This window comes from Cricetulus griseus (genome assembly GCF_003668045.3).
Source record: "Cricetulus griseus strain 17A/GY chromosome 1 unlocalized genomic scaffold, alternate assembly CriGri-PICRH-1.0 chr1_0, whole genome shotgun sequence".
NCBI classification, from domain to species: domain Eukaryota; kingdom Metazoa; phylum Chordata; class Mammalia; order Rodentia; family Cricetidae; genus Cricetulus; species Cricetulus griseus.
This window is the reverse complement of record NW_023276806.1, coordinates 203,196,240-203,340,418: the sequence shown is the minus strand read 5'-3', so window position 1 is coordinate 203,340,418 and position 144,179 is coordinate 203,196,240. Positions and strand designations below refer to the sequence as shown.

The 144,179-nt window shown below is 38.0% G+C and overlaps 1 protein-coding gene across 1 annotated transcript; it reads right to left on the bottom strand.

Annotated features, from left to right (window-relative positions):
* Positions 1 to 35,223: 35,223 nt before the first annotated feature.
* On the bottom strand, positions 35,224 to 119,676 carry Slc13a1 (solute carrier family 13 member 1). The gene is made up of 15 exons (XM_027390000.2): positions 119,578 to 119,676; positions 103,349 to 103,477; positions 89,387 to 89,523; positions 85,501 to 85,688; positions 84,814 to 84,871; positions 84,684 to 84,732; positions 69,697 to 69,848; positions 53,636 to 53,755; positions 49,149 to 49,247; positions 48,569 to 48,670; positions 45,755 to 45,861; positions 43,905 to 44,014; positions 38,430 to 38,591; positions 36,740 to 36,877; positions 35,224 to 35,361 (listed from the first exon to the last, which is right to left on the bottom strand). The coding sequence occupies exons 1-15, from the start codon at positions 119,674 to 119,676 to the stop codon at positions 35,224 to 35,226; spliced, it is 1,788 nt and encodes a 595-aa protein (XP_027245801.1).
* Between the last annotated feature and the right edge of the window lie 24,503 nt (positions 119,677 to 144,179).

Sequence of the window (144,179 nt, the reverse complement as noted above, 5' to 3'; positions counted from 1 at the left end):
AACTCAAAACAACTCTGAGATACCATCTTACACCGGCCAGAGTGGCTAAAATAGAAAAAAAACAAAAAACAAAAAACACAAAAACACCAATGACAGTCTATGTTGGAGAGAATGTGGAGAAAAAGGAACACTCCTCCATTGCTATTGGGAGTGCAAATTTGTAAGACCACTTTGGAAATCAGTGTAGTGGTTGCTCAGGAAAATGGGAATCAGTCTACCACAAGATCCAGCAATTCCTCTCATGGGCATATACCCAAATAATGCACATTCATACAACAAGGACATTCGTTCAACTATGTTCATAGCAGCCATTATTTTTAATAGCCAGAACCTGGAAGCAACCTAGATGCCCCTTAACTGAAGAATGGATAGAAAAAATGTGGTACATTTACACAATGGAGTACTACTCAGCAGGAAAAAATGGAATCTTGAAATTCGAAGGCAAATGGATGGAACTAGAAGAAACCATCCTGAGTGAGGTAACCCAGTCACAAAAAGACAAACATTGTATGTACTCACTCACATATGAATTTTAGACAAAGAGGAAAGAATTACCAGCCTACAATCCTCATCACCAAAGGAACTAGGAAACAAGGACTCTAAGAGAAAAATGTATGGACCCCAGAGAGTGGGAAGGGGCAGGGTCTCCTGACCTAATTGGGAGCATAAGGGTAGGGAAGAGGGAGCTGGCAGAATGAAAAGAGGAGGAGAGGAGGGGAGGGGGGAAATGGAGGAGCAGAAAGGTTGAGTTGGGGGAAGAATAGAGGAGAGCAGGATGAGAGATATCATAACAGAGGGAGCCATTATAGGTCCAAGGAGAGTTCTGGCACTAGGGAGATTTCCAGAGATCTACAAGGATGACACCAACTGACAATCTAGGCAATGGTGGAGAGGCTACCCTAAATGCCCTTACCCTATAATGAGACTGATGACTACTTTATATGCCATCCTAGAGCCCTCATCCATTGGCTGATGGAAGCAGAGGCAGACATCCACAGCTAAACACTGAAATGAACTCTGGAACTCAATTGCAGAGAGGGAGGAATGAAGATCAAAGGGGTTGGGACCAGGCTGGTGAAACCCACAGAAACAGCTGACCTGAACAAAGGGGACACATGGACCCCAGGCTGCATTGTGGGAGGCCAGAATGGGACTGATCCAGACCCCTGAATGTGGATGTCAATGAGGAGACCTTGGAACTCTATGGGGCTCCTGGTAGTGGATCAGTATTTTTCCCTGGTGTAAGATGGGACTTTGAGAGCCCATCCCATGTGAAGGGATGCACTCTTGCCCTGGACACATGGGGGAGGGCTCAGGCCATCCCAGGATGATGTGGTGGACTTTGGGGGGCCTATGGAGGGCCCTACTCTCCCTGGGGAGCAGAGGGGGGATGGGGTGGGGGCTAGTGGGGGGCGGGGAGGGAGGGAGCTTCACAAGCTTGACATGTGAAGCAAGCTTGTTCCTAGTTTGAACTAATATAAACATATATATAATAAAATATATGTAATATATTAAATATATATATAATATATATAATAAAAGAACCTAAAAAATGTTATTTTGAAGTAAAATATACAACCTCTGTAACTCAATACACACAAATCTCCCCAAACTAAATTTGTTATACATATTGCAAATAACAAAATGAAGGAAGTATAAGGAGTATTGGGGAGTGCTGTCCTCTGGGCATGGGGTTTGACCTTTTGAACTGTTAGCATCTCTGTTTACTCTAAGAAGACCTGCACGAGCCTGGGCTTGTTGACTTTCCATTAAGGGCTTGGGGAGCTGTCTTAGATGACCCTTTACCTCTCCAAAGGTTTGTATGCTGTGAATTTGCCCGTACTCTTGTAAATAACCCTTCACTCACTCTTCTGTTTGAAACTGGGTAAGCTCATTGTTTTCATGGAGCTAAACTTGAATGGAATCCTATTTTTCATCTGTTCTTGGTGCCCTATCTGGCATAAATAGATGTTTGTTTCTTCAGGAAAATCACATGGTGTGCAGTGTTCTCAGGGCACAAGTCTTCATGTCACTGGCTCTGAACAGCAGGGGAAACAATCCAGAGAAGAATTCTTCCAGTTAAAGAAGGAGAGTAGCCTTCTGCAGTACAGACATACGTTACAGAAACACAAACCCATCAACCTGAGTGGCCAGTTCCTGACTCTTCAGAGTCAGAAACAGAACAAGAGATCTGGACAGGAATAAATCCTAGTAATAAAAATCAGTAATACTCAGCACCACCCAGCAAGAATAGATGGGTGACAGTTTTTAGACTTGATAAAAACAAGTGAGGGAGACATGCTGGTCTAGTGATGTCATTGAACCATATGTAGAATTCCACAGTGGAAGAGGTTGGTAGAAAAGCATCGTTTACTTGAGGACAACATCAGCCCCACGCTGATGGAACCAGCATGGTACCCATAGAAATAATACTGTAGCATGTTATAAAAGGATATAAGATGAACCTGTTTAGTCCATTGTCAACATAATGGACAACATGGCAGCATGCAGCAGTCATAGTGCTGGAGAAGTAGCTGAAAGTTCTATATACAGATTCACAGGCATCATGAAGACAGAGGCATCGGGCCTGGAATGAGCTTTTGAAACCTCAAAGCCCACCCCCCAGTGGCACATTTTCTCCAACAAGGCCACACCTACCCTAACAAGATCACACTTATCTTAACAAGGCCACACCTACTCCACCAAGGACATGTCCTAATCCTTTCAAATAATGCCACCCCCTAAGCACTCAAATATGAGCCTGTAAGGATCATTCTTATTCAAAGCAGTCCTTTCCACTCCCTGGTCCCCATAGGCTTGTAGACATATCATAATGCAAAACTCCATTCAGCCCAACTTCAAAGGCTTTCATAGTCTATAACAGTCTCAACACTGTTTAAAAGTCCACAGGTCAAATCTCTTCTGAGACTCATGGCACTGTCTTTACTATAACCCCCTGTAAAATCAAAATGAAAAAACACATCACATACTTCCAAAATACAATGTCACAGAATTTACATTACTATTCCAAAAAGAAGAAAAGGAAGCATAATGAGGAAATACTGGACCAAAGCAAGACTGAAAACTAGCTGGGCAGACTCTAACCTCTGAGTCTGTATGTCTGATGTCAAAGCCCTCTTCATTTCTCCAAGTCCTTTCAGCTTTGTCGACTGAAACAAATTTCTCTCTCTTGGGCTGGTTCCATATCCAATCTCTAGCTTTCCTTGGCACGTGTCCCCATGACTCTTACATCTCAAAAATCTTGGGATCTCCAACATAATCTAGGCTTTTCTGTCACAGCTTCATGAAAAGACCTTTCTGGGCCTCTGTTCAGGGACACTTCTGACACATGCCTTGCCTTGGTGGCTTTTCTTAGTCTGAGAGGGAGATTCCACAAACCCCTTTCTTGTACCCTTGACTCTAAAGCCAGAACCGTGTGGCCAAAGCTGCCAAGTCAGTCTCCTCCTTCAATAATATTTGTACAAGCTTTCTGTTGTTGATGGTTTCTTTCACTTTTTAAGCTTTTCTTTAATTCCTTTTCATAATTTAGAAGATTTGCTGAGTGGAATCTTGCCCTGAGGTCACTCCCCCCATTGTTTCATTTCACATCAGACTTTTCATTAAACTTTTAATCTCTTTGAACACTAGACTTAGGTTCACTATGCTTTCTAGTGCGTTTTCTCCTCAAATTGTACATTTTATACTTTTCCTTATTCAGCTTGCTCCTTTTCATTATATATCTGTACAAGAGTGGCCACTAGTACCTACACTACAAAGTCAATACTAGGCTGTCTTAAAATCTCCTCTGCTAATGACATTAATATAAAACTCCTCAATTCAGCTTCAGGCAGGGTTTTTGTTTTTGTTTTTGACAAGGGCAGAAAACAGCCACATTCTTTGCCAAAAATATCAGAAGAACCATCTCTAGGCCACTTACTAATTTTCTTCTACTCTGGAAACTCTTGAGCCAGGCCCTCATAATCTACATTGCCATCAGCACCACAGTCTTTTATGTTCCTACTAGTATGGCCCATTAAGTCCTACTTTAAGTGTTAAGTGCTTTCCTAATCCAAAGTCCCAAAGTCTCTATTCTGCCAACAAGAAGCATGGCATAGTAATCCCCACTCCTTGTTACCAACTTCTTCTGTCTTAGTCAATGTTAGTTTTATTTCACTGAAGTTAGAAGATATGTCTAACATTGGTTTGCTAGTTGATGTGATTTGTTTTGTGAACTAGACTTTGGTCACTCCATTTGTGTAAAATTGAAGAAATGAGGCAAGAACTTGTTGACTCTCTAATATTGCAAAGATCTTCATCACAACTTTGTTGGAAAAAATTAAAAATGAAGGTGAAAATAACTCAAAATAAAAAATAATTGATTTATAACATTTATCCAACAGAATTTAGAATTAATAACAGCTTACTAAATACTAAACAATGGTCAGATGACCACAAATGTGGTGAAACACACAGAGTAAATGTTAATTGAAGAGTAGACTAGGTATGGATGTAGGATTGTTTCATAAAGTTACTTTAGTTTTGCTTATGTTTAAGAATGTCCATTAGAAAATGCTGAAGGGAAAAACCTCTATTTATTCAATCAGTTTATATAAAGCCTTAGATGAAAGGCAGTCCATCCAATATAAGTGATCTGAGAGAACAGAAAAGTAGAAACAGGGGTCTAATATCAATTTATGTGTTTGTTTTCCTACTTACAAATATGAGAAAACTCTTCACATATAATAATGCTACAGTCTTGACAATGAAACTGAGCAGGGACATGAAGGAGGAAAAGTATGGTCTAATTTCATATATGAATATTGCTAGGAAACATTAACATGAAAACAGCTTTATGACCATGGGGAAAGGAGATAGCTCTTAAATAAGAAGTACAGAGTTCATTAGCAGGGCCTGAAAAAGGGTAAAATGCTTTTTTTCATCTTTCTATTTAAGTCACATTTTAAAATTTATCTTTGCATACGGACCAGTTTCCTCTCCCTCCTCTCATCCCATCCCCCACCCTTTCTCACCTACCTCTTTCCCCATCCACTCCTCCTCCATTTCCATTCAGAAATGGACAGGCCTCCCATGGATTTGCACAAAACATGAAGTATCAAGTTGAGGAAGGACCGAGTTCTTCTCCATACATCAAGGTAGATCCAGGTAGTTCAGCATGTAGAACAGGTTACCATAAGCCAGCTAAGCTCCAGGGAGAGGTCCTGCTCTCACTGTTAGAAGCCTTACTAATAAACCAAGCTATAAGATTGTCACACTTATGCAAAGGACCTAGGTCAGTCCCGTTCAGGCTCCCAGACTGTTGGTCCAGTGTCTATAGCTCCGGTGAGTCCAGTTCAGCAGTCTCTGTGGGTTCCCTCATCATGACCTCTCTGACTAGTACAATCCCTCCTCCCTTTCTTCCACAAGACTCTCAGCTTAGTGCTTGTCTGTGGATCTCTGCCTCTGCTTACATCAGTTATGAATAGAGTATCTCTGATTGGTAATTAGGGAAGTTACCAATCTGCTTGCAATAGATGATCAGTTCAGCCACCTTCTTCACCATTGCTAGGAGTCTTAGTTGGGGTCATCCTTGTGGGTTCCTGTGGGTTTTCCTAACACCAGGTTTCTCCCTAAACCCAAAATGGTCCCCTGATCATGACATCTCTCTTGCTCCTTTCCCCCTTCATCCTGCCTCCAACATGCCTCCCACACACAGCCTGCCCAACTCTGACTAGTTCCCATCCTTCAATCCTGCCAACACTGCCCCCAGTTTACCTAGGAGCTCTTTTCCACCTCCCCTTCTCAGGGAAATCCATGCATCCTCTTAGGGTCCTCCTTGTTGTCTAGCCTCTCTGGAGCTGTGGATTGTAGGTTGGTTATCCTAACCTTTACACCTAATAACCACCTATGAGTAAGTAATATTATATTTGTCTTTCTGACTCTGGGTTCCCTCACTCAGAATTATTTTTTTCCAGTTCCATCTATTTGACTTCAACTTTCATGAGGTCATTGTTTTACAGAGCTGAATAGCATTCCATTATGTAAGTGTACCACATTTTCCTAATCCATTGTTTGCTTGAGGGGCATCTAGGTTGTTTCAAGGTTCTGGCTATTATTAATAAAGCTGCTATGAATATATTTGAGCATATGTCCTTGTGGTATGATTGCTCATCCTTTGAGTATATGCCTAAAATTGGTATAACTGGGATCTGGAGGTAGATTGCTTCCCAATTTTCTAAGAAACCACTATACCAATTTTCCAAAGTGACTGTACAAGTTTGCAGTCCTACCATCTGTGGAGGAATAATCCCCCCAAAGGTTAAAATTCTTAATAATTAGAATGAGTATGTAGATTATATATTAAAATATTGCTCAAATAAATCTACAATAAAAATGTGGAGAACCCCCATCTGACAGACAGAATAATATTCATCTAAAGAATCACCACAAAGAAATAAAACCAATAGCATCAAAGTAGGGAAATACACATATGTGTGTATATTCATAATTCAAAGGATATTAAATTCTGAAAGGCTAATAAATATGGGAAATGTTCAATCTTATGAAAAATCAAGAAAATGTTAAAGCAATATCAAGTATATTTTCTAGGAGAATGCAAAGATTTCAAATGGCTAATAATAAATGATGGCAAGGGTACAGGCAAATAGAAATGCCTGAACATTACTGCCCACAGTATATAGATAAAATTGTACTAGGGTCAACCAGGTTATAATTTGTGATACTGACAGTGCTTGTTCCCTAGATGGGATTGAACATTGGCTCATCATTCAGTGAGAAACATACACACATTAGTACAAGGAACCATGTGCAAGCATGTTACTAGGAAAAGAGACAATATTCTTTACTAGGCAAAACAGATAAAGGTGATCTTTTAGAATGAAACCTAACACTACCGAAAATTAAAATGCATCACCTATTTTCACACATATTAATATGGTTAATAAGAGAAACAAATACAGGCCAGAGAGATAGCTTAGTGGTTAAAAACACTGGCTGCTCTTCCAGAAGACCTGAGTTCAATTCCCAGTGCCTACATCATGACTTTACTACCTCTGTAACTCCAGTTTCAGGTGATCTGAACCATTCTTCCAGCCTCTGTGGGTGCCAGACATGTACATGGTATACAGGAATACACAGAGGAAAAAAACCTCATACACATAAACTAAGTTAACAAAATTTTAAAAGAGAGAAATAAACTGAACAATGGACCACCATTCAGTGAGAATGAGCTGTCTAAAATTATTTTGTTTTACTTGTGTGAGTATTTTGTTTGCATGCATCTGTATATTGTGTGCATGCCTGGTGCTCATGGAGAGAAGAAGGCACATGATCCCCTGAAACTGTATTTAGAAAGTTATGAGCAATGATGTGTGTGCTGGAAACTGAATCCAAGTCCTCTGGAAGAGCAATGAGTACTCTTAACCACCAAGCCATCTCTCTAGACCAAGATGCATAAAACTTTTAAAGCTATAAAAGCAACACCATAAATTATTTACAGATATTTACAAATGTAGGAAAAGTAGTAAAATATGGGTGGATGGAAATAGTATATTCAAAATTCAGAATAGTGACTACCTCTAGCAAAGGAGTTGATCATAATGAATTGGGGGATTTCAATTGCTACGTAGAATATTTACTTTGGGGGGAAAGATTTGAAACACATTTTAAGCCTGGTTGGCACATAGAATAGTACATAGCTTAACATTGCCATTTTCTGTGTTTTTTGAGGTGTTTTGTAACTTTTATTTTTAAATATCTAAGGAATTCATATTTATTGAATGGTTTTGAAATATTATGAAGTTATGTTTTTCTAGATACTATGTAAAATCAAGTCAGTGGGCTGCCAGACCCCTGGGCTAAATCATGATGACTACCCACTCTGTCCAGGCTTCTTTGCTTTCCTTATCACATTACATGGTTTCCTTTATTGACAGTTTTCATTATTCTATGGGTTTTAATTATAAGAAATTAAAAGGAGTAACTCAGGAACTTGGACATTGCAACAATGTAATTAAGGATGTGAAGACACCTGTGGCTGTTTGGAAGCATGCTTAATGTACTGTATTACACTTAATTTCAATTGTCTTTCCTGTACTTGTTTTTGAACACAAATATTATAAATCCAGAGATTGATATTAGGGTTCAAGTTGAAGATCAGAGCAAAGCAGCCGAGCCGCCGGAAAGCTCTTACTTCTACCAAGGCTGGAAGGGGGATCGTGTCATCACTGTGGCAGGAGACTAACTGCTAAGTGACTTGATACTAGTGTCCTGATCCTGTCTTATATATCTCTATAATGATTAAAGGCATAAACTCCGTTTCTCTTTTAGCCTGATTCACTTTCATGTAGTGCTGGGTGGCCTTGAACACACAGATCCATCTACCTCTGTCTTCTGAGTCCTGGGATTGAAGATGTGTACCACCACTGCCCAACTTCTATGACTGTGACTAGTTTGCATTCCGATCTTCAGTGGCTTTATTATATCATAAAAATATATTACCACATGTTTTCCCACATTTTTCCTTCCTTTAGTTTATGAATAATCATGATTTGTTAGAATATTGACATGGAATTAATATCTTTCTTGAGAAGGACCAGATTAAAAATTGTGAATGTATAAGTTGAGGGAATGACGGAGTTACATTCCCTTTGTGAAAGGAATGAGGAACGTTTTATCTTGCTCTTTAGGCTGTCTTTAGATTCTATTGATAGGTTGCTTTGTGGTGCAGAAGATTTTTTTTTTCTGCAAACTGTTCTCCTCCCCAAGGAAGAGGACAATGATTGCTCATTCAGTGCCAAATGATCAACACTGAAAACATACATTTGAATAATATTATATGAACTCAGCCCATTATAGTAATATAAATGCATATATAAATGCACATATGCATACAATAATAACTGATGAAAAAAGAAGTCATGAATTTGAAGCAGAGTGGGGAGGTATACATGAGAGGGTTTGGAGGAAGAGAAGGGAAGGGGGAAATGTAACTATAATCTCAAAAAGAAAAGAATTGCTTGGTATGAAAGATAGGACCTAGGTGCCTCACTCACGCTAGGCAAGTGTTATACCACCAAGTTACATGTTCATCCTCTCCCTTGCTTTAAAAATTTCAGTTTCTGGCTAAGTTACCCAACCTAATTTTGACTTTATTCCATATCCCAGGTTGACCTTGATGTAACAGTCTACCTGCCCAATCATATCCCTTGTTGATATGATTAGAGTCAGCACACTAGGCTAGGATTAGGTTTTACTTTTGTCATGTGTGCTTTTGACATCATAACCATTTTGAGTCAAGTTTTTATATGGTGTGACAGCTTCCTATTCCATTCTTCTGAATATGAATACCCAGTTTTTCCCAGCGTTATTTATTGAAAAAACTTTACTTCCCCTGTAATACATTTGTCCTAGCTTGCTTTCTAATATTGTGATAAAACACTGACCAAAAAACAACATGGGGAAGCTAGAGGTTTATTTGACTTACAGATTACAGTCCATCATTGAAGGAAGCCAAGGCAAGAGATCAAGGCAGGCATCTGGAGGCAGGAACTGAAGCAGGGGTGATGAAGGAGCTCTTTACTGGCTTGCTCTTCATGGCTTGCACAGCTTGCTTTGATGAGAGCTTGCTTGGAGGTTCTAGCAGGGGTGTGCAGCAACTTGTATGTCCTTGACCCGACCCATCCCCCCCATTGCAGTAAGGTCATTATAATCTACCAGGAAGGATTCACATGGAGTGGCAAATGAAGAGAAAGATACCTGCTTAGGGGGCCAGATCTGCTAAATCAATCCTGGCCATTAATGGTTACAGCCAGATCACTTTCATATGCCCAGGTTGCTTTCTTAAGCAACTCAGGACCACTTGCTCTGAGACACATGTTCACAGGACAGTATGATGGAGACAATAATTTAGTTGAAGTTGCCTCTTCTTGGGTGACTCTAATTTGTGTCAAGTTGACAAAAAGTATTCAACAAATATTTTGGAACTGAGTCAAAAGATTAGTTCAGTGCAGTTGTATGGATTTATTGGGGGGTCTTATTTATGCTGTTCCATTTTCTATCAGTCTCTATTAATGCTTGAATCATGCTACTTTGATTACTGTTACTTCATAATATGTTTAATGTTAAAAAAGAATGATGTCTTTAATCTTGCTCTTTCTCAAGATTGTTCCATACAAGTATTAAGATTATTTTTTTTCAGTGAAAAAAAATCATTGGAATTTTGATTGAACCTCCAGACTGCTTTGGGTCATATGGCCATTGTAGCAGTATTGACTCTTCTAGATATTGATAGGGTATCTTTCTGTTTATTTGTCTTTTACAATTTCTTTCACCAGTATCATATGTTTTTAAACTTGCATTTTATATTTTGCATATGTGAATCGGGATATGAATCTGTACATATGAATGGAGTAATTATAGAGGCCAGATGAGGAGGAAAAATACACTGAAGTTACAGGTGGTGCAAGCTGCCCAATGTGGGTGCTATGAACAAAACTCAGGTCCTGTGAAGAAGTATGTACTCTCAACTGTAGTTTTAATTGTAGAAGCCCTTTGCCTCCAATTGGTTCTTAAGCTCTTTAATCCTTATGCAATTATAAATGCAACCATCGTCTTAATTCCTTATTCTGATAGTGTTGTGGCTCTTAATCTTAAATCTCTCCCATAACCTCATGTGTTGCACATTTGCTCTTCAGCTGGTGAGGACTTGCTTTTATGGTATCAGAAGATGTTGTGCAAGCTGCTAAGGAAAGATGTTGGAACAGAGTCCAAGAATAGAATCATGTGAGGGAATTCTGAGTTGTGAGAAAACTCCAAGAAAATAAGTGTCTTGTGACCTCAGTTTCTTCAAAACCACAGAATTGTTCTTATAGAATGTGTTCCCTCGGTCCTCCTAGGCATAGAGGATAGGATATAGCTTACTTACTTCATCTGTTGTTTGTATGCCTCTTTGAAAAAGCATGTTTTTGCCCCAAGTGGCTTGTCCTTTTGATTGAACACATTACTCATGTGATTGTTCTTAACCCTCAGAGGATAAATTGCCTGATGCTCTGAATAAAGTTGACTATTGCATTAGACTTCAGTCTGCTTCATTTTTAGTCATGTTCTCCCAGGTTCATGCTACCAATGAGAACAGTGAACATGAGGAAAGCAGGAAATAGTCCCACCAAGCTGTGTTACCCATGAATCACAACTGAATGGCAAAGGTGCAGTAATGAATGACACATGTCAAATCATGTCTGATTTGACTCAAGGCCCACAAACGGGAGAGAAATCATGCCTGGTATTCTAAACCTAGTGAACACATGGGTAGTAAGGTCATGCATCTCCTATGAGAACTTACTACCACCACTTTCCCAAACCAGAATAATTTCTAACTGCATTCTCAATACTTAGCTTTATATCCATAGATTAATGTAGCTTTCATCCTACCTCAAAGAAGCTTCTTTGTGAAGCTGAAGGAGACTAGTACAGAAAACCACAACCAATCAAAATGTAGATAATAAATGACTGTGGGGCACTGAGCCCCTTGATAGGTCTACAATGCCACTACTGCACCCAGTGCTGAGGGAACACTGTGCAGGAGGGAGAGGAAAGATCAAAAGAGCCAGGAAGTTTACTGTGAGATCTCAACTACATAACTTCATAGAGAGAACCTAAATGATTCCCCTAACAATTGACATTTCAACCTCTATGGGAGAAATGTCATAGGGCTCCATCTCTAGATGAGCTACAGGCAATTAGCAACTGCTGAGAGAGGAACCCCTGACTGGTTATCCTACACCAAGTGGTCAGCTCTAGAAACACACAGTACTGAGTAGACTCAGCAGATTTTATTTATTTGCTTGTTAGTGTGTGTGTGTGTGTGTGTGTGTGTGTGTGTGTGTGTGTGTGTATGTAAAACAACAATGGTTAAGGAAGGGGAAGCCATGAAATTTGGAGGGGTGGTGGGCATGAAAAGGGAAGGAGAAAGAATATAGAGGTAGGAAGTAATGTGGTTACATTTTAAAAAGGAAATTAATAATAATAAAAAGAAAGAAATGTGTGGCTTAATTTTTTAAAAAGTAGACAAACAAACCTGAGTTAACACACTTCCAAGAAATCTATACAAATGACATACAGGTAAATGAAAAGATACTCAATATTATTGGTTATCTGAGACATTTAAGTTGGAACCTCATTGAGATCTCACTTCCTATCTGTTAGAGCAGCCACTATGAGAAAGATCAAAGAAGCAAGTGGTGAGTCTACATGGGAAATAGAACTCTTCTCTAGTGGGCATCTATGTTGATACAGTCATAGATGAGTGGAAATTCTTTTAAAAATAAATGTAGAATGCCCATCTGATATAGCAATTCCATTTCTGTGTCTGTATCTAAAGAACATGAAATTGGTATTGCAATAAGAAATATCTGCACCCTTACATTTTTGGCAAAATGATTTATGATCGCTATCATATACAAATGACCTAAATTTGTACTGATAAACAAACATACAGGAAACAGAAGGAAACTGAGCCATTTTGAAATAGTACTGATGAAACCAGAGAACATTGTGCTAGGATAAATCAGACACAGAAAGACATGTTCTGTAGGCTCTACATACTGTAGAATCTAAAACTTCAACATACTGTTGAATTCATAGGGACAGAGAGTAAAACAGTGGTTAAAACAGTGGCTAGTCCTGAATGAGCATGGGAGAGATAGAGAGATTCTGATCAGGCAGCACAAACTTTCAGCAATAAAAACAAGTAAGTTTTTGGAACCTAACTCCTGCCTGGATGTTGGTGAATATGTTTATTAATTTGAAAACCAGTGTATATTACACAATAAAACCCTGTGATGAAATAAAAATAAACACCTTTTTATAAATGATTGTTGACAAGCAAAGATGGCAAAATAAAAAAAAAAACGGAAAAAGCAAGTTAACAAGAGGATTAAACGAGATATTGAATCCTCAGTCCTCCTCTTGTACAAAAATGTGTTCCACACAGGCAAAAGCACTTCTTATAAACCATGATGGCATAATGAGCACTCTTTAACATTAAAATTTTAAATGAAAAAATTGGACACCCAAATTAGGATTAAATCAGGAGTCATAATGAGGTGTGCACTAGTCTTATGACATTTTACAAAGTAAGACAAGGGTTTTAAGAATTAAATAACCAAATCAAAGTTAATGCAGCAGAAACATTCAGACCTGGGCATTTTTTTAAATGCCAAACCCAGGCTCTTAGTACTTTAAAATCTTCCCCTACTATTAAATTAGATAACAGTACTCCAGCAAATTACCTAATGTAATATAATGTTAGATAATATAGCACCAAAGTCTTCATCCTACATAATTTTAAGACTTTTCTATCCATCATCACTTCCATTCTGAGGTCCTCTTAACTCCACTTAAACCTTCAAAACAATGTCTGATTCATAGTTTCTTTAGAATCAAATGAACATAAGTTTTCATAATCACAGGTATTTATGAACTCATATTAACAGAACCAGAGGATAATGTTCCCCCCAAATATCACTGTCAATTTTCATATACTCTTTCCTTAATGCAACATGAATATTTATTATGATAGTACATCTTCATAAACAAATGAAACAAGGATTGTCAGAGACAACTTACAGCTCAATATAGATTTTTGATTTTTAATAATGTTTTGCACAGTGGATTGAATCAGCCCCCGAGGGACTGGAGATTTCTGCATCTTGCAGTTCTATTGAGAAGCCTTGAGCATACACTCACAAGAGTGTAGAGCAATAACTGAAAGGATGACAGCACAATTAAGTCATCAGTTTTTCCCTGAGAGAATAAAGAGAGGGATTTGAAAATGTCAACAAATAATTTTTGAAAAATATCCTAATATGCAGATTGATATCTCTTCATAGAAAAGATATGGAAACATAGTGGGGGTGTCTACTTTGATATCTCATATGCTGCCACTTTATCTCTTAGAGAGTACTTCATCAGACTGGAATAAAATTGAACAGTATGAACCCTCTCTGAGAATGTGCAATTATGCTGCAATGCATCTATCAATTAACACAGTGATGTGCCGAGTGTGTTAAAGAGGTACTCCATCACCCGTTCTGACATTAGGAATAAGGACCAGATGGATTGAGAAGCATGGAAGTCGGAGGAGAAAAAAGGAGGACCATCTTCACTCCTACATGCTCCCAGTACCAAGTCTGTCCATTCAGCCAGCCCAGCTTTCAACAATAGCTGGGAAGTACCTCAACGAGCCTGTTTCCCGAAAGCACTCTCCACCTAAAATACCACATTTTCTTCCCCAGCCTCTATCTTCAGGCTTCAGGTCCTGCCATGAACATTATTCACATCAGTAACACAAATAGCAAAAACACTGAAGTGCTCCAGACAATCCCAGTTAATATGTGTGGTCAAAAACTGTTTGTGAATTCAGCTGCTCCTGACATAGTAAGAGAACTTGGTGAGAACACAGAGATGCAGCCTATAATTTACGATTAACTTGATATGTTTAGAGAATCCAGATTTCTGACTTTTTAAAACCTTACTAGTAAGCCTCTACAAATACTTAAATGTAGGTTTTTGGCTGAGCATAAATTTTCCTTTCTCCAGACTATAATTGCAGTTCAGGTAGTAGTTTTGCTTTCAGAGTGCTACTGTTTCCCACTCTGACTGTATTTATTACATTCTCAACAGAGCTGCCTGAGTGATGCTTCTCCTCATCTGCCTGTGATGTTTCCATTGTTCTTTCTGGCAGCTATTCCAGCAAGTGTGGAGTAATAGCTTGTAATTTTGATTTGTGTTTACATTATGGTTGTTAGCGTGATAGGTATTTTAAATTTTTTAAATTGCTTTGCTGGGCTGGGATCAAACCCAGGCTCTTATACATCTCAGGCAAGAGACCTGTCGCTAAGCACAAGTGTCCTGGCTCCTGTGTTGAGTGTCTTTTCCTGAGTTTACTTGACATTTGTATTTTCTCCTCTGTGAAATGTCCGTTCATGTTCATATCTTTTGCTTATGTTAATTTGCCTTGATTGCTTATTGAGTTTTTAAAACTTCGTTACATAGTTTAGATGATTTTTGTCAAACGTAGTTTGGCAATAGTTTCTTCACTTTTGTGCTTGTATTTTTATTACTTTAATGACGTCTTTTGATGGGGGCAAGTTTTTCATCTTGATGAAGTCTATTTAGATTTAGTCATTTAGAATGAAGCCTACTAAGTAGGTTCTCACCAATCACAGATCCAGATGACTTTTTTTCTGAGCTCCTCTAATAGTTGTATAATCTATTCTACGTGATACATTTTGAGTCATTTTTGCTTAAGATATGAAAATTGAAGTTTTCTTTTTCTTTATTTTTGTGGCACATAGATGCTTACATGTTCTTGCAATATATGATGAAAAAGATCATCATTCCTGCATTGGAGTGCATTCAAAATTCATGAAACAAATCAGTGAGGCCTATGCAGGACTCTGTGTGTATGATATGCCTGTTGGCTTGGTGTTTTTGTGGGACTCCTAACTGTGGAAGCAGGACTGTCTCTGACTCTTTTGCCTGATCTTGGGTCTCTTATCCACCAATTGGGTTTCCTTGTCCAGCCTTGATATGAGGACTTTTGCTTTATCTTATTGTATCTTGTTTTTGTCATTTTTGGTTGTTGTCCTGGTTGTTGTCTCTTGGAGGCCTGCTCCTTTCTGAAGGAAAATGGAGGAAGAGGGTATCTGGGGGAGAGGGAACGTAGTGAAGGATTGAAGGGATGGAGGGAGGGGAAGCTGTGGTCTGGATGTACTATAAGAGAGAAGAAACTATTTCAAAAAAAGATCAGTGAAGCACATTTTTATGGGACTGTTTCTGGGCATTCTATTATCTTCACACACATACATCAAAATAGATATATACATATATAGTACTTGTGTGTATATATTCTATACCTTTATAAAATACAGTCTTGATCAGTTTAAATATGTATTTATATACTCCAGAAGTGTGTAGACTACTGTCTGTTGACACTCAAAAATATAAATTTAAAATTTATTTCAAATTGTGTGTAAGAGTTATTACTTACTCATCGTTTCAACACATATAGTATTTGGAACATAAATTCAGAGCATGTTTCTGCTTCCATCAGCTACTGGATGAAGACTCTAGGATGGCATATAAGGTAGTCATCAATCTCATTATAGGGGAAGGGCATTTAAGGTAGCCTGTTGACTATTGCTTAGATTGTTAGTTGGGGCCATCCTTGTAGATCTTTGGACCTTTCCCTAGCGCTAGATTTCTCTTTAAACCTATAATGGCTCCCTCTATTATGGTATCTCTTTTCTTGCTCTCCTCTATTCTTCCCCGACTAGATCTTCCCGCTCCCTCATTTTCTTAAGAGATTTGTTGATTTCTTGTATTTTTGGCTTGTTTTTTTCTTCCATTTCTTTAAGGGATTTTCTCATATCCATTTTGAGGGCCTCTATCATTTTCATGAAGTTGTTTTTAAGGTCATACTCTTCTGCTTCATCTGAATTGGGATGTTCAGGTTTGCTGGTGTTGAGTCCCTAGACTCCAGTGGTATCATATTGGTTTTTCTGTTGTTGAGACACCCACAACTAAACACTGAGCTGAACACTGGAATCCAGTTGCAGAGAGGGAGGAGTGATGAGCAAAGGGGTCAAGACCAGACTGGAGAAACCCACAGAAACAGCTGACCTGAACAAGGGGTTGTTGTTCATGTACCCTAGACTGATAGCTGGGAAACCAGCATAAGACTGTTCCAGACTCCCTGAAGTAGGAGGTCCGTTTGGATGTCTGGACAATCTATAGGGCCACTGGTAGTGGGTCAGTATTTACTCCTAGTACACAAATGGACTTTGGGAGCCCTCTCCACATAGAGGATACTCTTTCAGCCTAGACACAATGGGGAGGGTCTAGGCCCTGCTCCAAATTATATGACAGACTTTGAAGATCACCCATGGAAGGCCTCCCCCTCCCTGCGGAGCAGAAAGGGGTTGGGACAGGGGTCAGTGGGGGGTCAGTGGAGAAGGTGAGGGAGAGGGAACTGAAATTGACATGTAAAAGAAGCTTGTTTCTAATTTAAATGAAAAAAAAGTAAATGGAAAAAATGTTGAGAGAAGTACAAATTAAAAACTTACATTGGGGACTTTATAGAACTTTCCTGGCCATGTTCTAAACATTTGTTTTATTTCATGTCTATGGAAATAAGATATTCCTTTTCTCATAAAAAATTCAGAGCATTTTTATGAGTTTTGTTGTAAAAAAGGTATTCCGTCTTGACCATTGGCTAATGTTTCACAAAGTACTTGGTTAATGCTATAGTGTGTGTGTGTGTTTTGGGTACATGCTTGTATGTATGTATGCAGGTACATATGCATATGTAAGGGTGTGTGGAAATCAGAGAGAGATTTTAGGCACATTCATTTCTTGTTTCCACATTATATTTTTATTTTATAACCCTAACTTATGTTTAATTTATACAAGTTTCAAAATTAGAACATAATTACATCATTTTAGCCTTCTATTTCTTCTTCCAATCTTCCCCACACAATTCCCTCCCTTGGTCTCCACCTTCTCTTTTTGGGACAGAGTGTCTCAGTGAACCAGGATCTCATCAAATTGGCTATTTTGGTTAGAAAATGAGCTTTAATGACACACTTAGCTCTGCCTGCCTGGTACTGATATAAGGATGTATGCTTCATTGCTTGGCTTCTATGTAGGCATTCTGCATGAGAAATCAGATTCTCTTTATTACTCAATATGTACTTCACTGATGACATCATGCATCATACATACATACATCATATGGAATCTGTGAGGTCACATGTCCTAGAGGAGAACCTTCAAATGCTAGTTTTCCAAACATGTATAATCCCAATATGCATTGTAAATACTTATCCTCATGCTCACAGATAGGTATATCTCTCACTCCTCATCAAAGAAGCTTCTTTTTGTAGCAGATGGGACACCATTATAGAAAAACACAACTGGTGATGACGGAGGTTTCTGTCCCACCTGGTCCCTCAGTCATATAGTCCCAAATAAACACACAGAGCCTTGTATTAATTATCAACTGTTTGGCCTATGGCTCGGGTTTCTTATTGGCTAGCTCTCTCTTATTTATTAACCCATTTCGTTTCATCTATGTATTTCCACATGGCCTTATCTTACCGGAGAATGTCCGGGTGTCCTACCTTCCCAGTAACTACATGGTGTCTCTCTCTCTGGTGGCTCCTCTCTGTTTTCCTCATCTCAGTATTCTCCTAGTCTGGTAGACCCACCTATGCTTCCTGCTTGGCTGAAACAGCTTTATTCATGCATACAGAAGGACATCATCCCTCCATCAAACTGGTCAAAATGCAAAGACGATCTGGCTGTCAGGTCTTCAATAGCAATTGATACATTAAAAAAAAGTTACAGCTCTTAAATTAAGGAAAAGAAGAAGTAAACATAAGTAACACTAGTCTTTGTAAATATTAACTTTTAATATGAATTTAACCCACATCACAAATCATCTAACATGAAACCTGACATGTAATTCTGAGTATAGTTGCAATATATTAGAATGTCAATGAATTCATATGACCCCATTGGCTCATATGCTTAGTCCATAGTAAGTAAAACTGGGAAGGGTTAAGAGGTGTGACCTTTGTAGAGGAGGTATGTCCTTGGGGTGGGCATTGAGGTTTGTTATAGCCCATGCCAGGCCAAATGTCTTTCCTGTCTTCCTGGTACTCAGTAATGAAAATGTAAGGCTCTCAACTACTGCTTCCATGCCATGGCTATCTGTTTCCTGCCATGATGATCAGAGACTAACTTCTAAAACTGTAGTCAAATACCCAATTAAACGCTTTCTTATGTAAGAGTTTCCTTGGTCTTCCTGTTTCTTCACTACAGTTGAATTATAACTAAGACAGTCAACTCCTAGATTTGCTGATAGATTCCAGCCCTATTCTAAGTGTGAAGATGACCCATGGGTCAGTTCAGACTGAAGGAGGATGAAAAAAATCCCGAGAAACCTAGAAGTTTCCCTGAGGTCAGAACCCACAGCTCTCAGTATCCAGAAACAATTCTTTTCCTAACTGAGATCAGAAAATCACAAGCAACACAAACACCAGCAACAACAGACAATTGGGACACTGGAAGACTCAGCGATGATGTTTGTGGTTATTATGTGGATTATGGTGATGGTGACACAATTGAATGCGTGTGTCCAAAACTACAACATTCCACATATGGTTTTTTGTACACGCTATACTTTAATAAATATGGATAATTACTAAATAAAATACGCAAACATAAAAATACTAAATAACTGTAATGAATAATGTTGCTGAGGAAATGCAAAGGGCATACTCATTTTACCCTATAGAAACACTGTATTTGAAATTTAAAATGTTTTTATGGTCACTGTTCTCACTCCACTTATAAATATTTATAGGTAGCCCTTCCTTATTTTTTTCTGATAGCTGTTAAGCACATCTCAGATTTAACAAGATTCACATGTGAACTCACAAAGTCATCTTTTCCACTTCCTGATGCCAACATAAAGGTTTTAAGCAGAGTTTATTCTCTTATTTAAGGGCTTTATTACACAGAAGCAATTATAAGATATTCCATAATTACTCCATTAACTCAATTTGTCCCAATTCCAAGCTTCCTAGGAAAAATAAAAAGAATCATAATTAAGTTGGACTGTTCTAGGAACTTCATTCTACATTTGCCAGGATAGAAATTCACTCTTCTATCTGAAACAACTAGGAATCAAAACAAATTATATGAAACAATATTTCCAGAGTTTGAACTCCAGGCAATACAGAACAGCAACTTTTGACACATAGGAATAAATGAGTGTTATAATGGTTCTAGATTTTTCTTTAAAGAGCATGCTCGTTAGCCTCTCTCAGTTTTATTTCCTGTGAAATTCTTGTGCTTTTTTTCTTTTTTGTTTTATTTGAGTTACAAACACGATTGAATTACATGACAATCCCAGTTCCCTTCTCCCTCCCCTCCTCCCCTACCACCCCCACAACAAAAACCCTACCTATCACATATCCGTTCTTCTATTCTTCACTTGACTCAACCTTTCTGCTCCCTCATGCCCTCTGCATCTTTCCTCTTCTTCCCTTCTCATTCTCGTAGCTCCCTCCCACCTCTTCCCATGTTCTCAATTTGCTCAGGGGATCTTGATCCTTTCCCCTTCTCCCCCTTTCAGCATCTTCACATTTGTTGAAGCTGTTCTCTTTGTTCCAGTGTATAAATTTGGATTGTTTGTCAAAAATCAGGTGTTCATAGATGTGTGGGTTAATATCAGGGTTTTCACCTCTATTCCATTGGTCTACCTGTCTATTTTTGTGCCAATACCAAGCTGTTTTCAGGACTATAGCTCTGTAATAGAGCTTGAAGTCAGGGATGGTGATGCCTCCAGAAGTTCCTCTATTGTATAGGGTTATTTTGGCTATCCTGGTGCTTTTGTTTCTCCATATAAAGTTGAGAATTGTTCTTTCAAGGTCAGTGAAGAATTGTGGTGGGATTTTGATGGGGATTGCATTGAATCTGTAGATTCCATTGAAAAGATTGCCATTTTTACTATGTTGATCCTGCCTATCCAAGAGCATGGGAGAACTTTCCATTTTCTGGTATCTTCTTTTATTTCTTTCTTTAGAGACTCAAAATTCTTATGGTACAGGTCTTTCACTTTTTTTTGGTTAGTGTTACTCCAAGGTATTTTATGTTGTTTGTGGCAATTGTAAAGGGTGATATTTCTTTGATTTCTTTCTACACCAATATGTCATCTGTATATAATAGGGCTACAGATTTTTTTGAGTTAATCTTGTATCCTCCACTTTGCTGAAGGTGTTTATCAGCTGTAGGAGTTCACTGGTAGAGTTTTTTTGGGTCACTTATGTAGACTATCATATCATCTGCAAATAGTGACAGTTTGACTTCTTCCTTTCCGATTTGTATTCCCTTGAACTCCTTTTGTTGTCTTATCGCTCTAGCTAGAACTTCAAGGACAATATTGAAGAGGTATGGAGAGATTGGACAGCCTTGTCTTGTTCCTGATTTTAGAGGAATTATATTGAGCTTCTCTCCATTTAATTTGAGGTTGGCTGTTGATTTGCTGTATATTGCTTTTATTATGTTGAGGTATGTTCCCGATTTTTCCAAGACCTTTATTATGAAGGGGTGTTGGATTTTGTCAAAGGCTTTTTTGGCATCTAGTGAGATGATCATGTGGGTTTTTTTTTTTTCCTCAGTCTGTTTATATGGTGGATTACATTGATGGATTTTCGTATGTTGAACATATGCATCCTTGCATCCCTGGGATGAAGCCTACTGATGATTTCTCTGATGTGTTCTTGGATTCGATTTGCCAGTATTTTATTGAGAATTTTTGCATCAATGTTCATGCAGGATATTGGTCTTTAGTTCTCTTTCTTATTTGTGTCTTTGTGAGGCTTAGGTATCAAGGTTATTGTGGCCTCATAAAAAGAGTTTGGTAATGACCCTTCTGCTTCTATTGTGTGGAATACTTTGAGGAGAATTGATATTAGCTGTATTTTGAATTTCTGGTAGAATTCTGCACTGAAGCCATCTGGCCCTGGGCTTTTTTTGGTTGGGAGACTTCTGATGACTGCTTCAATATCATTAGGGTTACAGGTCTATTTAACTTGCTTATTTGTTCTTGATTTAATTTTGGTAAATGAAATCTGTCCAGAAAACTGTCCATTTCCTTTAGATTTTCAAATTTTGAGGAATATAGGTTTTCAAAGTATGACCTGATGATTCTCTGGATTTCCTCTGTGTCTGTTGTTATGTCCCCCTTTTCATTCCTGATTTTATTAATTTGCATGTTCACCCTTTGTTGTTTGGTAAGTTAGATAAAGGTTTGTCTATCTTGTTGATTTTCTTGAAGAACTTACTTTTTGTTATATTCTTTGTATTGTTCCCCTAGTTTCCATTTTATTGATTTCAGCCCTCAATTTGATTATTTCCTGGCATCTGCTCCTCTGGGGTGTATTGGCTTCTTTGTTTTCTAAAGCTTTCAGTTGTGCTGTTAATTCTCTAGTGTGATTATTCTCCTGTTTCTTCATGTGTGCATGCAGCAATATGAAATTTCCTCTTAGCACTGCTTTCAAAGTATCCCATAGGTTTGGATGTGTTGTGTCCACATTCTCATTGAATATTAGGAAATCTTTAATTTCTTTTTTATTTCTTCCTGGACCCATGAATTGTGCAATAGGGTGTTACTTAATTTCCATGAGTTTGTAGGTTTTCTGTAGTTCGTGTTGTTGAATTCTAATTTTAAAGCATGGTGGTCTGATAAGACACAGAGGGTTATTTCAAGTTTTTTTTCTACCTGTTGAGGTTTGCTATGTTGCCAAGTATGTGGTCGATTTTAGAGAAGGTTCCATGTGGTGCTGAGAAGAAGGTAAATTGATTTTTATTTGGATGGAATGTTCTATAAATATCTGTTAAGTTCAATTGCGCCATAACTTCTATTAGTTCTTTTGTTTCTTTGTTAAATTTCTGTCTGGTGTTCCTGTCCAGTGGTGAGAGTGGGGTGTTGAAATCTCCCACTATAAGTCTGTGTGGTTTTATGTGTGATTTGAGTTTTAGTAATGTTTCTTCTACAAACGTGGATGCCTTTGTATTTGGGGCATAAATGTTCAGAATTGAGATTTCATACTGATAGATTTCTCCTGTGATGAATAGGAAGTGACCTTCTTCATCTCTTTTGATTGATTTTAGTTTAAAGTCCAATTTGTTGGATATTAGGATTGCTATCCCCGCTTGTTTCTTAGGTCCATTTGATTGGAAAATCTTTCCCCAACCTTTAATTCTTAGGTACCGTCTGTCTTTGAAGTTGAGGTGTGTTTCTTGTATGCAGCAGAAGGAAGGATTCTGTCTTCTTATCCATTCTGCTAATCTGTGTCTTTTTATAGGGGAATTAAGACCATTAATGTTGATGTATATTAATGATCATTGATTGGTCATTCTTGTTTGTTTTTGATTTGGTGATGGTGGCGAGATTATTTGTGGGATTCTATCCTTTTTTCTTTTGGGATGTTGGTAAAGTGGGGTTATCTATTGCCTATATTTTTCTGGTTGTAGTTAATTTCCTTGGGTTTTAGTTTTCCTTCCAGAACTTTCTGTAGGGCTGGATTGGTTGATATGTATTGTTTGAATCTGGTTTTGTCATGGAATATCTTGTTTTCTCCATCTATATTGATTCGTAGAATATCTATCCAGGACCTTCTGGCTTTCAGAGTTTCCATGAAAAAGTCAGGTGTGATTCTGATAGATTTGCCTTATTAGTTACTTGACCTTTTTCCTTTGCTGCTCTTAATATTTTCTCTTTTTTTCTGTATGTTTGATGTTTTGATTATTATGTGGCGAGGAGACCTTTTTTTTGGTTCAGTCTATTTGGTGTTCTGTAGGCTTCTTGTATTTTCATTGGCATGTCTTTCTTAAGGTTGGGAAAGTTATCTTCTATTATTTTGTTGAATATGTTTTCTGCGCCTTTGAGTTGTATTTCTTCACCTTCTTCTATGCCTATTATTCTTAGGTTTGGTCTTTTCATGGTATCCCATATTTCCTGGATATTTTGTGTTAGGGCTTTGTTGGACTTAAGATTTTAAGGTCATTCTCTTGTTCATCTGCATCGTGATGCTCAGGTCTTGCTGGTGTATGGTTCCTAGTCTCCGGTGGTGTGATACTGAGTTTTCTGTTGTTGAATGTGCTTTTACCTTGCCCTTTTCTCATCCTTTATTCTGGTGGGTGTAACAGGAGTTTCTTGCTCTCCTGGTGGGTATGGGATCAAGGTTCTCTTGTGCAAACACATCCAATACTCTGATGTCTGTTCTCTTCTCTTGAATGGAGGTGTCACTGTTACAGAGGCCTCGACAATGCTCGGGTGTCTCGGGTCCTGCTGGGCTGGTGGATGGAGACAGAACTGCCAGCAGCCTCAGTGTGTCGGATCCCACCACTGAACTCAGATCTGGCGCACAGATCGCTGTTGTCAGATGACTCTGAGCAGTGACAATGAACAGAATCAGAAACAGCCCTTGGCCTACCTGGACAGAAATGCCACCCAGCCTCAGTGTGTCGGATCCCACGGCGGAACTCACATCTGGCACATAGATCGCTGTTCAGGTTAGATTTTTCTATGGAGCTAGGTTTTAGGAACAAGTTCATCTAAAGGGAACTCAGCCTGATCCGCTGTTCACTGTGGAGATGTGAATTTGAGGTGATGAAACATTGCAGAGCAGAGAATTACAGAGAAGAAAAATGCATAGACCCAGACCATAAGTAAGATCACCAGAAATATGAAGCACCCCATTCCCTTATCCTATAAATCTACTAAAGAATGATTACCATAAAAAATTCCAGATGAGACCATTCTCAGGCTCATGAAGAACTGAAAATAGCTTGTCAGTCTAAACTCAGGCACTATACTCAGCTGTAATGCTGATGCATCACCTTAGGAGTGGAGCCATCTAACCTTAAATTATGCCTTCTTGTAATAAGTTGAACGCAAAGTGGATATGACGCTCCTAGCTTCCCTAAGTTCTCACTGATTCTGGTTGAGATGGTCATGAAGTGAGTAGCTATATTCCAACAAACACACTCACATCAGTCATGTTCTGTCCAAGCATATTGGGTCAAGAATCAAAATCTGAATCCTTTGAAACTGAGCCAAAATGCATCTTTTCTCCCTTAAGTTGTTTATGTCAGACATTTAGGGGTAGTGACTGAAATTTGCCTATGTGTCATGTCACTCTCCTCCCCCATCAAAGAAGCTTCTTTCTGTGGCAGATGTGTGACAACATGGATCCACAGCTAATTAAAATTTAGAGAATAAGTAACTACGGGGAACCCAACCCATCTGGTACATCTACAATACAAACTCTACACCTCAAACTCAGGGAATACCAAGGAAGATTTTAAGAGCCAAAGGACCAAGGTACTTGCCATGACATAATCCCTCCTAGACAATACAGGGATTCTGTGTCCATGAACTCACAACAAATACGGTTGCTTAATAAGACTTCACCCCTGGATGAAGAACTATAGGCAATCAATAACTGGTGAAAGAGAGATAATCAGTTTTCTCCAGAGAAGAGAACTCTGGTAAGTTATTCAATGCTCCTAAGTGATCAGCTCAAAGTATGTCCACATAGGAACAATACTAAATGAACTTAGTAAGGTGTGTGTATCTATATTAGTGTTTCTCAACCTATAGGTCACAACCTCTTTGAGGGTCAAACATCTCTTTCACAGGGGTCACCTAAGACCATCCAAAACTACAGATTACAATATGGTTTATAACAGTAGCATAAAATAACAAGGAAAACAATTTTATGGTTGGGGGTCACCACAACATGAGGAACTGTGAGGACCACCACTCCAGATGGCTATGTAATAACACTAAAAAGGTCAGGCATCTCAGTGAGTGGCAGGAGGAGTTAGAGAGGGAGAGGGAGGGGTGGAAGTTATATAAATATCATGTGCTCATGTATGAAATTCTCAAAAATAAAGGAAGTAACAAACCAAAAAATCTTAGAAACAAGTCTCAAGAAGATCAGGCTGTTCCCAAATAACTTTAAAGGGCCCAGAATAATATTCAAGAACATAAAAGGCATAAAAATGTTCAGTACCAAAGAAAACATAGAATTAACAAAGCCAAAGGCTCAATTACAAAACAATTATCAAGGTAGGAAACAAAAATAATATGAAAAATAAAAGCATTAGAAAGGAGAGTGACTGAAATGACACAGATCCTTGACAAAGACATGGAGCAATCATATATACTTATTTATAGATACCGAAGAAGGCAGAGTACAAAGTTGTTTGATGAATACCTGGGAAATGTGGGAGTAAAAGCCAAAGGCAATTTTTCTTTCCTTTTACCTTCCTTTTAGACATTGTCTCCTCTGTCTTAGACGGCCCTCAACATCATTATTTATCCAAGGATAACTCTGACTTCTGATCCTCCCACCTCTGTCTCCTGAGTGCTGAGATTATAAGTATGTGTTATCACATCTGTTTTATCCAGTGCTTGGGGTGGAACCCAGAGCTTTATGCACACCATGCAAGCACTCTGTACAGTGTGAGCTATAGCCCGAGGCCAAGTCAGCTTTCTATAGATTAGTGTGACTATATGTGAAAGTAAATAAAATTAGCAGTATATTAGACACAACAAAACAATCGCTAATTCTAAAGAACAACACTGGAAATGGTGTAAAATCAATATTTGGATAATTTTGATATAGAAAATAACTGAGGAAAACAAACAAACAAACCAACAGATTTAATAAACTCCTCACAGAGAAACAAAGAATATAACAATAGCATTCAAGTTTCATCTCAAGGAAATTGTTTTGTTTGTTTTTGTTTTTTCAAGACAGGGTTTCTCTGTGAAATAGTCCTGACCATCCTGTACATCTGTAGACCTGCTGGCCTCTAACTCTCAGAGATATGCCTGCCTTTGCCTCCCAAGTTCTGGGATTAAAGGCATGCACCACCACTGCCTATCTAGGAAATTTCTTAAAATAAACAATAAAGAAAAAATTTTAAGCATCTTAGCTAGCACAGAGGGGAAGACAAAATATCTATAATAGAAAAAGCAAGAGACAGAAACACTTCCTATAGGAAAAATGTAAGTTTCAATGCTGAGGAAGACTGTCTTTTCAGTGCTAAGACAGGAAAGTGAACCCTGGCTCTAGTCCCTTGCAAGAATATATTTTTCCATTGGTACCCACCTGCAAAGGAAAAATTAGACTTCTCTAATTCTTGTTGGGTATGTTAACCACACTTCAGGAAAAACCCCATGACCAGGAGTCATACAAAATAAACTAAAAAGGTATTTTGTAGACTTCTTTTGTCTCATATAGTTAGTCTTGGCATTCTCTCTCTCTCTCTCTCTCTCTCTCTCTCTCTCTCTCTCTCTCTCTCTGTGTGTGTGTGTGTGTGTGTGTGTGTGTGTGTATGTGTAAAATTCTTTCCATGGAACATCATCTATCTCCCTATGTCAAAATTCCATCTTCTAATAGTCATGGTTCTCTAAAGGAACAGAAATGACAGAATGAAATTATAAAAGACAGGATTTATTACAGTGGCTTCCAGGCTGTGGTCTGAATAGTCCAGTAATGGCTGTCTCCCAACAGACATGCCAAGAATCCAGTATTTGTTCAGTCCACAATGCTGGATGTCTCAGCACGTCCAGTCTGGTGCTGGAGTCCTAGGGGATTCTTCGAGAGCTGCTTGTCTTTACATTGTGTTGCCAAAGAAGTAGGTTCTAATGCCAATGAAGGAGAGCCTTAGAAACAGGGTTGATGAGCTCCCAGCCTTTCTTTTACTATTCCTTGGGCTATGAACCTATAGAACAAGTTCATCTCTTGGCCACAGCCTCTCCAAGCACAACTGACACAGGGGCTAAGTATTCAAACTCCTGAGTCTATGGGGGATGTTTTTTATTCAAGCCGCCAGTCAATGAGTGGTGTCCACAGGCTATCATAGCTTTCTTAAAAATGCTAGCTCCAAATGAACAGCTACAAATATAATAATTTCTACCCTTCTGAAGAAAGCAACAATTAGGGCGAGCATTGTCCTTTGAACTTATAATTTTCCAGTTTTCTTGATTTAATTTATTACATAGATGTTTGACAATTTTTTACTCACCCTTCCTCATTGGGTCATGTATATATCTTCTAATTTTTTTCCTTCTTGATACATCTACTAGAAGACTGTTAGTGAGAATTTGATGTTAAAGTCAGTTTTGTTGGTTTGAAATCTTTTGTCTTTCCTTCTTGAGACATGTAATTCTGGGTTAATGGTTCTTTTGGGGGGCTATCTTTGGCATGCGTAGCAAGCACTCTCCCATTTAATTATAGACCCAGCCCACCCCCTCTTTGTAAATTAGGACTCACTAAATGCTTCAAGCTGGCCTTTAACTCCTATCTCAGCCTCCCAAATGCTAAGATTATAAGCATATGCCACCAGGTCTCATGTCTCTCTTGTGTTATCTATTCTGATTCCAATTAAAGGTATATTTCTCATTGAACTTCATTTTTCCTAGGTCCCTGTGGTAACTATTCATCCTTATATATTTGATGGGATCTATAATTGTTTTCAAACATACCCCCTGGGTATTTCTGTGAAGATTTTGGGAAAGGTTTAACTGCAGAGAGAGGACTCACAGTGAATGTGAGTCCATGCACCAGAATTCCAAACTAAGTATAAAGGAGAAAGTGAGCTGAGCATCGAGATGCACTTCTCTTAGCTTTCTGACTGTGCATGCAGTGCAAGCAGCTGCACCGTGCTCCAAGTGTCATGCCTTCCCCACTGTGATGGACAACACCTTCAACCTGAGTCCTTTAGACAGATTTTTTTGTTCCAGCAACCCATCAGATAATAAATCCTCTTTCAGAGTTCCATTTTTTAATCACTGTGATACACATTTTGCATTTTTTTAGCACGTCTTCCACTTTACACTTCTGGTTTGTAAGATGTGTTACCTAACCTCTAATGTTTTAAACACTGTGATACTTCCTACTTCTAAAATGTCTACTTGATACATCATTTGCTCTCTCTACCATGGTTTATAGTCTCATGATGCTTATTGTATTTATTTTCTCTTGTTACCATAACATATTACTAAGAATTTAGTGGCTAGAAAGGACACCCATCATAATAGGATATTCTGTGGAACTGATGGCTAAAACAAAATCTTGAAGGGCAAATTCATGATCTTCTCAGGGCTGCATCAGCAACTCTCAAGGCTCTCCAAGGGTCACACTGCCTGTTGGCAGAGTTCAGTTCTACGTAGCTGCAGGGCAGAGGTCCCTATTTTTTCTAGATGGAGTTTTCAGTTGAGGATCAACCTCAGCCACTATCAGCTGCCTGTACTACCTGGCTAGAGATATGGTTCACCTACAGCTATCAAAGGTAGACTGAGTTCTCTCATTCAGATATCCACTCCTCTTCATGTTCTCTCCTCTCTACATTTCTCTTCTGCCTTTAAGGGCTGATGCAATTTTCCTGTGCACACTTGAATAATCTGTCACAATACCTCTATTTTAAAATCAGTTGCTCCCTTAAACTGATAATATCCATCTTCAAAGTTCCTTCACATCAATAACTACATTAATGTTTCCTTGGACACATAGGTACTAAAATCTCAAGGGAATGTTTTCATATTATGCTTACTATCTTTATACCATTTCTAGACCTCTCTTTTATGTTTTCAGATGTTAGTCCTCATGGTTTTATGGCCTATATTTAATAATTATAATCCTTAATCTCTTTGTCATTCGATTTCACTTACTCTGCTAGTGTTAGGTCACACACATTAGTCCACATCAGTACAATTTGTCAGTTTTTATTAAAACACCACACATAGCAGGGCTGGAGAGAAGGCTAAAAAGTTAAGAGTGCTTACTATAGGATTCTGAGTTCAAACCCCTAGAACCTATGTGGAAATCAGAGTGTGGTCATATGTACCTGGAGGGTGTGCAGGTTTTTTAGACAGTTGAAGATTCTTACATTTCAGAAAATTCCTTTTAATTTCTGCCCGTTGGCTATTTCTAGTGACAACTCAATTAATGTGAGTTACCACCACAAAAGTGACCATACTTTTGATATTTGCATGCCCAGAACTTATCTAGAACATTTTTGCTGAGTTAAAGTGGCTTGTTTGAATGTAAGATTGTTAATGCTGCTCTGGAATAACCATTTTCACTACTTTTCTTTTTAAGGCCGTGTTCCAACTGTAAAATTGGTTCACTCTTCTTGGTTTTACTACCTCTTTTCTAGTGTCCACTTCCTACCAAGAGTAAGTGGAAAAAAACCTGGTTAATTTGATTAATTACTTTGGTAAATTAATTTGGTAAAATATATACTCAAGTACACATATTAGTTACCCATAAGAAATCAATGCAGTTTGGGAATAAAAGTATCATCATATAATAAATTTCATATTTTAAATATTTTCATACTTTGTTCTATTTACTATGCTATCTTGAAGGATGTTTAAAATTCATTTTCCCCTAGAAATATATAAACAATCTTTTGTTATTTCTCAAGACAGGGTTTTTCTGCACAGCCCTTGCTGTTCTGGAACTTGCTTTGTGAATTAGGCTGGCCTTGAACTGCCTCCCACTAGGATTAAAGGCATGTGTCATCACTTCCTCGGTTTAAAAAAAAAAGTATCATCATAAAGGCTCTTTTTGTTGACATACTATTTTTCTTTATTCTTTGAGAAATTCATATATTACTATATGTTTTTTATCATAACCACTAATTACCCACATCTAATTCTCCTCAACCTCACTACTCATGTTCCTCTCCCAAATCCTACCTCCTCCTTTTCCCCCTCTTCTCCTTCTTCCTCTTCCTCTTCCTCCTCCTCTTCTTAATGTACTAAGGTCAAATTAGTGCTGCTCATAGGTGAATGGGTATTGGATCATCCACCAGGACATGGGCAATCTGCTGTGGATAACACTGCTGAAGAAAAGTAACTCTCCCTCCTCCAGCAGCCATCAACTGTTACTAAGTCATCAGCTAGGTGTAGACCTTGTATGTCCCCCAAGAAAGATGTCAGAAAGTTGACTGGTGTGATAAAGTCGTTAGAAGTCCTCTTTAACCTCTGGTTCTTAAAGTCTCTCTACTTCTTCAGTGATATTCTTGAACTTGGGATGAAGGAGTGTGTTGTAAATGTCACATATAGGGCTAAGCATTCCACAGTAACTTATTCTCTCCGCTTTGACCAGTTATCACAAAGGTTCTTACCAAATATTTAGCTGAGGCAGAGATACAGAAATGCAACAACATTTTACATATAGACAACATGTCAAGACACAAACAACATGCCATGATTATTGTTTTGTCACTTGTCTCCAATATCAGTAATTAGTAACATTTGTTGAAAGTCAATTTTTCCACCTCTAAGGCTGAAAAACAAAGATATGGAAATCAAGTAGGGGAAGACATCACATACATTAGATACAAAGGAAGGCTGGAATCTGGAGACACTACAGTGCACAGCAGGAACTGGGGCAAATGAAAGACACACTTATGTCAGTGGAGCCTGCAAAGTACTTGCATGAACGGTGAAGGGGTAGTTAATGAAATTGCTACTATTATCCAGACAAGATGTGATCCTAAGTAAGATACTAGAATTCAGAGTGACAACGATTTCCAGTTAACCTTTAAGTGATGCTCAAGATAATAGCAAAAATACTATCTGCTACAGAGTGGGAGGACAAAGATATGTTTGATCATCTGCTTAAGAATGTCTTTTAGAAATTTCAAAGACAGCAATGCAATCCTCAGATTTAAAAGTCTCAAGAACTTTGATGTAAAAGGGATTACTGTGAAATGAATCAGTCAGTTCTGATATGTCAACCTAACATAGAGATGTGGCAAGAAAACAGGATGGCCCAATTAAACAATTTTGGGCTAAGTATTACTGTTCTTATACTCAGATGGCAGCTGCTTGAAGTAATTCGTTAAAGTTATTCAAGCTGAAATTCTGATATAATTTTCTTGAGACCAAAACTTATTCATGATAATTTGAAAATTCATTTTAGTTTTTCATAATAAAAATGTACCTATCATATATTATAATTCATTGGTGATAAATTAAATGGCAAGAAGTGAGCAGAATTTAATCAATATTCCAGATGATAAATAAGATCATATCATATAATAGAGAACAGAATAAAGGAATAAATGAATTAATTGAACATAGGTTATTTTCACACAGCAGCAGTACTGTATTTTAAGATTGAAAAGAACAAATTTTTATTTGAAAATATAATTTTTCATTTATTAGTAACCACAAGTAATGAAGGTAGATAATTCATTGTATGTTATTTTAGAAGAAATACCTGACACGGCTTGGGTGACCAAGAACCTGAGACTAGATAGTCCAGGGACCTAGGATAAAACCAAATACTACTGTTCTAAAAATAGAAAAAAATGTGATAAAATGATTCCTAATAATATTCTACTATACTCATAGATCAGTGCCTTGTTCATCCATTGTCAGAGAATCTTCCTCCTGCAGCAGATAGGAGCAAATACAGAGACTCACAGCCAGACATACACAGAGAGTAAGAGAGACCTTGGAACACTCAAGCCCTAAATGGGATGTCTCAATCAAATCCTTCTCCGAAGAGCTCAGGGTACTATATGGAAGAAGAAGTAGAAAGAGTGTAAGAGCCAGAAGGAGTGGACGGTACCAAGAAAACAAAGCCCCTCTAAATCCACATAATCAAAATTCATATGAACTCACAGAGATTAAAGCAGCAAGCACAGGCCTGCATGGGTCTGCACCAGGTCCTCTGTGTATATGTAATGGCTTCCAATTTAGTGTTTTCATGGGATTCCTAAACATGTGCAGAAGTGGGTGTCTGGTTCTAGTACCTTCTCTTGGGCTCTTTTCCTTTTGTTGGTCTGTCTTGTCCAAATTAAATGTGACAGTTTTTGTTTTATCTTATATTTGGTTATATTTCAAAAAATGAATGAATGAATGAATGAATGAATGAATGAATGAATGAATGAATGAAAACCTAGCCTGATGGGGGAAGTGCTTCAGTGTATGTGTTTGTCTTATTGGATGATAAATAAAGTACTCTTTGGCCAATGAGGCAGCAAGTTAGGCCAGACTAGGAGTCAAGGAGGATTCTAGGAAATGTAGTAAAGAAGTGCTGATCCAGGCAGGAAGTGACATAACAGGGAGACTCATATATAAGCAAGGGCAAGAAGGAAGTCTTCCCTTCTCTCTTCCTCCTGGTTTCTGATCTGGAGTTGCCATGTGATCCACCGACAAGAGAGGGCGCCAGTGGAAAGTGTCCCCTATAAGATAAGTCTTATAAAACATATAGATTTATGATAATTAAGACTGAGCTAGAAGAAGAAAAATCCTAGTCATTGGCCAAATAGCATTTGTACCTAATATATGTCTCTCTGTGTTACATGGGACCTTAATGTGGTGGTAGGTGGAACTTGGGCAGCCTGGCAGAAAGCGCCCACTGGAAGCAGGGCTTGGGCAGCTTTAGAGGAAAGACTTATTGTAACACTAGCCACTAGGGTAAAGGTTAACAACTGAACTGTCTCTTACCTTCTGGGATAGAGAAAACCATTTTTCTGAAATACAGTGACACTGGGTAGATCAACCACTCCAGGACAGGCCTCATGTTCAGGAGTAGATGATCAACATGTAACGGACTCCACAGTTTTGTTTGTTTGTTCTTGTGTGTGTGTGTGTATATGTGTGTGTGTGTGTGTGTGTGCGTGTGTGTGCCTGTGTGTGTGTGTGTGTGTGTGTGTGTGTGTGTGTGTGTGTGTGTGCTTTTGTTGGTTACAGTTGTTTTTTGGAGTAGTGTTTTATTTTTTTGTGGGCTTTTGTTATATCTGTTTTTTGTTTGTTTCTTGAAAAAGGACTTAAAGTTGGGTGGGCAGGAAAGGGAAGAGAATCTGGAAGAATTTAGGGGAAGGGAAAGATATGATCAAAATATATTTAAATTTAAAAAATCACTTTAAATAATAAAGTTATTAAGAGATAAATCATAATTTTTAGAACCCTCTTGCTGTTTAATTTCAAATATAATGTTACAAATAGTATAATTTACAAAAACTTCCAAACCAGGTATTCAACATAAAGGAATGTGCTTATGAGGATCAAAAAGCAAAGGTGTATTTTTGTCCTCCATTTCATTTTCAGCAGGAAAGTTCCATACTCTAACACCTCAATCTTTTCCTAACTGGCAGATTATTTTGGTTTTGATAATTTTCTTTTTGTTAGTCCATCTTTAGAATGCCAAAGATCTTTCTTTTTTTCAATCTTATTGCTTGTTTGTCTGTATGCTTGGAGATTGGTTTTCTTTTTCTTATGATCATAAATAGTTTTTTCTCTTTTGTCAAGTATGTCATTTTAATTTTTATTCAGTTTTTTACTTCTATCTTATTTCAGTATGATACAGTAGAATTATGTGACTTTCTTCTATTTACAGTAATATTTTTAAATTATGGCTCATTGTTTATATTTTGTTTTCTAAAAATACTTTTTAAAATAAAAATAAATATAATTAGAGTAAAATGACAGAAACAATCTGATGAAGAGATTTCAAATATTTTCATCCTGTTATGGCTATCTACTGGACATCTGCTAACCCAAATGAAGAGTCAGTATCTACAACAAAAGTGGTTACAGGTCCCTACAAAGTAAGTTAAGCAATGTTATCATAGTACTAGGGAGAAATTAGTATGCTTATAGTTATGATCTTCAATATTTGTAATCTTCCTGTCATCCCAGGGTTTGTGAAACTAGGGGCTTTATTTAGATTTTTCTTCTGTGAGACTAAGCAGGAGAGAATCCAAAGGACTGTGATTCTGTGCTGATAAGTGTAAAAGTTATACATTGCATTGATATGCTAATATCTTTAACGCATAGCTTTTCTAACTATACTATAAAAATACTACAAATCATTACTCACTTATTCATAACTATTCAAAAGGTGTTGCTTAGCACAGAAGTCATAGAAGCATAAAAAGCCTGTTTATATGGACTCATAGAAATTAATCATTATGAATTTTCTATTATCAAATGGATTCATGAATTTTGGAATTTATAACTATTATGATTTTAATTCATCTTTTCTACACAATAATGCAGTTGGACTTTTAAATAAATAAATAAATAAATAAATAAATAAATAAATATTTTACTTTGATTACACTAGATGACCATGGCTTGATTCTTTAGCAAAGTCCCTTGACAAACACTATAGAAGTGACTTATCCAAGTATCACATTCAGTTTTATACTTTATTTTCTGCTTTTAGTTTCATAAGAAGATTTTCAAATAATAAATTGAGGTTTGAAATGTTACACTGAATTCCAAGTATAAGATGTGGCAAATGGCCTAACTTCTTTGAAGTTCATTAGCATTGTGTTCATGGAGAAAGAGAATGCAGATGTCTGCCAACACAATTTCAACCTTAGGTTTCTGATGGAAGGCATGCAGATGCTGTTTGGTTGTATTTCAGAAGACATACAGACACTATGACAATGCGTATGAGGCATGTAATGGGACTTTCAGTGACTATATCACTGATTTATGTGTGCCAGTTATATATAGCTACATCTTACAACAAATTCTCAGCAAGTCCCAAAGTCCCCATAAAGTAGGTAGCAATTTTGTACATCTCATGGCATGGTCTGATTAACAAAGTCAGGAGCCCAGGAAGGGTACTCATTGAGGTTAAACATAGAGTCCATCCAGGTGAACACACCCAGCATCACCACAGCAACACCCAAAATATTTACTCCAAGTCCAGCTTTAACCTAGAACAGGAAAAAGCATAAATATTAGTCTCCTGGGGAAAAATCCTACAAAGCTTTCAGAATTGCATTACACAAAGCATACACCTGATCTACATGCACGCTCAATGACCTGTATAAGCTGTGATTATCATCAACTAGGGATATTCTACCTTCCAAGTCAAATGAGAATCTGTTCCTAAGTACGTTTTGATGGCACCAGAGAGGTTTCTCTTTGGAATATATGTAAAGTCAATCTGCCCTTATATGTTACTACCATTTGTTTGTTTTTTTATTTTTTCCATAGACCATAACTTTGCTCATTTGTTTATAGAATATCTTTGCCTGGTTATGTGATACAGTACTGGAGGACGGTAATTGTGAAAGGGACTCTGTGGCCTGCAAAGCCTAAAATAGTCATGGTTTGTTCCCTCACAGTGAATGTTCGGCTACTCCTGAATTATCCGCACTAAAACATGGCTTTCCAAAAGGGAAAAATTTAGTATGATTACTATGGATATCCTTACTGTCCGTGCAAGCCACACATTTATTCCATAAGTCTGTCTATATTCACACACACACACACACACACACACACACACACACACACACACACGGTATATTTTATATTAAACATATTCTATTTTCCACCAAAATGTTATGCACCTTGTACACAGAAATATTTCCAGCAGTTTTGTTTTTGTGAGATGAAGGGATAGCAATCAGAGTTGGAAGAAGGAACAGGGACTCACCTTGTAACTTCATGGATGTAGAAACTCACAGAATTGACTTTGACTATCTGCTCATTTGGGTTGGAAATTGGTGATAGAGACTGGGTTAAGACTAAAATAATCTCAAATTGGTTCTCAGCTACCTCTATTTTTGTATTTGGAGACAACATGTGTGTTCTACCACTTAAATTTACCTTTGTCTCTCCCAGGGGCCCTACAGGTGCCAGAAGCTACAGCAAAGATATTTTTCCTCAGGCACTGGGCAGGGTCTTCATCAGAGCAAATGTTGCATAAGCATTTGTGATAAAGAAGAACCATAGTGTTGCTTTGATTGACAGAGTTTTTTGACTTCTTGCCTTAGGTTGGATTATCATCCTGACATAAGTTTAAGGAGTCAAGATAAGAAATTCTGTGCACTTTTCCTTTCCCCCAGGCCAGTGCTCATGCTTTTCACATCTCTATTTGTGACCATAATTCTAAGGATATGTCCACATCTAGCATGTCTGCTTTTTAAAAACAATTCTAGGACCGGCCATGCACACAGTTTTAGAAACGGACTTCAAACTCTGATTTTCCCAATGGTGGACTGGAGTGAGAGGGTAGCACCTATTTGGCCCATCACATATAGAGGCATACTGGATGGTAGTGTGTTCTTTTAGCTGTTGACTTACCATGTCAATGACTTTCAGGTGGCCATAGGAAAAAACTATAGCATTGGGTGGATTTGCCACTGGCAGAAGGAATGCAAATGATGTACAGAGTGTGGAAGGCAGCAAGATATAAAGAGGGTTCACATGAATGGCTTCAGCCTGTGCGAAAAGCCAAAAGAGAGTTGAACTTAAATGCTGAGGGCAGGCACCAAACACACAAATGAGCAAGCTTACTGTAAAATACTTCCCCAGAATTATGTTGAAACCTAATAGCATAAAATTATGTCTAATTTATACCTTTTCAGAGTATTTAAAAGTGTCTCTTATTTTTATGGTCATTGTTAAATATTTAGACCTTTATGACTCATTTAGGAAATAAAGTGTCACTTATGTCAGAAACTACATAAAACCAAATGTATTTATTATGTAATGAGTGTTATATACATGCACATGATATACTATATAATACAGCATCTTTGTGTGTTCTTAAACATTTTAGAATATTATAAGATGACTGGTATAGCTCAAAATAATAGATGATGTCACAGAGGTGAGAAACACCAAAAGGAATTGTCAAGTGTGCAGCTAACAACCAAGAACATCGGGGGAAGGCTCTCTGGCTGTAGAGATTTTCAGGGCATTGCTAACTCTATCACTTCTGTGAGAAATTTAAAATTCCTTAGTAATATTAACTTAAGGAGAATTGTTATTATCTGGAACTTGTCACATAATTTCCTAACAGCTTTATTTCACTAAATAAAAACAGAAAGCTGAGATGACATTTTGCCTGTGATTTCTTGCCAATAAACAATTGGTAAACAACACATATTTTCTTTTCTAATTCGAGTCAGCATTCAAGCCCATGAGCAAATAACCCTGTGGAGTGGCTGGAAAGCATTTTCAAAAAGACCATCCTTATTTCTTTAAAACAATTCTTAACGTAAACTGCTTTCTTTTCACCAAAATAACCCACCTGAATCAGAAAAACATTTCAAAGCTATCTCATGTAATTGCTATGGAGCATGGAAATGGGGGGGGGGGCTCTTTCCCCCTCTCTTAGCAAATTGTCTCACTTATTCGCTGGGCATCAGAAAATGGTCTAAGATATTTAGGCGGCATGACTAAGACTATGTCTCATTCATCTGTACATCTTTTATAGGAAGAACTTCTCAGAAACGTAGGAACACTGTCCTGAAGGGAGATATTTCAAAGTGGCAGGAACCATTGATTCACCTTATAGCTTTGATGGATTCAGATGGTTTCATATATTTGCAAATGCAAATAAAACAACAAACAAATCCATGCCTGGACAGAGAGAAAGTAAATTGTTTACTAAAGATTATTCTACTTGAATATCAAACATAGTTCCCTTGAGCAAAGGTCATCTGGTGGAGATAAAAACCATGTAAAGTGCTAGCAGGTGGTGGCATCGCACATCTTTAATGCTAGCACTGGGGAGTTAGAGGCAGGGCAAACACTGTGAGTTCAAGGCCAGCCTGATCTACCGAGCAAATTCCAGGATAACCAGAGCTACAGAGAAACCCTGTCTTGAAAAGCAAAAATACAAAACAAAACAAAAAAGACCATGTAAAGTTGATTTCAGAAGATCCTTTTGGGCCAAAAGAAACTCGATACCACAGGATGCGAACTTGCAGTCAAAACAACAGCAAAAACGTACTCTAGAGGAAAACAACATAAATGTAACACTCACCAAAGGAGATAATATTGGGAAAAGAATGGTGATGGTAGCTGGGTTGCTGGCTACTTCTGTCAGAGATGTGACCATCAAAGAAGATATCAGAATTATTAGCCAATTTGGCAATGAACCTAAAGGAGATAGTTTACTTCCTATCCAGCTAGATAGTCCTGATTCCTACAAAACAAATTTGTATTTATTATTCACATAATTCATTTTTTTTATTAATTCAATTTTTTCATTTACTTTACAACCCAATCATGGTTTCCCCTCCCTCCTCTCCTTCTGTTTCCTGTCCCACCTCCCCTCGCTGTCCCCCATCCACTCCTCGTCTGTTTCTGTTCAGAAAGGGGCAGGTCTCCCTTTCAACAAAACATGCTATGTCAAGTTGAGGTAAGACAAGCTCCTCCCTTTGTACTGAGGCTGGGCAAGGCAACACAGTATGAGGAATAGATTCCCAAAAGCCAGCCTAAGCATTAGGGACAGGCCCTGATCCCACTGCTAGGAGTCTCACAAATAGACCAAGCTACACAACTGTCACACATCACATAATTCAGTTTAATGAAGCATGATTTAATCACACACACATAAACACATACACATTTGCTAAGTTAGTTTCTAGAACATCATTTCCTATATTCTTGTGTTTTGGTAAACATGGATAGTTTTGACATGGACAAGTTTTCAAAATTATTCCAATATGATTGTCTTGCTTTAAGAAGTTTAATTGTCTCTCCATGCTTTTTCTCTATTTAATGTTAATTTTATATAATTAACATATGTAAATGTCTTGATAAGTCATGACGGACTATAGAGCTTGAAGAATAGGGAAGCCTCAGGCTCATCTCCCTTCTCCTAAACTGTATCCCCCAGAAGCAAGAACTTTCAAATGTTACTAGCTTTTGCACTGATACTTAGGTATTAGAATAGTCATCCTTCAAAATAACATTCTAATTATTCTTTTTTTCTTAAAATTTCAACTTAAAACATTATTTATTGATTGCCTAATATGTTACCTGAGGATTATGTTTTAGTATGCCATTTATCACAGGTAATATCTTCTGCCTCTTAATTCCTCATTACATAGCAATACTTTGGTTAAATCAATATTTGATATTTACTGCTGTCATTATATAAATATTGTCCATTGCTGAGCCATTTAGTCATCTAATATTATGTTTACTTTTCTTGTTTTCCAAAGAAAACATTATTCTGCTTGCTTAGTTGTCTAAGTACTTCTCACTAATTCATCATGCTTTTCAAATTATCTAGAGACCTATCCAACAAGCAAACAAACACTAGAAGAAAGTGGGTTTGTTTTCTTCATGTTCCCTCAAGATGTCTGTCCTGGAATAGACCCTCCTTATGCTCCATCTGGACTAGATTCATTTTGAACCTACTTAGTTCCCCCCTTGTGCCACCACTCTGCTTTGTGGGAACCCCTCCTACATTCCACTCATTTGGAGAAACACATCTTTTCATATGTGCTGAGATTGTTGGATAGAAGGCACATTTGCAGAGTCTCTCTAGGTCTGAAAATTCTATTTCTCTTCACACTATTTTTTTCTTGTTCTGATTTCAAGAATTCTAGCTTTGAAATCATTAAAATTGTTCAGCAATGCTAAGCAATTAATTTATTTTCTGTGTCTTCTGTGGGGTTCTTTAGGCTGATTGAATACCCATCTTTGATTCAGTGCATGCAGTCTAAAAACTTGCCTGCACTCAATTAATAGGTTTGCTATTCTGTTTTTTCCCTCTAAGAAGTAGGAAAAGTCTACCTTTTGTGAGATTATACTTATGACAAACTAGGCTATGCATCAGGAAAAAAACTGATTATAAGCAGTAAACTCAGTTCCAAAGTGAATACAAATGTAACTGGCATGGGCACTAGATATCAGTAGTATTGTTTATTGTTTTGATTCATATACAGAATTAACTATTTTATTTGTTTTATGTTAGCATATGTGTTTGTGCAAGTGCATGTTTGTGTGTGGGGGGGGGGCGGGTGTAAGCCTGAGTTTGATATCAAAAGTCTACCTTGATTGCTCTTCATGCTATATGTGGAGGCAAGTTTTTTCAGATGAACTCAGAGTCCACTGATATGGCTAATCTATCTAGCTTGCTTTGGAATTACAGAGGGCCACTGCATCCACCTACCATTTACATGGGTCCTGAGGATTTGAACTCTGCTCCTCAAGCTTGCAGAGGAAGCATTCTAACCAATGCGCCATAGATGAATATGAATATTAGCTTTATGAATTTATACATATAATGATAATGAATGTAGTGGTTAGCAGTATAAAAACTAAAGTATAAGGACTTCCTAGGAGATGAACGAAGAGTCTGTTTTATCTAGGTCTGATTGAGACGTAAGAGGAGCGCATCACTTGTTTGTGATCCTTTCTGGAGTCTGCTGTGATTCTATCTCTACCTCAAGATTCTGAGATCTACAATGTAGAATTGTCATGAATTCCTCCAGCATGAACCTCTTAATAGCTCCCTTAGCCAAGAATCATAGAGGATTCACTTCTAAAAAATTCCTTGTGTCATTTTTAGAAGTGGCCTTCCTTTCTACTCCATTTCTCTTTCTAAACAGTCTCTTAAGGAGTTTGTAGACTAATGTTCTAGTTTTCTTATCTTTTCCCAATTTTACTTTAGTCTTAGTTGAAATATAGTTACATCATTTCCCTCTCTCTTCTCTCTGCAACCCTTCCCATCCTCCCCATTCCCTCTGAAATTCATGCCACTCCTTTATAACTGTTATACACACACATACACAGACTCACATACATGAATGCATATACACACATACACATATATAAATATATAGGATGCTGAGAGTGTTAGTGTTGCTAATGTGTGTATTTTGTAGGCTGGACAATCATCTCTTTTTAATGTTTACTGTCTTTTACCCTTTTGTTATACTTCTGACATATGTTTGATTTTACCTTTTAACAATGCTGCTGTCTTTTAAATATAAAGTTGATATCATAATTCTGAGTTTTAGAAAATTTGGGATTTTTTTAAAATGATATTTCCTTTACTTTTCATGTCGTTAATATTTATAACATCTCTTTGAGGCACCAATGACAAAATTTAATGTGTTTTTCCCTTTGTTCATTCTTTTTGTCTTTTCCTTGTTCCATTTCTGTTTATTTCTAGATTTCATTTTATTTTTCTGTCTTTGGTAATTCATTTTTATTTAAAGAGACCATTAAATGGTAAGCAAGGATTGTTGACAGAGACCATGCTTCAACTTTGCTATAGAATAATCCAATTTTCTAAAGGCTGTGTGGCCCTTCATGAATGGGGATGGTATTTGAAGAAATCACATAACCTTGGAAGCGTTAAAACCATCTTTAATATTCAGCTCTGCTTTTCCTGTGCTTATAATATAATTTGTTGCTTCTAATTCTTTCTCCCTTTCAGGATCTTACTCTTAAATCACCTAATTTCTTGAGGACTCTTTCATGTTCTGACCCATGTTGTTCATCTACTTGCACAAAATCATTTACTCCTACAACATTTTCCTTCTATCTTGTATGGTTTTGAACACCTTTTGTCTGTTATTGCTTGTGCCATGCAGTTTTTATCTTTAAAGACTGGTAGGATTTTTTTTGTCACTATTATTATTGTGTTCTTGGGAGTTTAGGAAAATTTGAGAAAACAGTATTTAATCTTTCACAGTTATCATAGAAAATGGCATTTGAGGATTGTGTAAAAAATCAACAAGAGAGAGAAATTATTCGCTGGTAAGAGTTGGAAAGTCTATTACTTTTCGAGACATCAATCATCTTAAATCAGGGGCATTTAAGAGAGAAGTCACAACATGAGGTAAATAGCACATAATTGCCATCTCATGCTTTTTTCTTTTTCTTTTCTTCAAGTAGAAATATACTCTGGCTTGAGACATTTGCCAGACAAATTATGACTTTGAGCAAAACTTTTTTCAAGATGTCTCCCAGCATTTTGGAAAACCAATTTTTAGGGTCATATTTGTGTACTCTTGTGGGAAGCTGAGGACTTCAGTTTGTTTAGTCAAGAGGAGTTTTTGTTTTTTCTGAAAGTTCTGTGGGATGCAGATTCTGGTTACTAGGATTTCTGAAATGAATTAGTCTTCCCTCCATGGTTTTCCTAATTCTTCCACTGAGAGAGCCATGTGCATCAGACTAAATCCACACCTTTTCATTTCCTCAGATTTTGCTGTTCTAGGGTCTGGTCGATGCTTTCAAAGCCACTTTGAGTGTCTAGAGTCCAGTCTAGACATATTTTGAGGAGAGATGAGCAAAATTCTTATGAATGCCAGACTTTCTGATTCTGCTTCCTCACACTTCAAATCAGCAGACATAGAGATGCCAGTGATTTATTCTGAGAATTCAGATCTCATTACTGCTGAAATAGTAGAAGAGAAAATTGTTATTGTTGTATATCTCTGCCATTTTCATCTGGACAGGTTATGAGGCAAGGCAAATATAAGCCTAAAGCAATTTTGCGAAAGGCTCTCTGAATCAGGACGACTTCTAAGGCTTATAGTTATTACTGAATCCTATTGCTAAAAGTTCAGAATCTAAATACTATGCAGAAACTAGTAAGGATGTTAGAAGCAAATAATATTCTCCTAACAAATTATCAAGAAGAAAAGAGAGCAATGTGTCCTGAGAATTGAAATAAATAAATAAATAGATAGATAGATAAATAGAAAGACAACTTCTAAGAAGGTCACAACTCCTCCCTTGTCATTCTCCTGTGTGTGACTGAGTATGGAAATGGATGCAAATGACTCTGAATATTTAATAGAAGGCTATAAAACCCACGAGTAAGTGATTTGCAGTCAGACAGAAGGAAAAATATTATTTGCTTTCCAAGAAAACTTTTTGGGAGCTTCAGACATTGATGCTATATTTACACCATACTCAAGTTCTCTCCCCAAACTTCTCCCATGTCTCCCCTACTAAATTCATGGTCTCTTCTCTGATTATATGTAATTATTCATATGTATTAATTTTGTACATATATATATATATATATATATATATCTTGTATGTACATATGCCCTTCTCTTTATTTGACAATGACAGAATGATGGCTTCTTGAATTGAAACCCAAGAACAGCCCAAATCCCACATGAAACAACCTAAGAATAAGTAAGCAAACAACGTGTTCCATTAGGAATCACGTTTTTGAATCTCTGATTTTGCTCTTACTAAACTACTCTTCTAATATAATATCATGAATTAAGAATTTTAATCTTCCTCACATTATTTCCTTTGACATGCTGACATACTGTAACACTGCTATTCATGCTTATGGCCTGTAAAAGTTCTTGAACTACGAACTCACCTCATCTGTGTGGGATATTACATGTCTATATGAATTCTGCATTATTAAAATGAGAGGATAAAGGTGAATATGCCCAAAGCCTGAATGTGTCTGTGTTCTTCTTTTCAACCATCTAGCTAATTGTTAAATATCTTACACACTGGGTATTACCTGACAGCCATCTGCCAGGGCAAAGCCTCCACCAACAAGAATGGCTATGTCCCAAGGCATGAATGACTGGAATTCTTTCCAAGTAATCAGGGGAGAGTAATCAAAAGCAACTGCAAAACAAAACAAAAACCTTACAGTTAAATATTGTTGAAAATAAGAAAATAGGGCAATTTTTATCAGTATCCTTAATAATCATTTCACAAGAAGCTTACAATATTATGATACTGTTTTCAATGCAGACATTTGACCTTGACTTTGAGATTCCACTGACCGGAGGTGGAATATTGAATCCTAATGATTAAAAATGCTATAACTTGGGTGCTGGAGAGATGGCTCAGCAGATAAGCCCACTGGCTGCTCTTCCAGAGGATATGGGTCCACCAATTCCTACCATCTATGTGGTGGTTCGCAACTGTCTGTAACTTTAGTTACAGGTCTGACACTCTCTTCTGGTCTCTACAGGGACAAGGGATCTGAAGAGTGCACATACATATATGTGCCAGGAAACACTCATACATATAAAAATACTTTAATACACTTTCAGAGAGTTACCTGGAGAAATCCTTCAGATAATAGTTGAAGTGTGTCTTAATAAAATTTTATGATGTTATGATGTTGTCATTAGTAATGTTATCCATTCATTGGCTCATCTTTCTACTCTTACTCTAGGATGGTGCATTGAACTCAGCTGTCAAGTGGACATGACCTAGAATCAGCCGAGAAGGGAGACTTAATGAAGAATTATCTTGATTCACTTGGCCTTTAGATATGTTTGCGGGGAGGGGGGGGACGACTGTCGTGACTATTCATTGATGTGGGAGTCCTGAATTTTATAAGAATAGAGGAAGTTTCAAAATCATGAGTGTATTTGTTTCTTTTTGCTCTTGATGGTGGATGTGATGTGACTGAAGTTCTTACCTTGATATCTAACCAGTGATGGATTATACCCCAGGACTGTAAGCCAAATAAGCCTTCCTCTTTCTGTGTTATTCTGTTGTCAGGCTATTTATGTCAGCAGCCAACATGAAACTATGCTTCAAAACTATTACAACCCATTTGCCCTATGTATGTAACATAAGAATACAGCCCCTGAGAGTTGATACTAATATAAAGCACAGGCATGAGTGAATTGTGGGTGAGAAATGCAGGTAGGAGAATACATGATCCTGCAGATGTGTTTACTTCTCTGTCCATGGGTTGTAAGCTCAGAGAGTGCTCCCCCTGAGCAACTATTACAATGGTGACCCAGGTTACATCTACATGGGGCTTATTTTCTTTTTTATTCAAGGCCTTCTGAGAAACTATAAGTAATCTTTCTCATGAAATTCATTATTTTTGAGGGGAGGGGGTTTCGAGGGAGGGTTTCTCTGTGGCTTTGTAGGCTGTCCTGGAACTAGCTCTTGTAGACCAGGCTGGTCTCAAACTCACAGAGATCTGCCTGCCTCTGCTTCCCAAGTACTGGGATTAAAGGTGTGTGCCACCACTGCCTGGCCATGAAACTCATTCTTTTCGAGGTCCTCAAAATTATTACTGAGGTCTCATCAAGAAGTGACTCCTAAATTCTTTCCTTGATTTTGGCAAGGGAGGTGCTATCTTTCATAGAAGAGCTGGAACCTGGGTATAGAAGGAAATCTACTGCTCACTTCTGTAAACTCTAGTGAGTCTTCCTGTAGGTGGAGATAAATGCTGGCTGGATAGGGATTCCAGGGTGTAAGTGAGATATGATATGATATGATAGAAGTTGTGCTGACATGGCCATTTTTAATATTCTATGTGCTAACTGAAGCTTATGGAATTTTAAATTCTTCAAAAGGTCTTCTATAAATTTTGAGTTAGAAATGATACTCAACCAATTTCTCCTGAAGATGTAGTTTTTGTCAATTTCTTAGCTGGAATTAGAAAGAAAAGTAGTCCTGCAACTAAAGCAACAGTTGAATCTGTAACATAACCAGGGTACCTGAAAAATATGAACAAATATGTGCATTAAAGATGGTATGAAGAACTTAGATGAGATGTCAATTAATTATGTTAATAATCATCACATAGAAGTGATAATAAATAAAGGTATTCTACTCTGGACAGTCTGAATTGATGTAACTTATAAGGACCAATCATTCCAGAATGCATTCCTAATAATTGAATACATTTCTCATATTGTCAGTACTTAATAAATAGAGATGATACCTTATCAGACCCAAGAGAGCAGAATTTTCAGGTAAACTTCAGATTTGTTAACCAATTTTCTCCTTGAAATATTGCCTTTTATTATAATGTCAGAGAAATGAGGTTTAAAGAGTTGCTGGAGTTTGGCAAAGACCCATGTAATTGATTTATAATGTCATTTATTGGATTTAGCGAGACATGCTGTTGCTAGTGTCCCCTCAAACTCTTCTATAAACTGTGAAAGCAAATTGATCTGGTTTCTAGGAAGAAACACCTGCTTCTGCAGTGGGTACTAAACATACATACAAAGGAAATCAACCCGTTTGATGCTTTGCCCTCTGGAAACTTAAGAAGATTAATTATCAGAATGGCATACGAGATGCTCACAAATGATCCCTATACAAATTAAGAATAATGCAAGAACAGATGGGGCTAGGGACTGCCAGACCGTTCTAGCAAAAAGACAGGTTCCCGGAAGCCTCAGCAGTTAAGAGGCACCTGGACATTATACAAATGAAACAGACACAAATAATTAGAATATAGCTTGAGAAGTCAGTAATAGCAACTATGTGCACTTTTGTAGCCTGAAGAAATATGTACATCATAAAGCTTGTTTTTCTATCTTATATCTCAATCTACTTATTTTCTATACAAGTGTCTATACTCTTGTAGTTTATTGTAAAACTCTAAATAATCAAGGAAGTACATTATTTTTCTCAATTTGATATATTTTTTTAAAAATATCTTAATACAGGCTTTTTATTTCCTTCATAACAAAAAAACCTATAGTGGCATAATTATTTCTCAAAACCTGACCAATACTTGTAAATATATTGTTTCCTTATTATTCTATTTTAGTTACAATTCTTTTTGGCTAAGCTTTTGCCAGACTGGGCCAGGTGTCATGTAACTGGATTTTGTTTTATATGAAAAGACATATTGAAATCAGTCCAGATTCAAACAGATGGAATGAAAACATTAGGTGGTAGCAATAAATCTTAATATATCATACCAGGTTTAGAAATTGTAACTGCTTAAAACCTGCAGATTTTTACATTTACAAAATACATACTTTAGTTAAGTCAAGATATAAATGTTGACATTCTCAAAACATTTTAAATTGTAATTATTTCACTATTATTTTGAATTTTGAGTCATTATGAAGAGAGTCATTTTGAGCACTATCAAGTATTAAACCTATACAGATTTTATTTGTCTTGGGATTGTTTTATTTATATTTTCAAGCTCTGTCCTTTTTCCTCTTTCCTATTGTTGTCTCTCACAATGCTAGGCAGCAGCAGAAGCACCTGCTCTTAGCAAACACTGTTTTCCTGCCACAAACAAAAACATCTCCTGAATGATGTTATCCTTGTATAAGGAAGAAAAGAATAGATGCTGGTTGTAGTGAGCATTTTATTGGGACTTTCTCCTAGTTTTTATTTGCTATTATTCCATCTAGCTCTCAATGCATGAGAGAGAGAGAGAGAGAGAGAGAGAGAGAGAGAGAGAGAGACTTTATAATACTGGAGGTTCCATTTTAAAGGGAGGCGGAGCTATTTATTTATTTTTCTTTAAATCCTACTAGAAAAATACAAAGAAACAATCTTCTATTAAACAATAGCTTGTTTTAAATAAATACACGATACTTTTGCTTTGGACCTCTCAAAATGAGAAGTTCTTTGCCCTAAAGGAATCAAGAGACTCAAGCTGATCTTTTAAAGTAGTACACCTCATGCATTGCTTAAGGCAAGGTGGTTGGGAGAAATTTGAATTCCTCCTATGCACCTTTAAAAAAAATATTGGCAATGCCTGTGAAAACAGAGAAGTCAGGCTGAGGGAAGATGGTGTTTCTCTCTTCCATCAGGCCAAATTACATCTGACTCAAAACAGTTTCTATTTGTGTTCCCAAACTATGTGGATTCTTGCTGGGAGTGTGAGACCGGAAGCATAAGGTGAAACTCTTCTAGATTTAAGAACCAGAGTATATTGGTCAAAATAGACTGAGAACACACTGAGTAGCATTTATTTCACACAATTTCTATTGGAAAAAAAATAGCAGTGTTCTCTGTGCTACCTTAATTTCCGTCTTCCAGGTAAAGGAAGCAAGGGTGCAGTGACTTGTCCAGAAAAAAACAAGATTCCCGCACACAGTTCGTCCAGTGCAGCTTTCAAAGCTCTGCTTCTAACCAATATAGATCCAGTCTATAAGAGACTCACAGCTCCTCTCCTAACCAGCCTAGACCCTGGTCTATACGCAGTTCAAATGTCTATCTTTGTTCTGAGGGAATAGCCCCATGTCTAATGGACTCTCCTTTTCTATACAGGGCATAATGGCCATCGTCTTTGCTTTCTTTACTTATACTTAATATGTCACCACAGGAGATTAGACATAAAATTTTTTTTCCAAAGAAATGGACAAAATATCTCACGCAGTTTTTCAACAGTTGTAGGAAGCGTTTAGCAGAGACACAGCACGGAACAGGAATCCAGTGAATACATACTCTGAAAACAGGACCGACCAGCCAGTGACAAAGCCAGGATCCCGACTGAACCAGAGCAAGGCCATTACCACGAAGATTACCAAGGTCACGATTTCTTGATACCTGTAGAAAAACCCGCTGCTGTCATTTCTTATTTTTTTCAACATTGGTGAAAACTCTGAGCTGTGGGAACATGATGCTTTCTTATTTGGAGAGTGCCGCGCTCTTAGAAAAGGCCCTTTCTCGTTAGTCTCTGAAGTTTGTTTGTTTTTTTGTTTTGTTTTGTTTTTTACCTAGCAAATTTTAATTGGGCAATGGTATTATTTAATTTAAGTGGCTTACAGCCACTGAGCTTTTCAGATTTGTGTTCTTAGTCAAGTGTTAATGGCTCCCTTGCCGGCAAGTTCATGATTTTTTTTTTTTTTTAACATTAACTGCTTGTGTTTATCTGTGTGGGTTTGCATTCATGCATGTGGTGTGTGTGTGTGTGTGTGTGTGTGTGTGTGTGAGGAGAGAGAGAGAGAGAGAGAGAGAGAGAGAGAGAGAGAGAGAGAGAGAGGGAGAGAGAGAGAGAGAGAGAGAGAACCCGTGCATATCTTACCTTATTGGCCCAAGTTTTTCATATTCTTGCTTGATCACCTCAGCACACGCTTTTTCTTTGAGTGTTTTGGTTTTGCCACATTTGAACATCTCCTTAAAGCTGGAAAAGATAAGAAAGCTTTAGAATTAAGGAAATTATTCTATCCCCCCCTTTATGGAGGAACTTTTTGAAGGCTGCATAAATGTATAAATGGAGTTCTCTGCTGACACCAGGAATCCATACCCTGTGCCCGAGCCTCTTTCATTGATTATTCTCATTGACTATTCTCTTCTCCGCATTGTCTGGCTTCTAGATGTCTGATTTTTGCATTGCTTCCCATGGCGTCTACCCATCTACTCCCTTTATATGTCTTTTGTTCTACTCACGTGTTTTCACATGCCACTCAGCTTCATCAGTCTCTATACCATGATAGCTATAAATGTTTAGTATATACTTGATAATTATATTACTTTAAAATGTATATTTATTGGGCATCTTGGTTGCTAAGTTGCTCCTGTACATATGGAAGCTTCATCCCATTGTGTAGAGATGGAGGGCATGGACAGGACAGTAACACAGATGTTCTCTTTGGCCCAAATTCCACTCCATTTTTGCCTTTAGCTGCTTGCTTTTGTAGCCTCTCACTGTCATTTTTATTATTATTTTTTGTCTCAAAGTCTAGGATCTTTAAAATTTTGAACATTTTTTGTGGGACATTACTCTGTATTTTTTTTTATTGGTAGGGTTTATTTTATTTTATTTGAATTACAAACAAGATTTTTTTTTTAAATCTTTCTGTAGGAAGAATCAGATGAGGAAATAGATTCCTAGGGATTGCGTCTTGGAATGATGGTGACTAGACCAGTTAGGTCCTTATGTGTGTGCAGTAAACACAGAAGCAAGCTTCCCTAAAGTCATAGTTTAGGCGAGAGTGAGGAGGAAGATGGAGCAGTGACAAAGTTATTGCCAACATAGATATAGTTTATGCCTGGTCATCACTTCTTCATATAACTCTGCTATAAAACATTGTCCCATGTTTCTTTTTTGAAGGAGCAGAATTTCCTTGGTTCATTTTGCTGTTGTTGCTTGTCTGTTTGTTTGTTTAAGACATGGTCTCTCTACATAGTCCTGGCTGTCCTGGAACTCATTATGTAGACAAAGCTGACCTTGAACTCATAGAGATCTGCTTGTCTCTGCCTCTCAAGGGCCTGGGTGAACAGACTTTCAGTGATTTTTAAGCCATCCATCCTAAACATTCACAGTTACCCTCATGCATACACTTAGATAGCCTCTGACTGAAACTGGTTGGATATTGTTTCATTTATGATCAGAGAAGGACTAACAGAATTTTTGTTTCAATTAAGTTTTTCATGGCCATCTCAAATTTTTATCCTTAATCACAACATAAATACTATCATTAAAAAAATTTGAGGACAACCCTGAGAACTATTGGTAGAAGAGAGAACGATAGTCAAAAATAAAACTTTTCTTTAGAAAGTCTTTTCTGCCCTCTACACTGCATGCATCCTTTGTCTGTCCCGCTGCAGATGGTAAATAGTTAGGTTAAGCTGGATTTGCTTTGCTGCAAATGCAGGTTAATATTGAACAAAGGAACCAATGCAGCATATGAGAATGTGTCTGCCTCTCCATTGAAATAAATGCAGGGGACTGATAGATGAGCTTCATGTATGTTGGGGTTGTTTTTAATGAGTGAGTTAACTGTGCTAACAAGCCAGAACACTAATCAGAATGTATAGTAGCTTGTCAGGGGAGTGGCAGCTAATTTCTGTTTGTCAGTCTAGAGCCTTTAGAGTGTTTTCACTCTGGCAAACTGAAAAGGAGTCTGAAAAATTAACTGGAACATGAAACTGTCATGTCTAACCAGTCCTGGACAGCAAGAGGACTGTTTAAATACAACACTGATCAGGATTTATGGACTCGGCCTAATGATTGCATTTCTGGGGGATTTTTTGGGTTCCGTGTTGGAAGCATATTCTAATGTTTCTGCTCTTTATCATCTTAATTTTTTTTTAATTCTCAGTGACATGCTGTATTAAAATAATAATGGAAGTTGCATATGTATTTGTTTAAAGTTGTTAAAAGTAGTAACAAAGAATGAAAAACAGCGGCGGGCTAGTCACTGGATAGTGTGTCCACGTGCACTGCTGGGATTGGTCTCCCTGATTCCATTCTTGCTACCTAACAATTGAGTCAGGCCCCCAAAGCATGGACTTCCAGGGCAGAGCGCTTAGTATGCAGCTGGCCTGTCACACTGAAGGCCACCTGCTGAAGTCAGTGACATTCCACACATTTGCATCAGCAGGATGACTGCCACATGCTGCTCCCACAATCTGGATAGAGCGTTTTTAAAACCATCAGTCCTATCTTCCAACTACTAGCACAATTGGGAAGTTAGGAAGAAGAACACGATGAAAAATAGAGAGGGGAAAATGTCGGCCACAACCTTGTTAGACTTGGAAACTACAGCCACAGCTAAAACATCACACCCTACTGTACTGTGTCATTTTTCAAAAGAAGTCCTAGTGGTTGAGTTTCCCTTAGCTGTCTCAGAGAACACAGGCTGCTTGACTCATTGGCCCTCAAGATCATTTAAATTAAACCATAAAAATGATTTTTTTTTTTTTGGTTTTTTCGAGACAGGGTTTCTCTGTGGCTTTGGAGGCTGTCCTGGAACTAGCTCTTGTAGACCAGGCTGGTCTTGAACTCACAGAGATCCACCTGCCTCTGCCTCCCAAGTGCTGGGATTAAAGGCTTGTGCCACCACCGCCCAGCCATAAAAATGAATTTTAAATATCATATTATTCAGGAAAATATTTTCATGACTTGTAATATACCCAATTCCTAATGAAGTATTGAGAGTTGAAGGGACAGGACGCATTTTAGATTGTATTGATTAGCCCTTTGTGGTTTTCATGGTGGCTCTCATCTCAGTCGTGCAACTCCTGAGTATTTACCAAACCACCAGCTTTAATCCTAGAAGAGCAGTATCCTCGAGTTCTCTTGAAACTTGGAATTTGACATTTTAGTGGCCTTTGTGGTTCTTCATTGATAAGCGTATCTTACTTTGGCTGCTGCATGTTCAGTTTGGACTCTTAAAAGCTGACATTCTGGTGCGGGACAAGATCTTATCCCAGTGTTTACAGTGGAAGGTGCTGAAACTGATCATGTGAACAACTTGCAGAGGTTGCTTATCTGTCCTGTGAGAAGCTGGAGTTGCCTCTTGTGGCTTGAATGATAATGGCCTTGTCTTAGTTAGGGTTTCTATTGCTGTGAAGAGATACCATGACCATAGCAACCATTATAAATAAAAACATTTACTTGAAGTACATTATCATTACAACGGGAGCATAGTGGTGCAGGAAGACATGGTGCTGGCTGCATCTTGATCAGAAGACAACAGGAAATGGACTGACACTGGGAGAAATCTTGAGCACAGGAAACCTCAAAGCCTACCTCCACTGTGACACACTTCCTGCAAAGGCCATATCTACTCCAACAAAGATACACCTCCTAATACTGCCATTCCTTGTGAGTTTATATGGGCCAATTACATTCAAACTACCATAGCCACTAAAGGCTCTTATCTTTTAATACTTAGTTGCCAGGGAGTAGAACTCTTTGAAAGGATTAGAAAGATTAGGAGGCGTGACTTTATTGGAGGAAATATGTTACTGGGGCTGGGTTTCCGGATTTCAAATGACACTCCCAATCTCTTATCTGTCTGTCTATCTATCTATCTATCTATCTATCTATCTATCTATCTATCTATCTATCTATCTATCTATCCTCTCAGCCTACAGAGTAGGAAGTAGCTCTCAGCTACTTCTTTAGCCCTATGCATGCTTCCCACCATATTGATAATGGACTAACCTCTGAAACTATAAGCAAGTGCCCAATTAAATGTTTTTTTTTTTTTATAAGAGTTGCCATGGTTGTGGTGTCTCTTCACAGCAATAGAAGGGTGATATACGACACCTCACTTCTCCTAATTACTAGTCCAATAGCTCCCCACAGGGAGTCTTCTGAGACTCTATGTTACTTTACATTTTGAAGGTGTTATCAACTTTGGAGATAGCATTAAGCAGGAAGGCCTGCATGTTACTAGTTGAAAGTAACTTCATAATCTGAGGGCATTCACCCTGAAACAAGCACAGGCCATGGCTTCTTACTACTCTACTGTGATAGTTGCATTGGGACCACAATGAAATCAGTTTCTTATGCCTTTTGAGCAGTTACTACATCACTGGTTTAAGATTCAAAGAACACTCTCCTGGATCTGTATTTTATAGACTCTGGCAATGCCAACCTTGTTTAAATTATTCCAGCCTATCCTAAAAATGTGTTCATTTATCTTAAAGTTTTAAGCATGAAAAAATGAGGACTCACAGTTTGTGTAGCATAGGGGAGAAAGAACACTAGCTACAGAGCTAAAAGCATGGGGCATAGATACCTTTATCACATTGAAGTAAAATAAAATGTCCACTTACTTGAATCCCAAGAAAAGCCACTGAAGCCATATCCAGGACAAGAGGAGAAGGATTATGGCAACCGGGAAGGAAAACAAAAACCAAGATCCGAAGTTGAGGCAACGACAATCAGGGTATCGTCTATATGAAAAGAGGAAGCTGGGTTAGGGAGGAGAGACATGAGGAGCCTTCACTGACAGTCATGAAGCCAAGAGTAGTGTTCTTGGGCTCTGGGCAGGGAAGGCTGCCCTGGAGTGCACTCACAGTATGTATGCTAACTAGCATTCCTTTCTATCTGCCCTCATTCTGTAACTACATAATTATACTGTACCCCAACAAAGTATAATTATTCTTTTAAATATACTGGGGTGCAGCATAATTATTCTTTTAAATCAATCTCTAGTGAAACACTTGTGAAAACACCTATCACTATAGCTCAAATTCGTTAAATACAAAATAAATGTGTATACACGAAGAGGTGTGTTTTGTTGCCGTTGTTCAAATCAACAGATCAGGAATGATCAAAGAGTAAGCAGCTGGGCTGAGAACAGGTGAGGTGGGAAGAACTCACTATTGGGTACCATTCCCCTCTGGTATTCTCATATCCATGAAGAACTTAAGACTCTGCTTAGACTGTCTCCTCCAGCTGTTTTCCAGTTTTGTTTTGTTTTAACAAAAAACATGGTACCATCTTGGCTATATGAGAGGTCATTCTATCCAGCTTTGGGCTCAGTCTAATGAGACACTCTGGACCAGAAATATTCTGTGTAAGACATCTTATTTTTTCTTTATCTTCTAGTTATTTTACTTTCAAATGAACATAATAGCAAAGCATCAGCAATTAAACGTGCTAAGATAACAAACATCCTTTTTTTTGTGTGTGTGAGGGGGTGACCTTACATTCATTACTTTAAAATATCGCCTAAATACTAAATAAATTTTCATATCACAATCATTTTGTAACTACAGAGGAACATCTGGAAATTTGAAAAATAATTGGTTTTGATAAATTTGTCCTTGATGTGATAACAAAAAGAGAGTTGGAAATCTAAACATATACAAAAAATTGACAACCCGTTTTTAGTGCTTTTTGAAATGACAAAATACTGATAGCTTTTGGAAAATAAAGAGTTTCAATTTTTGTTATAGTTTATTGCATAGCAATTTCCTCCAAATTGAAGTATAAGTTCCTGGAGGGAGGAGTGAAGTTCACAAGACTTAAGAAGTAAACAAATCACACAAGTGCAGGAAGCTGAAAGTCACAAAGCCACTCTCCAAGGTTATAATCAGCAAACAATTGCTCAGAAGAAGTTCTGGGATCTGGTGAGATGCATGCAAGTCCAGCAGAGATCTCTGGAGTTGTAGCATTTCAGAGTCATTACTTATTCTAGGGTGAGCTTTTTAGTGGTTCAGCTGCTATTGATTAATCCAAATTCCTGTACATCACTCCACAACCATTTTCCTATTAAGTAACTCCAATATGCTTCTCCAACTGGAACTTTAATAGAATAGTTTATGTGACCTTTTCTGGGTACCCTGCCATGGGTGAGTAGACATTTGTTCACATCTTCTCAGGAAAAGTCATACAACATATTTAAGTAAGAGTTTGCATTTTGTTACTTAAGAAAATTGTACAGCCAGTCCTAGAGGCCTGTTCATAAGGTAGCACTAGAGAGGCTGCAGTAGGAAGATTTCAAGTTCCAGGTTCATCTGTGTCATATAGTAAGGCCACAACTTTAAAAAAATCATATAAATTTTATTGTAGACATCCCATTTAGCACTGAATGTTCCAAGGTCCCTCACTTTCTGCAAACTGTCTGGCTGTGGGTCTCTGTATTTCTTCCCATCTGCTGAAGTAAGCTTCTCTGATAATGGCTGAACAAGGCACTAATCTATGAATATAGCAGAATGTTACTTGGACTCATTTTATGACTGTGTTCCTTTAGTAGACCCATAGTATTTGGTTTTACTCTAGGTCCATGGGCTATCTACTCTTGGCTTTTTGGCCACCTAAGCAATGTCAGGTATGAGTTTCATCTCATGGCATGGGCCTTAAATAAAGTCAGATCTTGGTTGGTTGCTCCCACATACTTTGTGCCACTATTGTACCAGCTTATTTTGCAGACAGGTGATGACTGTGGATTGAAGGGTTTGTATCTGTGTTAGTGTTTACCTTTCTCCTGCAGTGGAATGCAGAGTACTTTCCAGTAGCATGAACACTAGTCATAGGAATGAAGGCTCTGTGTAGGCACCAGCTCAACTTCTCTTTGTTCAATGAGTTGTGTATGTGTTGTCTTCAGCAATGGGGCCTTCCTATCCATTTGTGGAGAAAAACCAAAGGCCTTGGCAATAGCCTGGGTTGTTTGTGGGTTCTCATGGGACCCCTTTGGCAGAAAGAGCATAAGAGCCAGATGGAGGACACCAAGGAGACAAGGCATCCAAAACACAGCTCCACTGACACACATATGAACTCAAAGAGATTGAGGCAGCATGCCCAGGGCCTACCTCGGTCTGTACCATATGGGACTAAAGAGCTGAGAGGGGAAGTGGACACATTGTTCTTTCCCTGACCTAGAATCCAGCTCCACTAACACCACTGCAAATGAAAAATAAGTTTTCTCCAAGAAAGTCTTCACTGAAAAAACAAACCACTCTTAAGGGTAGCCCCCAGCAGTAGATAGCCAACATAAAACAAACTCAAAGGCATCTTCAGAAGATCTTCAGTTTATAGTGTTGTGCTGGGGCTTTTTCTTTCCTTTTAAAATCTTGTAAGTACTTTGAATGTATATTATGGCTTCTAGTTTTTTGTTTTTGTGGCATGCCTGTATATGCAAACCTCTGTGTCTGTCTATATGTGTTCTTCATGCTTTTGTTTTGACTCTTATTCTTCTATTTTTTGTTTGTCTTATTCTAATTTATTTGTTTTTGTTTTATCTTATTTTGTTTTCATTCCTTAGTTGACCATGAGAGACAGAAAGGGTGTGGATCTGGAGGAACAGAGAGGACTTGAGGGGTGGGAACCATAATTAGAATATTTTGGATGAAAAAATATCTATTTTCAGTAGTGAAAAAATTCATGTAAGTTTTTATGTTGGCCATTCTGTTTGGGGTGGACACAGAGGTCCACCAGTAACCAAGAAGCTACTTGCAATTTATTCCTGCTGGGAAAGGGAAAATCAGTTTTTTTTCCAATGAACTGTCAGCCACACCACAGAGTAGCTCAGGGCCCAGGAGTAGTTGGTTAACACAGATTCCATGTTTAGGATTTTTGTTGTTGTTGTTGTTGTTGTTTTGTTTTCTGTGAACTTTTTGTTTTCTTTGGATATTCCTTTGTATTATTAGGGTTTTTTGTTTCTTTATTTTGATTTTTTTCTTGTTTCAGAGAGACAGAAAAAACTTGAAGTTGTAGGTAAGGAGGTAGGGAGAATCTGGGTGATTTGAGAGAGGGAAAATATGATCAAATATATTGTTTGAAAACATTTAAATAAAACATATGAATAAATGAAATGTTTTATATTGCATGTATGTAGCAAAGTTACATACTTCCGTTTTATTTCTTGAAGACAGCTTCTAAGTGATGTAAAGTCCCAGAGGCACCTCCCTTGTACTTCCCACATGACTTCTAATGAATCTATACTTTTAACACAAAATAATTAGGTGTTCACAACTTTAGACTTATAATTCTTCCTATCATTTTCTGTGAGTTTATAAAAACTCTTGAATCTCCTGACCTCTGGAGCTAGCATTATCAACTTAATGATAATTAATATTTTATCTACCTTGAGGAAATTCAAGGGTTGGTTTATGTTTGTACAATTAGAAAGTGGAGAATGATAATTTTTAAAATGTCAGAAAATATATAGAACTAGGTAAAAAGAAAATTTTTTACCTTGCCCAGGAGGTTCTATTCCTTTTAGTTGGAAAACAGAACAGGACACACTCAAGCTGCACATTCTGTCAGTCTTATTAAACTTGTGTTACAGAATGGCCTTGGTTTTCTATACAGCCCTTTGGCACTTGGATGCACTGTATGCATTAGGATCAGAGCAATGATGACCAAAGCCTCACTTCACTTTTTCTCATTTATCATAACACCTTAAAATCGGGCTGCATTGCATCCTGCTCCTATTGGATAGACTTCTACAGTGCATATTTGACTGAAAAGAAGCTTTTCACAAGTTTTGCCTGAGGGATAGTTCATTAGAAAAAAACAACAGAACCCTGAAAAGCTAAATTTGTTATGGTTATTTCTTTTCTTGAGAAGTAAAGAAGGCTATAAATAACTATATAGGAATATGGCACTATGAACATCACTGTAACACATACCTAGAATGAATATTCCAAATGGTATATTATAAAAATTTATTTTTCTATAGCATTCATTTCTCATGGCTCTTCATATTCCATAATTTAATGAATGCAGATTTATATCCAAAATAACCACCCATCTTTTTCTATTATGAATTATGCTAAAAATTCAGTCCTTATAAAATTCTTTTATTTTTATCCCATACTATGGAATGCATAGTTATGTCTAAACATTAGTGTTAGTTGTAGGTATTTTCCTAGGTCTTGGTGGTACAAAGATAGGGTGCAAGTTCTTCAGAAACTCACAAAAAGTATAGAATATAGGCATTAAGTGGGTAAGCTGGTAATATATATAAATAATTTTTAATATCTAAGTATAATATATTATGTGTAACATTATCTATAGTATAGAAACATAATATATAAAGATTTTTAATGTATCAATTTAAAGTCATAGTTGGTGGTGGTAAAGATAAAAGGAAAACAAGAGTGCATCCATTTATAAATTGATTTTCTTATAAAAATGGATACACGGAAGAGGGTATGGTCAAATTTCATTTGTCTGAATATCAATCACTATCCAGTATTCCCAGCAGTGCTTGTGAAAGGTGGTGTCTCACCTGTGGGTATGAGAATAAGTATTTATAATACAATTAGGAACTATGCTGGCTTAGTAAAGTGGTCATTGTAGCTTCTTCTCCAAGATCCATGACCTCACTAACCCCGAGTAGTGGGATAAGTTTGCAGTACCAGACATGACTCTCCTCTTGCTGAGTGGGCCTCAAGTCCAAGTAGAGAGCTATTGGTTACCTCCAAGGTATGCATGCCACTAAAAAGTCTGTCCCAGGAGAGAGCCTCCAATTGGTTATCCAATACATGGTCAGCCCTGAAATAATATGCATACAAGTAACATTATATTGACTGAACAGGTTGTATTTATATATATAAAGCAATGTGTCTATATATTATATATTATGAGTATAACTATTATATATTATATATATATAATTAAAGAAATAGAGGCCATAAGTTTAAGGTGGTACATGAGAAGGTTTGGAGGGGGGAAAGGAAGGGAGAAACTGATGTAATTATACATTTTAATTTAAAATGTTTTAAAGGATCAGTCTTTTCTCTAATGTATATTTTTAGTGTCAAGAATCAGGCAGTTGTAGGTGGGTGGACTTTTGTCTGGGTCCTTAGTTGTATGACACTGGTCCACTGACCAATGTGTCTGCTTTTGTGTCAGCTCCATGTTGTTTATTCTTTCTGTGACACTGTAGCATGGCTTGAGGTAAGGTTTGGTGATATCTCCACTGATGTTTTATTGTTCTCAAGCTGCTTTATGTGTCTGGTATCTTTTGTGATTCCTTATGAATTATATGATTTTCAAAACAGAAATTCTGTGAATAGTTGCATAGGAATTTTCATGAGAATTATATTGAATAAACAGATCACTTTTGGCAGGATGGCCATTTTCACTGTATTAACTGTACCAATCCATGAACATAAGAAGTCTTTCTGTAAACATAAAGTAAATATGACATATAGTAAATGATGAAGTTTGAAGGGCAGGTTGGTTAAGGAATAGGTCATGAGGGGAGCTGATTCAGAATGACTTGATATACACTTTAGTTCTCTAAATGATAATATTTGATAGACCCCTATATACATGAGTCAAGAGTTAAGAGGAGGGGGCAGACATACAGATATAAAATAGATAGCCATTAGTGAATAGGTTTGGATTCTAAGCTAGGGAGGGATGCTAAGTTGGGGATGGAATGGGGATTTAGATGTGGAGCTGCATTGCAGCGCATGCTTAGGCTCACACTGATTGAAGAGGTCAGGAAAAGGTGCAGGAATGAGCACGAAGGCTAAGAACTTTCAAATCTAATGAAATCCCTTGAACATGGCATTACACTTCTATTTCACAGGGGAAAGCCCCAAGTCACAGGGATTAAGTGTATTATTTAAGGTCATAGATTGTGTAGTCAAGTGGGATTTTCAACCCTGGAGAAGTTTTAACTTAAAACAAAACCATTTATCACTATCCCTCTGTGTCTTCAACTACAGATCCTAGTTAAAACTTGAAAGTTCTGTGTATATCACAAAATGGCCATAATCTGGCTTGAAATCTTTTTAATTTAAGGGCATTTAAAACAGCTTCAATTTTTTCATCTAAAACAGACATGCTTGGACCTAAAGTTTGTATATTCTCAATTGTTGATAGTGAATAAGATACCATTGTTATTGCAGTTCTATGACCAACTATGAACAAGATGAATAACTTTGAGGCACAAAAACAGCCTTAAAGGAAAGGATGCAGTTATGGAAATCTACAGTCTTGTTAAAGATTTGGATCATTACCAGTCATAATGAGTTGATATCTACACCAATTATAATCCTTTTTTATGACAATCCTTTTGATTTAGAACTTTTTCAGTTATGCAAGACAAAGTTAATTCTCAGCTTTGGAGTTGAGGACTCTAAGAGATGCTTATTTTTAATAGAAGTTTAAAAGTGTTGACTGCTTTTGTTTTCACAAGCCAGGCATAATTTCTCACGACAAGAACAAGGGCTCACATATGAATGCATAGCAGTGCGACAGTGTGTGCACGACCCATGTAAGTCCAAGCCAAACTCACTCCCAGCATGAAGAGGGGAGTGGGCATGAAGTTCCATCCCTAGCTGGGGAGCTATGGCCAATTACCAACTGCTGGGAGGGAAGGGTCAATTTCGCAGGAGTGTAGCTCCTGTGAAGTTAACCATGCTTGAGCGCACATCCAAGAGTATTTGGGTAGCACAAACTGGCCTTGATAAGGAAAAATTTAAAGGACAAGTTGGGTGGGCAAGAAAGTGTCACATAGATATGGGGAAGTTGAGAAAGGAGTATGAATATTATCAAAACAAGGTGTTTGAAAAATCTCAAAGAATGAAGAGAGAGGGAAAGAGAGAGACAGACAGAGAGAGAGAGAGAGAGAGAGAGAGAGAGAGAGAGAGAGAGAGAGAGAGAGAGAGAGGTGGCAACAAGAATCCAGAGTAGTTGACAATGCTGCCATCCCAGGCTCTATGCAGAACCACATATGCACTGAACCTTTAATTTTTATGATAATAAATTTTGTTCCCCTATTTAGATTTAAAAATTCTGATGGTCAAAGAAGGTAAGCTGATATATGACAGGGTTAAAAATCTGAACTGACATATGATCCAAATTCTGTGATGTCTACATTCTCAATTTAAAAAATGATTATGTATTCATGTATGAGGGGTATATTTGCACGTGTGTGTGTGTGTGTGTGTGTGTGTGTGTGTGTGTGTGTGTGTATGTATGTATGTATGTTCATGTCACAGAACACATGTGGAGGTCACAGAACATCCTTCAGCAGTTGGCTTTCACCTTCTATCACATGGGTCCCCAGGATTAGATTCAGGTTGCCAGGCTTGGTGGTAAATACTTTTATCTGCTTAGGCATTTTTTCTGATCCCCACGTTTCTTCTCTGATAGTTGTCAGGGAATGTGTTTCTAAGAGATTAATGCTGTTCCAAAGTGAGAGCCATGGTAGTTGTTGAAGGGAATTAATACTGTATTGAGAAGGATAAATTTACTTTCTTCATCTCTGATTAGCAAAAATAAGGTAGCCAGGTAAGCTTTGAAACTGAAACAAGTGCAAATGAATTTTCTTTACCATCCCTTGGCCCATGAACCTTAGAATATCAGTCCACTCCTTGGCCTCATTTTCATTTTCTGCAGAACAGCTGTCAGCAATCAATCATAATCTAAAAATACTCATATTTGCCTCGACTCTTTCAATAAAGAAAGTAGCTCTGTTTTTATAACCTTCATTACAGTATGTTGCTCTTCTAAGTTTTGACTGGTATTGTAAATATCTTACAGTGACTACTGTACAGATTTAGTACCATATGTGTGTAGTAACAAATGCTATATGTGTGGCTGGATACTATCAATAGGTTTAGCTAGCCACTGAGATTTTTGGAGCCTATCTCATGTAGATCAGGGGACTGCTATAACTATTGGAGACACAATTAGCAATAGTGACTGTGATGATCATAAAAGAAGCCCTTCTTCCAAGCTACTTTCTATGACCATAATTTTACAGCTAAAATTTAAAATCCGAATAATATATTTTTTATAATTATCAAGATATGCCATTTTACTTGGGATAACATTCCATTTTCTATTTCGATAGCTCTTTCTTGACTGATAGCTAGCTGTCATATTTATTTTGTGATAATAATGCATCATAACCTCCCTACTACTATAAAAATAACAATTATTCTCAGCAATATAGTTCCTTCCACAAAGTTTATTTTGATATAAAGATCACTCCATTGTTAGAACAAGCTTCAGGAACTATCAGGACTTTATGGAGTCCATGCTTATCTTGATACAATTGATCTCACACAATGCTTGTCTAATAGCTCTCTCCTTCCCTCAATCTCCCTTTTCCATGAGTTTCTCTTTCTTTCAGCTGTTCAAACCAGACTGACATTTTACCTTTGTTGTAAAAGAATTTCCCATAAGTTTTGGTCAGGCTGAAATTTATTCTTGTCTTTTTCAACTTTCACCTTCCCCTCCCCATGGTGGACTTAGGCCACTCTCATCAACTGAATTGTGTGCACCATGGACTGCTCTGTTGAACTCACCCTCTTCCAGCTTTTCTCAGCCATCTTCTTGCTCCTCTGTCACTTCTGGAGCCCCTGTTCCACCTTTTCCTCTGAAGATGGACTTCACTTTTGACACTCAGAATACCACGTGCTTCTGAATGTCCTACTCTAATTAACTTCCTTCACCTTCCTATTGACAGCATTTCCTGGAAGCACATTTATATTTGTCTTCTTTTAACTGTTTTCTGTCTTTGTGGATATTTCCATGTTCAAGAATTTAATCTCTGCTCTTGTAGATGTACTACTTGACTTATAATTACCTCATTGAATTCACTTACAAAACCTGCTACAGATCTCCTTATGGATAGGTTCTCAGTAGGCCATGCCAGTCTGTCCGGATTAAGTTCGTTACTTTCTACAGTGAATCTTCCTTTTCTTTTCTAGAAGTTCATGGCACCACTCTATAACCAGATATCCCCAGAGTTGCTTTAACCCCTCTTTAACCTCAAACTCTCATGATTAATTATAATGACCTTCTGGCTGTAGAGTATCTTAGATTTAAATCCTAAAATCTCAGAAGTAGGCTTTCATCATTTGACCACACATTAGTGATGCACTCCTAATTGGTTTCCTTTCCCCAGACTCTTAGAAAGCCAATCTGTAAGCACACTATTACTCTAAACTATGTAAAAATTAGATATTATCTGAGTCCTTAACAATATGTTGTAAACATTTCTCCATTGATTTATGAGGTGCACCTTATTTTGTTACTTTACATAGTACTTGCCTCTAAAATCTTTCTGAATCGTGTCAAATTTTCACTAGCATGTAACCAAAGTCCTCCTTTAGAACACATCTTCAGTTTCTGGGGAGGTAACTTTTCATGGAGGCAATTTCAGAAGTATTTCTATTATGATGATGTTCTATTATTATGTCTTTATCTATAAAAAGGACACATGGATTTATGAATAGATAGATATTAACTATAAGATAAATAGACAGGTAAATAGCTAGAGAAGATTTCAAAGTAGGTTATTCAATATTTTCCTTTCATAGTCCATTTGGAAGATGGCACCTTACTTTAAATATCAATGACAGGAATTGCTGATATTCAAGTTCCTTTATATCCTTTAGGGTTGGAAGAAAAAAAATCATTGCAAATTTGTTATTGCTCAAAACAATGGCAAGACTTATCAAGAGGAAAAGTCTGTATTGTTCTGGTGAGTTCCTAAATAAAGCAGAATATCCCTCCAGCTCTAAACACATGAAACAATAATATATATTGGAGAGCTTTAAGCTTCTGACATTTTTCCAATGGAAATGAATGAGCATTGCCCCATTGCAGTTTTATGAGATACTGTATTTTGCAAAGAAGCATTCAAGGAAAAGTTTACTATCTATTTTATTTAATGATATAAATTAAATTTATAAACTGACATGCTTTTCGCTTTTACAATAGTATTTTCTACCAAATGGCAAGTCTGATTTTATTCTAATCATGATTTCCATATGTTACTAGTGCAAAGGCAACAACGTTTTGAGGAAAAAACACTGCACTTCAAGGTGTATTCAAGTAGCTTCTGAATTTAAAGGAAATTTAAAGTCAAATTTCATGATCAGAGACACAAGACTCATGAAAATAGTTATTGAAACATTTGTTTAAATTGTTAAAAATGTTCTTGACCTGATACTAGAATATATTAGTGCACACAAAGAATTAAGAGAAATTAATTTTAAAAACTGGTCGATACACTACATAGAAATACAAAGGCTAGGGGCAAATGCTGTAAGGATTTAACTGTATAAAGTGATGTCTTTAGAATGGTCTAATTATTCTATACATAACAGCAGTTCTATGACACTAGCAGTAGTGAAACTGTTTGGATTAGGACTCAACATTAGGAAAAAGATTCTGAAGAGCTGGTTGCGATGTGGGATCTCTTCTAATCATTGGTGTAATTCTAGCTTGCAGAAATAATTCAGGTGCAATTCCAGTTCTGAATTTGGCTGTTCATGGAATATAGCCCCTCACCAATGAATTTCAGAAGTCTTCCACCATAAATCAAGACCTTTCTTAGATTTCTTCCTGAGTATTTGTTTAAACCCATGAAGCATCACTGAGTAGTGAACACAAATTGTCACACCCAACCAAGAAGCTGTTGAGACTTGATACCTGCCAGGAAAGGCAAAATTAGTTTTCTCCAATGGGTTGCATTGGGTGTATCAACCACATTTCAGGGCAAGACACATGCCTAGGTTTACTTAACCAAAGGAAAATGTACTCCATACTTTTGATGTTTTTTATTCATCTTTTTGTGTGCTTATTTGTTTTAATTTTCATTTTTGCTTTGTTTTGGTGAGACACAGAGAGCAAGAGTGAAAGAAGAAATAGGGAGATTGCAAGGATCTTGTAAGAGCTGAGAAATGGAAAAATATGATGAAAATACGTTGTTATAAAAATCATAGAAATATTTTTGGTTGTGAGCCTAGCCTTTAATGGCTGAGCCATCCCTCTAGCCCATTTATAGTCTCAAAAATGAAAGAAAATTTCAAAAAATCAGAAAAACAACATATGAAAATATGTGAACAAGAATAAATGTATGATGGATGTGTATTCACAGAAATATTAAATACACAGAAAGATCTTCAATATGGATTCTGAACTACATCATTGTTCTTCATACACAAGATGGTACACTTTGGAAAATGGGTATTGGCATTCTTAGTGTTGAATATGTTGGAGAAACTTTGTATGAAAATCATTTTACAAATAATTTGAGAAGGTTCAAGGAAGGAGCCTAGAGTCTGCCCTTTAGACTATAATTTCATAATTCTGAACCCTACTTTTTATGAGAAAAGTCTATCTCCTCTTCTTTGGCTTCTTAAATGCCATACACCTTCCTAATACTCTGGCAAGTATAAAATGCACCTTTAATGTCAGTTAGGAGACCTGGGCAGACTATGGGGCCACTGGTAGTGGAACAGTATTTATCCCTAGTATACAAATGGACATTGGGAGCCCATTCCCCATAGAGAGAGACTCTCTTAGCCCAGACACATGGGGTCTGCCTCAAATGATGTGACAGACTTTGATGATCCCCCATGGAAGTCTGACCCTTTCTATGGAGCAGAAGAGGAATGGGATGGGGGTTGTTGGGAGGCATGGGAGGATGGGAGAGAGAGGGAACTGGGATTGATAAATAAAATAATACTTTTTCTAATTTAAATAAAAATGCACCTTTAATACTCGAAACAGACATTGCTTCTAAGCTCAATGAAAAACGTGTATTTCTAATGGTTGCTCTAATACTTTCACATAATACAAAATATTTTAGCATTATTTACATATTTAATTCTCATAGTACTTTACAAAATGTGAATGTTTTGACTTCTTCCTTTCCAATTTGTACCCCTTGGTCTCCTTTTGTTGTCTTATTGCTCTAGCTAGAACTTCTAGTACTATATTGAATAGGTAAGGAGAGTGTGGACAGCCTTGTCTTGTTCCTGATTTCAGTGGAATTGCACTGAGTTTCTCTCCATTTAGTTTGATGTTGGCTGTTGGTTTACTGTATATTGCTTTTATTATGTTTAGCTATGCTCCTGTTATCCCTGATCTCTCCAAGACCTTTATCATGAAGGGGTGTTGGATTTCGTCAAAGGCTTTTTCAGCATCTAATGAGATGCTCATGTGGTTTTTTGCTTTCAGTTTTATATGATGGATTACATTGACAGATTTTCATATGTTGAACTAAACCTGCATCTCTGAGATGAAGAGATGAAGCCTACTTGGTCATGGTGGATGATTTATTTTGATGTGTTCTTGGATTTGGTTTGCCAGTATTTTATTGAGTACTTTTGCATTAATGTTCATTACTGAGATTGGTCTATAGTTCCCTTTCTTTATTGAATCTTTGTGTGTATTGGGTAACTGTAGCCTCATAAAAGGAGTTTGTCAATGTTGTACTTCAAGTTCTAGCTAGAGCAATAAGACAACAAAAGGAGATCACGGGTATACAAATAGGAAAAGAAGTTAAACTCTCACTATTTTCAGATGATATGATAGTTTACATATGTGACCCGAAAAACTTTACCAGGGAACTCCTAGAGCTAATAAACACCTTCAGCAAAGGATACAAGATTAACTCAAAATAATCAGTAGCTCTACTGCATACAGAGGATAAATGGGCTGGGAAAGAAATCAGAGAAACATCACCCTTTACAATAGCCACAAACAACATAAAATATCTTGGGCTAACAGCACCCAAACAAATTAAAGACCTATACTGTAAGAACTTTGAGTCTTTAAAGAAAGAAATTAAAGAAGATACCAGAACCTGGAAAGATCTCCCATGCTCTTGGATAGGTAGGATCAATATATCAAAAATGGCAATTTTGCCAAAAGCAGTCTACGGATTCAATGCACTCCCCATTAAAATCCCAACACAATTCTTCACAGACCTGGAAAAACAAAAGACCCAGGATAGCCAAAACAATCCTGTACAATAAAGGAACTTCCAGAGGCATCACCATCCCCGACGTCAAGCTCTGTTATAGAGCTATAGTCCTGAAAACAGCTTGGTATTGGCACAAAAATAGACAGATAGACAAATGGAATCTAACTGATTTAGACCCACACACCTATGAACACCTGATTTTTTTTACAAAGATGCTAAAATTATACAATGGAAAAAAGAAAGCATCTTTAATAAATGGTGTTGGCATAACTGGATGTTGGTGTGTAGAAGACTGCAGATAGATCCATATCCATTGCCATGCACAAAACTTAAGTCCAAATGGGTCGAATACCTCAACATAAATCCAGCCACACTGAACCTCTTAGAAGAGAAAGTAGTTGGTACCTTCAAAAGAATTGGTACAGTGGACCACTTCCTGACATCAGTAGCACAGACACAGCAATTGATAAATGGGACCTCCTGAAACTGAGACGCTTCTGTAAGACTAAGGACACAATCAGTAAGACAAAAGGCAGCCTACAGACTAGAAAAGATATTCACTAACCCCACTTCTGACAGTGGGCTGATATCCAAAATATACAAAGAACTCAAGAAGCTAGTCACCAAAACACCAAATAATCCAATCAAAAAGTGGGGTACAGAACTAAATAGACAATTCTCAATAGATGAATCTACAATGCCTTAAAGACACATAAGAAACTGCTCACCATCCTTAGCCATCAGGAAAATGCAAATCAACTCTGAGATACCATCTTACAGCAGCCAGAATGGCTAAAATCAAAAACACCAATGACAGTTTATGCTGGAGAGGATGTGGAGAAAGGGGAACACTCTTCCACTGCTGATGGGAGTGTAAACTCATACAGCCACTTTGGAAATCAGTATAGCAGTTTCTTGGGAAAATGGGAATCAGTCTACCACAAGATCCAGCAATTCCACTGTTAGGCATATACCCAAAAGAAGCACATTCATACAACAATGACATCTGTTCAACCATATTTATAGTAGCATTATTTGTAATAGCCAGAACCTGGAAGCAACCTAGATGCCCCTCAACTGAAGAATGGATGGAGAAAATGTGGTACATTTACACAATGGAGTACTACTGATCGGGAAAAAAAAACAAAAAAACAAAACAAACAATGGAATCTTGAAATTCGAAGGCAAATGGATGGAACTATAGGAAACTCTCCTGATTCTGGTAACCCAGAGACAAAAAGACAAGCATGGTATGTACTCACTCATATATGGATTTTAGACATAGAGCTAAGGATTACCAGCCTACAATCCACACCACCAGAGAAGCTAGGAAACAAGCAGGACCCTAAGAGAGACATACATGGTCCCCAGGAGAAGGGGAGAGGGACAAGATCTCCTGAGCAAATTGGGAGCATGGGGGAAGGGGGGAGTTAGGAGAAAGAGAAGGGCAGAAGAGGAGGGGAGAGGAAGACATGAGAGAGCAGGAAGATTGAGTCAGGGGAAGAATAGAGGAGAGCAAGAAAAGAGGTATCATAATAGAGGGAGCCATTTTAGGTTTAAAGAGAAATCTGGCACTAAAGAAATGTCCAGAGATCTCCAGAGTTGACCCCAACTAACAATCTAAGCAATAGTCGAGAGGCTACCTTAAATGCCCTTCTCTGATAGTGAGATTGATGACTACCTTATATGCCATCCTAGAGCCTTCAACCAGTAGCTGATGGAAGCAGAAGCAAATACCCACAGTAAACACTGAGCTGAACTCTGGAATCCAGTTTCAGTGAGGGAGGAATGATGAGCAAAGGGGTCAAGACCAAGCTGGAGAAACCCACAGAAACAGCTCACCTGAACAAGAGGGAACCTATGGGCCCCAGACTGATTGCCAGGAAACCAGCATAAGGACTGTTCCAGATGCCCTGAACGAGGATGTCAGTTTGGAGGTCTGGTTAATCTATAGGGCTTCTGGTAGTGGATAAGTATTTATCCCTAGCACACGAATGGACTTTGGGAGCCCACTCAACATAGAGGGATACTCCCTCAGCCTAGACACACTCCAAATGATATGATACATTTTGAAGATCCCCCACGGAAGCCTCACCCTCCCTGGGGAGCAGAGGGGAATGGGATAGGGGCCAGTGGAGAGCAGGGGAGGAGAGGAAGGAATAGTATATTCTAGTGCTTCCATCTCTGGTAGCTACCCAATTCTTCAGATTTTTGGGGGTTGCCAACTTCAACCTCTTGCAATTAGTGCCTGTTTTCACAATTCACCATCTAAGTTCAAATGCTCAGCATCCAAACTCTGACCATTTTCATGTTCACTCATTATCACATTAGAGAATTAGTTGCCGTGAAATAAATTCCCTTTCTGGTAAGATGCTCAGATAGGAGTTCTGCCACATCCCACACAGATAAGCATGCTGCCAGTGATGTTGTCAGAATAAGGCTGTTTTACAAAATCATCATTTGATCTCAGATTGGCAGAAGAATGAATCTTCAGGTACATGTAAATTTTCTAGACCCTGCATATTTCATCATCAGTCCAAAGGAATAGTCTCTGTATCTAGAGACATCCTGACAAGAAACAAAGATAAGTTAATCCTGCATTACAGTTCAGTCCTTGGATTTGATGTGTTAGGTAAGAATAATTTCTATGGTTTGTTTGCTGTCCACTTGTTAAATCACTAATCTGATTTTACTTACGTATTGAAATGCTCAGAGAAGATCAGGTTGGTGGAGGTACCAGTGAGTGTTGTCAGCCCTCCAATGGTTGAAGAGTAAGCAATAGATAAACACATGAGTTTACACAACATGTGATCCCTCTTTGACCGGTATTTTGCTCCTGTGACCGAGTTCTGTTAATAAGAAAATATGTTATGAGAACATCTGTATTTGTGGTTGTATATCAACATTTCTTACATAATGAATGTGCCCTGACTTGTCTGCTTCATATAGATGATGGTATTTGAAGATAGAACCTTTGGTAGACAATTATAGTTAATGCCATGAGGTGAGGTCAAAGCCCCTTGAAACGGAGACATTAAATTTCTCTCCATCAATTGAAAATGCAGAGAGGTGGCTGTTTGTGCCCAGAAAGCAGCTTTCACCAGACCCCTAATTCTGCCAGACCTGTATCCTAGACTTCACTGTGGTAAATGGGGAATTGTGGTATTTTGTTATAGTAGCCAGGGCTAATTAATGACATAGTAACTTCTTGTCCATTGGAAAGTAACAACAAAATAAGCCTTTAAGTAAAACATTCAAATATTTCACAAGCACCATTGCAGTCATACTTCACTCTTCTTCCCTCTCACCGTAACTTCCAAATATCTCTATATATAGTTTCGTGATGTTATTGATGGAACATGGTCAGTAGGTTCTGCAACATCTTTGAGAGCTTTTCCCACCATGGTCCTTTGATGGCTGATGGTCATAAGACATCTCTCTATAAACCAAATGTTTTCATCTTTATGATCTTTAGTATTGAGAGGTGGAATCAGAATCCCTGTCCCTCTCTATATCTTCCAAAATATCCTGCATGCCCCCCCACAAAATCTCTCTCTGTATCTTGTAAGTTGGATATTTTTCTATACTTTTGAGTGTGATATTGTGAAGTAGTTACTTAGTGCTTTCAGCTCCTGTCCAGCTTTGTCTCTCCATTTTACCCAAAACGTATGTCTTAGTTTCATTTCTGTTTTTGTGAGAAAAGTCCTGACAAAAATGGAGGTAGAGAAAGGTTGACTCAACTTGCAGTTCTGGGTTTCACTCCAGCATGGAGGGCAGTCACAGGGGCAGGAGATAGTCACATCCAATTTGTCTATGCTCAGCATAACTTTTCCACAATATGCAGTTCAGGATTCCATGAACTACATTGTATCCATGTAAATTTTATATCACAGTGAGAATGGCAATATCATACTAAGTTACAGATGAAGACATATGACACAGAGAGGTACAATGAATCATCCAGTGTCAGTTCTTAAAAGTGGCAATCCTGGATAATGAAACTATTGCCTTGCATTAAAGCCCAGAGCTGCAGCCCTTACTCTGTGTTATTTGTCCCCCTTAAAGTATTCTTTTCCTCTACTCACTTAATTCAATTTATTTACTTTTACTTAAAGTGTCACAAATGTGTTTAGATTCCTCTATTATCAAATCCATAATGTCATATAAGACAATATTATCTATGGTCTGAGTAGATCTAGTAGTATCTTTGAGACTCCATGAATCAACACCTGATAGTTTCACACTTGTTCTATATACTTTGAAATAAATCTAAGCACTTGATATCTTTTATCATACTGTATTCATATGTGTTTTAATATATAAGGATATTTTAAAATATGTAGTATATAGAACACATCTAAAATAGCCAAGAATTGTTATAAGGACATCCACATGCTATCTTGGTACCCAAGAACAGATTTTAAAAATGTATTTATCCATGTATCTTGGCTGTTAGGATGGTGCCACAATAAATATTGAGGACTAGACGTTATCTGTTACCTTGATTGCATTTCTTTTTGATATGTAGTATTGATGGATCATAGGTGAGTTTGACAGTTCATTTTGTAAAGAACATTTATAGTATTTTATATAATGGCTGCAACAATGTATACGACCACCCACCAAGCACAACAGGGTGCATTAGTATTCTATACAGATAAGCATGCTGTCCATGATGATATAGGCAGGGTAAGGCCTTTTCACAAATTCATGATGAGGAAAAATGACTTCTCTCTAAAAGTCACCACAGATGTGGAAATTGCATTTAGTATGACAAGGTCAAGTACTACAGACTATAATTTGCCTTTTACTTTTTAATTAATGTAAGGGTGAGCCCCCCTAGGAATCTACTCTTCACCCAAAAGAAACGAATTTAAAGACTGTATTTGCCTTATATTTTCTACATGGAAATAATTTGTGTCTTCCATGTGACTTTTTCTATTTAAAAGGGTATGTAAACTACGGAAAAATTCATTAAAAATTCACAAGTGAAACTAAATGAAACCTGAAATGTATGGCTTACATATTAAATATTTTTACTACAAAAAAAATCCAAAAGTCCAGGAACTAATGTATAGTTTGGACATTATTAAACTGATAGGTCTACACGTGTCAATTCCCCATTGACACGAAAGCTTACAGGTTTGAAACAATAAAATATAGATTTTTATATGAAAGATGAACTGCAAATATTTGCATATATAAACATAATGATTAAAATGCACTGGCTGGTTTGTGATAAACATAATTTCATACTGAGATGCTATAGTCTTTTTCTACATAAAGAATATAAAAACAGCATTAATTCCAGTGCGATCACATACACTGATATTTGTGTAGATATGGTGGATTTAGACGGGCAGAAAAGTTTATGGTCAATTTCAATTCCACAATAAGTAGTTCTGTACTATAAATGATCACACCAGACAAAGGTTTAACAGAATGTTTTTGTTGTAGACTGGGAGACTCATGTTTTTCCCATCCTAGTGAACATGAGCTTCATAATTGGGATTTATTGTCATTTTGTAATGGGCATGGGAGACTGAGGTCAACCCATTACCAGGACGCAAGGGGAGCCAATTGCTAATGCAGGAATTATGAATAAAAAGAAAGTTTCACAGCAAGTTAATCCTTGGTGTCCTGTTAAGATAATAACTTGAATCTAGAACCAATCCAGAACAAGAAGAAACTGCATTAAATCACTTGGAATAGACAGTAAGACACTGCCTAGAAGGATATGTGTTTGCAAATACGGGATGAGATAGCACTCTGTGGCTTCCTAGTGGAGGATTTTGGTGAGTGTTGCATATATGTTTGCTTTCTACTGAGTCAGACATGGAGGGAGGAGACTACGAATACGAGAATTTCAAAGAAAAGGATTTAAAATAAAATGTGAAGCATCTACAAATATGAGGTATGAAGTGGCCAGAAATACCCTTGTGCTAAGTTGTCCAGGTTACTCTTGTGTCATGGGTGTGTTTCAAATGGGAGAGTGCTTATGTCATATCATAAGGTAAAGGAGACTTCTGTGAAATTACATAGACAGGTTGATGTGTGTCATCAAACATATAAGTACATCCACATGTACGTAGGTGACTAGGAATAACTAAAAGGATTATGCCAAATTATTAATAATGGTATTTCTTGATCATGTAATCATAGTATCTGCTGCCTTCTTGGTATATTTTGTGTCCCCTGTAATTATAAGAAAGTGGTTTTTTTTAAACATGTAAAAGCTACTAGAGCAGGCAGATATTTATATTTGATATGGAACAAACATCAATTATTTTCAGACAATGAAATAAGCCATAACTGTGATAGCCATTCACCACAGAACTGAAGCCACAGCTCCTACAGCTTATTTCCCTCTTGGTGATTTCCTCTTCACTAGCCCCTGCCTTCCAATGGAGTTTTCTTTATTTATATAAGGTTTTAAGCCTACATCTAAGACTTCGACCAAATTCCAACACCAGCCATACAGTAGTGTTATTAGTTAACATACAGAGATATGACATCTAAGACCTTCCTAGTGTTTTTACAACTTTTCTGACTAGCTGAAATAGTTTCAGTCATGACCAAATGCAGAAATCTGTGACATAATCATGGACAAATCAGACAGAAACGTCAGGCCTAGGTACCACTTTGTGACACCTCCTGGTGGCAATGATGGTGGATGTCAGGGTCAAGATGTACACTTCTAACTTTGAATGTTGAAATTGTACGTGTATGAATTACCAAGAGGTAACCAATAATCTCGAGAGGCCACATACATTAATTGACTGAATATGCAGTGAACACATCAAGGCTTCTATTTATATTTCAGTCATTGCTGTCATGATTATGAAGGCTGTTAGTTCTTGCTAAGTGGGCTGGCTTAAAATCCAGCAGATCTTTTTGTGTATATGTGCTTTCACTTTAGTGTGCACACACTACCATTTCTTTCTTTTTACTAGAGAGTGAACCTAGAACCTAGTTTGGTTTTCTACTGTCTCTGAATGTTCTGTGTAAATAGAGCAGAATATTCAGCTATTCATATTTTTTAAGCCTTTCGAGAGGAATCAGCCCCCATTCCCTTTGCTTTTCTGAAAGCTGGAAGCTTGTGAAGCCCTCTTTCTACCCACTTATATTCTGAGCTCTCAGATTTCAAATGAGATCAGCCCTGTGAGGTCTGCTTCACCTGGACTGCCATCAGTAGGACTCTAATGATACATGTTTCCTTCTTCTCTTGAATTTCTCAAAGTTCTTCCCCTGCTTGTTCTCTACCCTTCTCATGAGTCTCTTATTACTTTCCCGCTCTTCTTTCTTCATATTTCATCATCTGAATTTTCCCTTTACAGTACGTTCTGAAATCTTTACTTTTTATTTATACGCTGCACATCTATTTGCATTGTATATTGTTATATTTTATATTCTTGTCTCCTCTTTCTCTTCTCCAGAATGCGGCTTATATTTTACAAATGCAATTTCTTCCTTTACCTCTCTAAACATATTAATGATGTTTTCCTTCCCCATGTTTTCGTCTTCTTGCATTGACTGTTTCCTGCACATAGCTGATTTCTTTGTTTGTTTGCAACTTCATCATGCCTCAGGCTTTCTTCAGACATATAGAAATTTGGGGTTGCCTGCTCATGTTTAAGGTAGTGAAACGCTGCTCAGAAGCTCTGCATGTGTGTGCTTGGGGACTTGCTCTTGGCTGTGAGCTTCACTGGCAGGTCTCTTCTCAGAAAATTCTAATGTCAGGATGTTGTTGTTTATTCTGTTGTACTGATTGCATTCCCTGGGGAAGACCTTCCTGGACTGCTGTCTGTTGATAGCTGGAAGGCATTAGAGTAGAATGCTGGCCCCAGCGGAATAGAAAGCAGGTCTCAACTGCCTTCTCTCCTGGAGGGCATCCGAGCTGCAGGTTCCCTGTATCCAAGGCAAGAGCTTTCACTTGGTGCCCTTAGTCTCACTGTGCTCCCCTCCCTTGACCAGAGCCATCTTTGATTCTCTTTATTCTCTGTGCTGCCATATCCAAAGATCACACTTGTTGATGGAGGAGCAGCTAGCACCTATGTGGAGCAGCTCAAATCCTATGTGCATTTGAGGGGAGATATTTGGAGATTTAATGACTTCAGGAGCCAAGTTTGTTAAGCCTATCCCCTTTTGACATAAATACTTCGAAGAAGACACAAATTGTTCCACTAGTTTTCTTCAGTGCTGATTTTCAATTTCCTTTCCACAGATAACCAAGTCTTTCCCACATACCCACTGGCATTCTAGCTTCTGGAATGATTTTGCTGTTAGCCCTTCCCATTATAATTTCACAGTTGACTGTAATTGTGCCTTGAAAAGTCTACTTGTTCTTATTTGAATGGAGATTCAAATCGAATTGAGGTAAACTGGCCTGTTTAACTGGTAATTTCAATGAAGTTCTGATGGATATATTTCTATTAAAACAACAACAACGTAGGAAGGTCTTTGTTATACAGAGTGAGTTCAAGGACAGCAATTTACCCAGAAGGCTGAGGTAGGAAAGTCTCTGATTAATTAATGAGTTCAAGGACAATCTGGGCAATTTAGTGAGACCTTGTCTGGAAATAACAGAGAAAATTAGGCTGGAGATGCAGCTCACTGGTAGAATGTATGCTTACTATATGCACTACCTTGGGGCTATCCCTTAGCTGCTGTTGTTTTAATTAATCACTCTTTACTAATAATGAATGAGCAGATTAATTTTTGTGCCTTTGTATCCCATATGTCAGCAGATGATAAAACTAATGACGGGGAGGTAGATTGGAAGTTCAAAGGCACAGAGGTATAAAAACATTGAGCCTCATTTTGTTTGCACAGTGAGTTTCCATGTGCTCAGTTCAGTGGATAGCAGATACTGTTATTTAGTTTTAATTAAGCTTGACTTTCCATAATGTGCATATGGCTTGAAATAATTTCTGTAAGGAAATGGTTTCTGCAAAGAAGTCACAGCACGGAACTAATAAGCCAGTGAGTAGGATGAAAGCTAAGAGAGAGTTCTTTCTCCAACTCCTGGGATGGACACTTCATGAAGATCTATTGAAGATCTAGTCAGAGGTAACATGGGAAACTCAGAGTTTCAATAACACAGAAATTATCAAGAGCAGTCTTTGAACTAGGGTTTCCATCCTTCAGGGCTACTAAACAACTTTGTTTCATGTTGTAAATGGGAATACCAGTTTGCAAAGCAACAGGGAGGTGTACAGGAGAGTTTTTAAAATTTAGCATTCAGAGCATGGAGGTTCTTACTGTGAAAACATGCTATTTTTCAGTAAATGCTTTAAAAAGATCATGATTTTTCATAGCATATGATTTACTTACAAACTTAACTAGCATTAAGTTAAATGCTAAATATTTGGAAGCTTCCCTTGCAATTTTGTAGCTAAGGGAAAACATGTATGGTGCTAGATAAAAGATGTTTTTTCAGTAGTGGTAAAATGCCTGACACAATATACAGACAATGGCATACTATCTATTTAGTATCAAAACAAATCAAACTCCTTGTTTAACAATTTTAAATTAAAAACATTAAACATCATTTTGAAAAATATCTCACTAAAATGTATGAAAGGAGAAATCTGTATTAACCATAAAACAAAGTGCAAGTGAGTTTAATATAAAGGAGTAATGTGTCTGACTTTACTCAAGAGATTTCATTTATCATGTTACAAAGGGAATTTGGAATGGAGGAAAATGCCCAAGGCCAGCTGTGTGGGGAGATGAGTATAGGAAAACATTCATAATGCCTATAACTTCTGTAGAGAGAATGAAATGTCAAGTTAAGTTAAAGAAAACTACAAAATATCCTGAAATTTCCTGTCATAAGCACTTCAAAGCATAAATTGTCATTAACTTGTATGTTAAGGGAAATATGGTACTGTAATTGAAAACTCCTGTAGGCAGCTGCAACCCTGAACTCAGAATTTCCTGTGGAGATTTCAAGGAAAATTAGCATTTCAACATTTGAAAGTATGAAACATGCAAGAAAATTGGGTAACAGCATGAGAAGGACCAGAAAACAAAAATGGTCAGAAAGTGACCAACAAAGGCACCAGAAAATAAAGTTAATAAATACAGGATACAAGTAAGTTTATTAGTCATTAATGACTTTTTAGAAAACTTTGAAATATTAGTATGGAAAATGAGGTTACAAATACATAATTTAAAACTTAGTGTCTAGGCCCATCAATGAAACAGAAATAGCTTAAAGAAGAATTGCTGAACTGTGGGAGGATTTCCCCCAAATTATTTGTAAATAATCCACAAGACAGAGAAGAAAACAAAAGAGATGTCAGTAATTTTAGGAGACAAGGTTATTTAATGTGTTTAATTGGAGGGTGATCCGATGAGAAAGATGGGGATGAAGATTGACAGTTGACTGCTTTTGTAAGAGACAGCACAGACTCAGGAAGAATATACTCATATCAACATCAGATAGTATTCTAAAGACACACATATTTTCTCTCCTTCTCCGTCTCCCTCTCCCTGTCTCTTCTCTTTCTCTCTCCCCATCTTACACACACACACACACACACACACACACACACACACACACACACACCTCTAAAGTAACCAAGGAGAAAAGACTACCTTAAAATAATGATAAATTGACTGATAGTTAGTTGACTTCTTACAGAAAAAAAATTGTCCAAAGGCTTCTATGAGAATCCATAACTACTAAACCATGTTTCTAGAATTGCAAGTAGCTTTGTATCAAACAAAAAAGTAGAGATTCAATACCAAAATACCCTCTTCTAAAGTATAATTTGGTTCTAAACTTGGCTGACTTTGTGAGACCAATAAAATAGACTTCAAAGAAATATTAATGTTTAAAAGCACAAGGGAAATATATTAGAAATGGCAAAAGATACACACAGAAATAGTATGGAAAATAAATGACGTTATGAATAACTGCATGTTTGCATTTATTTGCAGTAAACTAGAATCAATTAAATATGAAATAGAAACAATCTGAAGAGTTCTAAGCCCAGGGCAAGCATAAGAATCCATTTGTCTTCTTCTTTCTTGTTTCTGCTAGTTACAGTCCAGAATGAGGGAGACAGTAGAGCGACAATGGACTAAAAGCTTCAGTGCAGAGTTACAGACGTACAGGAAAAACAGAAAGAGAAGGTCATTCTGGTAGAGGAACCACTACTGCAGCCTATTTCAATCTTCTTGAAACCCTTTGTATTTTGGATATTTGCTGTAGTGTTCAAAACCATACACATAGGAAAACCAAGAAGAGCACACAATTTTGGACTACGGCTGTCTTTGCCAGGGCATAGGGGTGACTGTTAAAGGAGAAACAGAACCAGATAAAAGGTTCATGGAAATTTCCAAAATTCTTAATCATTATTTCTAAATCTGGTGAATACGTGTCATTTATTTTATTGTTCTTTAGAAGGTTCTATTCCTTTATCAGATATGTATAAGCTGTGAATATTTTATACTCAAAATATATTCAAAAAAAAAACAAATTGAGGGTCTGGTACTGATAATGCATGCCTTTAATCCCAGCACTCAGGAGGCAGAGGCAGGCAGATCTCTGTGAGTTTGAGGCCAGGCCTGTCTACAGAGCAAGTTCTAAGACAGGCTCCAAAACAATAAAGAGAAACCCTGGCTCAAAAAACAAAAACAAAACAAAAAACCCAAATTGAGAACCAAGTATATTTACACCTGATTTAGGATGATGTACATTCTTTGCTCCTGTTCCCAAGGAGCAAAGAATGATTCACTGTGCAGAGCTTCTTGTAACTTAGATTAACCTACAAATGCTTTCAATATGGTTGAGTTTATGTTCTCTGCTCAATAATGTTTTTATAATTTATACAATGAAAAATTTACTAGGAAAATAATATAATCAACAGTACTTTAACAATTAAAATGTTTTATTGAAACACAATGACATAAAGCCACCAAGGGATCTGGAACTGCATATTTTGGTTGAGATTAAAAAAATAAATAAATCTAAATTGAGCTCATAGATGGAGGATGCAATTCCTAGAGTGGACGGTCATCCCCTCTGTCCATGCTCACCTCCTCTGGAAACACCATCTCTCATCCATAGGAGGAGGAGGTGTCTAAGTTGAGTCAAGTGAGAACTGAGCACAGTCATGACCCTGGTGACTGAATTTCTCCTGGTCAAAGATGGTGGGAGAGTAATGAAGCAGCTGGTGTCTATAGAGCCACTGTAATGTAACTTAGAGTACCAACTTCATAGTCTAGGGCCAGGGGTTCTAAATGGCTCTGGCCTTGCTTTGAAGAACAAATGTGCTTCTCTCCTAATGTTAAGAGCTGTGCTTATTCAAAGGGGTCAAGACCATGCTGGGGAAACCCACAGAAACAGTTAACCTGAGCAAGTGGGAGCTCAGGGAGCCCGGTCTTACAGCTGGGGAACCAGTATAGCACCGACCCAAACCCTCTGAACGTGGGTGTCAGTTAGGAGGCCTGGGCAATCTATGGGGCCTCTGGCAGAGGATCAGTATTTATCCCTAGTGTACAAATGGACTTTGGGAGTCCGCACTCTTCCATGGAGGGAGTACTCTCTGAGCCTAGACACACAGGGGAGGGCCTAGGCTGGGCCCCAACTGACGTGACAGATTTTGATGATCCCCATGCAAGGCCTCACCCTCTCTGGGGAGTGGATCGGGAGTGGGATGGGGAGGGGTTGGTTGGGGCCACAAGAGGATGGGAGGGAGAGGGACCTGGGATTGGTTTTTAAAATAAGATTGTTTCTAATTTAAATAAAAAATTATATAAAAAAGAACTGTGCTTATTACCATGCTTTCCAGACTCTGAATTCCTGGCAAGTATTAAGAAGTGTTGTATTCTAGAATTTAATTTTCAACTGTAAGGACTTTCACCCCCAGACAAAACAACACCAAATTAAAAGCTTGATGGAATTTGTTCAAGGATATTTTTCTCTTAAACTTTTTTACCTTTGAAGAACAAAAAGTTATATTAAATGGATGAAAAACAATTATCTAGATTTTTTCATAAAAACACACTGATTTTCCAATTTTGTTCATCCAGAGATGCCTGAAGGTTTAGAGATTAAGGGAGTATAAAACTCTGAGCTATCTCTTTGAATAATGCTCATGCTCACAGTGTAGGCAAAAAAAAAAAAAAAAGCCTGTGGCTTCTTCCTTTGTGACTACAATTTGGGATGCTTAGAACTCATTTCTCATGAAAATCCTCTGAGTATGTTTCGTCTTCTAGCTATCACACGGAACCTGAGAAATCTCAACCTCATGGATGCCAGTGGTCTTTGGGGTCACCATTTCTCTTTCCAGTTCCTGTCTCTAAAAACATTACAGGTGTGTTTAGAGAGCTGTGTGGAAGTCATGAGCCATCCACTTACACATCTCTTTCATTCTAGGTATCAGTAGGACACCTGTTAATGCTCACACCTTGCCCTACAGTAAAAGCAGAACTTGGTGGGAAAAAAAAGTCTCCCTTGCCAGGTATACAGCATAGGAACATGCCCCTTTGATATGAGCACTATTAAATCTGTTCTTGAAACCCAAGGGGCACCTGAATACCAATCACCCTCAATTCCAGCCCATTGTAATCATCATCTCCAGTAATATTTATATCTTTATGCCTTGTAGATAAAATTCAATGTCAAACTATACAGGGTTTATTTTAATCAACAGAACACCCTATCTACTTCATGAAGAATGAAGACAAACAAAACATTATGAACTCAAATATTTCTTCTGTTTCATAACTAGATGAATTAGGTATAAATTCATCCATATAATCAGCCAGTGTTAAATTGTCTAATGTAAACCTGATGAGGAGCAGCTACAGTTCATTATAATTGCTATATAAACCATGTGACTTGTTTATTCTTGAAAAGAGAGCTATATTTGCTAAGAATCATAATAATTTTGGATTTTTAGGTTTTATTTTTGAGTGCCTATAGAAGCCAGGAAACTAGGAAGGCAATGTCGGTAGGTAGTGAAGAAATATTTTTAAGGGGAGGGACAGTGGGTCACATATGATATAAAGGCAGAAAGTGGAATAATTGGGAGGGTATGGATAAAGTGGAGAGGGGTGGGACATAAGGCTGATAAGGGGGTGGGAAAGGGAAAACTAACACTTAGGAGTTTTGAAAGGTCACATGAAAACCTATTATTTTATAAGCCTTCCCCCCCCCTCCGCTCTGTGTGTGTTCATAAATGAACACAGGAGATAAAGCTCAGCAATTAAGAATACACATTGCTCTTGCAGAGGATCCAAGTTTTCCCTAATACCCACATCAGGTAGTTTATATCTCTCTGTGACTCCAACTCCAGGGGATCTGACATGATACCTTGGCCTCCTCAGTCTCCTGCACTCATGTGTACATATCTATATACAGAATCCAGAAACACACCTATACATAATTAAATATAATAAAAATAAGTCTTAAAGGGGGTTTAGAGTTGCCCTACAAAGGGAGACAATGCTCTTCAAGACACAATAGGTTATCAAAAAAAGAACCCAGGGCCATGTGTGGCTCCCTGTGATTTGTTGGTCAGAGGCATGTCATAGACCTCCCAAACATTACACTCGATAGTCATTGTTCCTGGTAAATAAACAGAACTTGAAGATAAAACCCTATTGCTGAAGATACAACACAGTTGGGGCACAGAACATGGAGAAACCAAGCTGATAATGACCTGGAAGCTTCCTTTCTACTGGCTAGTTTTCACAGTAGCAAAAGGTGCTATTCAAAGCTGGTGGGGGAGGAAAAAGTCATCAAGTCTTACCCAGATGTGAACCCTGGGAGCTGAGCAATGGCCAAGTTTGACAAGGTATGTTCATTAGGTTATGAGTGGTGTATCTATTGTGGGAATGGCCAACCACTTTTTGGTGGAATTTAAAGCCCACTTCACAGGACAGAACTGATAAGTGGTACACCAAACCGGCCTGGCTGGGCAGTTTTTGCTTGTAAGGAAGAACCTACCATTATTATTATTATTTTGCTAAATAGACATAGTATCCAGTGGCCTTCTAAATTCCCATAAATGGGTATGCTTCTCATCCCTCATTGAAGAAGCTCCTCCACCCCAGCGGACCACAGTTAATACAGACTCACCACTGGTCAAAGGGCAGAGCATAAGTAACTGAAGTGCTCATCTCCAAATGTGACATCTTTATCACACCCTCTTTCCCAAAGGCTCAGGGAACATCAAGTAAGAGCCGGAGGTTAGGGAGGACTGTCGTGAAACAGTGTTTTTAACTCAGGAACTCACAACAGCTGTAGCTACTTATGTAAGATCTGCACAAGATCAAGCCAGTAAAAATTCCAAAATCAGTGTGGGAAGGGCTCATGAGGTCAACCACTATCTGAGGAACTCTCGGCAGTTGATAGCTGATAGAAAGGGAGAGTTTTCTTCAATGTACTTCCAGCTCCACTGAGTGGCCCTACATTCGTGCTAATAGACAGCACTAATAAGATTCAATGGTTTATTTTTATGGAGAGTATGAAATTGGTTAAGAGACACAGTTGGTCTGAGAGTTTGGGAGGGAAGAGGAATAGGGGGAAGTGACAGGTAATAAGATCAAAATATTTTACATAAATGTATGAAAATTTCAAAGAATAAATAAAAATATATTCTATCTATACAGTCATGTTTGTTCTTTTTCTAATAGCCCATTCTACAGCAAACACACACACACACACACACACACACACACACACACACACACACACACATATTTTCATTATATTAGTATTATGGTCTGAGGAGACCGTAGAACCAGCACTTAAACTTTTTTTTCTCTCTCTCCTTAATGTAGGTATCAGTCTTTATTGCTTACAATATGCTTCCAACCATCTTACTTTTCTCCACGGGAAAGGTTTTCTACTTCTGTGTTCCCCATCCCAATGCACTGTATTCCATTCTACCCTCACTTAGTTTAGAACAGCACAGACATTTTCTATAAACTTCTCAGCCCCAGGGTCTGATTAATCAGGAAACAGTAGGGTCCATACCCACTTCTTGCCTTTTACAATGTTAGCAGAGAAGGTTTCCCAGAGCAGAATTTGCCATGCTGCCTGCTAGCTCCAGGGCTTCTTCGAGAATCCCGCCCCTGCACTGGAGGCTCAGAGAACGTCCCCTATCATTTCCCTCATCTCTAGCGCCTGTTCTACAGAGCAGGGTGGCTGGCACTTTTGCTGAGTTGCCCTTTTAATGAACATGCTCTCTGATTAGAGCACCTCTCCTACTTTCATGCTTCGGATTTGCTCATTCCTGGATTGGTGAATATTTAGAATATTTAATAACCTACCTTGTTTCAGGTTGGGGGATATCCCGGGGTCAAAATTAGAATAAGGTAGATGAGTTCTTAAAGTCAAGGAATTTGCATTCTGCTCATACCGACCGCCATCTCTCAGACTCAAGCATCTCTACCTCCTACTCCTCCATGACATCCCCATATTAAACGACATGTGCCTCTTTTTGGAAGGTTGCACCGCTGGTCAAATTTTGTTGTAGCTTTGTTGTGTCTGTTTGTTGTTTTACACTCACTAGATTCTGAGATGATTATAACAAAGAACAGTCTGTTTTTAACATCTCTCCCTACAAGGCCAAGGGCACAACTGATAGCAAATCAATTTGAATTCAAAATTTAGGCATGGTGCCAGAAACCCAGCTTGCTAAAGATGTCTCCAAGCATGTTATTGGATATACGCACATCCTTTATTCCTTCTGTTCAGACCTGCAAGTTCTCATGAGCATGTGCAAAGTTCATTTTCCAATGTATGCTTCCCTGACACACCTGCCTCACTGTTAATTTTTAATGTTTTATAAGGAATAGTTCTTATCCTAGAAGATAATAGCATTTCATAAATATATATGAAGTTTTCTCCTAAAAAGGCTTGTGTATACACAGCTAGTGGCTTAAGCCTCATCTTGCATTTATTTTCTCTTTCCATAGGACTCACTCTCTCCTCGAAATTTCTATGAACAACAATAATGTTCCCTTTCCCATTGAGCTGCATGCTAATGCAGCTTACAGCCCCAAAAGGGCTTGCTCTCCTCTTCTTAATGCCATGGTTACTGTAGGACTATTTCCAAGTAGGATATTTTTTCCCCAGCAGTCTTGGAAAATTCGGCTGCTGGTGCAATGTAGTGTAATGTTTTATACTGATTTATTCTAAGGAAATGAATTATGTGGTGCCATTCACTAAGTTCTCCTTCCTCTCTTCAGCCACAGCTCCCTTGCCTGTGTTTGACAGAAGCAACTCATGAATTCCACTCGTGAATTTGTAATGGCGATAGCAACACTAAAATTACACGATCACTTGTAATTATATGGAAAAAATGCATTCTAAGTCCACAACCTGCAGAAACAGAGATGATGCTAATGCAAACCAGTCTAACAGGTCAACAAGATCTAGTAAGAATGAAGAGAGTATTTATGCAAGTAGAACTGTGTTTCTTTAAACTCAGTTGTATAATTGCCAACTGAGATACTAATAAAAGGACAAAAGTAGTGATATTGGTTTACAGACCCTAAAAGAATTCTTATCTGGATGTCTATCCAAAAGGGCTTATGAAACCATTGGACTACACCTGGACTTAGTCATACAAAGTAATTTTATATAATACGTATGTATCCAATTGCAGTTCTAATGTAATTCATGTACAAGTATTTAGAAGGAATCAAATGTAATGTACCTTTTCTGTCTCCACCTTGCTTGAAACTTTCCCTGTGTCATTGCTGCTTCTGAAACACAAATTGACCCAGTTTGTAATTGCATTAAAATGTAATTTGGAAAATCCTTATCAAAATATCAATAGTCTTTACCCTGGAACTGGCTTTGTTTTCTCTTTTCTCTCATTTGTTTCTTGTCCAATATCAGTTTCTGTAAAATATTAAATGAAGAAAAAACAATTTAAATAAGGAGTTATCATTTTGTCTACATGTGTGTGTGCATGAATGTGTTTGTGTGCATGTGTGTATGTATGTGTATGTATGCATTAGAAGATGAAAGCATAGTTTAAAATTAAAAGTAAAAAATTCACATTATACCAATATAACATTCTTCCTTTATAAGCACAAGTATCCTGTAACATCTTCCATTGCATCAGAGCAGTTCATCAGAGCAAGAAATACCAGTGTTGGTATTTATGCTGTATTGTACCCTATATAGGATATAGGAATTAAAGATACATAATTGATGCAGGTAAGCCATTCAGGTAAAGGAAAGTAACCTGGATGCCTACTGATAAGGATATGACAGTGTTCCATTGGACTGGCTGGAGGGTACAAAGGCATCCTTCCTCTTTATGCCAGAGAATATATTCAGCAGTTAATTTAAATTAACATATTTGTAGAATTCATTTGGATAGATACTGGGATACAAAGATAGTGAGGCTAAATGTATGTCCTGCATTTGTGCATATGTAATTGAAAATATAACCCAGCCTTCTTGAATTTATTCCTACTGCCCAAACGACTAGACCCCACTGTGGCCATATCAATACATGATACCATCAACTTCCAGTCCATGGGCTGCAGATTCATTGAAATAAGTCATCTGAGTGGCCTCGGCCTCGGCTTCAGCACTGATGATCTGCTGTGCCACAGCCTCCACGATGGGCATCACCATGGCAGCAGTAGAGGTGTTGCTAAGCCACATAGATAAGAAGGCAGTACTGCTCATGAACCCCAACGTCAGCCTGCAATGAGAGGGTCTTTAGTGTGGAGCTGTGCTGTCTAGCTCATGTAGCTCTCTATATTCAACTGTAGAGGACATTGTTCGAAGATTTGGAAGTAGGTGTTTAATAACACAGAAGATAAAGTTTCTTCCTAGATGAGGGGGGTGGGCTCTGAGAGTAGATAGAATGGTAGAATCAAAGTAAAACATGTAAGAGTTGAGTTAATAAGATACAAATCCCTTTAAGGGTACTAGGAGAATATTCTCCCCAAAACAAGATGAAGGATTAAATTTACAGCTAACTGCAAATTGGTATAAAGCAGTGATAACCTAACACTTGAGTACTTTTTTATGAATGGCTGCTTGTCTTTAGACACAAGTGAGATGAAAAGTGTAACCAACTTATGAGAGTCCCTTGCTTTTATTTCATCCATTGGCCATTTCTCTGTTTGTTAGTATGTGCAGCAAACAGAACCAGGAATGGAATTAATATTTATAAGCTTTCCATTCATTCATTCACTCTCCTGGTTCAATAAATAGTGGGTGGAAAAAATGGTTACAATCACTCGACAAAATGAAGTTTCAAATTTTTCTATAGATTCTATTATTTACGCTCTCTTGAACCTAGCATTTCTTCCTGTTGTCAAGAATTAGATTTATTACTTGTCTTCTCTTATAAATAGAGTAATTTATCCTTAAAATAACAAATCTAAGACTTTTGGACTTAAACCATTTCTATAAATTTTCAAAAAATACTTGGGGGAAGTTTGATCTGGTAGGAGACCCCCCAATCACCCAGAAGCAGATATTTCTATGAAGTGTCAATTAGAGAACCTCTTCCTTTTGAAAATAGATCTATATAAACAATTCTGTACCATGTTTCAGACTTGAGCATGGTGAATACTTTCTATGTGTGAAACAATATAAAACATTTTAGAAATCTGTTTGAACAAGAAGTAATTCTTAATTTAAGGAATGAAAACTTTTAATATATAGTTTCTGTAAAATGTGTTGCTCTTCCATATTAAAACATATTAGCATCATGTATAGCTTTTGCTGGTGGAAAGAGCCATATAGTGATGTAACAGACAGGAGTCTTGCCTTACTGAGCAGTGTGTCATCCTCTCTCCTGGAGCAATGACCAGATAATCAAGAAAAAGATTTCTATGATAGCCAAGAGGAAGAGATACTATTCCACTGTATTTACACAATAAATATATTATATAGAAATATATTTGTGAGATGTGGGGTTGGAGAATATCTTTTCCCATTCTGTGGGCTGCTATTTTGTCATGTTGACTGTGTCCTTTGCCTGACAGAAACTTCTCAGTTTCAGGAGGTCCCATTTATTAATTCTCGATCTTAGTGTCTGCACTACTGGTGTTATGTTCAGGAAGCTGTATCATGTTCCAATTTGTTTGAGGGTACCTCATATTTTCTCTTCTAAGAGGTTCAGTGTGGCTGGATTTATGTTGAGGTCTTTGATCCATTTGGACTTAAGTTTTGTGAATGGCAATAGATATGGATCTATCTGCAGTCTTCTACATGGTAGCATCCAGTTATGGCAACATTTCCAAAATATACAAAGAACTCAAGAAGCTAGTCACCAAAACACCAAATAATCCAATCAAAAATTGTGGTACAGAGCAAATAGAGAATTCTAAATAGAGGAATCTAAAATGGCTGAAAGACACTTAAGAAAATGTTCAACATCCTTAGCCATCTGAAAAATGGAAATCAAAACAACTCTGAGATATCATCTTACTCATGTCAGAATGGCTAAAATCAATAACACCAATGACAGTTTATGCTGGAGAGGATGTGGAGAAAGGGGAACACTCCTCCACTGCTAGTGGGAATGCAAACTCCTACAGACACTTTGGAAATCAGTATGGTGGTTCCTCAGGAAAATGGGAATTAGTCTACCACAAGATTTAGCAATTCCACCCTTAGGCATATATCCAAAAGATGCACATTCATACAAGGACATCTGTTCAACCATGTTCATAGCATTATTGCATATTGCAATATAGCATATTGCATTATTTGCAATAGCCAGAACGGGCAAGCAATCTAGATGCCCCTCAACTGAAGAATGGATTACTACTCAGTGGGAAATACAATAACATCTTGAAATTCGAAGGCAAATGGATGGAACTCGAAGAAACCATCATGAGTGAGGTAACCCAGTTATAAAAAGGTAAACATGCCTTTATCCAGTAGCTGATGGAAGCAGAAGCAGACACTCATAGCTAAACACTAAGCCAAACTCCTGGAATCTAGTTGCAGACAGGGAGGAGTGATGAGCAAAGGGGTCAAGACCAGGCTGGAGAAACCCACAAAAAAGCTGTCCCAAACAAGGGGGAGCTCATGGACCCCAGACTGATAGCTGGGAAACCAACATAGGACTAATCCAGATCCTCTGACTGTGAATGTCAGTTAGGAGGCCTTGGCAATCTATGGGACTTTTGTTAGTGGATCAGTATTTAACCCTAGTACATGAACGCACTTTGGAAGCCCATTCCACATAGAGGGATACTCTTTCGGCCTAGATACACTGGGGGGGGGGGTGTCTAGACCCTGCTCCGAATATTTGACAGACTTTGAAGACCTCCTATGGAAGGCCTCATCCTCCCTGGGGAGCAGAAAGGGGATGGAATAGAGGGTTTGTGTGGGTCCAGGGACAGGGCAGGGGAGGGAGAGGGAAACTGGGATTGACATATAAAACAAGCTTGTTTCAGATTTAAATGGAAAAACTCACCAAAAAAGAAATGTATTTGTGTAACAAATTTTCTAAGCAACATATTTTGTCAAATTTGTCTCTATATATATATATATATATATATATATTATATATATATACAGAGAGAGAGAGAGAGAGAAGTGTGCATGAATATATACACATAGTATTAGTATTTTAGCAAAGAAATTTACTCCACGGTGCTAAACAGAGTGTCTGCTTTGCCCTTGAAGAAATTATGCAACAGAAGTCAATGTTTTTTTCTTATTTTCCCAAGGATGATAAGAAGGGGAAAAAACACCTAAGGCTTTAAAGTAAAACATTATGCAAATGATTATAACACTGGAAATTTTCCTTAGCTGATGTTCGTGTTTATAACAAGAGGTGGAGTGGAGCCCAAATAGACAATTAATTTAATGGAATAAAAAACATTCATTTCAGTGAAGGGAAATCAGTCAAATGAGTAATTTCACATACAGAAGAAAAATTTCAATTGATTGTTTTGCTTTGCAACACTTGATTTGAAAAGAAAAATGTGTTCACCTTGAAATTTTTCTGCATAGATTTGTATTCTGTCAGTAATGTCTTTGTCTTTGGTTCATAACATCCTCCCTGTTGATAAAGGATACTCTTGACTGAGTTTTGAATGTGTAATCAGCCAAATAAACAAAGTGGGATTGAAATCTACTCTGAAGATATCAATCTCCTTTGTTGATGTTCAAGGCTCCTCTCATCTTTGACTCCAATGGTGCATTAAAGGTGGGAGAGTTGTGTGCATTTATTCCAGTCTCCCTGAAATTTGACCTGCAGTGAAAGGAAAGTTGGGTTTTTCCTCCTACTCCTCCAGCACACTTCACATCCCTTTCATATTTTCACAGTTGCCCTTCTACCCAAGCCATTTTCTGCATTGCTTTTTTGCTGTTTGCTCTCCACAAAATGGTCTGCTTAGGATATATGGATGAAAGAAGCATAGTACTTACCAGGCCGGATTCACACCCACCATCATCACCATCCTCAGAGCAATCCTCTTGTGCAAATTCCATTTCTCTATTGATGTTGCTAAGCAGATGACTCCAATTAACAACAGATGGAAGTCTTTGAAATAAGAAGAGGCCACCTAAAATTACAGTTAAACCCATGATTATGTATCTTGGTTGGGAGAATCACATACAACAAAGATACTCATAGGCTACTACTCTTAACTGTGACCTTCAACAGTGTAATTTTCTGTTGTATCAAAGGACAGGAAAATGTGTTTGAATACAAATTTAAATATGATCTATAGTTTTATTCAGAAATTGTGCTGTTTAAAAGCATACAGGAAAATATGCATATACAGCGTACTGGATTTTTAAATGTAAGAGTCATGTCATACAAATGACCCAATGCTATAATTTCTCCATCTATAAACTGATGTTACTTTTAAAATGTCCTAAAGTGGAGTGCCAATAACTGACATGTCAGCATAATTCCACTTCAATCTCCACCTGAGGAACCCAGCCCTGTGGGTGGCCATGATCCAGAGAGGAGGTAAGGAGTCAGCAAGGGAAGATGAGCCAGGCTTGATTGTAGAGAGAATCTTGCAGCCAGACTAACTAGCAGTCAGAGTGCTTCTTTACTTAAATAGAATTCAATAAGCATGGATAGATTCATGCTGTTCCAAAACACAGAGCATACCATTTTTGTTTCACTACATATGTTTAACTTTTTCCTTTTGTATATCTGGGGTCATAGGTTTAGTCAACATTGATAAACCTTGACAGAGCAGAGTTATCTGTTACAATCATTTTTACACATCAATTCCATAACCCAATTTTTAAGAATCTAGAAGCATGTGACAGCCTGCTCTCAGGCTGATGGCTTTTTTGACTTCAAGGATGCTAGACCAAAAGAAAATCCTCAAGCCAGCCCAGGCAGATTGCTATGACCCAAGCAGTTTATGATTAACTCTTAATGGTCAGAGTGCCCAGAAAAAATCCCCAGGCCAGAGGTGCTGCATCTATTATTTAATTTATGGCATAATATAATGTTTTACATTTTGTATCTTTATAGAACTTATTTATATGTCTATTCCTGTAACTATTTTGTTCCTTGGTCATAAAACAACACAGTGGCCCTGCATGAGCTGACTTTAATAAGAGAGGGAGGCCCTGACACCTCATTTTTTGTCATCTTTCTGCACCATTCTTTGTCCATCAATATAAATCCCTGTGTAAGGCAGAGGCAATTTAGCTAACCCAGCTTTGTTGCTGTGTATGCCATATTATGTCCTCAGTGTATAGTGGGAAGAGGCTTGAAATCTGATCTGTGGCCAACTCCTCTAGCCCACTGAATCTTGTAGACTTTTTTAAGCTTGTACTGTTTTGATTATCTTGTTCCTGAGTAAGCACAGGGTAGATGTTTCAAGAATATCTCAGTGAAGTCCAATTAAGCACCCTTTTATATGAAAAAATCTTTCATATAATAAAATAGTAGATTTCCATATATTTTTACTCACATTCCTAGCATGTTAATCCTTCCCCAATACTTTCTCTGTCCTACACTTCCATCTTACACACTTTAACACATTCCCATTATTCTTTATTTTCCTTTTTATTAAATTATTTTATTTGAATTAGAAACAAGATTGTTTTACATGTCAATCACAGGTCCCTCTCCCTCCCCTCCTTCCCTGCCCCCCAACTAACACCCTATCTATCCCAAACCCTTTCTACTCCCCAGGGAGGGTGAAACTTTCCATAGGGGGGTCTTCCAAGTCTGTCCTATCCTTTGGGGATAGGGTCTAGGCCCATCCCATGTGTCTAGGCTCAGGGAGTATCCCTCTATGTAGGATGGGCTCCCAAAGTCCATTCCTATGTTAGGGATAAGTACTACAAGGGGCCCCATAGATTTCCGAGGTCTCCTCACTGACACCCAAGTTCAGGGGGTCTGGATCAGTTCCATGCTGGTTTCCCAGCCATCAGTCTGGGGACACCTAACAGTGTTTCCTGGACACGGCATGATAACTGTACTCTTGAATTCATAGCAACTGTGGATGCTACACAAGAGCTGCACAAGATTAAGCCAGTCAATATTCTTATCTGGAAAGGGGAGGGGACATGAATCCCAACAATCACTGAGATGCTTTTGACAGTTGATGACTTATTGGAAAGAAAGATTTTATTTATTTTCATTTTTACTTAATTTAATTTTTCTTTTTTTCTTTTTTGCTTTTTGACTTTTTGAAGGGTAGTCTTCAGTAAATAAACCATGTTCCAATGGATAGCATTAAATCTAAGATTATAAATCAGCACAAATTGGATTTCATGAATTACTAATAAAGAAAGGAAGATATTGAGTTGTGGGGGAGGTGGAAGATGGATCTTGGACAAAGCTAGGGTAAATGTGGTTAGTCTACATTGTATGAAATTCTCAAGTAATTAATAAAGCATATAATAAGAATAAAAAAGAATATCTCAGAGCCTCATGAAGAGACTTGTGGCTTTTTTATGTGTCACAACCTCCAAGGTTTAAGGAAAACTTTCAAGTAGATAAGGATATCTCCCTAAAAGCAGGAGGGCTGGTATGCTCAGGACTTCCCTGGGGAAGGATAGAAGTAGTACTCCTGGGAGAAGGCATAAATGATTCATAAGAAAATTTCCATCAATTCAATATCCTCAAGTTGTACAAATATTAAAAGTCCCCAAGTATGCAGCAGGCAGAAATCAAAACCAAAAGTAGCACAGCAGCCACCAGGAGGCGTTACTGGATCTTTGTCAAGCAGTTGTTCTGGCTTTATGAATTTTGCTGTTGCCATCAGATGTGGCTGCACCACCCACCCTTCCAAATCTTTATCCTCACCAACTCAAATCCCCATCTTCATCACTACCTGTTTTCTGATAACTGTAGTCCTTCAAATTCCATTGATTTCATCTTCAAAATAGTTTATTATATATTTAAAAAGTCCTTCCTAAAGGCCACATTTTAAACCACTTTCACTTACCATCACTCAGAGAGAAACACAGTGTCCAGACACTTTGAGCAATCATTTGCCAGAGAAATTCGGGAGAATTTCCAATATGTAAAGGGCAAGTCTCCCCACTCCATGAAAACTGTGTGTTCAATCAAGTTAAAATCCCTAGATTTTAAAGTTAAAGCACTAGATTTCCCCCCTTCATAAATACCTTCAATGATAATTTACCTTTCTTCTCAAAAAAGTGGCCTAGTGCCGGGCATTGGTGGCACACACCTTTAATCCCAGCACTTTGGAGGCAGAGGCAGGTGGTTCTCTGTGAGTTCGAGGCCAGCCTGGTCTCCAGAGCAAGTGCCAGAATAGGCTCCAAAGATACACAGAGAAACCCTATCTCGAAAAACCAAAAAAAAGAAAAAAATGTGCCCAGTTTCAGAATTTTAGTATTAATAAATTCACTTGAAATGTGTTAGGAGAAAGCATCTCATGCAATTGATATTTAGGAGTACCAATGTTAGGATATGCTGTATAAAATTAAATCATAAAGCTTTGTTGAAAGGAGGAGATTGTCAGAGAAAATATCCTTCTACCCCCCTGGCAATACAGTAGGGTAGGGACAGAGCAGAACGATTCTAATACCATGGAAGACAGGGTGAAAAGAAAAATTGTCCTGGTGATAATTTTGCTATTTTGAATCATATCTTCACTTATACATAACTCAACTGATTTCAGTAAAATAAAAAGGTTGATATTGTCCCTTGAAATTAAAAGCAGACAAGTAGAATCCTTTACAATGTTTTGTAAAACATTGATTTTTTAAACGTATTTTTAGTGTATGCTACTTATCTACATTTGGCAGCAATTGGCTAACAAAAAATATTACTTTTGTATTTATTTCTGTAACCCTGAAAATGTATCTGTCATCCATCCTAAAGTGTTAGAGGATGTGATGTCACTGTCTGACAACATGAATGCAATGAAGGTGGGCTAAATGAGTTAAGTCGGGAACAGGAAGACAAAGTTTGTGATTTCTCATAGGTGGAAACTAAAATGATTTCATAGAAGCAGAGAGAAGGATGACCATCAGACATTACAATGGGGAGCAGAAAGAAGGAAAGTTTGAGGGTGGGCACCAAGAACTATTAGAGTAGAAGTTTAAACTCAAATATTCTAGTGCACAATAAGTTCACTAGAGTTCACAATAACTGATTACATCTTTTTAAGAAAACTAGAAGAATTCAAACTTTCACCACACAAAGAAATGACAACCATTTGAGGAGCTAGAAAAGCTCTCATATGAGACAAAATGAAAGAGCTGTCTGATAGGTACTTTCCCCTGTGAACTACTTCAGTGATGAAACATCTGGGATCTAAGTATGCCCTGCTGTCTTTCTGACCCCCCCACCTTGCTTTTCTTTGCCATATCTTGAGACTTCTTAACTCCATGCTCCTGGTCTTACCCCTGACACCACATGTCCCCTGGCTTCAGTAAATCATATCAGATAAATTAAAGAGGAAGTGAAGGAAATTATTCCTAAGTTCCTACCTTCCAAATGTGTTTATTCTGTTCTAAGCCTTCCAGCCACCTAATTTTGTGACATTACTTGGCAATAACTCCTTTAATATATTGATTTTCTAGTATGTCTATACTTGTGAACAAATTTTCCCACAATAGTTTGTTCCTTGCTCTTTGAGAAATTTTTTCTTGCCTACTTTGAAATGTTTTAAATCTGTTTTCACAATTGCATTTACTTTAGAAGGTTCCATTTGTGCTCTTCTTGTTTTACACATCCAATGGCAAATCCTCGAGATGTAATTCCTATCTTGGCATTACTAATATACATACTACCTAATATAGTAGAGATCAACTACATGCTTGCTGAATGAGTAGTGAGTATGACATTATGCTCTTTGTATCCTCACAGAGAAGTCCAGGTTCCAGAATATGAACCCAACAGACACTTTCATTTTCTACAAACGTCTAAAAGCACAATAATTCAAAAATGACACTCACTTTCTCAACCCAAATATCCTACATCTTCTTCCTCTTGTTCCCTGTTTCATGAAGAATAAAACTACATCTACTCTGTTGTCTAAGTCAAATTTCAGAGTTACTGAAAATTCCCTTTTCATTTCTAATATATGTATCCTGTTCCTTTTATATTCTCTATATTTTTAAATGCATTAAGGCTTCACACATGATTACCTTAAGAACCCCCACTTCCTTTTTCTAACCCACTCTATACCATCATTAATCACTTTTCTAACATGTGAATCTAGTCATGTTGACATTTTTATGTCCTTTCAGTTAATTTTGTGGTATCTGAGAGCAAATCCTTTATTCTCCATTTGTCATATATAACCTGTCAAACTTCAAGTTCATTTCATCTCCCCAGTACTATCTTTTACCATCTAACTCAACTGCTTCTTGTGTATAGCTTTCCCTAAGCACAAAAATAATTTGGCATTTGCTTCCAATTTAAGCTGAAATAGCCTTTTTGCATTTCTTACAAACTCCTAATTTTCTCTCATGGATTAAAACAGGTGGTAAATCTCCAAAGATTCCTTCTCTGAAACACTAAGTTGGACTACATGGTATTTCTCCATGTTATGACAAAAATGAGTGCCTATTATGTAGATTTTTTCACATAATTTCCCTTTCAACAGACCAGAAAATGTTGAAGATGGAATGAATTATATTGATCAGGTAGTTATGAACTTAGTATGTACACAGGACATATGGTTTGTGTTTAATAAGTATTTAATTATCAAGGCCCTAGGTTCAAGAATCTTCTAAGTTATGAAATGAAAAGAAGCAAGTTAGCAGAGAAGGCAAGATAGTGTCATGGGTATATTGGAGATACTTCTTCAAGGTGTAATTAACTTTCAAAGAGTAAGTAAAGTAAGTGACCACTCTTCCCTAGGAAATTCATTCTGCAAGACCTGATACTCAAGATTTGAAAGATGCTCTTATAAATTGATAGAGAAAATGTGGTACATTTACACAATGGAGTACTACTCAGCGGGGGAAAAAAACACAATGGAGTCTTGAAATTCGCAGGCAAATGGATGGAACTAGAAGAAACCATCCTGAGTGAGGTAACCCAGTCACAAAAAGACATGGTATGTACTCATTCATATGTGGATTTTAGACACATAGAGTAAAGGATTACCAGCCTACAATCCACACTGCCAGAGAAGCTACTAAACAAGGAGGACCCTAAGAGAGACATACATGGTCCCCTGGAGAAGGGGAAAGGGACAAGATCTCCTAAGCAAATTGGGAGCATGGGGGGAGGAGAGAAGAAACTAGGAGAATGAGAAGGGGAGAAGAGGAAGGGTGAGGAAGACATGATGGGGCAGGAGGTTGAGTTGGGGGAAGAACAGAAGAAAGCAAGATAAGAGATAATATAATAGAGGGAGAATTCTAGGTTTAAAGAGAAATCAGACACTAGGGAAATGTCTGGGGACCTACAAAGATGACACTAACTAATAATCTAAGCAACAGAGGAGAGGCCACCTTAAATGCCCTCTCCTGATGATGAGATTGATGACTAATTCATATGCCATCATATAGCCTTCATCCAGCAGCTGGTGGAAGAAGCATTCACCCACAGCTAAACCTTCAACTGAACTGAAATCCAGTTGCAGAGGAGGACGAGTGATGAACATATGGGGGTCCATACCAGGTGGGTAAAACCCACAGAAACAGCTGACCTGAATGAAGGAGAGCTCTTGGTCCCCAGACTGATAGCTGGGAAACCAGCATGGGACTGATCCAGAACCCCTGAAAGTGGGTGTCAGTGAGGAGACCTTGGAAATCTATGGGGCCTCTTGTAGTGGATCAGAACTTATCCCTAGCATAGGAATAGACTTTGGGAGCCCATCCCACATGGATGGATACTCTCTGAGTCTAGACACAATGGGGTTGGCCTATACTCTATCCCAAAGGATATGACAGACTCTGAAGACCCCCAGAGAAGGCCTCACCCTCCTGGGGGAGCAGAAAGGGTATGGAATAGGTAGGGTTTTAGTGGGGAGCAGGGGAGGAGGTAAGGGAGAGGGACCTGGGATTGACATGCAAAATAATTTTCTTTCTAATTAAAATATAAAAAAATTAAGAAGTGCTAAAATCTAAAATGAAAAAATAAAAGAAAGAAAGATGCTCTTATCTCTTCTTGAGATTGGCTTATGAAAATAAATGACTGCATTGGCATAATGCTGTTGTTCCCAAAACTACATATACTGAATTGTAACATGAACATAATATTGACTATACTTTCTTATAAAAGAGCATATCAGGAGCTTCCTCTTCCTTCACCATAAGTGAAACGTCAAGGCAACATCTAAAGGGCAGAAAGTTAACTCTCTCTCACTCTCTCTGTCTCCGTCTCCATCTCCGTCTCTGTGTCTGTGTCTCTGTCTCTGTCTCTGTCTCTCTCTCTCTCTCTCTCTCTCTCTCTCTCTTCTCTCTCTGTGTGTGTGTGTGTGTGTAATTTATTTGGTTTTATTTTCATTTAATTTTTTTTATTTAAATGTTTTTTTCATTTTACTTAATAACTACAGTTCTCCTTCCCTCCTCCTGCTCTCCCCCAACCTCCCTCCACCCCACCTAACCCTCCATCCACTCCTCAGTAAGGGTAAGGCCTCCCATGGAGAGTCAACAAAATCTGGCATATCAACGTGATGTAGGGACCAAGCCCCTTCTCTCTGTATCAAGGCTGAATAAGGTATCCCTCTAAAGGGAATGGGCTCCAAAAAGTCAGCATATGCCCTAGGGATAAATCCTGGTCCCATTGCCAGTGGCCCCACAGACTTCTGAAGCCACAGGACTGTCACCCACATTCACAGGGCCTAGTTTGGTCCTATGCAGGTTCCCCAGCTATCAGATCAGAGTCAGTGAGCTCCCACTTGCTCAAGTCATCTGTCTCTGTGGGTTTCCCCATCATTATCTTGACCTCATTGCTCATATAATCCCTCCTCCTCTTTGACTGGACTCTGGGAGCTTAGTCCAGTGCTGAGCTGTGGATCTCTGCATCTGCTTTCATCAGATAAAGAAAATGTGGTCCATTTACACAATGGAGTACTACTCAGCAGTAAAATACAAGGACATCTTGAAATTTGCAGGCAAATGGATAGAACTAGAAAGAACCATCTTGAGTGAGGTAACCCAGACCCAGAAAGACAAACATGGTATGTATTCACTCATAAGTGGATGTTAGATGTAGAGAAAAGGATAACCAGACTATATCCATAACCCTTGAGAAGCTAGGTAACAAGAAAGTTAACTCTTAACAGAAACCAAATCTATTGATACTTTGTGTGTGTGTGTGTGTGTGTGTGTGTGTGTGTGTGTGTGTGTGTGTGTATGTGTGTGTGTACATGCATACTTTGGAAGCTGGAAGAGGATGTTTGGTCCTCTAGAGCTGGATTTACAGGCAATTGTGAGTTACCCAATGCCAGTTCTGGGACCTATACTCTGATCCTCTATGAGAGCAACAAGTGCTCTTTGTTGCTGGAACCATCTCTCCAGCTACTCTACTGGTATTTTGATCTTGTAATTTCAGCCTTCAGAATCATGAGCAATTAAATTTCAATTGTTTGTAAGACCCTAGTTAAGAGATTTTTTTATTTTGTTTTAGAAGCTTGATGAATAATTCATAAATTTAAAATTGTACTCTGCTCAGCGTTACATAATAGCAGAATATCAACCTTTTCTCTAGTGTATCCATGATGTATATTATCTCCCAGTTATTCATTAGTAGCCTTCTTGGTTATCAGATTGATAAGTATGGTACCAAAGTACTTATGTTAAGTAATTCTTATTTGAATTACTGGTGTATCTCAAGCAAAAGAAGAAAGCAGGGCATAAAATACAAAAGTGCAGATTAACTCTGGAACTATGTGATAGCACTGAAGATCAGATGAGAAAAATGCATAGTCCATAAGGGGTTCAGTACTGCCAACAGTTTGGGGGCACTCTCTGGGCATCTTGGAACATATCCCCTAAAAGTCATGGGGGAAATACTGCATTAATAAGTGATTAGGAACATTAATAAGTTCATGACTATCATGTTCTTTTTATGAGTACTGGGGGGAGACACTGAGAAGGGTCACTTTGTAGCCCTGGATGTCCTAACATTCTGTGTATAGACCAGTCTGGCCACAAACTCACAGTTATTCACCTGGCTCTGCTTCTGGAGTGCTGAGATTAATGATATGCCTCACTATGTTCAGAAAGATATTCTTGTAACCTATTTAGTTTCTTGAGGGAGTATCAAACTTTTAAAAGAATGGATAGTAAATGTTCTAGATTTTTGGAGTTATATCAATTATTCAACTCTGTCAGTGGCATGCAAATATATTGTATTTGACTTCAATGTTGTATTGCAATAAAACTTGAAAATTAGGTACCAAGATGGATTTGCCCTCAGTTCTATAGATTATCAATCTTTTACACCAAAGTATGGTCTATTTTGTGAAAAAAATTAGAGATTAAACTTAAAGAAGGGGGTCCATATTCTTTGTTTGCTATTGTAGAATCTATACTCTTTAGTGTTTCATAAGGATCAGAGAGACCTGAGGAAAAATGGTGTAGAGGAGATAACAGCAGAGAACACTCTTAGGGACTGGGGATGTGACTCATCTGGTAGAGTAGTTTTCCCAAACACAGAGATCTCTAGGAATGCACAAAGTCCTGGGTTTTAATATCAGCAACAAATAAACCAGAGCCTGGTGAATGCCTTAATATGCAGTCATCCTTGGCTACATATCAAGCTTGAAGCCAGCATTGCATACATGAGTCTGTAAAATAAATAAATAAATAAATGGAGGAAGTGCTGGTGATTTAGAAATGACACTGATGAATATTTTGGAGAGAAAAATGGGTATGTCAAGTAAAATTCATAAGATTTAAAGTCTACTTACAAGATCAAGATAGTTATATTCTTGCCCCCAAATGGGATTTCATCTAAAGATATGGAATTTATCAATCAGAACACCTGGGTTCCTGCCTAGCCATATAATTTATCAGCTGAGGAACCTTTGTAGGGAGACACCATAACCATGCCTCCTAAGGGCTGGCTACAGGTGTGCCTGACCACACCTGTCAAGGTGAGGTCAGAAAGACACCCCATAGGCTCTTAAGCAACCATGAGCACATGGAACACTCTCTTCCCCTTCCGCTGCCCCTTCATCTGGCCTCCCTGCCTTGCTGCCCCTGGGCATGCTCTGGCTTGCATTTGGCTGGTATTTATCTGAATAAAGGTATCTTGAATCTACAAGGTTTTTCCTTCACACCTTTGCACAAATCAATAAAAAGTCATAAAATGTTCTTCACATTGTCTGTGTATTAAATAAGAATGTTCCTTAAAAATGTGCATTTCAGTTAAAATTAATATGATTAGGTCATTCGTTTTAAAATATTTATTTATGTTGTTTTGCTAAAGTTTCTGGTCTCCATATTAACTGACTTAACAGAAAATTTGACTGCCTGGTTGCTGGGTCATTCTTGAAGGATTTGCTTCACTGACTCCTAGGACTTCACACCTTTCTGATTTTCCTTTTATCTCAGTTCTGGTCTCCTTGCCCAGGACCTTCTCTCCTCATTAATCATCATCCATTCTCTTTTGCTTTATATGAGACTGACTGATCCTATTCATCTTAGAATGACCTTGAATTCACAAGGTAACTCAGGCTAGCCTCAAATTTGCCTTCAGAGTACAGGTTTAAGCTACCATCCATACCCAGCTTCACCAGTCTCTGGAGGTAGGGGCATCCAAGACTCTGATTCAATCTTCTGTCTCCACTTACTGCTGAAGGGATCTCATGTCATAGATGTTAAAAACATCTATATGCTGATGACTGTCACATAACTAATAACCCCAGACAAGCCTATCTCTCATGAACTCTGAAATTCTTTTGAGCTATATCCACATCCACTCTCAACCTCTTCACTTAGATACCCAACAGACATTTCAAAATTACACATCCATCACAAATCCCATGCTTCTACCCTTTTCCACAACCAACCTGCTCCTCCCATAATGATTCCAATTTCATGGGATGCAATACCATTTCTCCACTTAACAGGTCAAAAACCTAGCAGGTATCTGTGAATATTTTCTTTCAATCATATGCCATATGTAATAAGTAAAGGAAGTCATTTGGATTTTCTTTCAAACTTCATTAACAAGATAGTCAACGTGTGTGTCAGAGCTCTGTTCTGAGTTACCATGGTGTCCACCTAGCTTGCAGTAGTTTGCCTATCTCCTTCCTGCTTAGTTTCTCAGTACAATAACTCACGTTATTCTATGAAAATCAAAGTCAGGTTAATCATGTTACTCTTTTTGATACAAATTCTCCATTAAGTTTCTACTTCCTCAATTGGTAGAAGCTTACCATGAACTTATTTGACCATGACCATCCAAAATCTTATCACATTACCTCCCTGACACCATAGTTGTTTTCCCACTTATTCCTTTGGCTACAGCTATACTGTAGGTACCATCTTAGCTTGAGGCCTTTGTACTGGGTGTTTCTCAATTAAGTGGGCATTCATCAATACTCAAATGGCTAACTTCCTTATCTCCAGTAACTCTCCGTTCAAGTAAGTAGGTGGTTCTACCCTGATAACAAAATCCCATTAGAATAGACAACCCTATCTGATATTGGTACTCCTTCTGATCTTCACTAACTTTTTGCATTTTTCCTTATCATTGATTACATTTCTTGTATGTGTATGTGTGAGTCCATGATGTATTCCTGTGTGTGTACAAGCGTGTGCAGGCGCCTATACCTGAGCACGCACATATGGAGTCAAGAAGTGGTCATCCATATGTTCATCACTCTCCACCTTATTTTCTGAGACAGATTCTCTCACTGAATTTTTGTAGAATGGCTTCTGACCATGTACCCCTTATCTTCTATCTCCCAGGAGTTGACATTACAGACTTATGCTGCCACACCTGGTTTTGTGTGTGGATGCTGGGGTTCTAGACTCATATCCTTGTGTTTGCCTAGTAAGTACCTTAAACACTGAGCCATCTCTTTAGGCCCCACCAATTATTTTTCTAACAAACTATTCAACTTATCTGTTTACCAGATATATTATTTACTCTCTCCATTCCCCTAAAAAAATAGGGGATTTTCCTGTTTTTATTCATAAAAATTTCCCCAAGTTTTATTCATTAATGTTTTCCAAGTGTCTGGCAGGCCATACCACATAAATATTTATTGAGTGACTGAGTAAATATGTAATGTAACATCTATATGCATAAGTTTTTTCATATGTTATTTATAAGTATATTTTCAACAATAGTAATATTAATATCTGTTATAGAAGATAAAATTGATCACACTCAACTATATAGCTGTTTAGATGTAATTCAAATAGAATAAAAATTCAATAGTTGTTGGTAGTTTTTAATTATAGGAATGTGCACAACAAGATTTAGATATTCAGCATTGGCCTTAAAGTGTATAAGATTAACTATGGTGGCCAAAAGAAAGAGAGAGAGATGTTCTTAGGGCTTTCTACTTTGATGAAAGTAGAATGATAAATGATAAATCTAATATTTGAAACTTCTGACTTGGGGTCCAATGACAGTAACACACTCAAAACTGTTGATATGAAAACTCATGGGTGTTATATCAGCATTTGAACATTGTTTCACATATTTTATGTGATTGTATAACCTTGACTTATATGGCTTCAAGTTCCACTTACAGATGATAAAAAAGAATAAAGAGATACAATAAAGATCATTGCATATGGAGGATGAGTATCGACTACTCAGCTCATGTCTTTTTTGCTAAGTTGTAGTTCTGTCCATACGAGCTTTGGTCAGACATTTACTTATTAAAAGTTAATTGTCCTTTGTGGAAAAAGGATCACAAGATGGAGAACAGACAAAACTATTGAAAGTTTTAAGTTCTTTGACTTCCTGTAGGCTCCAGTTCTGCTTACTAGGTGTAGAGACTCAAAAGATTTAAATACATCAGACCAGAATATAGATGGTACTTTTTTTGTCTTTGCAATACTCCAGATAATTTCTAAAATGATCTGTTTTTTTCAGTCTACTAGCTACATTACCTAGTATTTACTGAGCACTTACTTTGTAGCAGATTTTATGTTTAATACCTGTGATAGTTAGTATTGTCAATTTGATGATATCTAAATTCATCTGGTATATAAGCCTGAGGAGATGCCAATAAGGGATTTTATAGATTAGGATAGCTTCTAGGCATACCTGAGAGGGACTATGTAGATTAGAGTAGCCTCTAGCCATACCTGAGAGAGATTATGAAGATTAGGTTAGCCTATAGGCATACCTGAGAGCAATTATGTAGATTAGGGTAGCCTCTAGCCATACCTGAGAGGAATTATGTAGTTTGGGTTAGCTTCTAAGCACATCTGAGAGGAATTATGTGCTCTGGTTTCAGGGTGTTTCATGTATTTAAGGAAAACTGAATCTATTTTCCTTAGATGGGCACCCATGGGTGGACTGCATAAAGGTACAAAGCTGCTCTCAGTAGGAAGAAACTCTTCTCAGCAAGAACAAAATAGAAATACACATGGAAGTTAATTTGGCTTTATCTGCTGAAATACTCGGTTTCTGGAAAAGAAAACAGGGAAGGTTTCCTTCATTAAAAGCACAAAGTGTTTTCCTTTGTGTGTGCCTGCAATGTCAGTTCAGATTCTGAGGAATAGTATGAGATTATCCAGGTTGTGAAGGGTGGCCCCTTTTGTTGGGAGGAAGGCACCAGCTAGAAATGTCAGCAAGAGAAGGTGGGCACCCACACGTGACTCAAGAAGTTCTGACCTGTTTGTTCCTCGAAGGTAGACAAGCATGCAGGATCTCAGAAATTTGGGGCACTTAGGAAGACCCCTTGTCTCAGGATTATGGATGCTTTTAAAGGCAACTTTTTCTCAAACAATGTTACTACATAAAATAAGCAATCAAATTCTGACAGCATATGAAGGAGAACTTACATGTGTAGAAGCCATGATCCCAAACATGGGGAACATTAAGCCAGGCAGTAGGGCTGTGATCGACAAGGGTAACGCCTCTGTGATCCAAAAGATGGCAACAACAAAGAGGACGTAGGCACATTCTGCTTCCTGCAAAGAGTCAAGACAAGGCATGAGGTGAAAAAATGAGCCCCAGAAATCATCTTTCAAATCATGACCACATTTGCTGGGTGGAGCTGAGAGGGAAAGAAATGTGAATATTTCTTCATTGTTAAGTTGCCACCAGACAGTTGTTTTTTAAGGGAGCAAAAGTTAATAAACATGAAAACTGGAAAAAAAAATTCTCTCTACATATTTACTTTTACATTCCCTTCCAAACAGAATATCTTAGAGTCAATTTTCTGTGCTCAAATTAGTGTACAGAGACATCTGTCTTCACTGTCATTTAGCATCTCAAATGTTCTCTGAGTGTTGTTGGAATAAAGAACTCGGCAGGCTGTAGACATTTCTTTCTGGTGTGCCTTTCTTTTCATTGTATTCTTTTTCTCTTTTAACTGTGCATGTTTGGGTGGGAACTGCATCCATAGTTCTAGCCAAAAGTGAAAAAAAAATAATCAACCTACAAGAGGAGACCCCATAGTGCATCTCAGAGAAAGTACAGTGATGAGATAGGTGGCCCTGATGAGCCTGAATCCAGCTTCTGAGCACATGAATCTGGGGGTGCTGAGGTTCACGTGCTTAGAAAAACCTTGCTTTTTAAGGAAGGCAGCTGAGTTACTACAGGCGGGGGTTCAAAGGGAATCTTAACTGTAACGAAATTTGTTGCTTTACTTAGTCAAAAATTGTAGGTTTCTGGTTTAGGGCACTAAAAGGAAGTGGTTAAATTGATAAGCACCTGTGACTTGTGTAATTTGGTATGAAATCACCTGAAAAGTGCTAAACAATCAATCAATGTCGTCACCCACTGTATTGCTGCTTCTTATTCTTGGGCTGCTTGCTGTCTGAGAACTCTGGCTTGCCTTTGGAAATTTACCAAAAGAGAGCGAGGCTAGGGTTTTGATGAGGTCTTTTCTTTAGGTCTGTACAATATCCAGATTTCCTCTCTGTGATTCACCGACATCAGGCAGAATCCTGTGGGCTGGGCTTTGCTCCCCAGCATCCTGGCTCTTTCACTGAATCTAAGGGATCCTTAATAAGCCCAGACGCTGCCATATCATCATTGTGTTATATTTTTAAAGGAAAAAGAATAAAGGTGTTTTGATGTTGGCAGTTCTTATAGAGTCTGCCTCTGTAGTCTTGACAAACAATAAAACAGCAAAATAAAGTGGCGCCTTGACTGAATCCTTCTAAACAGCTCTAGAAAGAATCTGTGGGCACTAGCTTAGTTTAAAATGCCAGTGTAGAGGGAAGGCTGTGTATTTTGTTTTAACAATAATACATAGATGGCCCCAAAACTTTTCCTTATAACTTTATGTTTTCTGCCGTACTTGCAGGAAGCTAGGTTTCAAAGACAACATGGGCCCCTTGACTCTCATATGCTCCTTAGTTCCTACCAACCAGCCGCCTGGTGCTGTTAACTGTCCTTACACTAAGCCTCAAATCTGCCCCCTGCCTCCACCCAAGTGCATTAGAGGCAAGCTTGTTTTAAGACTGGACCATCTTCTAAGAACACAGCTTGATTTCATCATTCTCTTTCAGAAAGCTAGGTTAAAGGCCAGACCAGACTGAAACCACCCTAAAGTACCTGCACAGAACAGTCTGCCTCAGAAAAATAAAAGGAAAAGCCAAATGAGGCTGGCGGGTTCTGGTCACTACCTCTAACCTCTGCCATGGGCTTGAAATTTACCTCAATAGCCTTAATCTACTCTGACAGAGCCTCTTTGGTGACAGAACAACACACAAAATTTTAATTGCTGAATGATTACCTTTCCTGGGAGATTTTCATATTCTAACTAATGCAACTGTGAGAGTCAGCACCTTTTAGTTGCTTTTTTTAAAAAAATAATTCAGGATTTTCAACTTTGTATTCAATCACCTTTGCTCTACAGTCCGACTTATCCTAGTACTTCTTGAGTCAATTATCTATTTACAAAGATGCCAGGCATGGTGGTATACACCCTTAGTCCCAGCATTTGGGAGACTGAGGCAGGAGGAGGGATGCCATGAGACTGAAACTAGCCTGTTCTGCATAGTAAGACTTTCTCAACACAAACAATTCTCCCTTCTAGGCCATTTTGATGTTAGGTTCCGACAGCTAAGCTCCAATTCACAATATTTAGCCAAGTCGTCTCCCAGTAAGCCTCAGGACCTCCCAAAGGGCTTCTTTATACCCGATTGTGCTCAAGTTCTAGACTTTTATTTAATGATCTGAAGTAGTTGAAAGTCTAAGAAACAAATTTAGTTTGTTTGACTCACAATGCTTGTGTATTTCTCTATATACATTTAAGATTTATTAATCAGTAGATTTTATATTAAAGTACAGTGAAATTGTGGTTTTAGCAAGTGAGAGACTGGGTAATGTTAGTATCACATGGCAACAATTCTCCAAATTCAAAGAAAACCTTTCTTTCTAGTTCCGAATAGCACCTGCATACTCCTTACTCAGCTGCTTTCTTTCCTGGTCTTCCTTAGCCTTTGAGTCAGTGTCTAGAAGCAAACCATTTCCCTCCTCATTCTGACTTCCCTAATTGTATCCTTATTCCCGAGTTCTTTGCTTGCTCATTGGCTTTCTCTGCATATACCCCATAAAATCCATGAACCAGCAATATTGCATCATCTCAGAACTTGCAAGAAATGTAAGATGCTGGCCTGTTCCTGGATATACTGAAACAAGACCAACATTTTCAAGGTAACCAAGTGATATATTTTTTTGTTTAGGGTAAAGATAGAAAACCTATCGGGTATATGATAACTTAGTCCTTTCTTCTCATATTGGTCTAGTGTCTTACTGGCAGGGAATACCTTTCTGCCAGTTGAGTTCTCTGAATTTATATGCTACGTGTAAAGTCTGACAATGCTGCAATGTTCCGTTCAGAATTATGTCTAACTCATGGAGTTTCCCCCAATGACATTTGAACATTAATTTTTCCATGTGAGCAATTCATGGGATTTTAATTGTACCATATTTCTGTTGCCTCTGTTAGCTAACTTGCCATAATTCATAGGAATTTTCTATGCCTGGTTGAAACTGAAGGCCTACACAAAGAGGAAATAGAATCAACCTTGTTCAGGTAGAGTGGGGTAGTTATTATCCACACCTCACCCCTACCCTCCAAAGTCTTGTAGAAGTATGCAGTACTTGTGATGTTGTTATAATAAACTACAACCATGGCAAGTGTACATTTTAATCCAAATGCTGTTCCAGAGTTAGAAAAGCCCTTTAGTATTATAAATTCTTGAACAGAAAGACAGAAACCAGACTAGTGACTATTTTTATCTTGTTTATATATTATGACAGAAAATACAGGAAGAAGAGAGCTATTTGGAATTATGACTATCACGGACAGTAAAAAATGCCTTTAAAATCCTTGGTGCCTATTTCTAAATGCCATATGTGAAGTGAGTAAAATGAAGATGGGGAAAGAATGAAAAGAGGAAGGGAAGGAAGAAAAAGGAAGACAAATTCTCATGAACTTCCTCATGACTAAAAATGCCACCTATTTGTTCAAAAGTCTCTAGATGCCCTACTTCCCATATTTATATATGGGAATATATATATATATATATATATATATATATATATATATATTGTTCAGGAAACAAGACATCCATTCAGGCAGAGGAGACTTTATTATTTGGTCATCAGACATTCCATTAGATAACATTGAAGTGATGCCCTGTCCAGTAACCTAGGATGCTTGCCTGTGTACCTCCCCTGCCCACTCTCAGCCATCTCTACCTTTTTTCTACTCCAGGAACATTCTCTCCCACTAAGGGTGATGGAAGTGTTATGGGAAGACACTGTTCCTTTACAGTAAAAACATCAATGTGCTAAAGCTTTGGAACACACTGTTTTAAAAGCATCTTCAAAGTTCTAAAATATTTAGAACAGTTAGATAATTACTTAACAGACACAGTTGTTTATCATATGGAACAAGTGTGGACATTCAGTCACATTTATTTCGTTTTTTAAGATATAAAACATTTCTGTGAAATACTACTCGTAATCACTTCTTTGTATTCTTTCCCTGTATTCATCCCCCAGATTGGCCACTGTTCAGTATTCGATTTGTCATTTTCCATCGGTGTTTTTGTGATTTTTGTTATTTAGAAACCATTAATATTTCCTCTTCCTCTTCTTCTTCTTTAGTTTTTCAAATAGAGTTTCTCTATTTAACAGCTGTCTGTCCTGGAACTTGCTTTGTAGAACTGCCTGGCCTCAAACTCACAGAGATCTATGTGCCTCTGCCTCCAGAGGGATTAAAGGATTATGCCATTACCTGGCAAGACCATTAATATTTTAATAACTGTATGTGTGTGTGTGTCTTCATGTGTCTATTTATGTATGAGTACACATGCCTCTGCAAGCATGTGTGTGGACATCAAAGGTTCACATTAGAATGTCTTTCTCAACACTCCTCTTCCCTAATTTGACAGGCTTTTATGGATCCAGAGTTCAACATTTGTGGCTGGCCAGTGAGTCCTGGCATCCTCCTGTCTCTACCTCCCAGCACAGGTGTTACAGATGAACTTGTCTTTTACATGACAGCAGAGACCCAAACACAGCTACTCATGCATGTGCAGTGAGCATCGCACCCACTTAGCCATCTCCCCAACCCCAACATACACTTTTAAAATTAAATAATGCCTGTGGATTTCCTTGTGTATCATTTTGTGACTTTTTCCACTCAGTATTTCACATTATTAATGCATTTAAACTAACATGCATATTACTATTGCTAAATTCATTTTAAGTGGGTCAAATCTTCCTGTTAAAGGATATATTGGCATTTGTGTGTACAGCTTTCTAACTCTCCCCAAATTTTCAATACTATATGGCTGTGAACATTTTTGTACCTAAGCTCCATATGGATATAGGAAAAAGATTTTCAATCCCAGAACAGAAGACAAGTGACAAAATTTCTTGATTGAAAGGCTCATTTAAAATTTATTATGTATTTCTGTTTTCTAAAAAATGGTTATAATAATTTATAGCATTGTTGTTGGTACAACAATGCAAAACAATCTCAAAACCCTTCCTCATTTCTGCTTTTCCAAATTGTTTCTTACAAAATGATCATTATTTTTAAATTTCTATGGGTTTTCAGTAAGATTTCTGATCTATATGGTAAAGCAATTTATTTTCCTCAAACTTGCCTTAATAGGCTTGAGCTTTACTCGAAAAATAAAAATTAGAATCTTAGTTTCATGCTAGACCTTCTTGTACTTTTCCAATTGGTCTATGCCCTATGTGTTATTAAGTTTTTCAATTGTTATAATGGAAATACCCAAGATTGGGTGGTCTACTTTGGGAAACCATGATCTTCCTTTCATGGCTGATGTCACAATGGAGGAAGTACATGTAAAGGGATATGATGTGGCCAAATAAGTAACCAGAGGCTAGGGAGGGCCCAGATTGGCTCTTCTCTATAACTCACTCTCATGGGAACCAAGGGCCCCAAAGAACTGTTACTGGTCCTTGAAGATGAGTTTACCCTTGTATGTATAAGTGACTAGTCTTCACCTCTTGAAAGTGTTATCACTTCTTAATGTCATCACACTGGGGCCAATCCTCCAACATATGAGCCCCAGAAAGTCACACTCAACTGTGTGTGTGTGTCCCAACCCAAACAATTGTGGATGGCTTGTTAACCAATCTTCCTTTTTCCACAGGTGCCTGCTTTGGATCTACAGCTGAGCTTAACTCTCATGTCCTCTAACTGCTCAGCTGGATAACGGACCTATTTGCTCTCCCTTACAGTTATGTAGTTTAGCACCACCAGATTTTTCTGTGTATGGTATCCCTTCCTTTCTTGCTAGCACTAGAATATGATACCCTGGCCTATAGGATACACCAATTCAGATTAGAGCCTCCATTCTGGCTTCCTGAGCATCCTCTCACCTGAAAAGTCCTGAATTACTGGTGGTATGGTTTCTAGAAATTCCCCTTTAGCCAATCCCTCTTCTTGAATTTCCTTACATGTATGTAGCCAGTTTTCCAGGTTCTTATTCTTTTACTTCCCTTCAGCAGAAGTGTGGTAGAGCAATTGTGTTGGCTGTTATTGAGACCTTATTCTTCAGGGGCAGTAGATGTTTCTTTTATCAGAAAAATGGTAACCCTTGGAGGCCAAAATAACCATGGTAAAAGAAATACCTTATTTGGGGCAGTTGGCATCCAAAACTCTTAAGATCTTCAGTGTCCTCTCATTGGCTGTTAGGGGTTCATACTTTTAGACAATACTGCTGTTCTTCGCTATCTTTTGACATTCTGGGAGGATTCTGTTCCTTGAGTTTTTACTCCTGCTGTTTGTGGGCAGATGATTCTTGCCAGATACTTAAGGAATCTAGACCAAAGCTACCTAACCTAAGAAGCCTCTCTATCCCTTGATTTGGTCTCCTGATTGACCCCATGGCCTTGAAGATATTCAAAACTCTCACTCGGAGCCTTTGGAGCAAGATCTCCTCATTTTCCAATATCTATTTCTTGATATTTGGCAGACCACATTTTTCAAGTGCTGGTAGACTAGCATATTGACCCTTTAAGGTAGGGAAGTGGAATGTAGTATGCCTTAAGAAAATCTAAAATTAATGCTGGACATGAGCTTAATTCAAACATCTTGCAGGGTTGTTATTACCTGATATTTAGCTACCATTCTTGCTATAAATGGGAAAGGGGATTTTCAGGAGACAAGGCAAACATGGCATAGAGTAGATAAAAAGCTTACTATCCTAGGAATGCCTCTGTATGAAGGCAACACCTGGAAAAAATACCCCAAAAGATACCTTCTTAATTAGTGCATCTCCTGGCTGAACCTGAGCCATGACATTGGTGTGGTCTTGCTATTCATCTAACCATGTGTGATGCTGTCACAGTAAATTGCTTGCATTAGTTGATATGCAAGATTCATTTTTAAGAGAACTGAATTAACCCAAAAAAAGAAATATATCCCTGGGGAATATGGTTACTCAGGACAACTCAAAACCCCCAACACACTTCTGAATTTTTTAAATTTATTTTTGTTGCTTTTAATTTCTATGACTGCCTTTATTCATGTCTAAGATATCTACCTAGGATATTTTTTGACAGTCATCCATTCTTACTTATCTTCTATGTTTTTACATTTGTAGCATATGAGCTCTCTTTATTTACTTTCATTTTTCATAGTTTCCACCAGTTGCTGACACTTAATTATAGTCTGAAAACATTAAGTGGAAACAATTGGCAAGTTTTTTTTACGAAATATGTTTATTTTGGTAGGTTGATTTCTTCTCCATTTAACTTTTTTATTCATTTACTTTACATCCTGAAAGCAGTTCCCCTTTCCCTTCTCTTCCCTCTCCCACCTTCAATCTACTCCTCCTCTGTTTCTGTTCAGAAAGGGGCAGGCCTCTCATGGGTGTCAAAAAAGCATGGCTTATCAAGTTGGGGTAGGTAGAAACCTAGTGCAAGGAAACTTTCTACAAATTTACAAGGATGATCCCAGCTAAGACTCCCAGCAATAGTGGATAGGTAGCCTGAACTGATTACCACTTCCTGTAATCAGATTGGTAAGTACCCTAATTGACATCAGAGAGCATTCATCCAGTAACTGATGGAAACAGATTTAGAGACCCCACAGTCAAGTAATGGACTGAGCTTGGGAAATTCTGTTGAAGAGAGGGAGGAAGGATTTTATGAGCCAGGGAGTCAAGGTATTCACAAGAGAACCCACTGAAGTAACTAACCTGGCCTTATAGAAGCTCACAGAGTCTGGACCAACAGCTAGGAAGCCTGCATGAGACTGGCATAGGCTCTCTACATATGTGTGACAGGTACATGGCTTGGTCTAATCATGGGACTCCTAGCAGTAGGATCAGGGCCTGTCCCTAATGCTTTGGCTGGCTTGTGGGAACCTATTCCTCATACTGGGTTGCCTTGGCCAGACTTAATACAAGAGGAGGCGCTTAGACCTTTTTCAACTTGATATGCCATAATTTATACTTTTAGTTTAAAAAAATGATGCCTCTCCTAATATATCCTGCTGAATTCCTGGTGATTTTTGTTGCCCTTTGGGTGTTGTCCCCTGTATATTTATTTCTGCAGTATTCAATATTGTAATGCATTTATTCTCTTTGAGATTTTCAAATGTATCCTGGTAGTAATTGATATATATATATATATATATATATATATATATATATATATATAAAATTTTACTCTTTTCAATTAAAGTATAATTACATTCTTTTCTCCTTCCCATTCCTCCTTCCAACCCTTTCTACATACCTCCCCCACAACACTTTGTTATCACTCAACTTCATGGCCTTTACTTCTTTAATTTTTGTTGTGTATTCTTGAACCTAAGATCAGAGATCATAGCAGAAGGCGTAGAAAGATTGTAAGAGCCAGAGAAACAAGAAGTTTGCTGTGAGATTTTGTGTCATAGAAATGTCAAAGAAGCTGCATACATGAAGTCTCATCAACATGGCTGTCTAAACAAGACCAAAACAAACATGATGACAACAATAGACGTGTTTCTATGAGAAGGGGGAAAGATCATGGTGTTTCAACCCTAAATGAAGATTTACAGGCAATTAAAGAATGATGAAAACAGGAGAAATAGTCTTCCCTGGGTGAGAACCTCCAAACTGGATTCCAGGATTACAGTACCAAGTAGTCAGCCCTGAAGTCATACATACAAAAGGAACTTTATAATTATTTTATTCTCATGCTTCCTCTTCCTATACTTATGTTCCCACTCTAGGAGTTTCACATTTGACCTCCATTAGTGCTTAGATAAGATCCTTCATTGAAGGGTCCTAATCTTGCTCGATATGACCCAAATGAGATATCTGACTAAATAAAGGAGCTGATGTGTGTGTCTTCCTGACCTGGGGAACTGGTAGAGCCTGCATCCTCTGGACCAGAAGCAACAGCCAGTCTTACTCTCTTGCCTTTTATGGGTTTAAAAGCATCTCTTCAGCCCCTAGTTTCTGGTGTTGACCTGCATCTGACTCCAATATTATTTTTGGGAACTGCTGACCACAGGTTTTCTATGATCATTCTACTCTTATGCTTAGTGATTTATTTTGATGCTTACAGGGAACATTTGTCAGCCATTCTAGCACAAGGTACCTTAGCATAGGAATCTGTCATTTTACCTTGTTTGTCATCTTTTTTCTCTTCTACTTGCTTGGCCCTGGGAACTGTGACTCTCCTCTAACTGAGATTATGTTTTTCCATTTCTGCCCAGAGAGTCCTCATCTCTCGAACCAAAAGAATTATAACCAAAATATTTATGTGCAGAGGTAAAGTCCTCATAGCAGACATTATCCCAAATCCCCAGTCCCAATTTAAAAACATCTTAGTCCGGTCTCATCTCATCCACCTTAGCTAAAAGCAGCCCACGTAAAGGCAAGTATGACTAGGCAATTTGCATTTTTTCCCTTTCACAAAGTTCTGTCATATTAGCTTGGGAAATGTGGCTAATAGGTTTAAAAATCACCGTGGTTCTCTTTTCAATGATGGCTCCAGGTGGAATTAAAATATAAATTCTGTTTTAAAATATCTTTTTATCATTCCTTCCCTTTAAAAATGAACATGGATGCTGGGAAGTACTTTGGCTGATGGCATAGTCCTCAGCGTGAGTTCCTCTCCTCCCATGAGAGCTTGAGAAAAGCAGACCCATCACAGGTCTCACTCATGACAACTGATTTGCTGAAGAGAACACAAGGCAATTAAGAAAAGAGGGGAGAAATCATACACTCTAAGTCTGTGTGCTATAAGGACGGTGCCATGACTGGAGAAACCTCAAGTAGCCTTGCATGGTTTCTGATACACGTCCCCACTGCGGTGGTCATTGCTCAGAGCTCAGTCCGTATTAGTTGCCAAGTTTAATATACTTTAAAAGATCCCTGTCTTTGAAGCTGGAAATTATGGAGTTCACCGGTACAGTCAAGGAAAGATTAGTTAGCATCTCCTGTTAGATTTTAGACTTTAAAAAGGATAGCAGAGACCTGCAATTGGTGGCTCCACTATGCCATGTCAGGGATATTTTTTAATTGCCCTTTTCACTCACCCTCAATACCTATCTAGCATCCTAAAGGCCTAATTTTCATCTCAGCCCCACAACACACACTCACCATTGAACAGGAAATAATGTAGAACCATAGTTCTACATTCAAAATGCAATGGGATTCAATCCATAAATTGCTATCAAAATCACCCTAAGAGTCCATCATGGGTCAAGGTTCTGATGCACGCAACAATTACAAGCCCAGAGAAGCTGCATCTCAATGAGCCTTGCATGGTTTTAAGTGTGGAAACAATGGATTAATTCAAAATGAACATACCCCTGCCAAGATCTGATAGAAACACTATCCAACAACAGTGACAGTTCCTAACCAAGTGTGTTTTAATAGAAGAAAACACCATAGTGTTGCTAATACCTTGTATGTTAGTTTAAAAATTAAAAACACAATACAAAAGAACACTATCTCTGTGGATGTGAGAGTCAGGTAGTATATGTTTTTCTAATCCATTTGTTCTGTTTTTGGGTTCCTGTGGCTTTGAGTAATTTTTTTTTTAACCTGAGTTTGTTTAACTGCAGAATGGAGAAATCGACTATTTCTAATAATTACTATGAGGCTATTTATAATAATTTCTAACCATTATTATGAGCTTTTACCTTGTCATGTTTCCCAAGCCAGGCACAAAATCCAACGACAGAAGGGAAAGTGAGCTTTGTGGGTCAGGCATCTTCCTGTTGTGCCCATGTTCTTGCTCTGTCTCTTCCCAACTCTTCCCCTTGTGTGAGAAGCCATCTCCTCCCATCACCCTCTTTCACCGTATAGCTCATAGGAAAAAATGTGAATCCCATTTTATTTATTATTAGATACAACTTAAATCCCCAAATCCTTCTGCCACATGAGAAAATCTATCAGCACACTCAACATTGCCATCTACTATCTGCATGACAAGCCCTGTGTTTGTGGCTGGAGGACACAGGTAAACAGTCTGTATGGTTCTCTTAGAGCATTTACAGTCTGTAGAGAAAAGATAACCTACACATGGGATACACACTACAATGGGGCCACTGTAGCTATGAATAAAAAAAAAAGAGTAGTCATAATGAATCTCATTTTGTACCAGTATGAACCTGTCTTCTCAAGGAGGGCAGGACAAAGTGGATGGGCATTCCAGGAAGAAACTGCAAAGGGAGATGGTCAGAGATATTCACTGGTACCTTAGGGACTGCAGATGGTGAGTGTGAAAGATAGATATGGGAGGTTAGTAGGACAAACACCAAAGTTGAAATTTCCCACCTATGTCAAAGATGCTTGATTGGTGATCATAACTGAATCAAGCTGGTATTCTGAAATCTGTACTCTGGTGAGATTTTTGGAACAAGGGGTGTGAAAAGATGATCTGTGAAAAGCTGAGATGAAGATTGTCATCTCAAGGAAAGTACAGTGAGAATGGACAATAGGAAGAAGATGGGTGGTGAGAGGAAAATCAAGATAGGAAGACAGCATACTCAGTAATGGAAAAGTGATGGAGCCGGGAGAGGACACATGGGTGGGTGTGGGGCTCATATTTGTATCACGACTCTCCCACTCTCTCCTCCCTTTGAGTCTATCTTGCTGTAAAATATTTTTCAAAGAGAGCCAGAAGTTCCTATGAGGAAACTGAAATGTTCCCAGCATTTTGCAATCCATCAACTAGTAAATGTTTCTCAGTACCCATGTGATTGTTTCCCTGTTTCTTTATTGTGAAAAAGGTTCCTAGCCAGTGCATCAGCTAGATGGAGTGAGCCATTCCCACCCAATAGGATAATGTATGATTGCTCAGGTTTTTCCTACTGCTTCTCAAACAATCTGGGCTTGTTTCTTTCTTTACTTATTTACAGAAACAGTGCCCAGTGCAACCCAGGCTAGCCTTATTTGTACTTGACCTCTGGTCCTTCTGCCTCTACTTCCCAAATGCTAGGATTATAGGCATGGACTACCACACCTTGTATACACCGAGCTGAGCCTTGAACTCAGGATTTTACAAGCACTGTACTGATTGAGCTGTGTCCTTAGTTGGTCTTCCTTTTAATCTTTTTGTTTGTTTCGTAAATATTAATACCAAGAAAAGCCAAGACACTGTAAAAATGAGAATGAAACTAAAACCGAACACAAACTTAACAGATTAAAATTAGCCAACTGTTAGAAATAGTCATAAACTGATACAGTTACATAGAGAATACAAACAAAACTGTGGCATTCCACCTAGGTCAGTGTTAACTGACTTCTGTATGGTATTTTTTAGTGAATTTCTCCTTTAAAGTGAGAAAAAAATACTATGACTAGTCAATTCAAATAAATTGCAGTTGCCTTAGAAGTTTGCTTGCTGATCAGTAACTACTAATTGGGGAAGAAATGGGAATACCTTTGTGATTAGGTGAGAATTTAAAAGTATTTCTGGTACTTTCAGTTCATAAGAAGATATAATTTATTGGAGGAGCATCCACAGCAATGCACGGGCATTGAACTTCTTACCATCATAGAAGCAACACAGATGCAGAGATTCACTTGTAATTAATATCTATGGTCAGACAATGGACTCAAACAAGTGTTTGGAAACACAAGCAACCAGGTTATGGCAAGCTCTTTACTGGTTTTTCTTTCTATTTTTACTCTGAAAATTTTGAGTGAATGAGTAACAATAGTAATAACTAACTGGTAAAAATTAAATCTGGTCTTCTATTTGACTTCTGCCCAGAAACTTCAGAAGTAAAGCACAATCTCCTTCCTCCTAAAAATACCATTCCAATGAAAGCACTGAAAAACATGGGCCTGAGTTCTCTTTCAACAAGATGGCATGAAGATACCAACCTAGCGCCATGACTCAGAGTGAACCCTGGTTGGGAAAGGGTCACCGTAACCTGACAACCATGTGATACAGCTGGGACTCTGTGACATCAGGGAATGGCATATATCTAGCTCATTGCTTCATTTCTCAAAAGACCTTTTCCCCAGTGCTGGAATCAATGGCATTTTTCTACCTGATGCCTCCAAATAGCATAATGCTAATTAAGGAAATGGTTCGGATAAGCCTCCTTTGCTCTTTGACTCACTGGAAGTGTTATTATGTTTAGAACTGCCCAAGGTGTTGATAAATGATTAACAATCCACAGGGAATAAACCTTCAAAAATACAAAATTGAGACGTGTCCAAAACACCTGTTAATACTTGAATTCTGAGATTTGATAAAACCCAAGTTCAAACAAGTTTCTCAGCCTTGGTTGTATTCAGTGTCTCCGAGCACAGATTCCTTCAAATGCAAAATGAGAATGCTGGCATGTCTGCCATCGTCTGTTGGTTTGTTAGAAGGTTAAATCTAACAATTTGAGCAAAGCATTTGGCAGAATGCCTGGAAGAGAGGAGTGCCCTGTAAATATGTCCTTTCTCCTTCCCTTTTAACATTGCTTAAAAATTCTGAGGGTCCCTTGTTTGATGACACTGTCTTGGTTGTATATGGATTTGAGACAGGAGGTAAGACCAGTCCTTAAAAGCACCAGTCACCTAGTCACCGTAGAAGAAAGAAAATATCAGTCAATTCATTGCTTCTTGTTTCTATGTCACATAGATCCATTGTGTTTCTAAGAGACACATTGGACTTTATTTTGCTTGAGTGTTTCTGTTAACTTATTGTTGTGTCTCTCTAAGTGCAGGCTTTCTCACTTCAGTACCAAAAATGTTACTGACAAACTGATGTACATTCTTGTCAATGTAAGCTTCTATCAAACTTCATACACTTTTTCCTGCTTTCATCTCAAGTCTTAAAATATGCTCTTCTGGCTGGGCATTGGTGGCGCATGCCTTTAATCTCAGCACTCAGGAGGCAGAGGCAGGTGGATCTCTGTGAGTTCGAGACCAACCTGGTCTACAAGAGCTAGTTCCAGGACAGTCTCCAAAGCCACAGGGAAACCCTGTCTCGAAAAACAAAACAAAAAAATAAATAAAATAAAATAAAATATGCTCTTCTAAGTTTAGTTAGCAGTTGGCTAATGATAAAATACCTATTCGAAATAGCCCCCGAAATTCTGTTATTGTGTTAGGAATTTTTTTCTCATCAACATTAATTGAATTTTAAAAAATGAGTTGATTGGGAGGAAACAAAAGAACAACATATTCATAAGGACAGTGTGATCAGGACTCATCTCTTTGTACTCAATGTACTTGGGCTAATGTATAGATACATTTTTATCACTGCATGTTGGAAAAGAAAGATTAATGAGTACATTTCTCAGCAATAGTACATTTTCCAGTTAGTGAATCATGAACTCACAGTATTGCTTCTTATTTATGTGTTTGTTTTCTGTCTCAATAAACTTATATTTATTTCCCCTAAAATTGTGGATGATAATTAGAGTGAGATTCATTTGTGCATCAGAAGAGCAGCACAGAGGATGTGGAGCCATGGCACAAGACTGACTTGAGTTTAATTTCCTGTATTCTCTGCCATAAGTAAGGACCTACATTGAGACTAAAGCAGAAATGTTCAAATGTGGCAAGAACCAATATGTGAATCAAAATGTGCCCATGAGAAGATTCTGCCACATCTGGAAATTTATAAATCAGGGGACTTACAAAAAAAGTTACCATGCACACGATAATAGACCTGCAAATGTGCTAGAGAGGATCTAAATTAGAGCCCTGTATGCGTAAGTCAATTCTGTTATCTGGTTGTCCACCAGGGTCACACAGTTGCTTAGTCTCTGGGTGGAAATCTAGTGTAGGAAGTTGCAGTAGAAAGATCATGCCCAGCAGAGGACCCCCCACAGCTGTGAAGCAGGAACAGTCCCTCCGCCGGCTTTGCAGGTAGAGAGGGCCTTGATTGAATATAAAATAGTCTATTACTGCTTATGAGCTTCCTTCAGAGATTTCCAGAAAGGAGGCTAAGAATTCTGAGAGCAGCTGGAGTACCCAGTGTATCACAATTACTTACTCTATTTTATTAATCCGATAGTACTCATGAGAAAAGAGCATAGGGTAGGTTCTCTTCTCCTGAGTGGAGGGATTGCACGTCACAGGAGGTAAGCATCAACCTGGCTGTGCAGGTAACACAGAAAGACTTGGAAGTCCCTGCTTTACATTTCATCCTCACAACAAGCCGCTATGATTCTGCTCTTAGGAGAAAACGGAAGCACCGGGAGGTTATGTAAGTTGTTCGGGTCACACAGCTTGCAAATGCTAAATACAGCATCTCAAGCAGAGAGCCTGTCTCCAGCACCTGTTCTCCCACCACCAAACCACACTGGTGCCTGGCACAGACAAGGTAATCGCTAAGTGTTTGCTGGTTCAGATCACACCACCAAAACACAGGAAATTCATTGAGTTTAATATTCTGGACTTAATATACTGATTCTTTTTCAAAAGCAAACTGAAAGATATTCATAAGCACACCGAAGAAAGTACACTAAAACCTGAAACGGTCAAAGCATGGTACGGTGATTTATTACATTTTCTTATTAACCTGGAAAACAACTTCACGTTTGTAATGTGTCTATTCCAAGAGGAAATTAAATTTCTGGGAACTTTTGTGGCTGACTCTAGACCCTATACTGCTGATTACTCTGCCTAGGGTTGTCGAACCTGTTGCCTACAGGCCTCCTATATCCAAGAATAACTATGAATACAGTACAACACATTTGTAGATGACAACAGCACCATGTCACAAGATTGGACATCTCTGCTAGTCTTTTATACAGACATTTATCATTGCTTATTCTCAGGGGAAGGGATTGTTATCCATGATACTCCTTACAGGTTGATAACTCCAAAGACCAGATCTGAAGGGGGCTGTGTTTCTTTTGTTCTTCCTTTTATATAGTAGACACATGAAGAACAATTTTTCATTGATTACTATGTTTAGTCATTCCAGTTAATACTGCTGACAGCAAGTAAGACTAACCATTGAAAGCAAAGACAATAGAGAAAATACAACATATAATGAAGCACAAACTATTACCATTCATTTGGCTTTGAACCATGCCGTTACCAACATAGAAGGACAACCTAAATAGCTCAAGGAATGGACCGTTCTGTCCTCCAGGTTTACTCACCTTGCTTCGGATGCTGAGAGGGAGTGGCAATAAAAGGAGAACACTGAGAATCACAAGGAGAAAGCGGCGGTAAACCAGAGCATAATTTAGGAGTTTCATGGTCCTGAGCAGGTACCTTCGACAGTGTCCTCCTCACACTCTGGCAGATGTTAAATAACCAGCCTGGATTAATATTTTTCTACCTCATCATCTATACTTACTGCCTCAGACAGACCAATGTTAGTTAAAATTAAATCTCATTTTTATTGTTTTACTATCACAATTAAAACAGAGAGATAAGCCCAAGAGTGCTTGAGAACTCAAAGACCATTTGCTTATGTGGTTTGTAAAAATTAATAGTGGTTCCTTTTCTTTCTTCCTTAGTATACAGTAACTGGACTGGAGCCTGGAGTGACCGGAACAAAGTAAGATCATGAAGTTAACTGAGTTTGTCCACACTTAGTCCCCTTCAGTATTTCTCCACAGACTTGTCTCCACAGGCCTTCCTAAGAAAGCATACTCGGTGTCTAAGTTGAAATAGCAACTCCAACAGCAGGGACTTCAGCGTAGGGGTGTGAGTAAAGGGAAGGATTTGGTGTTGCCAAGTTTTCCTGGGGCTTTTCAGGTCCTGTACTGAGTTGGCATTCTGAAAAACTGATAGCAATTTCTCCTTTTCTTTCGAAATCAAGCTTCTCTTAGAGATCTTAATGCCTCGTTCTGTAAGAAAAGAAACAAAAATGAACCTTATATAAACCCTCACCTTTAAGACTTTTATGGTTTGGAATTGATATTAATTGCCCCAATACTAACTATGTAATTATAAAGGGAGCTGTACAGAGATAATTCACTGGGGCCATTAAAGGTGTGTGTGGGGGCACACTTTTGAGGGCCTCCATGTGTGCATGCGTGTAATGATGAAAATGGTTACCTCATGGAATAGGAAGGATGTTTAGAGACTATCTGGTGTATTTATAATTGTAAATTTATTATCCACTAAGGCTCAACTAAGTAACTGTGACTCAGTCCTGGATATTGACAAAGCATTTCTCCAGAGCTCCTATAATTTATAGTGAATTACTCTTGACACAGATTTCTCTCTTCTATAACATATGGTTATAATTTAGACCAGACTTCTAATTCCATCATAGTGTTGACTCTGCTTTATTTTTCTGTCAAGGAAAAAAATTCTTCTCAATAACAGTCCCTGTATTAATAATGTAAATAAGAATTTCTTCCCCTTGAAGACGATACATTTCCAAGCAAATTACACACAGTGATTCAGGAAAACTAGACAAGTAAACAGAAAAGAAAAGAGTTTCTGAAAAAGAATAGTGTGTTATATAAAAAAAATTCACAGATGAAAGAAAGGCCATCTGAATAATGATAGTAATATAATTGTGACTATCACAAAGTAGCAGTAATAAAGGACAATAAGAAAAGATTAAAGAAGCTGAGTTTTTCAGAATTATACCTATTTTTCCCACCAAGGCCTTGACAGTTCATCACATACTTTTCCTTTTTTTCAAAGTTTTTGAAGGAAAACTTTTGTTCTGATATTCTTAGGCCACCTGGTGCCACCATTTGAACTTCACTTTCTCATCTTAGAGGATATTACTTTGTGAAATGATATAAAAAAAAAATGAAAAGGCATTTGTGTGTCATTTAACCGAAACGAGTCCCTGTGCAGTGTTGGGAGAAGTGGCACTTGAGTGGCACAGGGCTAAGGAGAAATGCTTGTCTGTGCCTCCGCTCTCTTCTGGGGACAGTTTCTCCCTGTAGGAGGTTCTCAGGACCCCTCCTTCTGCGGGCTGAAGCTACAGCTATACCAGTCTTCTGTGGGTGTCCACACAAGAAATTGCAGCCCATAGTTGCAAACTGTCCACTTTCTGCTTCACCTCTGCCACCAAGCCGTTTTCCTAATCCTCAGCTATGTTCTCTTGCTGCCACAGACAGAGCAGATCTGACAAAGGAATTCCCAGTAAACACAAAGGATTAGTAGGCAATGAATGTCACTCAGGGGTCTCCAGGGATTGAAGAGCCAAGATATCTGGAGCTTTCTAAGACTATGTCTTAAGGGACTGCAAATTGTGCCCTGATGTTAGCCAGTTTCAAGTCAAAGGCAAATTAGTTTCCTGTGGCAAAGTTTGCCTTGTTTTTTATGAAGAGAAACCTAAACTTCTGTGACATACTGTAGCTTTGGTATTTTAATATACAACAGTTGTGTTGTATATAAATTAAGTTATATCATCAGGTGAACATTAGTTAATTTAAAACACATTCTGTTCAAATATAAAAATTATTAATACTGTTGCCTTGTACATCATCTTCTACTATGCACCAGGGTTCTTGCAATTTCTACCCCATTTAATTTTCAAAACCTATTATAATCCAGGCAGGAGGTGCAGGCCTATAAATACAGCTACTTGAGAGACTCAGGCAGAAAGATTGAGCGTTCAAGGACATTCTCAGCTGCAGAGTGAGCTTAAGACAAATTAGTGAGACCTGTCTCAGTATTTAAAAGCAAAAGGGGGAGTGGGTTGGAATAATAACTCAGTGGTAGAGCTCTTGCCTAGTAAGTATGAGACTCCAGGTTCAATCCCTAACAACAGGAACATAGGCGAATAAATCATGAACACCTGTATTGTTATTTGCTGTTATCAGAATCAAAGAGGTCAGATAAAATGTGCCAGGAATTAAGTCGCACAGTAGTAACTTGAGTCCAACTCTTTCTGACTCCCGAGGAAAGGATTTCTTTTGCTTTTATAAACTATGTCACATATCTACGATATTGACTATTCAACTCATTAACAGATACAGACTTTGGATGTGGATTGGTAAACTTAAAGATCCTATCTTTGCCATTTACTCTTTGGCATTATGGATAGCATAAATGATATGAAAGGTTTGGGCACAGATGGAAGAAGTCCCCTCCCCCATCTATTTTAAGGCAGCTCAATTGCTGGTCACACTTGAGCTGTGCTGACAATCAGTAGGAACAGAGCAGAAGTGATTTTCCCTCATACCTGTTTCCTGGATGTCTTTTTCTGATGACATATTCATTGTCAATTTGCGCTTTTGTTCAAGCCTTTTCTGCTAAAGATATGCTTTCCTTCTCTCCTCCAATCCTACTCATCTTGAAATTTGATCTTACTAATTCACATCCAATCTGCTTCTGTATAATGATAACTCCAATCTGTGCCCAAGTCCCTGAGACATTACTTTACAAGTTTATCCCAGGAAGCCTCTGAGGCCAAATACATCCATGTGCCCTGTAGTGCTTGATCTAAATGCAAACGAGTGTATCGCTGGAACAAAATGAGTCTTGAGACTCTTCAAGTTTGGTTAGCTTTATATGTAATTTTATGCACCCTAAACTTTGAGAACCATTGATTTAAGATCTGTAAAATACTCTTTGGTGGCCCTGAAGTAGAATAATTCACACTATTCACTATTTTACTAATGGATATAAATCTTATATCTCTAGTAAGACTGTTAATTCTTTGAGTGATGGGGCCATTCATTTACCTCCGTTGTTTCTAATGAAGTTCTGGGTTGTAAGTACATACTCAATGGTAGTCATCTCTGTGCTTACCTGTGTTTGTAATCAAATGAAGCCACATGTGTACACTGCTTATACAGTATGTTGTTGATCAGTAGAATGTTCAGGTTTCAAAGACATCTGGCATTTCAAAGGCTTCTACGATGAAAAATCAGTGTCTACTAATGTGCACTCGCTAAGGACGGTAAAACACACCGGAAGTCAAAATGCTTTTCCTCTTACTGAATCAGCATCTGCTTCACTCACACTGCTATTTTTATTCTTTGAACTTTTAGAGTATAAAATGCATATCAACTTTAGTCAATCAATTTCAATTGAGGCTTTTGGTCAGGGAATAAAAACCAGAATTTCTCCTGGTGTTCATTTGTTCCTAAGCCTCCACCAGCCCCAAAACTGAATGGCATTCCTGATGGATTCTTATTTATTTACTTTTAAAATTTACTTATTTTGTGTGTGCATGGCTGTGTACACATTTCCACATTATGGCACATGCATAAAGATTAGGGGACAAATGTAGGCGCTAGTTCTCTCCTTTGGCCATGTGGGTACTGAACTTACGTCCTTGTGCTTGGTACCAGGTGCCTTTAACCTGCTGAGCCATCTCACCAGCTGAGATTCTTATTTATATATTCCAAACATCATCCTAAATTCCAAAGCTTTTAGACATTGCATGGGGAAATGAAGTGTTGTATGTGAGTCAATCCTCCAAACATTCTATAAGCCATTAAGACATTTTCCTCTTACTACCATCTAGTAGTCCTGTCATTTACCTTGCCATGCTTTATTGTTTCCAGTTACTTCAGATTCATACATTAAAGCCTTAAGACGAACAAAATGCTCTTGATGAAACAAAACGTAGGCAGTGATGTTACATGACTAATAATTATTTGTTCCAAGTATTGGGAAAGCTGCTACAGGAGAATTATGAGTTAAAGACCAGCCTAGGCAACATGGGCAACAGAGTGAGACTTTGCTTCAAAACTACATTAAAAATGTTGGCAAATTTCTAGGTCTACACCCCACCTCCTAAAATGAAGGATAAAATAATTGTCTGATATCTATCAGGTAGAGTGTCGATTCAAACACAAGTTTCCCAAATGCTTAAGTTGGCATCATTCATTAACCATAACCTCAATAATCATGAAGTAAATAACTGACCAAGTAGATAAAGATTGAACTGTGTCCTGAGAGGCAGGTACCTGGGCTTCTGTGAACCGAGAAGGGAAGCAAATTCCAAAGGAGGAGGGACTACTTAAGCGAACACAATGACTAGGCAACTGTCTCAGCACCAGGGCTAACAGAGGACTGGCCACACCCTCTGCTAGTTTGAGAAACTGTTTCTTCTGGACTAACTCTTACCTCATTTTTATTTTGGGACCACTGGAAGATAGGAGTGAGAAACTCAGAGATGGCAAAATGGATGTGAGGACTAGGGAGAGAGGGAGGAAGAGAAAGAATATTCTAGAACACTAACTCATTCAAAAGGGGAAATAAGCAGTGAATGTTAGTTCATAAGCCCAGAGATTTGAATACTAAATAAAATTAGATGAATCTGTTCATTATAGACTGTCATATTTTCTCTCTAGAGTCATTGGCGTTATGATTTGTAAACAAATGCAATTAATTACTTACATAATAAGCCCAAAGTGCTGCTAGCTAATAATGCCAACAGATGAAGCTGTATTTTGAAGAATCAATATCATTGATAGAACTAAAGTCATACAATACAGAAGATGTTATTTACTTGCTAATCAGAATGATTTACAATAGGTCATTTTTTCTAAAGTAAGATTATGTTCTATAAGGTAAAATGACCTCCAATATAATATATATTAAATGCTTTTATAAAACAGCTGAGAAAATAGTTAATGCTTATGGCTTAGTGTTTTGCTTCTGTTTATTATGGACAGACATTTTATATAAAACTATTTGTTTTATTGACTGTGTCCTTTGCCTTACAGAAGCTTCTCAGTTTCAGAGGGTCCCATTTATTAATTGTTGATCTCAGTGTCTGTGCTACTGGTGTAATGTTCAGGAATCCATCTATTGTACCAATTCATTCAAGGGTACCTCCCACTTTCACATCTAAGAGGTTCAGTGTGGCTGGATTTATGTTGATGTCTTTGATTCATTTCAACTTAATTTTTCTGCATGGTGATGCAGTCTTCTACACTCCAGCATCCAGTTACACCAGCACCATATGTTGAAGATGCTTTTTTATCCATTGTATAATTTTAGCTTCTTTGTCAAAAATCAGGTGTTCATAGGCATGTGGGTTGATATCAGGGTTTTTAATTCGATTCCATTGGTCTCCCTGTCTATTTTTGTGCCAATACCAAGCTGTTTTCAGGACTATAGCTCTATAATAGAGCTTGAAGTTAGGGATGGCCCACAGAATGGGAAAAGATATTCACCAACCCCACATCTGACAGAAGTGTGAATTCCAAAATATACAAAGAACTCAAGAAGCTAGTCACCAAAACACAAAATGATTCAATTAAAATTGGGGTACAGAATTAAACAGAGAATTCTCAATAGAGGAATCTAAAATAGCTGAGAGACCCTTAAGAAAGTGCTCAACATCTTTAGCCATCAAGGGAATGCAAATCAAAACAATTCTGAGATACCATCTTGGCCCTGTCAGAATGGCTAAAATCAAAAATGCCAATGACAGTTTATGCGAGAGAGGATGTGGAGAAAGGGGAACACTCCTCCACTGCTGGTGGGAGTGCAAGCTCGTATAGCCACTTTGGAAATTAGTATGGTGGTTCCTCAGGAAAATGAGAATCAGTCTGCCACAAGATCCAGCAGTTCCACTCTTAGGCATGTACCCCCCAAAATAAAATGCACATTCATACAACAAGGACACCTGTTCAACTTTATTCATAGCAGCATTATTTGTAATAGCTGCTACTCAGATGCCCCTCAACCAAAGAATGGATAAAGAAAATGTGGTGCATTTACACAATGGAGTACTACTCATCAGAAAAAACAACGGAATCTTGAAATTCGAAGGCAAATGGATGGAACTAGAAGAAACCATCCTGAGTGAGGTAATCCGGTCACAAAAATGTAAACATGCCTTTTTCCAGTATCCGATGGAAGCAGAAGCAGACCGCCACAGCTAAACACTAAGGTGAATCCTGGAATTCAGTTGCAGAGAGGGAGGAGTGATGAGCCAAGGGGCCAAGACCAGGTGGAGAAACCCACAGAAACAGCTGACATGAACAGGGGGGAGCTCATGGGCCCCAGACTGAAAGCTGGAAAACCAGCATAGGACTGACCAAGACCCCCTGATGTCAGTAAGGAGGCCTGGGAAGTCTATGGGGCCTCTGCTAGTGGATCAGTATTTATCCCTAGTATACAAATGGATTTTGGGAGCCCATTCCATAAAGAGGAAAACTCTGTCATCCTAGACACACAGGGGAGGGCCTAGTCTCTGCTCCAAATGAGATGACAGACCTTGAAGATTTCCCCATGGAAGGCCTCACCCTCCCTGGGGAGCAGAAAGGTGATGGGATAGGGGACTGGTGGGGTACAGCAGAGGAGGGGAGTGAGAGGGAACTCAGATCGACATGTAAAACAAGCTTGTTTCTAACTTAAATTTTTTTAAAAGGATGAAATAATGAAAAAACTGTTTTATATAATTATTGTTTCTTCAATTAACTTTTTTCTTTTATCAAAAATTAATTAAAATAAAATTACATCAATTCTTCCTTCCCCCTTTTTTTCCAAACCATCATGGGCCCCCCTTCATTCCCTCTCAAATTAACCACCTTTTTTAATTCTTTTTTTTGTTTTGCTTTTTTTTTATTTTATTAGTCCAAATTAGGAACAAGCTTGCTTCAGATGTTAATCCCTTCTTCCCCTCCCTCCCCTCCCCCCAACATCCCACCTGCCCCTAGCCATCCCCCCTCCACTCCCCAGGCTCCTCAAAAGGGGCTCCCCAAAGTCTACCACATCATCCTGGGCCAGGCCTAGGCCCTTCCCCATGTGTCCAGGTCAAGAGAGCATCCCTTCACAAGGAATGGGCTCTCAAAATCCCTTCTTCTTTTTTAAGACCTTACATATTTAATACAGTGTGTTGCCTCTATACAAATGGAAAAAAATTAAGTTCAACATTTCTAGACCAATATGGCTATTAATTTTTGTACAATGCCAACTCAACACAGTAAACTGGTATACTTTTTTCCAAAGTTGACAGCACAATTAAAGTTTCCAAAAATTCAAATTATATATTTATATTTATATTTATATAAAAAGACCAATAATGACAGTATGTTATGCATCAATAGCAGCAACGCTTTTCCAGGTTCTGCAGTCATTTGAACAAAATTGTAGAGACATCCAGCACACTCCATTAAAAAAAAAGTAAAACACAAAATCCCAGAAAAACAGCACAGTTCTGTTACTCTTGTGGTACCTGGCACCATTGTTTTTTTAAATTAGCTTCTCAATCATCATCTGGAAGGAAACCATTCTGAGCAACATCATTAAAAACAGCTCTGATAAAGCATGGTCACTACTATGTATCATAAAGCAGGTCCACATATGAGCGAGTACATATCATGTTTGTCTTTTTGTGATTGGGTTACCTCGCTCAGAATAGTTTCTTCGAGTTCCATCCATTTTCCTGCACATTTCAAGATTCCATTGTTTTTTTCTGCTGAGTTGTACTCCATTGTGTAAATATACCACATTTTCTGTATCCATTCTTCAGTTGAGGGGCATCTAGGCTGCTTCCAGGTTCTGGATATTACAAATAGTGCTGCTATGAACATGGTTGAACAGATGTCCTTGTTATATGAATGTGCTTCTTTTGGGTATATGCCTAGGAGTGGAATTGCTGGATCTTGTGGTAGACTCATTCCCATTTTCTTGAGGAGTCGCCATACTGATTTCCAAAGTGGCTGTACAAGTTGGCACTCCCACCAGCAGTGGAGGAGTGTTCCTCTTTCTCCACATCCTCTCCAGCATAAACTGTCATTGGTATTTTTGATTTTAGCCATTCTGACAGGAGTAAGATGGTATCTCAGAGTTGTTTTGATTTGCATTTCCCTGATGGCTAAGGATGTTGAACACTTTCTTATGTGTCTTTCAGCCATTTTAGATTCCTCTATTGAGAATTGTCTATTTAGTTCTGTACCCCATTTTTCAATTGGATTGTTTGGTGTTTTCGAGAATAGCTTCTTGAGTTCTTTGTATATTTTGGAGATCAGCCCTCTGTCAGATGTGGGGTTGGTGAATATCTTTTCCCAGTCTGTAGGCTGTCATTTTGCCTTGCTGACTTGTCGTTTGCCTTACAGAAGCTTCTCAGTTTCAGGAGGTCCCATTTATTAATTGTTGATCTTAGTGTCTGTGCTACTAGTGTTATTTTCAGGAAGCGGTCTCCTGTACCGATTAATTCAAGGGTATTTCTCACTTTATCTTCTAATAGGTTCAGTGTGGCTGGGTTTATGTTGAGGTCTTTGATCCATTTTGACTTAAGTTTTGTTCAGGGCGAAAGGCTTGGGTCTATCTGTAGTCTTCTACATGTTTGTCCTTAGCAATGGAAAGATTCAAAGACACCTTTTTTATTCTTAATGTGATATATACACACACAAATACATAAATACAACCTGTGGAGTTCAGTGTGACCTGTATGTATATAATTTAGTGATGACCACTGTCTATTGGATAATCAAAGGAGGCTCATCTCTAGGAAAGGCTAATTCTCACTCTCTCAATAGTCATTAGTTACCTATAGTGTTTGTATGGAAAATGGGACTTGGTGAGATTTCCTCCTTTCATAATAGCTTGTCTGTCAGTGGTGTCATTGTTTGATATTGGTTAGGCAACTGTATGGTTGCAGTATCAGGGTGTCACATCCATCCCATTTTTAGTAGGCACAATCTCACAGCCTGGTTCTTTGGCTCTTAGATTCTATGGACCCCTAATTCTATGATGTTCCCTGTGCCTTCAGCACAGGGCTTGTGTAGTAGTTACATCTATTGGAGCTGCCTCTACATGATCTATTTATTCTGTGTTATAACCTACTGTAGTTTTCTGTAATGGACTTTGTTTGCTTTGTAGAGAATTTTCTTTGATGGGGGCTGAGAGCTACAAATACCTGTAAATACAAGAAGTTTTAGAATGTATTTATTATTACTTATATTTACATATGCATCCCACCATTCCCTCTCCCTCCCCTCCTCCCATGTTCCCCATCCAACTCACCCCAACCCACCCCACCCCACCCCCGACTCCTCTCTAGGGATAGAGAGGCCCTCTACCAAGGACCTTCAAAGTCTGCCATATTGTTTGGGGAGGGTCTAGACCCTCCTTGCTGTATCTGGGCTGCAATAGTATGCCTCCATAGGGAATGGGCTCCCAAAGTCCATTTGTGCTCTAGGGATAAAGACTGACTCTGCTGTCAGAGGAGCCATAGACTCTCTTGGGCTCCTAGCTGTTACCCACTTTCATTGGTTTGGTCCAATGCTGTTTACCCAGCTTTATGACTAGGGTCTCCCTTTTGTCAGTTAGAATGTATTTATGAAATAAGCTGGTCTAGTAAAGTGGTGGTAAATGGTTCCCTTATAAGATCCATGACCTCTCAGCTCCAGATACATGGCCTGACTTTTTATTGCTAAACTATTTTTTTTAATACTCTGATTTGCTATTTGTGAGAAAGAATAGAGTGCAAGTTCTTTATGAACATTTTTCAGTGGTCATTTTTCATACAATAGCCCTTTGAAAATATGTGACACAGGAATGAAAAGATAAATTAATGGACAAAATATCATCCAAATTTTTTCGAGGAACAATTAAAAGAATAAAGATGGAAAGCAAGTAAAGCTACCCTAAGAAGTACAAGGTTTGCCCTCTTGCCCCTTGCTTGTTGGTGTCTTTCTTCCTTTCCTAGCTCCTGGTGCAATATTCACATTCCAACAGTGGTCAGTATCTCAGTTCTAATGGGAGTTTCCAGGATATTCAGAAGCAAACCCAGGACTCCTGAATGCAGCATTATTACATTTGCTTGTGCATTGGGAAGGAAGTAGAGTCTGTGATGTCCTAGAACACTGACAGAAGTTTAGTACTCTCAGCAAGGAAAACTGAAGACTCTTAGCAATTGATTATTTGGGTCCACCAAACAACTTGAGCTTATCCAAGCTACCACACCTCCTGTGAAGTCAGAAGACTTCTGTCATTTTGATATATTGAGTCAGTCAGAACCGACTCTTGAGGAAAGCTAGAATCTAGTTTAAGAAAATGAGTGAGGCCAACACACCCCCATCCCCTGGCTCAGTCCTGCTACAAAATCATTATTGCTCTTAATCAAATGTGTTTGTTTATCACTCCTAGGAGGAAGGAAAAAATTACCCTATTTGACTACCAAAAATATTGTCCCTTTGAAACATTTCCTGTCTCTGATGATGATGAAAACAAATTGTTAAGGTTCCTAATGGTGATTTTATTTTAAGTGTAGTAAATGGCCTTGACACAGTCCAGCTTGCAGTCAAGCTGACCCATCTCTTTCAAAATTATTTTTTACCTAAGTGTAGAATATTTGACAATATGCTATTAGCATGAAGATGGAAGCTGGCCAGACTGCCCTTCTGCAGTAATTTTCTGTTGGCATAGTTACAGCATTCTCTGTTCTTCACCACTTGGATTCTTTTATTATTTGGTTTGGTGGCAAATTCCTCTTCTTTTATCATAGACATACAGAGATAAAATTTCAGAACATTTTCTTCTTAACTTATATCATTGTGTGGTTAAACCATCTCAGCAGAAAAGCCCTGAGGATTCATCTGAGTATATACTTTTGACCTGAATGCCAAAACAATAGTATTAAGGAACAGTGTGAGCTCTGGGACATTTGAAAGGGAACTAGGCATCTGTGCTTGGGATAAGTGTGTTCCCCCAAAAGTTCAGATGCTGGAAGTTTAGTCCCCAAATTACCAATATTGAGAGGTGGTAACAAGATGCTTAACAGTGGAAATCAAGCTTATAAATGTACTAAAGTCCTTCTCAAGAGACTAGACTAGTATTCTCAGGACAGGATGGGGTCACGGCTGGATTACTGACTGTGAGACTGGTTTGGTATCAAGCACACCAGCATCTCTTAACTCATGCAATCATGTGACTTGTCTCCTATACAAGCCAACTTATCTTCCATCACATGGGCCTCATCAGAAGCCAAGCAAAAACAGTGTTACATTCTTGAACTTCTGCATCTACAAGGACACATATTAAAGCAGTTTCCTTAAAGAGTAAGTTACCAGGCTCAGATACCTTCTTAAAGCAACAGAACACAGTCCACCTTAGTGGCTAATAAAGTAGGACCAAATACAGTCTCTAGTAAATGCTTTTTCTTATCCACAGATACTCTCTTTTGCAAAGTAAATCTCTGGACATGGCAAGGAATCCCCTGATTTGGTAGAGATAAGACAAGTGTTATTGGAGGACAATTAAGTATGCCTTGCTACTTTGTGTAATGATTTCTCTACAATAATTCATTATAAATTCTCAAGCAAATGTCTCATCCTAATATGGTTTCCTGGACATTTTTAGAGTCATGGCACTTTTGTTTTGGAAAATTGTTCTAAGACTAAGGAAATATGCATGTCAAAGCCTGTTCCTTCCCAGCATAGTGCTGCATTTCTCTAATGACAGGTGGCTCATTTCTCCTCCCAGATTTAAACATCTCCTTTCCTCTCTGTTCATCTTATTTTTTCATTGACAGTGAACCAAAATTTGTCTTCCTGTAGGTTTATCTACTGTCTTAATTATTCTTGGGATTTTCTATGTAAGGGAAGATCAATGGAGAATAGGGGAAATTATGTGGTGTGGTAGAAAATTAACCTGAAGGCAGGGGTATGAAAAGTACATATTAAAAACTACTATTTCACAATCCAATTAGAAATATAATTGGAAGGAGTAGTAGAAACCATGCCATATGAGAATAAATGAGAAGATAGTGGAGATTAAAGGTTTAATCAAGGATGATGGTGGAGGGAAGATGGGGTTAGTGAGAGGGTTAAGAAAAACTAAGGATGTATGAAAAGCTTTATGACATCCACTAGATAGAATGCGAATTTCAAAATGTAATTTTAAATGCATTTGAACTAAGCTACCCTGTTTGTGTGGACAATGCTGCTTCCAGAAGACATGAGTTATTAAATGTAAATTTCAGTGCCAAGCATGGGAATACCTCCTAACAAGTTATCGGTCAGGGAGACCACAGGAGTCTCCAAAACAATGCATGCAATTGCCATTGCTCTTGGCTGCTTGCCATTACTGTATGGTGAGATCCTATTGTTGAAGACACACACACTTTGACTGTAGGACATAAAGAGTTCATAGTATAAAATATACATTTGCACTGTTAAGAATTCTCCAAAGGATTAGTCTAAAATATTGGAAAATTAGAAATTTTTATATATTCAATAAAGGAGTTATAATCATGTTAAAATGTTCCCCAGGTAGTCTTCTCACTTGTCATGTAACAATATGTGAAAACTCTGCAACAAGCACTCAGGGAGATCCCCATCACAGGGTTTCATCAGTTTAGAAGATCCAAGAGAATAAAATTCAAATTACTGATGGCTAATATTTTTTCACCCATCAAATGCTCAAGGCTGGTCCTGAACATGCTTACCTCATCAGCTTCCCTTTCTTTGCTTAAGCTGACTAGCCCAAAACTAGGGGAAGAAAACCCATGGCAAGCCACACAAACCATTTAAGATCCACTTTTTTTCTTTTCTGTGCTTCTCTCTTTTAATGAAGTTTGCTACCTACTGCTGTTTTCTGTGCCTGAGAGTCTTCCTGCCTTTTAAATCTTTAATTAGCAGAGAGATCCCAATCCAACCAAGACCCTAGATGGTAACAGAATCAATTGTCTAATAGAATGCTATCTGTCTGTCTGTCTGTCTGTCTGTCTGTCTGTATCTATCTATCTATCTATCTATCTATCTATCTATCTATCTATCTATCTATTTATCTATCTTCTTCACACATGACAGGTAAACCCACTCTGCTTCTTGCTACATCCCTAGCCAAGTCACATTTTTTTCCCAATGGCCTACTAGATTAAAATCATGAGTGTGTTAACAGCGGTAACTTCCCATCAAACCAAGTGTAGCAACCAATTCTATATTAGAAAATTAAGCCAGCCATTGTATCTCATAGCTATTTCCCTGAACAGTTACATCTTGTCTTTTTGGTGAAATTGCCATTTGTAAGTAATTTGGAGAAATGTTAATGATTTTCTAAAAAGAAGGTCAAGGTATGAATCCAGAATACAGTGTCAGTATCCCACCCTCAGCCCATATTACAATTTCAAGGGTTCTAACCTCTCTGTGCCCCAGTTTCCATTCTTTCCAAAGAGATAAGTGTAGAGTTGCCTCACAGTTTCATTAAGTGGATAAACAGACACAAGTTGTTTAGAATAATGACTTTAAAATCAGCTATATGGAAACAGACATTAGTGTCCATATGGGTGTTGTTGAGACTGTACATTTTGTTATCATTTCCTTGGTATGCCATAATATTTGACACAAAGTTTAAAACTGTGGCAAGGAACCTTCTCAACTGGACATTTGCTCTGGGTCTCAGTGCCTTGACTGTGAACTTTAGGATGATATTTGCTTTTGTTACCAATTTTGGCATATACAAGTAGCGTAATAGACATTTTTGGGCTCCTATCTATGGTGGAAGGATTATAGAACCCTAAAGAGAGAAAATTTAATTATAAAAGCACTTGATTGGCAGTCTCACTCAATTATGTCCTATGACAATAGTAAAGATGAGGAAAAAAATCTATGATTCAAAATAACTACTTAAATTTTTCTAAAACAGTAAGTGTGTCCACTAACTCCAGGACTCTTGTGGTTTACTAAAAAAACTTATATCCATCACCTAACAATACTGTGAATAGCACTGTAAATATAATGAAACCCAATGCTTGCAAAAACACTTTCCAGCCCTTTTTTGCACTGTATGTGCCAGTGTGTCTGCTAGGCACAGTCCTATGCCATCTCCCTAATTTCCATCCATGTGTGTCAACCCATGTGGAAATGGCTATATCAAGCAACTGAGCTGAGATTAGAGGGACTTGTTACATTCCCACATGAAGAAACAGAATAAATGCATGCAATACCAAGAGTCTTACCATCCAAGGCATTTCAGAAAACATCAATCAGGTTGGCAAACTTAAGTTCTCCCTATAAAGAAAAAAATACTTGATTTCTTTTTACACATCTTTCTGCCAATCCCAGTCAAGTATTTGAAACATTGTTTCTGTTTAAGTTTATTCATTTCAACTTAAAGAGTCTCTTCATATCTCAGGCATACATCATTGGTCTACTGTTCCCTCCCCATGCACATAGTCACACAAATTTTTACTTTTGTTCTTTTCCTGAGCTAAGAACAAAACCAAGGACTTTATGCTTTGTAAAAGAAAGCAGGAGACATGGACTTCTTAGGACCTGACACACGTCCTTTAGAAGAGATTAAGTGCCTTCAAAAGCTGGGCTATTTCTCTAAGGTCTGCTGCTTACTTTTAAAATCCACTCATGAAGCACACTCGGTCTGATATACCTCAGGTGCTTCTTTCTATAGCAACTATACTGCGTAGCTACATTAGCTACATTACATAATCTAGTGTGTTATCGTGACAATACATCAGATTTTTTTCATATTTGAAGAAAATTTCCAACTGCTAAGAAGGTGGTTTCTCTAACAGTTACTTTTAAAAAAGTATTTGCTTATTATGTATACAGTGTTCTGCCTACATGCCAGAAGAGGGCACCCGATCTCATTATAGATGGTTGTGAGCCACCATGTTGTTGCTGGGAGCTAAATTCAGGACCTCTTAAAGATCAGCCAGCGCTATCAACCTCTGAGCTATCTCTCCAGTCCATCTCTAACAGTTACTATTAGTTTGAAAATCCCTTCATTTCTTCTAACGTTTTGAGGTTCTTAGAGATAGCATCTTGCTATGATTCAGAGAAGTGTTAACAAAAGACTCATATATTTTAGGCTTGATCCCCAGATTGTCAACATGTGTAATACTGTGGACCTTTAGGTGGTGAGACCTGTTGAAAGGGAATTAATATGAGGGTGTAGCATTAAGGGGATTGTTGGATTCTGATCTCTCACTCTCCTGCTTCATAGAGAGAAGATAAGTGCCTTGTATCCTCCACACACTCCCCTCCACAGAGGCTCAGGAGCCACCCAACCATGAGCAGGGATGTCCAAAACTGAGCCAAGTAAACCTGAGGTCAGTTTTAACAATACAAAGCTAACATGTCCTTATTTTCTTTGTTCATTGTATGGCTTCTTTGATGTTGGCATCTTCCAGATAGATAACTATTTTGTAGGCATCATTATGTCCCCTTTTAAAATCAGATATTTATATGGTGAAATATATTGCATTCAACTCTCCATCGTGTAAGTTCAGAATTGATTAAAAAAAATCTCATACATACAGCATTGTTCTTCCTCTGAAATAAATTTGTAATTATCAAAAACCCTAGAAATAATTTCTAACCTTTGATGTTGTTTCCTCTAAAACTGAAAAATAAAGTGTTAAAATGTCTGTATATATGTTTCTCTTATTGGTTGATGAGTAAAACACTGATTGGTCAGTAGCCAGCCAGGAAGCATAGGCAGGCCTACCAGACAAGGAGCTGCCAGGGAGACACCATGTAGCTACCAGGAAGATAGGACCCTGGACATTCTCTGGTAAGATAAGGACATGTAGAAGTATTGATTTATAGTTATGTGTTAATAATTAAGAGAGAGCTAGCCAGTAAGAAGCTCACCAGCCTAACAGTTTATAAATAGTATGTCTCTGTGTGTTTTTTTTGGGGGGGGGCTAAACAGCTGTGGGACCAGGTGTGACAGAACCTCTGTCTACACTTCACCCATTGTCACCTGTGGCAAGTGAGAGAGCTGGCCCTGGGATCACAAAAGTGAGAGAACTAGCCTTGACTCTCAAGAGAGTGGGCTTTTCAACTATCTGGACAGCACACTAGAGCTGTCCCTGTGATCAGAGACACAGGTCAGGCAGCCTTGAGGGCGTAAGAGCAACAGAGCTGACCTCCTCCCCTTGTCTGCCATGTAGTGGCATGGGTAGGAGAAAGATGCCCTCCCATCTCCACCCATTGCTACTACCTCCAACAGGCAAGAGAGATGGCCCTGGGGTAACAAAAGTGAGAGAACTAGCCCTGCTCCGTACCAGCTGCAGCACACTGGAGAGCAGGCCCTGCACCCTGCCTGAGCAACACTCTAGAGCTGACCCTGTTGTCAGGTATGCAGATGAGCCAGCCTTGAGTGTATGAGAACAGGACAACTGACCCCTTCATCCCTCTTAAATTTTCCCTCAGCAATCATGAGAGAGGGCCCTGTAGCTCACCTGAGCAAAACAGTAGAGCTGGACTGGTGGTGTGAGTGTGAATGACCTGGATCTGAGGCCCTACTTGCTACAGGCTGCATTGAGTGAACTAGCCTGGGCAGTGCTGAAGAGCTCAACCTGGTGGTGAAGATCAGGGGAAGCTGGAGGGCTGACCAACCCAGCTACCACCCAGGCCTCGAACCAGGCTATGAGTTGGCCCACCCCAACATCATCTCATCTATGAACGGTTGGAGCAGGTGAAGGGGACAAACCTATAGATTCAAAACAGCAGTATCTCCATGACACAGGACAACAGCAGGTATCCAAGACGACCTGCAGTTAGAGCCCATTATCTGTGGCTTAGCAGAAACCAGAGGCCTTAAGACAGACCAATGACACCTGGCAATGAACACAAACAAGTGAAGATAAATGGACTAAATGGGCCACACTCCAGCTTCCACAACAAGATTCTCTCTCGCTGTTTTATTTTTTTTCTTTTAAATTTGGTTTTGTTTTAGAAGGGAGATTGCAAGGGTAGAGGACAGATGAGAGGGGATGGGGAAATAAGTGGGATTGAAATGCATAATATGAAATTCACAAGGAATAATAAAAGTTAAAAAAAAGAAGGCCAAAGTTTCTCAAAGCCAATCCCAACAAATACCAAGAAATATACAGCATAAAAATGGTGTTAGCACAACTTTCTGATAGGACCCCAGAAAATCCAGTCTATGTGAGATAAGGGAAACTTTAAGGTGAGTTTTATATGGAATTTTTCACCTCAGCACTAGTGATTTGCTGCAATTATGTATCCTAAAGCATATTTTCATAGCCATTGAGTTAACTGATTCCCAGAGTTGACTACATGTCACATATTTTAACAAATTATCTGCTTGGTTTGAGCATGTGCACTTTAAATATAAACTATAACTAAAAGAGACTAGCAAAGAAAATTAGGGCAAAAGTAAACCTACCCTTAGACATTTCACTGAGAAAAATAATAGGCTTTTCAAAAGCTTACTAGGAAAACTGACCATTTGCATGTCAAAAACAAATTTGAAGCCTTTACTTTCACTGCATATAAACTTTAAGCCAAGTAAGTCAAACACAATAAGAAAAATAAAAGGACAACCCACAGAAAGGGAGAAAATATTGGCAAATAAGATATACAATCAAGGTCTGCTACCTAAGATACATCAAAATAATCTCAGCAATAAAACACATAAAATATGGGTAATATGTTTTATTTAACATATTTAAATAATATATTTAAATTAGCAAATATATTAAACAAGAAACATTTTTTAAAAGTTGTTTTATATTTATTTAAAACAAAAAGCAATGACTCTATTACATATTAAAATAAAGCAGATACTTTAAGAAACTTTATTCTCCAAACATGGAGGGGTATATAATTTTTCACCCTAACTTTACTGTAAGTTATAACTGACTCATAAATTTTATGTATTTCTTGAAGTTTAAATACACTTTTCCAAAGGGAATTGGTCATGAAACTCAAGCTAAATAACATAATGGTTAGCACAGCTATTATTTTCCTTTTGTACCTTATTCTTTTGTGGTATTGACACACATCATTTCTATCCTCTAATTGAATTTTGACTTTAACATCACGCCTTCTGGGTTCACTGTTGCTGTCACAAATAACAGACAGCCTTTTACCAGGGATGAGGAACAAGACATTATGCACACACAACCTCGTCCATTTCTCCACTGGCAGAGTTTAAGTTGTTGCTTTATCTTGGCTCTGTGACAATGCCGAAAAGAACACAAGCATTTTCAAGACACTGATTTCATTCCCTTTGCATATTGCTCCATGTCATGGCTTAAAAACCATTTAAGTGTCTCCCTCATGAGGTCACATGTTAAAAGTGTGGTCACTAGCTTTGTGGTACAGGAGTGACGCAGGACACAAGGGATCCTTTAAGATGTGAAGTCCAGTCAGAGAGCTTTTGATTTCAGGAAGCATTCCCTTAGTAGAGACTAGAATTCTGAAGTTCTCACAGAAAAAGTGTCATAAGAGCAAGCCTGAGCCACTTTCTGACCCTGTTTTGCTCTATAAGCTCCTGCTTCCACACACATTTTATCAGAGGTATAATCTTAGGGGCCCCATTCACTCTGAGAGCCAAAGAGAACTATGAACTAAATAAATCTCTAATTCTTATAAAGTTAGATTTTCTCAGATATTTCATTATAGTTATAAAAAATGGATTAATACAGTATAAGAATTAGAGTTGTTGTATCATATAATAACTCTATTTTTAATTTTTCAAGGAAACCCAAGATTATTTTCAATATGGCTGTACCAACTTATAGTCAATGTGGAGAAAGGGGAACACACTCCACTGCTGGTGGGAGTGCCAACTTGTACAGCCACTTTGGAAATCAGTATGGCGACTCCTCAAGAAAATGGGAATCAGTCTACCACAAGATCCAGCAATTCCACTCCTAGGCATATACCCAAAAGAAGCACATTCATACAACAAAGACGATGTTCAACGATGTTCATAGCAACACTATTTGGAATAGCCAGAAACTGGAAGCAGCCTAGATGCCCCTCAACTGAAGAATCGATAGAGAAAATGTGGTACATTTACACAATGGAGTACTACTCAGCAGAAAAAAACAATGGAATCTTGAAATTTGCAGGAAAATGGATGGAACTAGAAGAAACCATTCTGAGCAAGGTAACCCAATCACAAAAAGACAAACATGATATGTACTCACTCATATGTGGATTTTAGACATAGAGTAAGGCATTACCAGCCTATAATCCACACTGCCAGAGAAATTAGTAAACAAGGAGGACCCTAAAAGAGACAAACCTTGTCCCCTGGAGAAGGGGAAAGGATCAACATCCCCTGAGCAAATTGAGAACATGGGAAGATGGGGGAGGGAGCTACGAAAATGAGAAGGGAAGAAGAGGAAGGATGCAGAGGTCATGAGGGAGCAGAAAGGTTGAGTCAGGTGTAGATTAGAAGAAAGGATATGTGATAGGTAGGGTTTTAGTTAGGGGCATGGTAGGGGAGGAAGGGAGGGAGAAGGGAACTGGGATTGTCATGTAAATCAATCTTGCTTCTAATTCAAATTTTAAAAAAGGAAGTGCTTCAATTTTGTCTATTATCTACTTACCTATTTGTTCATCTCCTTTAAAAACTAAATTTTAAATGCTACTTTATTTGGCAATATTCTGTTTAAGTAAAATAGTAATTAGGGCAAAGGAAAAGAAAGAAACAGAAGACATGAATAAGAAAGTCCAAAAGAGTCGGGCTTTGGTGGCGGCATATGCCTTTAATCCCAGCACTTGGGAGGCAGAGGCAGGCAGATCTCTGTGAGTTCGAGGCCAGCCTGGTCTCCAGAGCAAGTGCCAGGATAGGCTCCAAAGCTACACAGAGAAACCCTGTCTCTAAAAACCAAAAAAAAAAAAAAAAAAAAAAAAAAAAAAGAAAAAAAAAGATTGTCTTCACTAAAAAATGTTGACTTCAGTATTTAAATAATGTAACAGTTTTAAACTAAAATCTTTTTGAAACTTTTATTAGCTATTTCAAGAGTGTCTGAGATATGACAATTACAAACCATGGTACCCTCAAAAGCTTCATAGTACAGTTTTAAAAAGTAGGATCTGTGAAAAAAATCAAGAAATTGTTGTAAAATTTGATATAACCTCTGTGGTGGTTAACACTTACTCTCAGCTTGACAGGACCCAGAACACCTCAGCTTCCACACATGCCTGTGAGGGGTTATTTGGATTGAGTTCCTTTAGGTGGGAAGATCCAGCCCAGTGTAGGCTGCTCTATTCCAGCGGCTGACATCCTGAACCTCATAAAAGGAAGAAAGCTATCTGAGCATGAGCCAGCAGCACTCTGCTCCCTCGCTGTGGCCAGCAGCTGCATTCCCCTTCCCCCCATGCCATGATGTTCCCACCATGACAGACTCCTTTAGAACTGTGCACCAGAACTAACCTTTTCTTCCATAAGTCGCTTTTGTTACATCTTTTGTCACAGCAACATGAAAAGAAAATAATGAGCTTTGGAATAGGACATAGTTTGAACACCAATGGTAGAATAGTCAAATGTCCCAGTGTATAGGATAGAATTGCTCAAAGTAAAGGGGCCAACCTTTTAGAAGAGCTGGTGTTTCCAAGGGAACATTTGGAAGAAGGAGTTTGTAGCCAAGGATAGACAGCCCTCTGGAGTTTCATGACTACTTAAGGAAGCGTTTGCTCAAGTAGGTAGGAAGTGAATTGAGAAACTTAAAGGAAGGTTGAGTTAAAAGGAGGAAGTACCCACTCATTTACCATTTACAAGCAGGAAGAAAATGTGTTTCTTACCTTTGAGAGACTTGCAACCTGGAAAGTGAGGTACTAACATATACTTTGTGTAACACGAATTAATTAAATGACCTGGAGACAGATATTTGGGATCAAGCTGAAGGGAAGTACAGCCCCCGGTCGGTCACTAGCTCTCACCTCTAGCTCAGGCTGAAAGGGCTGATCCATGCATGAGCTCTTCACCAATCCTTAAGCTGCTGTCTCTCCTCTGTGTGGCTGGAGAACAAATAAATGCCTTTCTGAGAACTTGCTTCTGTCTTATCTGCTTCTCTAATGTTGGGATTAAAGGTGTGAGCTCGAATTCTCTTTTAAACCAGTTCTTGTGTAGATCTGGGTGGCCATGGACTCACAGAGATCTGTCTGCCTCTTACCCTGCATTCTAGGATTAAAGGTGTGTACCACCACCTCCTAGCTTCTGGCTGCTGGATTAAAGGTGTGTGACTGACTTCTATAGCTTGTGGCTGACTTTGCTTTCTGAATCCTCAGGCAAGCTTTAATAAATCATGAATAACATATCACTATAACTTTCAGCAATGTGACAGGCCTTAAAATCATTGCAAGGCACATTGTGAGAACACAGAAGAAAATTTACAGAACTCTGACAAGGAGACAATAGAGAATAAAGATCAGGCATGAGCCAAGATAAAAAAGCAGGGCCATCTCTTAGACAATGGGAGAAGAAGCAGGGGTAACCCACCAAAGTGTTAATAGCATTAAAATATAAGCAAGTAGAGTCTTGTATGTTGTTTGGTATGTCTGGATTATAGTTTCTTTATGGATGAGGGGAAGGAAAGAACCTGGCAAAGCCAATGGAGAGTAAATGATGATGAGTCATAAACTAAGCTTAAGAAATCTAGACATTATTCCACAAGCAGTAGGGATCTGCGAACTACCTTCATCAGAAACTGAAGAGACTCTGTTTTGCTTTGGGGAAGATTACTTCAATAGGTTCAGGAAATTGAACTATATTTCCTTAAAGTCCATTGATGATACCCAGAAACCCTCACCCTCAGGAGAGCCGAAGGACTTGACTCAAGGCTAATCAAAGAACTGACACTCAAAATCACCTTCAAAATGGGCCACGAAGTGCTGCCATTGGATGCTAGAGTAACTCTGCTGTCAGAATACTCCCATTGCCATCACTAACAAAGTGGAATCCATGGAAACCGTCCTCTGCCACCTGCTCTCCTTGGAATCTGGCTGCTCATGAGTAATTGTAGTTACCATTTCCCCAGTCTCATGTCTGAGATCTTAGAACTGGGAAAAAGCAAGGGTATTGATGATAAAGGTAACAAGAGGAAATTAATGTGTTTTTGTCATCTAAAGAATTAACTTTCAGTGATCTAAAAATCTTTTGTCTTCCAGTGACATTAACCAAATGTAATAATATATTCACAAAGTTCCTGGTTATGTTCAATGAAGTAGACTAAAACCACTTGACTTCTAATTTTTTAGAATAGGTATGCATTATAATTTTTCAAATGATGGCTATATAGAAAGAACAATATTAAAGAGTCAACTTTTTCAGTAAATCATTAGATGCCACTTTTCCTGTTAGTTCATTGTCCAGCTAATGACTGTGTCAGTAATTAATAACTTACTTATCTAAACACATAATTGGCGTTGCTATGTAGTATCTATAGGAAACATTTCCCTATGCAAAGTTTGTGGTAATCGCTACTTTAATTGAGCCAGTCTGGACTTCAAACTTAAATAACAAGGAAAGATTACTATTTACTCCATCATCACCATAGCAGGCACTACGTGAATTTCTTGAGAATGTCAATGGGAGGAAGCAGTGAGCCTGGTCTATTCTCACCAGAGACCTGGCAGTCATGGAGCACAGTCCTAGACAGTTTTCATTCACAGGTACAGACTGCTCCTGGCTGAGTACACAGAAAAAGGCTCCAGAACAGCAATGCAAGGGCCTTATCTGTGCTGATTGCCTCCTCCTAGCTCTCTCAGGTTCTTTAGGACCTTTGTTGGGCAAGACAAAAAAAAAAAAAAAAAAAAAAAAAAGCCTTTCATTGTTATCTCAGGCATTTGGGCAGGTATAAGCCTTCCTTTTCTTTGCATTTGTGCATGGAGATTATAGATGGTCTTATCTATTCAAGGGCAGGGGTTAGGAAAAGGGGGTTCCTCCAATTCCAAACACAGATATGTCTTAATAGATTCTGTTCACCTAAATAGCTCTACCTAACTAGTGTTATATGACCTGAAAATTCCACTGTTTACCTTTTGATTCTGACTGTCTTACAAAACCAACCAACCAACTCACAATAAGGTGCTTTTGACATCTTTATATATTATTTCTGAGACTGAGTTATATTGGATGTGTGATCAACATCTCCTTCCTTTTTATCACTGACAATATTGTTTTGTAGGTTGATGCAGCCATAATGCAAATGATAGGCATGAGGACAGTTTCACGTCTACATATAAACTATTAAGACATTTGCATTATGTCTTCTGTGAAGTTATGTCTTCTTTGTGTTTGAGCAAACACTTAAGAACAGGAATTTTGAGCATTTAGAGAGCACCTGATAAAAGGTTACCGTAGTAACCTGGATCATTTGTTTGTTATTGGAGTGTAAAGTTCAGTTTCCTACATTGTCACCAATAGATGATACTATCAGTGATTATAAGTTTAATAATTCTGGTTGATTTTAGAGGTATCTAAGTATAACTTAAATTTTATTTCTCTATTGATTAGTGATGTGTTCTTTCTGTTAAGTTATTATAAATTCCTATATACATATATGTGTATATATACATATATGTTCATTGGTGAGATATGAAATCTTTTAGTTATATTTAAAACTGGGTTTTTGTGGTCCAACTTTTCCTACTATTACTGCTTTTATCAAATTGAAAATGTTTTTATATGTTCTCAATATACTCCATTGGCAGATACATGTCTTCCAAGTTACAATGCATGTTGTGCTCTTATTGACATCAAAGGAACCCATTCTGTTATTACAAATTCCTTTCTATGATTTCCATTTCTTATAGGAATTTTGCCTCAAATAAAAATTTGATTGTTCACTTCCCAAGATGTATAGACACATACTACTTCATGCTTACTTTATCCCTTAAAGCCCCTTTCATTGATGTGGAGAAGGATTTCTGTTACTAGAATTTCTGTTCTTACAAGCACTGATGTTCTAAACACGCTGATGTAGAGGCTAGTTTGCATCAGTTAGCACCTTCTCCGGCTCACCCTGTCTTTTGCCCTGACATGCTTCGGTTGTACTGAGGAAGGAGGTAAGTCGTTAGACACAGAATAAAGACACCTGCACTCCTTTGTTACTAGTTATATTTACTATTTATTGAGCACCATA

What these genes read in the sequence shown, in the direction of transcription:
- Slc13a1 (XM_027390000.2), bottom strand. Translation starts at nt 119,676, where the DNA reads ATGAAACTCCTAAATTATGCTCTGGTTTACCGCCGCTTTCTCCTTGTG. An exon ending in TGGTCGGTCCTGTTTTCAGA is followed by an intron (nt 45,862 to 48,568) that starts GTATGTATTCAC and finishes CATATTTTTCAG; the next exon opens with GTACCCTGGTTATGTTACAG. An exon ending in CCCTGGCAGATGGCTGTCAG is followed by an intron (nt 38,592 to 43,904) that starts GTAATACCCAGT and finishes TTTGTTTTGTAG; the next exon opens with GAATCAGGACTATCTAGCTG.